General features: G+C 44.5%; 1 protein-coding gene and 1 long non-coding RNA gene across 6 annotated transcripts; one reads left to right on the forward strand and one right to left on the reverse strand.

Annotated features, from left to right (window-relative positions):
• Positions 1 to 72,652: 72,652 nt before the first annotated feature.
• Positions 72,653 to 79,316, forward strand: LOC308571409. The gene is made up of 2 exons (XR_014001399.1): positions 72,653 to 76,639; positions 77,489 to 79,316. It is a non-coding gene; the product is annotated as an uncharacterized lncRNA (long non-coding RNA).
• PCGF2 (polycomb group ring finger 2) lies at positions 79,119 to 118,446 on the reverse strand. Of its 5 annotated transcripts, none has more exons than XM_081166563.1 (10): positions 118,150 to 118,446; positions 92,184 to 92,326; positions 91,668 to 91,764; positions 87,029 to 87,084; positions 86,557 to 86,607; positions 86,317 to 86,425; positions 84,181 to 84,229; positions 83,266 to 83,364; positions 82,033 to 82,113; positions 79,119 to 79,705 (listed from the first exon to the last, which is right to left on the reverse strand). In XM_081166563.1, exons 1-10 carry the CDS (start codon positions 118,308 to 118,310, stop codon positions 79,346 to 79,348), a joined length of 1,206 nt encoding a protein of 401 aa, XP_081022689.1. In that variant the 5' UTR covers positions 118,311 to 118,446; the 3' UTR covers positions 79,119 to 79,345. The 5 variants fall into 5 exon arrangements, with proteins under 5 accessions (XP_081022689.1, XP_081022692.1, XP_081022691.1 ...); XM_081166566.1 differs by having other exon boundaries at positions 118,278 to 118,443; XM_081166565.1 differs by lacking the exon at positions 118,150 to 118,446 and adding an exon at positions 96,120 to 96,665.
• Positions 118,447 to 124,143: the final 5,697 nt, after the last annotated feature.

Genomic DNA, 124,143 nt, shown 5'->3' on the forward strand with positions numbered 1-124,143 from the left:
GCCCTCAAAAACTTAAGCGGCAGAAAATATTTTTTTGAAAAAATCCTTAAGCCCCGGGGTCACAATTTCAGCAAAAATCTGACTTTTGTCAATTCACTCAAAAATGGTGCCAGAAACTTGAAAATGCTCCCCTGAAAGCTTTGGCGATGGAAACAGAAGGTTTTTTATCCCAGGACAAGAAATCAGCCCTCAAAAACTAAACCGGCAGAAAATATTTTTTTGAAAAAATCCCTAAGCCCCGGGGTCACAATTTCAGCAAAAATCTGACTTTTGGCAATTCACTCAAAAATGGTGCCAGAAACTTGAAAATGCTCTTCTGAAAGGTTTGGCACTCGAAACAGAAGGCTTTTTATCCCAGGACAAGAAATCAGCCCTCAAAAACTTAACCGGCAGAAAATATTTTTTTGAAAAAATCCCTAAGCCCCGGGGTCACAATTTCAGCAAAAATCTGACTTTTGGCAATTCACTCAAAAATGGTGCCAAAAGCTTGAAAATGCTCTCCTTAAAGGTTTGGCACTCAAAACAGAAGTCTTTTTATCCCAGGACAAGAAATCAGCCCTCAAAAACTTAAGCGGCAGAAAATATTTTTTTGAAAAAATCCGTAAGCCCCGGGGTCACAATTTCAGCAAAAATCTGACTTTTGGCAATTCACTCAAAAATGGTACCAAAAGCTTGAAAATGCTCTCCTGAAAGGTTTGGCACTCGAAACAGAAGGCTTTTTATCCCAGGACAAGAAATCAGCCCTCAAAAACTTAACCGGCAGAAAATATTTTTTTGAAAAAATCCCTAAGCCCTGGGGTCACAATTTCAGCAAAAATCTGACTTTTGGCAATTCACTCAAAAATGGTGCCAAAAGCTTGAAAATGCTCTCCTAAAAGGTTTCGCACTCGAAACAGAAGGCTTTTTATCACAGGAAAAGAAATCAGCCCTCAAAAACGTAACCGGCAGAAAATATTTTTTTGAAAAAATCCCTAAGCCCCGGGGTCACAATTTCAGCAAAAATCTGACTTTTGGCAATTCACTCAAAAATGGTGCCAAAAGCTTGAAAATTCTCTCCTGAAAGGTTTGGCACTCGAAAGAGAAGGCTTTTTATCCCAGGACAAGAAATCAGCCCTCAAAAACTTAACCGGCAGAAAATATTTTTTTGAAAAAATCCCTAAGCCCCGGGGTCACAATTTCAGCAAAAATCTGACTTTTGCCAATTCACTCAAAAATGGTGCCAAAAGCTTGAAAATGCTCTCCTGAAAGCTTTGGCGATGGAAAAAGAAGGCTTTTTATCACAGGACAAGAAATCAGCCCTCAAAAACTTAACCGCCGAAAATATTTTTTTGAAAAAATCCCTAAGCCCCGGGGTCACAATTTCAGCAAAAATCTGACTTTTGGCAATTCACTCAAAAATGGTGCCAGAAACTTGAAAATGCTCCCCTGAAAGCTTTGGCGATGGAAACAGAAGGCTTTTTATCCCAGGACAAGAAATCAGCCCTCAAAAACTTAACCGGCAGAAAATATTTTTTTGAAAAAATCCCTAAGCCCCGGGGTCACAATTTCAGCAAAAATCTGACTTTTGCCAATTCACTCAAAAATGGTGCCAACCGGTTGCAAATGCTCCCCGGAAAGCTTTGGCGATGGAAACAGAAGTCTTTTTATCCCAGGACAAGAAATCAGCCCTCAAAAACTTAAGCGGCAGAAAATATTTTTTTGAAAAAATCCCTAAGCCCTGGGGTCACAATTTCAGCAAAAATCTGACTTTTGGCAATTCACTCAAAAATGGTGCCAAAAGCTTGAAAATGCTCTCCTAAAAGGTTTCGCACTCAAAACAGAAGTCTTTTTATCCCAGGACAAGAAATCAGCCCTCAAAAACTTAACCGGCAGAAAATATTTTTTTGAAAAAATCCCTAAGCCCCGGGGTCACAATTTCAGCAAAAATCTGACTTTTGTCAATTCACTCAAAAATGCTGCCAAAAGCTTGAAAATGCTCTCCTGAAAGCTTTGGCCTTCGAAACAGAAGGCTTTTTATCCCAGGACAAGAAATCAGCCCTCAAAAACTAAACCGGCAGAAAATATTTTTTTGAAAAAATCCCTAAGCCCTGGGGTCACAATTTCAGCAAAAATCTGACTTTTGGCAATTCACTCAAAAATGGTGCCAAAAGCTTGAAAATGCTCTCCTGAAAGGTTTCGCACTCAAAACAGAAGGCTTTTTATCACAGGAAAAGAAATCAGCCCTCAAAAACTTAACCGGCAGAAAATATTTTTTTGACAAAATCCCTAAGCCCCGGGGTCACAATTTCAGCAAAAATCTGACTTTTGGCAATTCACTCAAAAATGGTGCCAGAAACTTGAAAATGCTCTTCTGAAAGGTTTGGCACTCGAAACAGAAGGCTTTTTATCCCAGGACAAGAAATCAGCCCTCAAAAAATTAACCGGCAGAAAATATTTTTTTGACAAAATCCCTAAGCCCCGGGGTCACAATTTCAGCAAAAATCTGACTTTTGGCAATTCACTCAAAAATGGTGCCAAAAGCTTGAAAATGCTCTCCTGAAAGGTTTGGCGATGGAAAAAGAAGGCTTTTTATCACAGGACAAGAAATCAGCCCTCAAAAACTTAACCGGCAGAAAATATTTTTTTGAAAAAATCCCCAAGCCCCGGGGTCACAATTTCAGCAAAAATCTGACATTTGGCAATTCACTCAAAAATGGTGCCAGAAACTTGAAAATTCTCATCTGAAAGGTTTGGCACTCAAAACAGAAGGCTTTTTATCCCAGGACAAGAAATCAGCCCTCAAAAACTAAACCGGCAGAAAATATTTTTTTGAAAAAATCCCTAAGCCCCGGGGTCACAATTTCAGCAAAAATCTGACTTTTGGCAATTCACTCAAAAATGGTGCCAAAAGCTTGAAAATGCTCTCCTGAAAGGTTTGGCACTCGAAACAGAAGTCTTTTTATCCCAGGACAAGAAATCAGCCCTCAAAAACTTAAGCGGCAGAAAATATTTTTTTGAAAAAATCCCTAAGCCCCGGGGTCACAATTTCAGCAAAAATCTGACTTTTGGCAATTCACTCAAAAATGGTACCAAAAGCTTGAAAATGCTCTCCTGAAAGGTTTGGCACTCGAAACAGAAGGCTTTTTATCCCAGGACAAGAAATCAGCCCTCAAAAACTTAACCGGCAGAAAATATTTTTTTGAAAAAATCCCTAAGCCCCGGGGTCACAATTTCAGCAAAAATCTGACTTTTGGCAATTCACTCAAAAATGGTGCCAAAAGCTTGAAAATGCTCTCCTGAAAGGTTTGGCACTCAAAACAGAAGTCTTTTTATCCCAGGACAAGAAATCAGCCCTCAAAAACTTAACCGGCAGAAAATATTTTTTTGAAAAAATCCCTAAGCCCCGGGGTCACAATTTCAGCAAAAATCTGACTTTTGTCAATACACTCAAAAATGGTGCCAAAAGCTTGAAAATGCTCTCCTGAAAGCTTTGGCGATGGAAAAAGAAGGCTTTTTATCCCAGGACAAGAAATCAGCCCTCAAAAACTAAACCGGCAGAAAAGATTTTTTTGAAAAAATCCCTAAGCCCCGGGGTCACAATTTCAGCAAAAATCTGACATTTGGCAATTCACTCAAAAATGGTGCCAACCGGTTGCAAATGCTCCCCTGAAAGCTTTGGCGATTGAAACAGAAGTCTTTTTATCCCAGGACAAGAAATCAGCCCTCAAAAACTTAACCGGCAGAAAATATTTTTTTGAAAAAATCCCTAAGCCCCGGGGTCACAATTTCAGCAAAAATCTGACTTTTGCCAATTCACTCAAAAATGGTGCCAAAAGCTTGAAAATTCTCTCCTGAAAGGTTTGGCACTCGAAAGAGAAGGCTTTTTATCCCAGGACAAGAAATCAGCCCTCAATAACTTAACCGGCATGAAAATATTTTTTTGAAAAAATCCCTAAGCCCCGGGGTCACAATTTCAGCAAAAATCTGACTTTTGCCAATTCACTCAAAAATGGTGCCAAAAGCTTGAAAATGCTCTCCTGAAAGATTTGGCGATGGAAAAAGAAGGCTTTTTATCACAGGACAAGAAATCAGCCCTCAAAAACTTAACCGCCGAAAATATTTTTTTGAAAAAATCCCTAAGCCCCGGGGTCACAATTTCAGCAAAAATCTGACTTTTGGCAATTCACTCAAAAATGGTGCCAAAAGCTTGAAAATGCTCCCCTGAAAGCTTTGGCGATGGAAACAGAAGGCTTTTTATCCCAGGACAAGAAATCAGCCCTCAAAAACTTAACCGGCAGAAAATATTTTTTTGAAAAAATCCCTAAGCCCCAGGGTCACAATTTCAGCAAAAATCTGACTTTTGGCAATTCACTCAAAAATGGTGCCAACCGGTTGCAAATGCTCCCCGGAAAGCTTTGGCGATGGAAACAGAAGTCTTTTTATCCCAGGACAAGAAATCAGCCCTCAAAAACTTAAGCGGAAGAAAATATTTTTTTGAAAAAATCACTAAGCCCCGGGGTCACAATTTCAGCAAAAATCTGACTTTTGTCAATTCACTCAAAAATGGTGCCAGAAACTTGAAAATGCTCCCCTGAAAGCTTTGGCGATGGAAACAGAAGGTTTTTTATCCCAGGACAAGAAATCAGCCCTCAAAAACTAAACCGGCAGAAAATATTTTTTTGAAAAAATCCCTAAGCCCCGGGGTCACAATTTCAGCAAAAATCTGACTTTTGGCAATTCACTCAAAAATGGTGCCAGAAACTTGAAAATGCTCTTCTGAAAGGTTTGGCACTCGAAACAGAAGTCTTTTTATCCCAGGACAAGAAATCAGCCCTCAAAAACTTAAGCGGCAGAAAATATTTTTTTGAAAAAATCCCTAAGCCCCGGGGTCACAATTTCAGCAAAAATCTGACTTTTGGCAATTCACTCAAAAATGGTACCAAAAGCTTGAAAATGCTCTCCTGAAAGGTTTGGCACTCGAAACAGAAGGCTTTTTATCCCAGGACAAGAAATCAGCCCTCAAAAACTTAACCGGCAGAAAATATTTTTTTGAAAAAATCCCTAAGCCCCGGGGTCACAATTTCAGCAAAAATCTGACTTTTGGCAATTCACTCAAAAATGGTGCCAAAAGCTTGAAAATGCTCTCCTGAAAGGTTTGGCACTCAAAACAGAAGTCTTTTTATCCCAGGACAAGAAATCAGCCCTCAAAAACTTAACCGGCAGAAAATATTTTTTTGAAAAAATCCCTAAGCCCCGGGGTCACAATTTCAGCAAAAATCTGACTTTTGTCAATACACTCAAAAATGGTGCCAAAAGCTTGAAAATGCTCTCCTGAAAGCTTTGGCGATGGAAAAAGAAGGCTTTTTATCCCAGGACAAGAAATCAGCCCTCAAAAACTAAACCGGCAGAAAAGATTTTTTTGAAAAAATCCCTAAGCCCCGGGGTCACAATTTCAGCAAAAATCTGACATTTGGCAATTCACTCAAAAATGGTGCCAACCGGTTGCAAATGCTCCCCTGAAAGCTTTGGCGATTGAAACAGAAGTCTTTTTATCCCAGGACAAGAAATCAGCCCTCAAAAACTTAACCGGCAGAAAATATTTTTTTGAAAAAATCCCTAAGCCCCGGGGTCACAATTTCAGCAAAAATCTGACTTTTGCCAATTCACTCAAAAATGGTGCCAAAAGCTTGAAAATTCTCTCCTGAAAGGTTTGGCACTCGAAAGAGAAGGCTTTTTATCCCAGGACAAGAAATCAGCCCTCAATAACTTAACCGGCATGAAAATATTTTTTTGAAAAAATCCCTAAGCCCCGGGGTCACAATTTCAGCAAAAATCTGACTTTTGCCAATTCACTCAAAAATGGTGCCAAAAGCTTGAAAATGCTCTCCTGAAAGATTTGGCGATGGAAAAAGAAGGCTTTTTATCACAGGACAAGAAATCAGCCCTCAAAAACTTAACCGCCGAAAATATTTTTTTGAAAAAATCCCTAAGCCCCGGGGTCACAATTTCAGCAAAAATCTGACTTTTGGCAATTCACTCAAAAATGGTGCCAAAAGCTTGAAAATGCTCCCCTGAAAGCTTTGGCGATGGAAACAGAAGGCTTTTTATCCCAGGACAAGAAATCAGCCCTCAAAAACTTAACCGGCAGAAAATATTTTTTTGAAAAAATCCCTAAGCCCCAGGGTCACAATTTCAGCAAAAATCTGACTTTTGGCAATTCACTCAAAAATGGTGCCAACCGGTTGCAAATGCTCCCCGGAAAGCTTTGGCGATGGAAACAGAAGTCTTTTTATCCCAGGACAAGAAATCAGCCCTCAAAAACTTAAGCGGCAGAAAATATTTTTTTGAAAAAATCCTTAAGCCCCGGGGTCACAATTTCAGAAAAAATCTGACTTTTGTCAATTCACTCAAAAATGGTGCCAGAAACTTGAAAATGCTCCCCTGAAAGCTTTGGCGATGGAAACAGAAGGTTTTTTATCCCAGGACAAGAAATCAGCCCTCAAAAACTAAACCGGCAGAAAATATTTTTTTGAAAAAATCCCTAAGCCCCGGGGTCACAATTTCAGCAAAAATCTGACTTTTGGCAATTCACTCAAAAATGGTGCCAGAAACTTGAAAATGCTCTTCTGAAAGGTTTGGCACTCGAAACAGAAGGCTTTTTATCCCAGGACAAGAAATCAGCCCTCAAAAACTTAACCGGCAGAAAATATTTTTTTGAAAAAATCCCTAAGCCCCGGGGTCACAATTTCAGCAAAAATCTGACTTTTGGCAATTCACTCAAAAATGGTGCCAAAAGCTTGAAAATGCTCTCCTTAAAGGTTTGGCACTCAAAACAGAAGTCTTTTTATCCCAGGACAAGAAATCAGCCCTCAAAAACTTAAGCGGCAGAAAATATTTTTTTGAAAAAATCCGTAAGCCCCGGGGTCACAATTTCAGCAAAAATCTGACTTTTGGCAATTCACTCAAAAATGGTACCAAAAGCTTGAAAATGCTCTCCTGAAAGGTTTGGCACTCGAAACAGAAGGCTTTTTATCCCAGGACAAGAAATCAGCCCTCAAAAACTTAACCGGCAGAAAATATTTTTTTGAAAAAATCCCTAAGCCCTGGGGTCACAATTTCAGCAAAAATCTGACTTTTGGCAATTCACTCAAAAATGGTGCCAAAAGCTTGAAAATGCTCTCCTAAAAGGTTTCGCACTCGAAACAGAAGGCTTTTTATCACAGGAAAAGAAATCAGCCCTCAAAAACGTAACCGGCAGAAAATATTTTTTTGAAAAAATCCCTAAGCCCCGGGGTCACAATTTCAGCAAAAATCTGACTTTTGGCAATTCACTCAAAAATGGTGCCAAAAGCTTGAAAATTCTCTCCTGAAAGGTTTGGCACTCGAAAGAGAAGGCTTTTTATCCCAGGACAAGAAATCAGCCCTCAAAAACTTAACCGGCAGAAAATATTTTTTTGAAAAAATCCCTAAGCCCCGGGGTCACAATTTCAGCAAAAATCTGACTTTTGCCAATTCACTCAAAAATGGTGCCAAAAGCTTGAAAATGCTCTCCTGAAAGCTTTGGCGATGGAAAAAGAAGGCTTTTTATCACAGGACAAGAAATCAGCCCTCAAAAACTTAACCGCCGAAAATATTTTTTGAAAAAATCCCTAAGCCCCGGGGTCACAATTTCAGCAAAAATCTGACTTTTGGCAATTCACTCAAAAATGGTGCCAGAAACTTGAAAATGCTCCCCTGAAAGCTTTGGCGATGGAAACAGAAGGCTTTTTATCCCAGGACAAGAAATCAGCCCTCAAAAACTTAACCGGCAGAAAATATTTTTTTGAAAAAATCCCTAAGCCCCGGGGTCACAATTTCAGCAAAAATCTGACTTTTGCCAATTCACTCAAAAATGGTGCCAACCGGTTGCAAATGCTCCCCGGAAAGCTTTGGCGATGGAAACAGAAGTCTTTTTATCCCAGGACAAGAAATCAGCCCTCAAAAACTTAAGCGGCAGAAAATATTTTTTTGAAAAAATCCCTAAGCCCTGGGGTCACAATTTCAGCAAAAATCTGACTTTTGGCAATTCACTCAAAAATGGTGCCAAAAGCTTGAAAATGCTCTCCTAAAAGGTTTCGCACTCAAAACAGAAGTCTTTTTATCCCAGGACAAGAAATCAGCCCTCAAAAACTTAACCGGCAGAAAATATTTTTTTGAAAAAATCCCTAAGCCCCGGGGTCACAATTTCAGCAAAAATCTGACTTTTGTCAATTCACTCAAAAATGCTGCCAAAAGCTTGAAAATGCTCTCCTGAAAGCTTTGGCCTTCGAAACAGAAGGCTTTTTATCCCAGGACAAGAAATCAGCCCTCAAAAACTAAACCGGCAGAAAATATTTTTTTGAAAAAATCCCTAAGCCCTGGGGTCACAATTTCAGCAAAAATCTGACTTTTGGCAATTCACTCAAAAATGGTGCCAAAAGCTTGAAAATGCTCTCCTGAAAGGTTTCGCACTCAAAACAGAAGGCTTTTTATCACAGGAAAAGAAATCAGCCCTCAAAAACTTAACCGGCAGAAAATATTTTTTTGACAAAATCCCTAAGCCCCGGGGTCACAATTTCAGCAAAAATCTGACTTTTGGCAATTCACTCAAAAATGGTGCCAGAAACTTGAAAATGCTCTTCTGAAAGGTTGGCACTCGAAACAGAAGGCTTTTTATCCCAGGACAAGAAATCAGCCCTCAAAAAATTAACCGGCAGAAAATATTTTTTTGACAAAATCCCTAAGCCCCGGGGTCACAATTTCAGCAAAAATCTGACTTTTGGCAATTCACTCAAAAATGGTGCCAAAAGCTTGAAAATGCTCTCCTGAAAGGTTTGGCGATGGAAAAAGAAGGCTTTTTATCACAGGACAAGAAATCAGCCCTCAAAAACTTAACCGGCAGAAAATATTTTTTTGAAAAAATCCCCAAGCCCCGGGGTCACAATTTCAGCAAAAATCTGACATTTGGCAATTCACTCAAAAATGGTGCCAGAAACTTGAAAATTCTCATCTGAAAGGTTTGGCACTCAAAACAGAAGGCTTTTTATCCCAGGACAAGAAATCAGCCCTCAAAAACTTAAGCGGCAGAAAATATTTTTTTGAAAAAATCCCTAAGCCCCGGGGTCACAATTTCAGCAAAAATCTGACTTTTGGCAATTCACTCAAAAATGGTACCAAAAGCTTGAAAATGCTCTCCTGAAAGGTTTGGCACTCGAAACAGAAGGCTTTTTATCACAGGACAAGAAATCAGCCCTCAAAAACTTAACCGGCAGAAAATATTTTTTTGAAAAAATCCCTAAGCCCCGGGGTCACAATTTCAGCAAAAATCTGACTTTTGTCAATTCACTCAAAAATGGTGCCAAAAGCTTGAAAATGCTCTCCTGAAAGCTTTGGCGATGGAAAAAGAAGGCTTTTTATCCCAGGACAAGAAATCAGCCCTCAAAAACTTAACCGGCAGAAAATATTTTTTTGAAAAAATCCCTAAGCCCCGGGGTCACAATTTCAGCAAAAATCTGACTTTTGGCAATTCACTCAAAAATGGTGCCAACCGGTTGCAAATGCTCCCCGGAAAGCTTTGGCGATGGAAACAGAAGTCTTTTTATCCCAGGACAAGAAATCAGCCCTCAAAAACTTAAGCGGCAGAAAATATTTTTTTGAAAAAATCCGTAAGCCCCGGGGTCACAATTTCAGCAAAAATCTGACTTTTGGCAATTCACTCAAAAATGGTACCAAAAGCTTGAAAATGCTCTCCTGAAAGGTTTGGCACTCGAAACAGAAGGCTTTTTATCCCAGGACAAGAAATCAGCCCTCAAAAACTTAACCGGCAGAAAATATTTTTTTGAAAAAATCCCTAAGCCCCGGGGTCACAATTTCAGCAAAAATCTGACTTTTGGCAATTCACTCAAAAATGGTGCCAAAAGCTTGAAAATGCTCTCCTGAAAGGTTTGGCACTCAAAACAGAAGTCTTTTTATCCCAGGACAAGAAATCAGCCCTCAAAAACTTAACCGGCAGAAAATATTTTTTTGAAAAAATCCCTAAGCCCCGGGGTCACAATTTCAGCAAAAATCTGACTTTTGTCAATACACTCAAAAATGGTGCCAAAAGCTTGAAAATGCTCTCCTGAAAGCTTTGGCGATGGAAAAAGAAGGCTTTTTATCCCAGGACAAGAAATCAGCCCTCAAAAACTAAACCGGCAGAAAAGATTTTTTTGAAAAAATCCCTAAGCCCCGGGGTCACAATTTCAGCAAAAATCTGACATTTGGCAATTCACTCAAAAATGGTGCCAACCGGTTGCAAATGCTCCCCTGAAAGCTTTGGCGATTGAAACAGAAGTCTTTTTATCCCAGGACAAGAAATCAGCCCTCAAAAACTTAACCGGCAGAAAATATTTTTTTGAAAAAATCCCTAAGCCCCGGGGTCACAATTTCAGCAAAAATCTGACTTTTGCCAATTCACTCAAAAATGGTGCCAAAAGCTTGAAAATTCTCTCCTGAAAGGTTTGGCACTCGAAAGAGAAGGCTTTTTATCCCAGGACAAGAAATCAGCCCTCAATAACTTAACCGGCATGAAAATATTTTTTTGAAAAAATCCCTAAGCCCCGGGGTCACAATTTCAGCAAAAATCTGACTTTTGCCAATTCACTCAAAAATGGTGCCAAAAGCTTGAAAATGCTCTCCTGAAAGATTTGGCGATGGAAAAAGAAGGCTTTTTATCACAGGACAAGAAATCAGCCCTCAAAAACTTAACCGCCGAAAATATTTTTTTGAAAAAATCCCTAAGCCCCGGGGTCACAATTTCAGCAAAAATCTGACTTTTGGCAATTCACTCAAAAATGGTGCCAAAAGCTTGAAAATGCTCCCCTGAAAGCTTTGGCGATGGAAACAGAAGGCTTTTTATCCCAGGACAAGAAATCAGCCCTCAAAAACTTAACCGGCAGAAAATATTTTTTTGAAAAAATCCCTAAGCCCCAGGGTCACAATTTCAGCAAAAATCTGACTTTTGGCAATTCACTCAAAAATGGTGCCAACCGGTTGCAAATGCTCCCCGGAAAGCTTTGGCGATGGAAACAGAAGTCTTTTTATCCCAGGACAAGAAATCAGCCCTCAAAAACTTAAGCGGAAGAAAATATTTTTTTGAAAAAATCACTAAGCCCCGGGGTCACAATTTCAGCAAAAATCTGACTTTTGTCAATTCACTCAAAAATGGTGCCAGAAACTTGAAAATGCTCCCCTGAAAGCTTTGGCGATGGAAACAGAAGGTTTTTTATCCCAGGACAAGAAATCAGCCCTCAAAAACTAAACCGGCAGAAAATATTTTTTTGAAAAAATCCCTAAGCCCCGGGGTCACAATTTCAGCAAAAATCTGACTTTTGGCAATTCACTCAAAAATGGTGCCAGAAACTTGAAAATGCTCTTCTGAAAGGTTTGGCACTCGAAACAGAAGTCTTTTTATCCCAGGACAAGAAATCAGCCCTCAAAAACTTGAGCGGCAGAAAATATTTTTTTGAAAAAATCCCTAAGCCCCGGGGTCACAATTTCAGCAAAAATCTGACTTTTGGCAATTCACTCAAAAATGGTACCAAAAGCTTGAAAATGCTCTCCTGAAAGGTTTGGCACTCGAAACAGAAGGCTTTTTATCCCAGGACAAGAAATCAGCCCTCAAAAACTAAACCGGCAGAAAATATTTTTTTGAAAAAATCCCTAAGCCCCGGGGTCACAATTTCAGCAAAAATCTGACTTTTGGCAATTCACTCAAAAATGGTGCCAGAAACTTGAAAATGCTCTTCTGAAAGGTTTGGCACTCGAAACAGAAGTCTTTTTATCACAGGACAAGAAATCAGCCCTCAAAAACTTAACCGCCGAAAATATTTTTTTGAAAAAATCCCTAAGCCCCGGGGTCACAATTTCAGCAAAAATCTGACTTTTGGCAATTCACTCAAAAATGGTGCCAAAAGCTTGAAAATGCTCCCCTGAAAGCTTTGGCGATGGAAACAGAAGGCTTTTTATCCCAGGACAAGAAATCAGCCCTCAAAAACTTAACCGGCAGAAAATATTTTTTTGAAAAAATCCCTAAGCCCCAGGGTCACAATTTCAGCAAAAATCTGACTTTTGGCAATTCACTCAAAAATGGTGCCAACCGGTTGCAAATGCTCCCCGGAAAGCTTTGGCGATGGAAACAGAAGTCTTTTTATCCCAGGACAAGAAATCAGCCCTCAAAAACTTAAGCGGAAGAAAATATTTTTTTGAAAAAATCACTAAGCCCCGGGGTCACAATTTCAGCAAAAATCTGACTTTTGTCAATTCACTCAAAAATGGTGCCAGAAACTTGAAAATGCTCCCCTGAAAGCTTTGGCGATGGAAACAGAAGGTTTTTTATCCCAGGACAAGAAATCAGCCCTCAAAAACTAAACCGGCAGAAAATATTTTTTTGAAAAAATCCCTAAGCCCCGGGGTCACAATTTCAGCAAAAATCTGACTTTTGGCAATTCACTCAAAAATGGTGCCAGAAACTTGAAAATGCTCTTCTGAAAGGTTTGGCACTCGAAACAGAAGTCTTTTTATCCCAGGACAAGAAATCAGCCCTCAAAAACTTAAGCGGCAGAAAATATTTTTTTGAAAAAATCCCTAAGCCCCGGGGTCACAATTTCAGCAAAAATCTGACTTTTGGCAATTCACTCAAAAATGGTACCAAAAGCTTGAAAATGCTCTCCTGAAAGGTTTGGCACTCGAAACAGAAGGCTTTTTATCCCAGGACAAGAAATCAGCCCTCAAAAACTTAACCGGCAGAAAATATTTTTTTGAAAAAATCCCTAAGCCCCGGGGTCACAATTTCAGCAAAAATCTGACTTTTGGCAATTCACTCAAAAATGGTGCCAAAAGCTTGAAAATGCTCTCCTGAAAGGTTTGGCACTCAAAACAGAAGTCTTTTTATCCCAGGACAAGAAATCAGCCCTCAAAAACTTAACCGGCAGAAAATATTTTTTTGAAAAAATCCCTAAGCCCCGGGGTCACAATTTCAGCAAAAATCTGACTTTTGTCAATACACTCAAAAATGGTGCCAAAAGCTTGAAAATGCTCTCCTGAAAGCTTTGGCGATGGAAAAAGAAGGCTTTTTATCCCAGGACAAGAAATCAGCCCTCAAAAACTAAACCGGCAGAAAAGATTTTTTTGAAAAAATCCCTAAGCCCCGGGGTCACAATTTCAGCAAAAATCTGACATTTGGCAATTCACTCAAAAATGGTGCCAACCGGTTGCAAATGCTCCCCTGAAAGCTTTGGCGATTGAAACAGAAGTCTTTTTATCCCAGGACAAGAAATCAGCCCTCAAAAACTTAACCGGCAGAAAATATTTTTTTGAAAAAATCCCTAAGCCCCGGGGTCACAATTTCAGCAAAAATCTGACTTTTGGCAATTCACTCAAAAATGGTGCCAACCGGTTGCAAATGCTCCCCGGAAAGCTTTGGCGATGGAAACAGAAGTCTTTTTATCCCAGGACAAGAAATCAGCCCTCAAAAACTTAAGCGGCAGAAAATATTTTTTTGAAAAAATCCTTAAGCCCCGGGGTCACAATTTCAGCAAAAATCTGACTTTTGTCAATTCACTCAAAAATGGTGCCAGAAACTTGAAAATGCTCCCCTGAAAGCTTTGGCGATGGAAACAGAAGGTTTTTTATCCCAGGACAAGAAATCAGCCCTCAAAAACTAAACCGGCAGAAAATATTTTTTTGAAAAAATCCCTAAGCCCCGGGGTCACAATTTCAGCAAAAATCTGACTTTTGGCAATTCACTCAAAAATGGTGCCAGAAACTTGAAAATGCTCTTCTGAAACGTTTGGCACTCGAAACAGAAGGCTTTTTATCCCAGGACAAGAAATCAGCCCTCAAAAACTTAAGCGGCAGAAAATATTTTTTTGAAAAAATCCGTAAGCCCCGGGGTCACAATTTCAGCAAAAATCTGACTTTTGGCAATTCACTCAAAAATGGTACCAAAAGCTTGAAAATGCTCTCCTGAAAGGTTTGGCACTCGAAACAGAAGGCTTTTTATCCCAGGACAAGAAATCAGCCCTCAAAAACTTAACCGGCAGAAAATATTTTTTTGAAAAAATCCCTAAGCCCTGGGGTCACAATTTCAGCAAAAATCTGACTTTTGGCAATTCACTCAAAAATGGTGCCAAAAGCTTGAAAATGCTCTCCTAAAAGGTTTCGCACTCGAAACAGAAGGCTTTTTATCACAGGAAAAGAAATCAGCCCTCAAAAACGTAACCGGCAGAAAATATTTTTTTGAAAAAATCCCTAAGCCCCGGGGTCACAATTTCAGCAAAAATCTGACTTTTGGCAATTCACTCAAAAATGGTGCCAAAAGCTTGAAAATTCTCTCCTGAAAGGTTTGGCACTCGAAAGAGAAGGCTTTTTATCCCAGGACAAGAAATCAGCCCTCAAAAACTTAACCGGCAGAAAATATTTTTTTGAAAAAATCCCTAAGCCCCGGGGTCACAATTTCAGCAAAAATCTGACTTTTGCCAATTCACTCAAAAATGGTGCCAAAAGCTTGAAAATGCTCTCCTGAAAGCTTTGTCGATGGAAAAAGAAGGCTTTTTATCACAGGACAAGAAATCAGCCCTCAAAAACTTAACCGCCGAAAATATTTTTTTGAAAAAATCCCTAAGCCCCGGGGTCACAATTTCAGCAAAAATCTGACTTTTGCCAATTCACTCAAAAATGGTGCCAAAAGCTTGAAAATGCTCTCCTGAAAGCTTTGTCGATGGAAAAAGAAGGCTTTTTATCACAGGACAAGAAATCAGCCCTCAAAAACTTAACCGCCGAAAATATTTTTTTGAAAAAATCCCTAAGCCCCGGGGTCACAATTTCAGCAAAAATCTGACTTTTGGCAATTCACTCAAAAATGGTGCCAGAAACTTGAAAATGCTCCCCTGAAAGCTTTGGCGATGGAAACAGAAGGCTTTTTATCCCAGGACAAGAAATCAGCCCTCAAAAACTTAACCGGCAGAAAATATTTTTTTGAAAAAATCCCTAAGCCCCGGGGTCACAATTTCAGCAAAAATCTGACTTTTGCCAATTCACTCAAAAATGGTGCCAACCGGTTGCAAATGCTCCCCGGAAAGCTTTGGCGATGGAAACAGAAGTCTTTTTATCCCAGGACAAGAAATCAGCCCTCAAAAACTTAAGCGGCAGAAAATATTTTTTTGAAAAAATCCCTAAGCCCTGGGGTCACAATTTCAGCAAAAATCTGACTTTTGGCAATTCACTCAAAAATGGTGCCAAAAGCTTGAAAATGCTCTCCTAAAAGGTTTCGCACTCGAAACAGAAGGCTTTTTATCACAGGAAAAGAAATCAGCCCTCAAAAACGTAACCGGCAGAAAATATTTTTTTGAAAAAATCCCTAAGCCCCGGGGTCACAATTTCAGCAAAAATCTGACTTTTGGCAATTCACTCAAAAATGGTGCCAGAAACTTGAAAATGCTCTTCTGAAAGGTTTGGCACTCGAAACAGAAGGCTTTTAATCCCAGGACAAGAAATCAGCCCTCAAAAACTTAACCGGCAGAAAATATTTTTTTGAAAAAATCCCTAAGCCCCGGGGTCACAATTTCAGCAAAAATCTGACTTTTGGCAATTCACTCAAAAATGGTGCCAAAAGCTTGAAAATGCTCTCCTGAAAGGTTTGGCACTCAAAACAGAAGTCTTTTTATCCCAGGACAAGAAATCAGCCCTCAAAAACTTAACCGGCAGAAAATATTTTTTTGAAAAAATCCCTAAGCCCCGGGGTCACAATTTCAGCAAAAATCTGACTTTTGTCAATACACTCAAAAATGGTGCCAAAAGCTTGAAAATGCTCTCCTGAAAGCTTTGGCGATGGAAAAAGAAGGCTTTTTATCCCAGGACAAGAAATCAGCCCTCAAAAACTTAACCGGCAGAAAATATTTTTTTGAAAAAATCCCTAAGCCCCGGGGTCACAATTTCAGCAAAAATCTGACTTTTGGCAATTCACTCAAAAATGGTGCCAACCGGTTGCAAATGCTCCCCGGAAAGCTTTGGCGATGGAAAAAGAAGTCTTTTTATCACAGGACAAGAAATCAGCCCTCAAAAACTTAACCGCCGAAAATATTTTTTTGAAAAAATCCCTAAGCCCCGGGGTCACAATTTCAGCAAAAATCTGACTTTTGGCAATTCACTCAAAAATGGTGCCAGAAACTTGAAAATGCTCCCCTGAAAGCTTTGGCGATGGAAACAGAAGGCTTTTTATCCCAGGACAAGAAATCAGCCCTCAAAAACTTAACCGGCAGAAAATATTTTTTTGAAAAAATCCCTAAGCCCCGGGGTCACAATTTCAGCAAAAATCTGACTTTTGCCAATTCACTCAAAAATGGTGCCAACCGGTTGCAAATGCTCCCCGGAAAGCTTTGGCGATGGAAACAGAAGTCTTTTTATCCCAGGACAAGAAATCAGCCCTCAAAAACTTAAGCGGCAGAAAATATTTTTTTGAAAAAATCCCTAAGCCCCGGGGTCACAATTTCAGCAAAAATCTGACTTTTGGCAATTCACTCAAAAATGGTACCAAAAGCTTGAAAATGCTCTCCTGAAAGGTTTGGCACTCGAAACAGAAGGCTTTTTATCACAGGACAAGAAATCAGCCCTCAAAAACTTAACCGGCAGAAAATATTTTTTTGAAAAAATCCCTAAGCCCTGGGGTCACAATTTCAGCAAAAATCTGACTTTTGGCAATTCACTCAAAAATGGTGCCAAAAGCTTGAAAATGCTCTCCTGAAATGTTCGGCACTCGAAACAGAAGGCTTTTTATCCCAGGACAAGAAATCAGCCCTCAAAAACGTAACCGGCAGAAAATATTTTTTTGAAAAAATCCCTAAGCCCCGGGGTCACAATTTCAGCAAAAATCTGACTTTTGGCAATTCACTCAAAAATGGTGCCAGAAACTTGAAAATGCTCTTCTGAAAGGTTTGGCACTCGAAACAGAAGGCTTTTAATCCCAGGACAAGAAATCAGCCCTCAAAAACTTAACCGGCAGAAAATATTTTTTTGAAAAAATCCCTAAGCCCCGGGGTCACAATTTCAGCAAAAATCTGACTTTTGGCAATTCACTCAAAAATGGTGCCAAAAGCTTGAAAATGCTCTCCTGAAAGGTTTGGCACTCAAAACAGAAGTCTTTTTATCCCAGGACAAGAAATCAGCCCTCAAAAACTTAACCGGCAGAAAATATTTTTTTGAAAAAAACCCTAAGCCCCGGGGTCACAATTTCAGCAAAAATCTGACTTTTGTCAATTCACTCAAAAATGGTGCCAAAAGCTTGAAAATGCTCTCCTGAAAGCTTTGGCGATGGAAAAAGAAGGCTTTTTATCCCAGGACAAGAAATCAGCCCTCAAAAACTTAACCGGCAGAAAATATTTTTTTGAAAAAATCCCTAAGCCCCGGGGTCACAATTTCAGCAAAAATCTGACTTTTGGCAATTCACTCAAAAATGGTGCCAACCGGTTGCAAATGCTCCCCGGAAAGCTTTGGCGATGGAAACAGAAGTCTTTTTATCCCAGGACAAGAAATCAGCCCTCAAAAACTTGACCGGCAGAAAATATTTTTTTGAAAAAATCCCTAAGCCCCGGGGTCACAATTTCAGCAAAAATCTGACTTTTGGCAATTCACTCAAAAATGGTACCAAAAGCTTGAAAATGCTCTCCTGAAAGGTTTGGCACTCGAAACAGAAGGCTTTTTATCACAGGACAAGAAATCAGCCCTCAAAAACTTAACCGGCAGAAAATATTTTTTTGAAAAAATCCCTAAGCCCTGGGGTCACAATTTCAGCAAAAATCTGACTTTTGGCAATTCACTCAAAAATGGTGCCAAAAGCTTGAAAATGATCTCCTAAAAGGTTTCGCACTCGAAACAGAAGGCTTTTTATCACAGGAAAAGAAATCAGCCCTCAAAAACGTAACCGGCAGAAAATATTTTTTTGAAAAAATCCCTAAGCCCCGGGGTCACAATTTCAGCAAAAATCTGACTTTTGGCAATTCACTCAAAAATGGTGCCAGAAACTTGAAAATGCTCTTCTGAAAGGTTTGGCACTCGAAACAGAAGGCTTTTTATCCCAGGACAAGAAATCAGCCCTCAAAAACTTAACCGGCAGAAAATATTTTTTTGAAAAAATCCCTAAGCCCCGGGGTCACAATTTCAGCAAAAATCTGACTTTTGGCAATTCACTCAAAAATGGTGCCAAAAGCTTGAAAATGCTCTCCTGAAAGGTTTGGCACTCAAAACAGAAGTCTTTTTATCCCAGGACAAGAAATCAGCCCTCAAAAACTTAACCGGCAGAAAATATTTTTTTGAAAAAATCCCTAAGCCCCGGGGTCACAATTTCAGCAAAAATCTGACTTTTGTCAATTCACTCAAAAATGGTGCCAAAAGCTTGAAAATGCTCTCCTGAAAGCTTTGGCGATGGAAAAAGAAGGCTTTTTATCACAGGACAAGAAATCAGCCCTCAAAAACTTAACCGCCGAAAATATTTTTTTGAAAAAATCCCTAAGCCCCGGGGTCACAATTTCAGCAAAAATCTGACTTTTGGCAATTCACTCAAAAATGGTGCCAGAAACTTGAAAATGCTCCCCTGAAAGCTTTGGCGATGGAAACAGAAGGCTTTTTATCCCAGGACAAGAAATCAGCCCTCAAAAACTTAACCGGCAGAAAATATTTTTTTGAAAAAATCCCTAAGCCCCGGGGTCACAATTTCAGCAAAAATCTGACTTTTGGCAATTCACTCAAAAATGGTGCCAACCGGTTGCAAATGCTCCCCGGAAAGCTTTGGCGATGGAAACAGAAGTCTTTTTATCCCAGGACAAGAAATCAGCCCTCAAAAACTTAAGCGGCAGAAAATATTTTTTTGAAAAAATCCCTAAGCCCCGGGGTCACAATTTCAGCAAAAATCTGACTTTTGGCAATTCACTCAAAAATGGTGCCAAAAGCTTGAAAATGCTCTCCTAAAAGGTTTCGCACTCGAAACAGAAGGCTTTTTATCACAGGAAAAGAAATCAGCCCTCAAAAACGTAACCGGCAGAAAATATTTTTTTGAAAAAATCCCTAAGCCCCGGGGTCACAATTTCAGCAAAAATCTGACTTTTGGCAATTCACTCAAAAATGGTGCCAAAAGCTTGAAAATGCTCTCCTGAAAGGTTTGGCACTCAAAACAGAAGGCTTTTTATCCCAGGACAAGAAATCAGCCCTCAAAAACTTAACCGGCAGAAAATATTTTTTTGAAAAAATCCCTAAGCCCCGGGGTCACAATTTCAGCAAAAATCTGACTTTTGGCAATTCACTCAAAAATGGTGCCAACCGGTTGCAAATGCTCCCCGGAAAGCTTTGGCGATGGAAACAGAAGTCTTTTTATCCCAGGACAAGAAATCAGCCCTCAAAAACTTAAGCGGCAGAAAATATTTTTTTGAAAAAATCCCTAAGCCCCGGGGTCACAATTTCAGCAAAAATCTGACTTTTGGCAATTCACTCAAAAATGGTACCAAAAGCTTGAAAATGCTCTCCTGAAAGGTTTGGCACTCGAAACAGAAGGCTTTTTATCACAGGACAAGAAATCAGCCCTCAAAAACTTAACCGGCAGAAAATATTTTTTTGAAAAAATCCCTAAGCCCTGGGGTCACAATTTCAGCAAAAATCTGACTTTTGGCAATTCACTCAAAAATGGTGCCAAAAGCTTGAAAATGCTCTCCTAAAAGGTTTCGCACTCGAAACAGAAGGCTTTTTATCACAGGAAAAGAAATCAGCCCTCAAAAACGTAACCGGCAGAAAATATTTTTTTGAAAAAATCCCTAAGCCCCGGGGTCACAATTTCAGCAAAAATCTGACTTTTGGCAATTCACTCAAAAATGGTGCCAAAAGCTTGAAAATGCTCTCCTGAAAGGTTTGGCACTCAAAACAGAAGGCTTTTTATCCCAGGACAAGAAATCAGCCCTCAAAAACTTAACCGGCAGAAAATATTTTTTTGAAAAAATCCCTAAGCCCCGGGGTCACAATTTCAGCAAAAATCTGACTTTTGGCAATTCACTCAAAAATGGTGCCAACCGGTTGCAAATGCTCCCCTGAAAGCTTTGGCGATTGAAACAGAAGTCTTTTTATCCCAGGACAAGAAATCAGCCCTCAAAAACTTAACCGGCAGAAAATATTTTTTTGAAAAAATCCCTAAGCCCCGGGGTCACAATTTCAGCAAAAATCTGACTTTTGGCAATTCACTCAAAAATGGTACCAAAAGCTTGAAAATGCTCTCCTGAAAGGTTTGGCACTCGAAAGAGAAGGCTTTTTATCCCAGGACAAGAAATCAGCCCTCAAAAACTTAACCGGCAGAAAATATTTTTTTGAAAAAAATCCCTAAGCCCCGGGGTCACAATTTCAGCAAAAATCTGACTTTTGCCAATTCACTCAAAAATGGTGCCAAAAGCTTGAAAATGCTCTCCTGAAAGCTTTGGCGATGGAAAAAGAAGGCTTTTTATCACAGGACAAGAAATCAGCCCTCAAAAACTTAACCGCCGAAAATATTTTTTTGAAAAAATCCCTAAGCCCCGGGGTCACAATTTCAGCAAAAATCTGACTTTTGGCAATTCACTCAAAAATGGTGCCAAAAGCTTGAAAATGCTCTCCTGAAAGGTTTGGCACTCGAAACAGAAGGCTTTTTATCCCAGGACAAGAAATCAGCCCTCAAAAACTTAACCGGCAGAAAATATTTTTTTGAAAAAATCCCTAAGCCCCGGGGTCACAATTTCAGCAAAAATCTGACTTTTGGCAATTCACTCAAAAATGGTGCCAAAAGCTTGAAAATGCTCTCCTGAAAGGTTTGGCGATGGAAAAAGAAGGCTTTTTATCACAGGACAAGAAATCAGCCCTCAAAAACATAACCGGCAGAAAATATTTTTTTGAAAAAATCCCTAAGCCCTGGGGTCACAATTTCAGCAAAAATCTGACTTTTGGCAATTCACTCAAAAATGGTGCCAAAAGCTTGAAAATGCTCTCCTAAAAGGTTTCGCACTCGAAACAGAAGGCTTTTTATCACAGGAAAAGAAATCAGCCCTCAAAAACGTAACCGGCAGAAAATATTTTTTTGAAAAAATCCCTAAGCCCCGGGGTCACAATTTCAGCAAAAATCTGACTTTTGGCAATTCACTCAAAAATGGTGCCAAAAGCTTGAAAATGCTCTCCTGAAAGGTTTGGCACTCAAAACAGAAGGCTTTTTATCCCAGGACAAGAAATCAGCCCTCAAAAACTTAACCGGCAGAAAATATTTTTTTGAAAAAATCCCTAAGCCCCGGGGTCACAATTTCAGCAAAAATCTGACTTTTGGCAATTCACTCAAAAATGGTGCCAACCGGTTGCAAATGCTCCCCTGAAAGCTTTGGCGATTGAAACAGAAGTCTTTTTATCCCAGGACAAGAAATCAGCCCTCAAAAACTTAACCGGCAGAAAATATTTTTTTGAAAAAATCCCTAAGCCCCGGGGTCACAATTTCAGCAAAAATCTGACTTTTGGCAATTCACTCAAAAATGGTGCCAAAAGCTTGAAAATGCTCTCCTGAAAGGTTTGGCGATGGAAAAAGAAGGCTTTTTATCACAGGACAAGAAATCAGCCCTCAAAAACATAACCGGCAGAAAATATTTTTTTGAAAAAATCCCTAAGCCCCGGGGTCACAATTTCAGCAAAAATCTGACTTTTGGCAATTCACTCAAAAATGGTGCCAAAAGCTTGAAAATGCTCTCCTGAAAGGTTTGGCACTCGAAACAGAAGGCTTTTTATCCCAGGACAAGAAATCAGCCCTCAAAAACTTAACCGGAAGAAAATATTTTTTTGAAAAAATCCCTAAGCCCCGGGGTCACAATTTCAGCAAAAATCTGACTTTTGGCAATTCACTCAAAAATGGTGCCAACCGGTTGCAAATGCTCCCCGGAAAGCTTTGGCGATGGAAACAGAAGTCTTTTTATCCCAGGACAAGAAATCAGCCCTCAAAAACTTAAGCGGCAGAAAATATTTTTTTGAAAAAATCCCTAAGCCCCGGGGTCACAATTTCAGCAAAAATCTGACTTTTGGCAATTCACTCAAAAATGGTACCAAAAGCTTGAAAATGCTCTCCTGAAAGGTTTGGCACTCGAAAGAGAAGACTTTTTATCCCAGGACAAGAAATCAGCCCTCAAAAACTTAACCGGCAGAAAATATTTTTTTGAAAAAATCCCTAAGCCCCGGGGTCACAATTTCAGCAAAAATCTGACTTTTGCCAATTCACTCAAAAATGGTGCCAAAAGCTTGAAAATGCTCTCCTGAAAGCTTTGGCGATGGAAAAAGAAGGCTTTTTATCACAGGACAAGAAATCAGCCCTCAAAAACTTAACCGCCGAAAATATTTTTTTCGAAAAAATCCCTAAGCCCCGGGGTCACAATTTCAGCAAAAATCTGACTTTTGGCAATTCACTCAAAAATGGTGCCAGAAACTTGAAAATGCTCCCCTGAAAGCTTTGGCGATGGAAACAGAAGGCTTTTTATCCCAGGACAAGAAATCAGCCCTCAAAAACTTAACCGGCAGAAAATATTTTTTTGAAAAAATCCCTAAGCCCCGGGGTCACAATTTCAGCAAAAATCTGACTTTTGGCAATTCACTCAAAAATGGTGCCAAAAGCTTGAAAATGCTCTCCTGAAAGGTTTGGCGATGGAAAAAGAAGGCTTTTTATCACAGGACAAGAAATCAGCCCTCAAAAACATAACCGGCAGAAAATATTTTTTTGAAAAAATCCCTAAGCCCCGGGGTCACAATTTCAGCAAAAATCTGACTTTTGGCAATTCACTCAAAAATGGTGCCAAAAGCTTGAAAATGCTCTCCTGAAAGGTTTGGCACTCGAAACAGAAGGCTTTTTATCCCAGGACAAGAAATCATCCCTCAAAAACTTAACCGGAAGAAAATATTTTTTTGAAAAAATCCCTAAGCCCCGGGGTCACAATTTCAGCAAAAATCTGACTTTTGGCAATTCACTCAAAAATGGTGCCAACCGGTTGCAAATGCTCCCCGGAAAGCTTTGGCGATGGAAACAGAAGTCTTTTTATCCCAGGACAAGAAATCAGCCCTCAAAAACTTAAGCGGCAGAAAATATTTTTTTGAAAAAATCCCTAAGCCCCGGGGTCACAATTTCAGCAAAAATCTGACTTTTGTCAATTCACTCAAAAATGGTGCCAAAAGCTTGAAAATGCTCTCCTGAAAGCTTTGGCGATGGAAAAAGAAGGCTTTTTATCACAGGACAAGAAATCAGCCCTCAAAAACTTAACCGGCAGAAAATATTTTTTTGAAAAAATCCCTAAGCCCCGGGGTCACAATTTCAGCAAAAATCTGACTTTGGGCAATTCACTCATAAATGGTGCCAACCGGTTGCAAATGCTCCCCGGAAAGCTTTGGCGATGGAAACAGAAGTCTTTTTATCCCAGGACAAGAAATCAGCCCTCAAAAACTTGACCGGCAGAAAATATTTTTTTGAAAAAATCCCTAAGCCCCGGGGTCACAATTTCAGCAAAAATCTGACTTTTGGCAATTCACTCAAAAATGGTACCAAAAGCTTGAAAATGCTCTCCTGAAAGGTTTGGCACTCGAAACAGAAGGCTTTTTATCACAGGACAAGAAATCAGCCCTCAAAAACTTAACCGGCAGAAAATATTTTTTTGAAAAAATCCCTAAGCCCTGGGGTCACAATTTCAGCAAAAATCTGACTTTTGGCAATTCACTCAAAAATGGTGCCAAAAGCTTGAAAATGCTATTCTGAAAGGTTTGGAACTCGAAACAGAAGGCTTTTTATCCCAGGACAAGAAATCAGCCCTCAAAAACGTAACCGGCAGAAAATATTTTTTTGAAAAAATCCCTAAGCCCCGGGGTCACAATTTCAGCAAAAATCTGACTTTTGGCAATTCACTCAAAAATGGTGCCAGAAACTTGAAAATGCTCTTCTGAAAGGTTTGGCACTCGAAACAGAAGGCTTTTTATCCCAGGACAAGAAATCAGCCCGCAAAAACTTAACCGGCAGAAAATATTTTTTTGAAAAAATCCCTAAGCCCCGGGGTCACAATTTCAGCAAAAATCTGACTTTTGGCAATTCACTCAAAAATGGTGCCAAAAGCTTGAAAATGCTCTCCTGAAAGGTTTGGCACTCAAAACAGAAGTCTTTTTATCCCAGGACAAGAAATCAGCCCTCAAAAACTTAAGCGGCAGAAAATATTTTTTTGAAAAAATCCCTAAGCCCCGGGGTCACAATTTCAGCAAAAATCTGACTTTTGTCAATTCACTCAAAAATGGTGCCAAAAGCTTGAAAATGCTCTCCTGAAAGCTTTGGCGATGGAAAAAGAAGGCTTTTTATCACAGGACAAGAAATCAGCCCTCAAAAACTTAACCGGCAGAAAATATTTTTTTGAAAAAATCCCTAAGCCCTGGGGTCACAATTTCAGCAAAAATCTGACTTTTGGCAATTCACTCAAAAATGGTGCCAAAAGCTTGAAAATGCTCTCCTAAAAGGTTTCGCACTCGAAACAGAAGGCTTTTTATCACAGGAAAAGAAATCAGCCCTCAAAAACTTAACCGGAAGAAAATATTTTTTTGAAAAAATCCCTAAGCCCCGGGGTCACAATTTCAGCAAAAATCTGACTTTTGGCAATTCACTCAAAAATGGTGCCAACCGGTTGCAAATGCTCCCCGGAAAGCTTTGGCGATGGAAACAGAAGTCTTTTTATCCCAGGACAAGAAATCAGCCCTCAAAAACTTAACCGGCAGAAAATATTTTTTTGAAAAAATCCCTAAGCCCCGGGGTCACAATTTCAGCAAAAATCTGACTTTTGGCAATTCACTCAAAAATGGTACCAAAAGCTTGAAAATGCTCTCCTGAAAGGTTTGGCACTCGAAAGAGAAGGCTTTTTATCCCAGGACAAGAAATCAGCCCTCAAAAACTTAACCGGCAGAAAATATTTTTTTGAAAAAATCCCTAAGCCCCGGGGTCACAATTTCAGCAAAAATCTGACTTTTGCCAATTCACTCAAAAATGGTGCCAAAAGCTTGAAAATGCTCTCCTGAAAGCTTTGGCGATGGAAAAAGAAGGCTTTTTATCACAGGACAAGAAATCAGCCCTCAAAAACTTAACCGCCGAAAATATTTTTTTGAAAAAATCCCTAAGCCCCGGGGTCACAATTTCAGCAAAAATCTGACTTTTGGCAATTCACTCAAAAATGGTGCCAGAAACTTGAAAATGCTCCCCTGAAAGCTTTGGCGATGGAAACAGAAGGCTTTTTATCCCAGGACAAGAAATCAGCCCTCAAAAACTTAACCGGCAGAAAATATTTTTTTGAAAAAATCCCTAAGCCCCGGGGTCACAATTTCAGCAAAAATCTGACTTTTGGCAATTCACTCAAAAATGGTGCCAAAAGCTTGAAAATGCTCTCCTAAAAGGTTTCGCACTCGAAACAGAAGGCTTTTTATCACAGGAAAAGAAATCAGCCCTCAAAAACTTAACCGGAAGAAAATATTTTTTTGAAAAAATCCCTAAGCCCCGGGGTCACAATTTCAGCAAAAATCTGACTTTTGGCAATTCACTCAAAAATGGTGCCAACCGGTTGCAAATGCTCCCCGGAAAGCTTTGGCGATGGAAACAGAAGTCTTTTTATCCCAGGACAAGAAATCAGCCCTCAAAAACTTGACCGGCAGAAAATATTTTTTTGAAAAAATCCCTAAGCCCCGGGGTCACAATTTCAGCAAAAATCTGACTTTTGGCAATTCACTCAAAAATGGTACCAAAAGCCTGAAAATGCTCTCCTGAAAGGTTTGGCACTCGAAACAGAAGGCTTTTTATCACAGGACAAGAAATCAGCCCTCAAAAACTTAACCGGCAGAAAATATTTTTTTGAAAAAATCCCTAAGCCCTGGGGTCACAATTTCAGCAAAAATCTGACTTTTGGCAATTCACTCAAAAATGGTGCCAAAAGCTTGAAAATGCTCTCCTAAAAGGTTTCGCACTCGAAACAGAAGGCTTTTTATCACAGGAAAAGAAATCAGCCCTCAAAAACGTAACCGGCAGAAAATATTTTTTTGAAAAAATCCCTAAGCCCCGGGGTCACAATTTCAGCAAAAATCTGACTTTTGGCAATTCACTCAAAAATGGTGCCAGAAACTTGAAAATGCTCTTCTGAAAGGTTTGGCACTCGAAACAGAAGGCTTTTTATCCCAGGACAAGAAATCAGCCCGCAAAAACTTAACCGGCAGAAAATATTTTTTTGAAAAAATCCCTAAGCCCCGGGGTCACAATTTCAGCAAAAATCTGACTTTTGTCAATTCACTCAAAAATGGTGCCAAAAGCTTGAAAATGCTCTCCTGAAAGGTTTGGCACTCAAAACAGAAGTCTTTTTATCCCAGGACAAGAAATCAGCCCTCAAAAACTTAACCGGCAGAAAATATTTTTTTGAAAAAATCCCTAAGCCCCGGGGTCACAATTTCAGCAAAAATCTGACTTTTGTCAATTCACTCAAAAATGGTGCCAAAAGCTTGAAAATGCTCTCCTGAAAGCTTTGGCGATGGAAAAAGAAGGCTTTTTATCACAGGACAAGAAATCAGCCCTCAAAAACTTAACCGCCGAAAATATTTTTTTGAAAAAATCCCTAAGCCCCGGGGTCACAATTTCAGCAAAAATCTGACTTTGGGCAATTCACTCAAAAATGGTGCCAGAAACTTGAAAATGCTCCCCTGAAAGCTTTGGCGATGGAAACAGAAGGCTTTTTATCCCAGGACAAGAAATCAGCCCTCAAAAACTTAACCGGCAGAAAATATTTTTTTGAAAAAATCCCTAAGCCCCGGGGTCACAATTTCAGCAAAAATCTGACTTTTGGCAATTCACTCAAAAATGGTGCCAACCGGTTGCAAATGCTCCCCGGAAAGCTTTGGCGATGGAAACAGAAGTCTTTTTATCCCAGGACAAGAAATCAGCCCTCAAAAACTTAAGCGGCAGAAAATATTTTTTTGAAAAAATCCCTAAGCCCCGGGGTCACAATTTCAGCAAAAATCTGACTTTTGGCAATTCACTCAAAAATGGTACCAAAAGCTTGAAAATGCTCTCCTGAAAGGTTTGGCACTCGAAACAGAAGGCTTTTTATCACAGGACAAGAAATCAGCCCTCAAAAACTTAACCGGCAGAAAATATTTTTTTGAAAAAATCCCTAAGCCCTGGGGTCACAATTTCAGCAAAAATCTGACTTTTGGCAATTCACTCAAAAATGGTGCCAAAAGCTTGAAAATGCTCTCCTAAAAGGTTTCGCACTCGAAACAGAAGGCTTTTTATCACAGGAAAAGAAATCAGCCCTCAAAAACGTAACCGGCAGAAAATATTTTTTTGAAAAAATCCCTAAGCCCCGGGGTCACAATTTCAGCAAAAATCTGACTTTTGGCAATTCACTCAAAAATGGTGCCAAAAGCTTGAAAATGCTCTCCTGAAAGGTTTGGCACTCAAAACAGAAGGCTTTTTATCCCAGGACAAGAAATCAGCCCTCAAAAACTTAACCGGCAGAAAATATTTTTTTGAAAAAATCCCTAAGCCCCGGGGTCACAATTTCAGCAAAAATCTGACTTTTGGCAATTCACTCAAAAATGGTGCCAACCGGTTGCAAATGCTCCCCTGAAAGCTTTGGCGATTGAAACAGAAGTCTTTTTATCCCAGGACAAGAAATCAGCCCTCAAAAACTTAACCGGCAGAAAATATTTTTTTGACAAAATCCCTAAGCCCCGGGGTCACAATTTCAGCAAAAATCTGACTTTTGGCAATTCACTCAAAAATGGTGCCAGAAACTTGAAAATGCTCTTCTGAAAGGTTTGGCACTCGAAACAGAAGGCTTTTTATCCCAGGACAAGAAATCAGCCCGCAAAAACTTAACCGGCAGAAAATATTTTTTTGAAAAAATCCCTAAGCCCCGGGGTCACAATTTCAGCAAAAATCTGACTTTTGGCAATTCACTCAAAAATGGTGCCAAAAGCTTGAAAATGCTCTCCTGAAAGGTTTGGCACTCAAAACAGAAGTCTTTTTATCCCAGGACAAGAAATCAGCCCTCAAAAACTTAACCGGCAGAAAATATTTTTTTGAAAAAATCCCTAAGCCCCGGGGTCACAATTTCAGCAAAAATCTGACTTTTGTCAATTCACTCAAAAATGGTGCCAAAAGCTTGAAAATGCTCTCCTGAAAGCTTTGGCGATGGAAAAAGAAGGCTTTTATCACAGGACAAGAAATCAGCCCTCAAAAACTTAACCGCCGAAAATATTTTTTTGAAAAAATCCCTAAGCCCCGGGGTCACAATTTCAGCAAAAATCTGACTTTTGGCAATTCACTCAAAAATGGTGCCAGAAACTTGAAAATGCTCCCCTGAAAGCTTTGGCGATGGAAACAGAAGGCTTTTTATCCCAGGACAAGAAATCAGCCCTCAAAAACTTAACCGGCAGAAAATATTTTTTTGAAAAAATCCCTAAGCCCCGGGGTCACAATTTCAGCAAAAATCTGACTTTTGGCAATTCACTCAAAAATGGTGCCAACCGGTTGCAAATGCTCCCCGGAAAGCTTTGGCGATGGAAACAGAAGTCTTTTTATCCCAGGACAAGAAATCAGCCCTCAAAAACTTAAGCGGCAGAAAATATTTTTTTGAAAAAATCCCTAAGCCCCGGGGTCACAATTTCAGCAAAAATCTGACTTTTGGCAATTCACTCAAAAATGGTACCAAAAGCTTGAAAATGCTCTCCTGAAAGGTTTGGAACTCGAAACAGAAGGCTTTTTATCACAGGACAAGAAATCAGCCCTCAAAAACTTAACCGGCAGAAAATATTTTTTTGAAAAAATCCCTAAGCCCTGGGGTCACAATTTCAGCAAAAATCTGACTTTTGGCAATTCACTCAAAAATGGTGCCAAAAGCTTGAAAATGCTCTCCTAAAAGGTTTCGCACTCGAAACAGAAGGCTTTTTATCACAGGAAAAGAAATCAGCCCTCAAAAACGTAACCGGCAGAAAATATTTTTTTGAAAAAATCCCTAAGCCCCGGGGTCACAATTTCAGCAAAAATCTGACTTTTGGCAATTCACTCAAAAATGGTGCCAAAAGCTTGAAAATGCTCTCCTGAAAGGTTTGGCACTCAAAACAGAAGGCTTTTTATCCCAGGACAAGAAATCAGCCCTCAAAAACTTAACCGGCAGAAAATATTTTTTTGAAAAAATCCCTAAGCCCCGGGGTCACAATTTCAGCAAAAATCTGACTTTTGGCAATTCACTCAAAAATGGTGCCAACCGGTTGCAAATGCTCCCCTGAAAGCTTTGGCGATTGAAACAGAAGTCTTTTTATCCCAGGACAAGAAATCAGCCCTCAAAAACTTAACCGGCAGAAAATATTTTTTTGAAAAAATCCCTAAGCCCCGGGGTCACAATTTCAGCAAAAATCTGACTTTTGGCAATTCACTCAAAAATGGTACCAAATGCTTGAAAATGCTCCCCTGAAAGGTTTGGCACTCCAAAGAGAAGGCTTTTTATCCCAGGACAAGAAATCAGCCCTCAAAAACTTAACCGGCAGAAAATATTTTTTTGAAAAAATCCCTAAGCCCTGGGGTCACAATTTCAGCAAAAATCTGACTTTTGGCAATTCACTCAAAAATGGTGCCAAAAGCTTGAAAATGCTCTCCTAAAAGGTTTCGCACTCGAAACAGAAGGCTTTTTATCACAGGAAAAGAAATCAGCCCTCAAAAACGTAACCGGCAGAAAATATTTTTTTGAAAAAATCCCTAAGCCCCGGGGTCACAATTTCAGCAAAAATCTGACTTTTGGCAATTCACTCAAAAATGGTGCCAGAAACTTGAAAATGCTCTTCTGAAAGGTTTGGCACTCGAAACAGAAGGCTTTTTATCCCAGGACAAGAAATCAGCCCGCAAAAACTTAACCGGCAGAAAATATTTTTTTGAAAAAATCCCTAAGCCCCGGGGTCACAATTTCAGCAAAAATCTGACTTTTGTCAATTCACTCAAAAATGGTGCCAAAAGCTTGAAAATGCTCTCCTGAAAGGTTTGGCACTCAAAACAGAAGTCTTTTTATCCCAGGACAAGAAATCAGCCCTCAAAAACTTAACCGGCAGAAAATATTTTTTTGAAAAAATCCCTAAGCCCCGGGGTCACAATTTCAGCAAAAATCTGACTTTTGTCAATTCACTCAAAAATGGTGCCAAAAGCTTGAAAATGCTCTCCTGAAAGCTTTGGCGATGGAAAAAGAAGGCTTTTTATCACAGGACAAGAAATCAGCCCTCAAAAACTTAACCGCCGAAAATATTTTTTTGAAAAAATCCCTAAGCCCCGGGGTCACAATTTCAGCAAAAATCTGACTTTTGGCAATTCACTCAAAAATGGTGCCAGAAACTTGAAAATGCTCCCCTGAAAGCTTTGGCGATGGAAACAGAAGGCTTTTTATCCCAGGACAAGAAATCAGCCCTCAAAAACTTAACCGGCAGAAAATATTTTTTTGAAAAAATCCCTAAGCCCCGGGGTCACAATTTCAGCAAAAATCTGACTTTTGGCAATTAATAATAATAATAATAATAAATTTTATTTATATCCCGCCCTCCCCAGCCAAAGCCGGGCTCAGGGCGGCTAACAACAATCAAATAATCAGTAAAATAATCACACAATCTAAAAATATTTCATTATAAAAATTAATTAAATCAAATTGATGGCAACCAATTAAGCAGAATTATGTGTAGGTTGCCAGAGGAGGGAGTCAGGCTGCGCCCTGACCAAAGGCCTGGCGGAACAACTCTGTCTTGCAGGCCCTGCGGAAAGATGTCAGGTCCCGCAGGGCCCTAGTCTCTTTTGACAGAGCATTCCACCAGTTTGGAGCTGCAGCCGAGAAGGCCCTGGCTCTAGTTGAGGCCAGCCTAACCTCTCTGAGGCCTGGGACCTTGAGGATGTTATTATTTGCAGACCGTAGATTTCTCTGTGGGGCATACCAGGAGAGGCGGTCCCGTAGGTACGAGGGTACAATTCACTCAAAAATGGTGCCAACCGGTTGCAAATGCTCCCCGGAAAGCTTTGGCGATGGAAACAGAAGTCTTTTTATCCCAGGACAAGAAATCAGCCCTCAAAAACTTAAGCGGCAGAAAATATTTTTTTGAAAAAATCCCTAAGCCCCGGGGTCACAATTTCAGCAAAAATCTGACTTTTGGCAATTCACTCAAAAATGGTACCAAAAGCTTGAAAATGCTCTCCTGAAAGGTTTGGCACTCGAAACAGAAGGCTTTTTATCACAGGACAAGAAATCAGCCCTCAAAAACTTAACCGGCAGAAAATATTTTTTTGAAAAAATCCCTAAGCCCTGGGGTCACAATTTCAGCAAAAATCTGACTTTTGGCAATTCACTCAAAAATGGTGCCAAAAGCTTGAAAATGCTCTCCTAAAAGGTTTCGCACTCGAAACAGAAGGCTTTTTATCACAGGAAAAGAAATCAGCCCTCAAAAACGTAACCGGCAGAAAATATTTTTTTGAAAAAATCCCTAAGCCCCGGGGTCACAATTTCAGCAAAAATCTGACTTTTGGCAATTCACTCAAAAATGGTGCCAAAAGCTTGAAAATGCTCTCCTGAAAGGTTTGGCACTCAAAACAGAAGGCTTTTTATCCCAGGACAAGAAATCAGCCCTCAAAAACTTAACCGGCAGAAAATATTTTTTTGAAAAAATCCCTAAGCCCCGGGGTCACAATTTCAGCAAAAATCTGACTTTTGGCAATTCACTCAAAAATGGTGCCAACCGGTTGCAAATGCTCCCCTGAAAGCTTTGGCGATTGAAACAGAAGTCTTTTTATCCCAGGACAAGAAATCAGCCCTCAAAAACTTAAGCGGCAGAAAATATTTTTTTGAAAAAATCCCTAAGCCCCGGGGTCACAATTTCAGCAAAAATCTGACTTTTGGCAATTCACTCAAAAATGGTACCAAAAGCTTGAAAATGCTCTCCTGAAAGGTTTGGCACTCGAAAGAGAAGGCTTTTTATCCCAGGACAAGAAATCAGCCCTCAAAAACTTAACCGGCAGAAAATATTTTTTTGAAAAAATCCCTAAGCCCCGGGGTCACAATTTCAGCAAAAATCTGACTTTTGCCAATTCACTCAAAAATGGTGCCAAAAGCATGAAAATGCTCTCCTGAAAGCTTTGGCGATGGAAAAAGAAGGCTTTTTATCACAGGACAAGAAATCAGCCCTCAAAAACTTAACCGCCGAAAATATTTTTTTGAAAAAATCCCTAAGCCCCGGGGTCACAATTTCAGCAAAAATCTGACTTTTGGCAATTCACTCAAAAATGGTGCCAGAAACTTGAAAATGCTCCCCTGAAAGCTTTGGCGATGGAAACAGAAGGCTTTTTATCCCAGGGCAAGAAATCAGCCCTCAAAAACTTAACCGGCAGAAAATATTTTTTTGAAAAAATCCCTAAGCCCCGGGGTCACAATTTCAGCAAAAATCTGACTTTTGCCAATTCACTCAAAAATGGTGCCAAAAGCTTGAAAATGCTCTCCTGAAGGTTTGGCGATGGAAAAAGAAGGCTTTTTATCACAGGACAAGAAATCAGCCCTCAAAAACATAACCGGCAGAAAATATTTTTTTGAAAAAATCCCTAAGCCCCGGGGTCACAATTTCAGCCAAAATCTGACTTTTGGCAATTCACTCAAAAATGGTGCCAAAAGCTTGAAAATGCTCTCCTGAAAGGTTTGGCACTCGAAACAGAAGGCTTTTTATCCCAGGACAAGAAATCAGCCCTCAAAAACTTAACCGGAAGAAAATATTTTTTTGAAAAAATCCCTAAGCCCCGGGGTCACAATTTCAGCAAAATCTGACTTTTGGCAATTCACTCAAAAATGGTGCCAACCGGTTGCAAATGCTCCCCGGAAAGCTTTGGCGATGGAAACAGAAGTCTTTTTATCCCAGGACAAGAAATCAGCCCTCAAAAACTTAAGCGGCAGAAAATATTTTTTGAAAAATCCCTAAGCCCCGGGGTCACAATTTCAGCAAAAATCTGACTTTTGTCAATTCACTCAAAAATGGTGCCAAAAGCTTGAATATGCTCTCCTGAAAGCTTTGGCGATGGAGAAAGAAGGCTTTTTATCACAGGACAAGAAATCAGCCCTCAAAAACTTAACCGCCGAAAATATTTTTTTGAAAAAATCCCTAAGCCCGGGGTCACAATTTCAGCAAAATCTGACTTTTGGCAATTCACTCAAAAATGGTGCCAGAAACTTGAAAATGCTCCCCTGAAAGCTTTGGCGATGGAAACAGAAGGCTTTTTATCCCAGGACAAGAAATCAGCCCTCAAAAACTTAACCGGCAGAAAATATTTTTTTGAAAAATCCCTAAGCCCCGGGGTCACAATTTCAGCAAAAATCTGACTTTTGGCAATTCACTCAAAAATGGTGCCAAAAGCTTGAAAATGCTCTCCTGAAAGGTTTGGCGATGGAAAAAGAAGGCTTTTTATCACAGGACAAGAAATCAGCCCTCAAAAACATAACCGGCAGAAAATATTTTTTGAAAAAATCCCTAAGCCCCGGGGTCACAATTTCAGCAAAAATCTGACTTTTGGCAATTCACTCAAAAATGGTGCCAAAAGCTTGAAAATGCTCTCCTGAAAGGTTTGGCACTCGAAACAGAAGGCTTTTTATCCCAGGACAAGAAATCAGCCCTCAAAAACTTAACCGGAAGAAAATATTTTTTTTGAAAAAATCCCTAAGCCCCGGGTCACAATTTCAGCAAAAATCTGACTTTTGGCAATTCACTCAAAATGGTGCCAACCGGTTGCAAATGCTCCCCGGAAAGCTTTGGCGATGGAAACAGAAGTCTTTTTATCCCAGGACAAGAAATCAGCCCTCAAAAACTTAAGCGGCAGAAAATATTTTTTTGAAAAAATCCCTAAGCCCGGGGTCACAATTTCAGCAAAAATCTGACTTTTGTCAATTCAGTCAAAAATGGTGCCAAAAGCTTGAAAATGCTCTCCTGAAAGCTTTGGCGATGGAAAAAAGAAGGCTTTTTATCACAGGACAAGAAATCAGCCCTCAAAAACTTAACCGGCAGAAAATATTTTTTTGAAAAATCCTAAGCCCCGGGGTCACAATTTCAGCAAAAATCTGACTTTTGGCAATTCACTCAAAAATGGTGCCAACCGGTTGCAAATGCTCCCCGGAAAGCTTTGGCGATGGAAACAGAAGTCTTTTTATCCCAGGACAAGAAATCAGCCCTCAAAAACTTGACCGGCAGAAAATATTTTTTGAAAAAATCCCTAAGCCCCGGGGTCACAATTTCAGCAAAAATCTGACTTTTGGCAATTCACTCAAAAATGGTACCAAAAGCTTGAAAATGCTCTCCTAAAAGGTTTGGCACTCGAAACAGAAGGCTTTTTATCACAGGAAAAGAAATCAGCCCTCAAAAACTTAACCGGCAGAAAATATTTTTTGAAAAAATCCCTAAGCCCTGGGGTCACAATTTCAGCAAAAATCTGACTTTTGGCAATTCACTCAAAAATGGTGCCAAAAGCTTGAAAATGCTCTCCTAAAAGGTTTCGCACTCGAAACAGAAGGCTTTTTATCACAGGAAAAGAAATCAGCCCTCAAAAACGTAACCGGCAGAAAATATTTTTTTGAAAAAATCCCTAAGCCCCGGGGTCACAATTTCAGCAAAAATCTGACTTTTGGCAATTCACTCAAAAATGGTGCCAGAAACTTGAAAATGCTCTCCTGAAAGGTTTGGCACTCAAAACAGAAGTCTTTTTATCCCAGGACAAGAAATCAGCCCTCAAAAACTTAAGCGGCAGAAAATATTTTTTTGAAAAAATCCCTAAGCCCCGGGGTCACAATTTCAGCAAAAATCTGACTTTTGTCAATTCACTCAAAAATGGTGCCAAAAGCTTGAAAATGCTCTCCTGAAAGCTTTGGCGATGGAAAAAGAAGGCTTTTTATCACAGGACAAGAAATCAGCCCTCAAAAACTTAAGCGGCAGAAAATATTTTTTTGAAAAAATCCCTAAGCCCCGGGGTCACAATTTCAGCAAAAATCTGACTTTTGGCAATTCACTCAAAAATGGTACCAAAAGCTTGAAAATGCTCTCCTGAAAGGTTTGGCACTCGAAAGAGAAGGCTTTTTATCCCAGGACAAGAAATCAGCCCTCAAAAACTTAACCGGCAGAAAATATTTTTTTGAAAAAATCCCTAAGCCCCGGGGTCACAATTTCAGCAAAAATCTGACTTTTGCCAATTCACTCAAAAATGGTGCCAAAAGCTTGAAAATGCTCCCCTGAAAGCTTTGGCGATGGAAACAGAAGGCTTTTTATCCCAGGACAAGAAATCAGCCCTCAAAAACTTAACCGGCAGAAAATATTTTTTTGAAAAAATCCCTAAGCCCCGGGGTCACAATTTCAGCAAAAATCTGACTTTTGGCAATTCACTCAAAAATGGTGCCAAAAGCTTGAAAATGCTCTCCTGAAAGGTTTGGCGATGGAAAAAGAAGGCTTTTTATCACAGGACAAGAAATCAGCCCTCAAAAACATAACCGGCAGAAAATATTTTTTTGAAAAAATCCCTAAGCCCCGGGGTCACAATTTCAGCAAAAATCTGACTTTTGGCAATTCACTCAAAAATGGTGCCAAAAGCTTGAAAATGCTCTCCTGAAAGGTTTGGCACTCGAAACAGAAGGCTTTTTATCCCAGGACAAGAAATCAGCCCTCAAAAACTTAAGCGGCAGAAAATATTTTTTGAAAAAATCCCTAAGCCCCGGGGTCACAATTTCAGCAAAAATCTGACTTTTGTCAATTCAGTCAAAAATGGTGCCAAAAGCTTGAAAATGCTCTCCTGAAAGCTTTGGCGATGGAAAAAGAAGGCTTTTTATCACAGGACAAGAAATCAGCCCTCAAAAACTTAACCGGCAGAAAATATTTTTTTGAAAAAATCCCTAAGCCCCGGGGTCACAATTTCAGCAAAAATCTGACTTTTCGCAATTCACTCAAAAATGGTGCCAACCGGTTGCAAATGCTCCCCGGAAAGCTTTGGCGATGGAAACAGAAGTCTTTTTATCCCAGGACAAGAAATCAGCCCTCAAAAACTTGACCGGCAGAAAATATTTTTTTGAAAAAATCCCTAAGCCCCGGGGTCACAATTTCAGCAAAAATCTGACTTTTGGCAATTCACTCAAAAATGGTACCAAAAGCTTGAAAATGCTCTCCTGAAAGGTTTGGCACTCGAAACAGAAGGCTTTTTATCACAGGACAAGAAATCAGCCCTCAAAAACTTAACCGGCAGAAAATATTTTTTTGAAAAAATCCCTAAGCCCTGGGGTCACAATTTCAGCAAAAATCTGACTTTTGGCAATTCACTCAAAAATCGTGCCAAAAGCTTGAAAATGCTCTCCTAAAAGGTTTCGCACTCGAAACAGAAGGCTTTTTATCACAGGAAAAGAAATCAGCCCTCAAAAACGTAACCGGCAGAAAATATTTTTTTGAAAAAATCCCTAAGCCCCGGGGTCACAATTTCAGCAAAAATCTGACTTTTGGCAATTCACTCAAAAATGGTGCCAGAAACTTGAAAATGCTCTTCTGAAAGGTTTGGCACTCGAAACAGAAGGCTTTTTATCCCAGGACAAGAAATCAGCCCGCAAAAACTTAACCGGCAGAAAATATTTTTTTGAAAAAATCCCTAAGCCCCGGGGTCACAATTTCACCAAAATCTGACTTTTGGCAATTCACTCAAAAATGGTGCCAAAAGCTTGAAAATGCTCTCCTGAAAGGTTTGGCACTCAAAACAGAAGTCTTTTTATCCCAGGACAAGAAATCAGCCCTCAAAAACTTAACCGGCAGAAAATATTTTTTTGAAAAAATCCCTAAGCCCCGGGGTCACAATTTCAGCAAAAATCTGACTTTTGTCAATTCACTCAAAAATGGTGCCAAAAGCTTGAAAATGCTCTCCTGAAAGCTTTGGCGATGGAAAAAGAAGGCTTTTTATCACAGGACAAGAAATCAGCCCTCAAAAACTTAAGCGGCAGAAAATATTTTTTTGAAAAAATCCCTAAGCCCCGGGGTCACAATTTCAGCAAAAATCTGACTTTTGGCAATTCACTCAAAAATGGTGCCAAAAGCTTGAAAATGCTCTCCTGAAAGGTTTGGCACTCGAAAGAGAAGGCTTTTTATCCCAGGACAAGAAATCAGCCCTCAAAAACTTAACCGGCAGAAAATATTTTTTTGAAAAAATCCCTAAGCCCCGGGGTCACAATTTCAGCAAAAATCTGACTTTTGCCAATTCACTCAAAAATGGTGCCAAAAGCTTGAAAATGCTCCCCTGAAAGCTTTGGCGATGGAAACAGAAGGCTTTTTATCCCAGGACAAGAAATCAGCCCTCAAAAACTTAACCGGCAGAAAATATTTTTTTGAAAAAATCCCTAAGCCCCGGGGTCACAATTTCAGCAAAAATCTGACTTTTGGCAATTCACTCAAAAATGGTGCCAAAAGCTTGAAAATGCTCTCCTGAAAGGTTTGGCGATGGAAAAAGAAGGCTTTTTATCACAGGACAAGAAATCAGCCCTCAAAAACATAACCGGCAGAAAATATTTTTTTGAAAAAATCCCTAAGCCCCGGGGTCACAATTTCAGCAAAAATCTGACTTTTGGCAATTCACTCAAAAATGGTGCCAAAAGCTTGAAAATGCTCTCCTGAAAGGTTTGGCACTCGAAACAGAAGGCTTTTTATCCCAGGACAAGAAATCAGCCCTCAAAAACTTAACCGGAAGAAAATATTTTTTTGAAAAAATCCCTAAGCCCCGGGGTCACAATTTCAGCAAAAATCTGACTTTTGGCAATTCACTCAAAAATGGTGCCAACCGGTTGCAAATGCTCACCGGAAAGCTTTGGCGATGGAAACAGAAGTCTTTTTATCCCAGGACAAGAAATCAGCCCTCAAAAACTTAAGCGGCAGAAAATATTTTTTTGAAAAAATCCCTAAGCCCCGGGGTCACAATTTCAGCAAAAATCTGACTTTTGGCAATTCACTCAAAAATGGTACCAAAAGCTTGAAAATGCTCTCCTGAAAGGTTTGGCACTCGAAACAGAAGGCTTTTTATCACAGGACAAGAAATCAGCCCTCAAAAACTTAACCGGCAGAAAATATTTTTTTGAAAAAATCCCTAAGCCCCGGGGTCACAATTTCAGCAAAAATCTGACTTTTGGCAATTCACTCAAAAATGGTGCCAGAAACTTGAAAATGCTCTTCTGAAAGGTTTGGCACTCGAAACAGAAGGCTTTTTATCCCAGGACAAGAAATCAGCCCTCAAAAACTTAACCGGCAGAAAATATTTTTTTGAAAAAATCCCTAAGCCCCGGGGTCACAATTTCAGCAAAAATCTGACTTTTGGCAATTCACTCAAAAATGGTGCCAAAAGCTTGAAAATGCTCTCCTGAAAGGTTTGGCACTCAAAACAGAAGTCTTTTTATCCCAGGACAAGAAATCAGCCCTCAAAAACTTAACCGGCAGAAAATATTTTTTTGAAAAAATCCCTAAGCCCCGGGGTCACAATTTCAGCAAAAATCTGACTTTTGTCAATTCAGTCAAAAATGGTGCCAAAAGCTTGAAAATGCTCTCCTGAAAGCTTTGGCGATGGAAAAAGAAGGCTTTTTATCACAGGACAAGAAATCAGCCCTCAAAAACTTAACCGGCAGAAAATATTTTTTTGAAAAAATCCCTAAGCCCCGGGGTCACAATTTCAGCAAAAATCTGACTTTTCGCAATTCACTCAAAAATGGTGCCAACCGGTTGCAAATGCTCCCCGGAAAGCTTTGGCGATGGAAACAGAAGTCTTTTTATCCCAGGACAAGAAATCAGCCCTCAAAAACTTGACCGGCAGAAAATATTTTTTTGAAAAAATCCCTAAGCCCCGGGGTCACAATTTCAGCAAAAATCTGACTTTTGGCAATTCACTCAAAAATGGTACCAAAAGCTTGAAAATGCTCTCCTGAAAGGTTTGGCACTCGAAACAGAAGGCTTTTTATCACAGGACAAGAAATCAGCCCTCAAAAACTTAACCGGCAGAAAATATTTTTTTGAAAAAATCCCTAAGCCCTGGGGTCACAATTTCAGCAAAAATCTGACTTTTGGCAATTCACTCAAAAATCGTGCCAAAAGCTTGAAAATGCTCTCCTAAAAGGTTTCGCACTCGAAACAGAAGGCTTTTTATCACAGGAAAAGAAATCAGCCCTCAAAAACGTAACCGGCAGAAAATATTTTTTTGAAAAAATCCCTAAGCCCCGGGGTCACAATTTCAGCAAAAATCTGACTTTTGGCAATTCACTCAAAAATGGTGCCAGAAACTTGAAAATGCTCTTCTGAAAGGTTTGGCACTCGAAACAGAAGGCTTTTTATCCCAGGACAAGAAATCAGCCCGCAAAAACTTAACCGGCAGAAAATATTTTTTTGAAAAAATCCCTAAGCCCCGGGGTCACAATTTCAGCAAAAATCTGACTTTTGGCAATTCACTCAAAAATGGTGCCAAAAGCTTGAAAATGCTCTCCTGAAAGGTTTGGCACTCAAAACAGAAGTCTTTTTATCCCAGGACAAGAAATCAGCCCTCAAAAACTTAACCGGCAGAAAATATTTTTTGAAAAAATCCCTAAGCCCCGGGGTCACAATTTCAGCAAAAATCTGACTTTTGTCAATTCACTCAAAAATGGTGCCAAAAGCTTGAAAATGCTCTCCTGAAAGCTTTGGCGATGGAAAAAGAAGGCTTTTTATCACAGGACAAGAAATCAGCCCTCAAAAACTTAAGCGGCAGAAAATATTTTTTTGAAAAAATCCCTAAGCCCCGGGGTCACAATTTCAGCAAAAATCTGACTTTTGGCAATTCACTCAAAAATGGTGCCAAAAGCTTGAAAATGCTCTCCTGAAAGGTTTGGCACTCGAAAGAGAAGGCTTTTTATCCCAGGACAAGAAATCAGCCCTCAAAAACTTAACCGGCAGAAAATATTTTTTTGAAAAAATCCCTAAGCCCCGGGGTCACAATTTCAGCAAAAATCTGACTTTTGCCAATTCACTCAAAAATGGTGCCAAAAGCTTGAAAATGCTCCCCTGAAAGCTTTGGCGATGGAAACAGAAGGCTTTTTATCCCAGGACAAGAAATCAGCCCTCAAAAACTTAACCGGCAGAAAATATTTTTTTGAAAAAATCCCTAAGCCCCGGGGTCACAATTTCAGCAAAAATCTGACTTTTGGCAATTCACTCAAAAATGGTGCCAAAAGCTTGAAAATGCTCTCCTGAAAGGTTTGGCGATGGAAAAAGAAGGCTTTTTATCACAGGACAAGAAATCAGCCCTCAAAAACATAACCGGCAGAAAATATTTTTTTGAAAAAATCCCTAAGCCCCGGGGTCACAATTTCAGCAAAAATCTGACTTTTGGCAATTCACTCAAAAATGGTGCCAAAAGCTTGAAAATGCTCTCCTGAAAGGTTTGGCACTCGAAAGAGAAGGCTTTTTATCCCAGGACAAGAAATCAGCCCTCAAAAACTAAACCGGCAGAAAATATTTTTTTGAAAAAATCCCTAAGCCCCGGGGTCACAATTTCAGCAAAAATCTGACTTTTGGCAATTCACTCAAAAATGGTGCCAACCGGTTGCAAATGCTCACCGGAAAGCTTTGGCGATGGAAACAGAAGTCTTTTTATCCCAGGACAAGAAATCAGCCCTCAAAAACTTAAGCGGCAGAAAATATTTTTTTGAAAAAATCCCTAAGCCCCGGGGTCACAATTTCAGCAAAAATCTGACTTTTGGCAATTCACTCAAAAATGGTACCAAAAGCTTGAAAATGCTCTCCTGAAAGGTTTGGCACTCGAAACAGAAGGCTTTTTATCACAGGACAAGAAATCAGCCCTCAAAAACTTAACCGGCAGAAAATATTTTTTTGAAAAAATCCCTAAGCCCCGGGGTCACAATTTCAGCAAAAATCTGACTTTTGGCAATTCACTCAAAAATGGTGCCAGAAACTTGAAAATGCTCTTCTGAAAGGTTTGGCACTCGAAACAGAAGGCTTTTTATCCCAGGACAAGAAATCAGCCCTCAAAAACTTAACCGGCAGAAAATATTTTTTTGAAAAAATCCCTAAGCCCCGGGGTCACAATTTCAGCAAAAATCTGACTTTTGGCAATTCACTCAAAAATGGTGCCAAAAGCTTGAAAATGCTCTCCTGAAAGGTTTGGCACTCAAAACAGAAGTCTTTTTATCCCAGGACAAGAAATCAGCCCTCAAAAACTTAACCGGCAGAAAATATTTTTTTGAAAAAATCCCTAAGCCCCGGGGTCACAATTTCAGCAAAAATCTGACTTTTGTCAATTCACTCAAAAATGGTGCCAAAAGCTTGAAAATGCTCTCCTGAAAGCTTTGGCGATGGAAAAAGAAGTCTTTTTATCACAGGACAAGAAATCAGCCCTCAAAAACTTAACCGCCGAAAATATTTTTTTGAAAAAATCCCTAAGCCCCGGGGTCACAATTTCAGCAAAAATCTGACTTTTGGCAATTCACTCAAAAATGGTGCCAGAAACTTGAAAATGCTCCCCTGAAAGCTTTGGCGATGGAAACAGAAGGCTTTTTATCCCAGGACAAGAAATCAGCCCTCAAAAACTTAACCGGCAGAAAATATTTTTTTGAAAAAATCCCTAAGCCCCGGGGTCACAATTTCAGCAAAAATCTGACTTTTGGCAATTCACTCAAAAATGGTGCCAACCGGTTGCAAATGCTCCCCGGAAAGCTTTGGCGATGGAAACAGAAGTCTTTTTATCCCAGGACAAGAAATCAGCCCTCAAAAACTTAAGCGGCAGAAAATATTTTTTTGAAAAAATCCCTAAGCCCCGGGGTCACAATTTCAGCAAAAATCTGACTTTTGGCAATTCACTCAAAAATGGTACCAAAAGCTTGAAAATGCTCTCCTGAAAGGTTTGGCACTCGAAACAGAAGGCTTTTTATCACAGGACAAGAAATCAGCCCTCAAAAACTTAACCGGCAGAAAATATTTTTTTGAAAAAATCCCTAAGCCCTGGGGTCACAATTTCAGCAAAAATCTGACTTTTGGCAATTCACTCAAAAATGGTGCCAAAAGCTTGAAAATGCTCTCCTAAAAGGTTTCGCACTCGAAACAGAAGGCTTTTTATCACAGGAAAAGAAATCAGCCCTCAAAAACGTAACCGGCAGAAAATATTTTTTTGAAAAAATCCCTAAGCCCCGGGGTCACAATTTCAGCAAAAATCTGACTTTTGGCAATTCACTCAAAAATGGTGCCAGAAACTTGAAAATGCTCTTCTGAAAGGTTTGGCACTCGAAACAGAAGGCTTTTTATCCCAGGACAAGAAATCAGCCCTCAAAAACTTAACCGGCAGAAAATATTTTTTTGAAAAAATCCCTAAGCCCCGGGGTCACAATTTCAGCAAAAATCTGACTTTTGGCAATTCACTCAAAAATGGTGCCAGAAACTTGAAAATGCTCCCCTGAAAGCTTTGGCGATGGAAACAGAAGGCTTTTTATCCCAGGACAAGAAATCAGCCCTCAAAAACTTAACCGGCAGAAAATATTTTTTTGAAAAAATCCCTAAGCCCCGGGGTCACAATTTCAGCAAAAATCTGACTTTTGGCAATTCACTCAAAAATGGTGCCAACCGGTTGCAAATGCTCCCCGGAAAGCTTTGGCGATGGAAACAGAAGTCTTTTTATCCCAGGACAAGAAATCAGCCCTCAAAAACTTAACCGGCAGAAAATATTTTTTTGAAAAAATCCCTAAGCCCCGGGGTCACAATTTCAGCAAAAATCTGACTTTTGCCAATTCAGTCAAAAATGGTGCCAAAAGCTTGAAAATGCTCTCCTGAAAGGTTTGGCACTCGAAAGAGAAGGCTTTTTATCCCAGGACAAGAAATCAGCCCTCAAAAACTTAACCGGCAGAAAATATTTTTTTGAAAAAATCCCTAAGCCCCGGGGTCACAATTTCAGCAAAAATCTGACTTTTGCCAATTCACTCAAAAATGGTGCCAAAACCTTGAAAATGCTCTCCTGAAAGCTTTGGCGATGGAAAAAGAAGGCTTTTTATCACAGGACAAGAAATCAGCCCTCAAAAACTTAACCGCCGAAAATATTTTTTTGAAAAAATCCCTAAGCCCCGGGGTCACAATTTCAGCAAAAATCTGACTTTTGGCAATTCACTCAAAAATGGTGCCAGAAACTTGAAAATGCTCCCCTGAAAGCTTTGGCGATGGAAACAGAAGGCTTTTTATCCCAGGACAAGAAATCAGCCCTCAAAAACTTAAGCGGCAGAAAATATTTTTTTGAAAAAATCCCTAAGCCCCGGGGTCACAATTTCAGCAAAAATCTGACTTTTGGCAATTCACTCAAAAATGGTGCCAACCGGTTGCAAATGCTCCCCGGAAAGCTTTGGCGATGGAAACAGAAGTCTTTTTATCCCAGGACAAGAAATCAGCCCTCAAAAACTTAAGCGGCAGAAAATATTTTTTTGAAAAAATCCCTAAGCCCCGGGGTCACAATTTCAGCAAAAATCTGACTTTTGGCAATTCACTCAAAAATGGTACCAAAAGCTTGAAAATGCTCTCCTGAAAGGTTTGGCACTCGAAACAGAAGGCTTTTTATCACAGGACAAGAAATCAGCCCTCAAAAACTTAACCGGCAGAAAATATTTTTTTGAAAAAATCCCTAAGCCCTGGGGTCACAATTTCAGCAAAAATCTGACTTTTGGCAATTCACTCAAAAATGGTGCCAAAAGCTTGAAAATGCTCTCCTAAAAGGTTTCGCACTCGAAACAGAAGGCTTTTTATCACAGGAAAAGAAATCAGCCCTCAAAAACGTAACCGGCAGAAAATATTTTTTTGAAAAAATCCCTAAGCCCCGGGGTCACAATTTCAGCAAAAATCTGACTTTTGGCAGTTCACTCAAAAATGGTGCCAGAAACTTGAAAATGCTCTTCTGAAAGGTTTGGCACTCGAAACAGAAGGCTTTTTATCCCAGGACAAGAAATCAGCCCTCAAAAACTTAACCGGCAGAAAATATTTTTTTGAAAAAATCCCTAAGCCCCGGGGTCACAATTTCAGCAAAAATCTGACTTTTGGCAATTCACTCAAAAATGGTGCCAACCGGTTGCAAATGCTCCCCGGAAAGCTTTGGCGATGGAAACAGAAGTCTTTTTATCCCAGGACAAGAAATCAGCCCTCAAAAACTTAAGCGGCAGAAAATATTTTTTTGAAAAAATCCCTAAGCCCCGGGGTCACAATTTCAGCAAAAATCTGACTTTTGGCAATTCACTCAAAAATGGTACCAAAAGCTTGAAAATGCTCTCCTGAAAGGTTTGGCACTCGAAACAGAAGGCTTTTTATCACAGGACAAGAAATCAGCCCTCAAAAACTTAACCGGCAGAAAATATTTTTTTGAAAAAATCCCTAAGCCCTGGGGTCACAATTTCAGCAAAAATCTGACTTTTGGCAATTCACTCAAAAATGGTGCCAAAAGCTTGAAAATGCTCTCCTAAAAGGTTTCGCACTCGAAACAGAAGGCTTTTTATCACAGGAAAAGAAATCAGCCCTCAAAAACGTAACCGGCAGAAAATATTTTTTTGAAAAAATCCCTAAGCCCCGGGGTCACAATTTCAGCAAAAATCTGACTTTTGGCAGTTCACTCAAAAATGGTGCCAGAAACTTGAAAATGCTCTTCTGAAAGGTTTGGCACTCGAAACAGAAGGCTTTTTATCCCAGGACAAGAAATCAGCCCTCAAAAACTTAACCGGCAGAAAATATTTTTTTGAAAAAATCCCTAAGCCCCGGGGTCACAATTTCAGCAAAAATCTGACTTTTGGCAATTCACTCAAAAATGGTGCCAAAAGCTTGAAAATGCTCTCCTGAAAGGTTTGGCACTCAAAACAGAAGTCTTTTTATCCCAGGACAAGAAATCAGCCCTCAAAAACTTAACCGGCAGAAAATATTTTTTTGAAAAAATCCCTAAGCCCCGGGGTCACAATTTCAGCAAAAATCTGACTTTTGGCAATTCACTCAAAAATGGTGCCAAAAGCTTGAAAATGCTCTCCTGAAAGCTTTGGCGATGGAAAAAGAAGGCTTTTTATCACAGGACAAGAAATCAGCCCTCAAAAACTTAACCGCCGAAAATATTTTTTTGAAAAAATCCCTAAGCCCCGGGGTCACAATTTCAGCAAAAATCTGACTTTTGGCAATTCACTCAAAAATGGTGCCAGAAACTTGAAAATGCTCCCCTGAAAGCTTTGGCGATGGAAACAGAAGGCTTTTTATCCCAGGACAAGAAATCAGCCCTCAAAAACTTAACCGGCAGAAAATATTTTTTTGAAAAAATCCCTAAGCCCCGGGGTCACAATTTCAGCAAAAATCTGACTTTTGGCAATTCACTCAAAAATGGTGCCAACCGGTTGCAAATGCTCCCCAGAAAGCTTTGGCGATGGAAACAGAAGTCTTTTTATCCCAGGACAAGAAATCAGCCCTCAAAAACTTAAGCGGCAGAAAATATTTTTTTGAAAAAATCCCTAAGCCCCGGGGTCACAATTTCAGCAAAAATCTGACTTTTGGCAATTCACTCAAAAATGGTACCAAAAGCTTGAAAATGCTCTCCTGAAAGGTTTGGCACTCGAAACAGAAGGCTTTTTATCCCAGGACAAGAAATCAGCCCTCAAAAACTTAACCGGCAGAAAATATTTTTTTGAAAAAATCCCTAAGCCCTGGGGTCACAATTTCAGCAAAAATCTGACTTTTGGCAATTCACTCAAAAATGGTGCCAAAAGCTTGAAAATGCTCTCCTAAAAGGTTTCGCACTCGAAACAGAAGGCTTTTTATCACAGGAAAAGAAATCAGCCCTCAAAAACGTAACCGGCAGAAAATATTTTTTTTGAAAAAATCCCTAAGCCCCGGGGTCACAATTTCAGGAAACATCTGACTTTTGGCAATTCACTCAAAAATGGTGCCAGAAACTTGAAAATGCTCTTCTGAAAGGTTTGGCACTCGAAACAGAAGGCTTTTTATCACAGGACAAGAAATCAGCCCTCAAAAACTTAACCGCAGAGAATATTTTTTTGAAAAAATCCGTAAGCCCCGGGGTCACAATTTCAGCAATAATCTGACTTTTGGCAATTCACTCAAAAATGGTGCCAGAAACTTGAAAATGCTCCCCTGAAAGCTTTGGCGATGGAAACAGAAGGCTTTTTATCCCAGGACAAGAAATCAGCCCTCAAAAACTTAACCGGCAGAAAATATTTTTTTGAAAAAATCCCTAAGCCCCGGGGTCACAATTTCAGCAAAAATCTGACTTTTGGCAATTCACTCAAAAATGGTGCCAACCGGTTGCAAATGCTGCCCGGAAAGCTTTGGCGATGGAAACAGAAGTCTTTTTATCCCAGGACAAGAAATCAGCCCTCAAAAACTTAAGCGGCAGAAAATATTTTTTTGAAAAAATCCCTAAGCCCCGGGGTCACAATTTCAGCAAAAATCTGACTTTTGGCAATTCACTCAAAAATGGTGCCAAAAGCTTGAAAATGCTCTCCTAAAAGGTTTGGCACTCGAAACAGAAGGCTTTTTATCCCAGGACAAGAAATCAGCCCTCAAAAACTTAACCGCAGAGAATATTTTTTTGAAAAAATCCGTAAGCCCCGGGGTCACAATTTCAGCAAAAATCTGACCTTTGGCAATTCACTCAAAAATGGTGCCAGAAACTTGAAAATGCTCCCCTGAAAGCTTTGGCGATGGAAACAGAAGGCTTTTTATCCCAGGACAAGAAATCAGCCCTCAAAAACTTAACCGGCAGAAAATATTTTTTTGAAAAAATCCCTAAGCCCCGGGGTCACAATTTCAGCAAAAATCTGACTTTTGGCAATTCACTCAAAAATGGTGCCAGAAACTTGAAAATGCTCTTCTGAAAGGTTTGGCGATGGAAACAGAAGTCTTTTTATCCCAGGACAAGAAATCAGCCCTCAAAAACTAAACCGGCAGAAAATATTTTTTTGAAAAAATCCCTAAGCCCCGGGGTCACAATTTCAGCAAAAATCTGACTTTTGCCAATTCACTCAAAAATGGTGCCAACCGGTTGCAAATGCTCCCCTGAAAGCTTTGGCGATGGAAACAGAAGTCTTTTTATCCCAGGAAAAGAAATCAGCCCTCAAAAAATTAACCGGCAGAAAATATTTTTTTGACAAAATCCCTAAACCCCGGGGTCACAATTTCAGCAAAAATCTGACTTTTGGCAATTCACTCAAAAATGGTGCCAGAAACTTGAAAATGCTCCCCTGAAAGCTTTGGCGATGGAAACAGAAGGCTTTTTATCCCAGGACAAGAAATCAGCCCTCAAAAACTTAACCGGCAGAAAATATTTTTTTGAAAAAATCCCTAAGCCCCGGGGTCACAATTTCAGCAAAAATCTGACTTTTGGCAATTCACTCAAAAATGGTGCCAACCGGTTGCAAATGCTGCCCGGAAAGCTTTGGCGATGGAAACAGAAGTCTTTTTATCCCAGGACAAGAAATCAGCCCTCAAAAACTTAAGCGGCAGAAAATATTTTTTTGAAAAAATCCCTAAGCCCCGGGGTCACAATTTCAGCAAAAATCTGACTTTTGGCAATTCACTCAAAAATGGTGCCAAAAGCTTGAAAATGCTCTCCTAAAAGGTTTGGCACTCGAAACAGAAGGCTTTTTATCCCAGGACAAGAAATCAGCCCTCAAAAACTTAACCGCAGAGAATATTTTTTTGAAAAAATCCGTAAGCCCCGGGGTCACAATTTCAGCAAAAATCTGACCTTTGGCAATTCACTCAAAAATGGTGCCAGAAACTTGAAAATGCTCCCCTGAAAGCTTTGGCGATGGAAACAGAAGGCTTTTTATCCCAGGACAAGAAATCAGCCCTCAAAAACTTAACCGGCAGAAAATATTTTTTTGAAAAAATCCCTAAGCCCCGGGGTCACAATTTCAGCAAAAATCTGACTTTTGGCAATTCACTCAAAAATGGTGCCAGAAACTTGAAAATGCTGTTCTGAAAGGTTTGGCGATGGAAACAGAAGTCTTTTTATCCCAGGACAAGAAATCAGCCCTCAAAAACTAAACCGGCAGAAAATATTTTTTTGAAAAAATCCCTAAGCCCCGGGGTCACAATTTCAGCAAAAATCTGACTTTTGCCAATTCACTCAAAAATGGTGCCAACCGGTTGCAAATGCTCCCCTGAAAGCTTTGGCGATGGAAACAGAAGTCTTTTTATCCCAGGAAAAGAAATCAGCCCTCAAAAAATTAACCGGCAGAAAATATTTTTTTGACAAAATCCCTAAACCCCGGGGTCACAATTTCAGCAAAAATCTGACTTTTGGCAATTCACTCAAAAATGGTGCCAGAAACTTGAAAATGCTCTTCTGAAAGGTTTGGCACTCGAAACCGAAGGCTTTTTATCCCAGGACAAGAAATCAGCCCTCAAAAACTTAACCGGCAGAAAATATTTTTTTGAAAAAATCCCTAAGCCCCGGGGTCACAATTTCAGCAAAAATCTGACTTTTGGCAATTCACTCAAAAATGGTGCCAAAAGCTTGAAAATGCTCTCCTGAAAGGTTTGGCGATGGAAAAAGAAGGCTTTTTATCCCAGGACAAGAAATCAGCCCTCAAAAACTTAACCGCAGAGAATATTTTTTTGAAAAAATCCGTAAACCCGGGGTCACAATTTCAGCAAAAATCTGACTTTTGGCAATTCACTCAAAAATGGTGCCAGAAACTTGAAAATGCTCCCCTGAAAGCTTTGGCGATGGAAACAGAAGGCTTTTTATCCCAGGACAAGAAATCAGCCCTCAAAAACTTAACCGGCAGAAAATATTTTTTTGAAAAAATCCCTAAGCCCCGGGGTCACAATTTCAGCAAAAATCTGACTTTTGGCAATTCACTCAAAAATGGTGCCAACCGGTTGCAAATGCTCCCCGGAAAGCTTTGGCGATGGAAACAGAAGTCTTTTTATCCCAGGACAAGAAATCAGCCCTCAAAAACTTAAGCGGCAGAAAATATTTTTTTGAAAAAATCCCTAAGCCCCGGGGTCACAATTTCAGCAAAAATCTGACTTTTGGCAATTCACTCAAAAATGGTGCCAAAAGCTTGAAAATGCTCTCCTAAAAGGTTTGGCACTCGAAACAGAAGGCTTTTTATCCCAGGACAAGAAATCAGCCCTCAAAAACTTAACCGCAGAGAATATTTTTTTGAAAAAATCCGTAAGCCCCGGGGTCACAATTTCAGCAAAAATCTGACCTTTGGCAATTCACTCAAAAATGGTGCCAGAAACTTGAAAATGCTCCCCTGAAAGCTTTGGCGATGGAAACAGAAGGCTTTTTATCCCAGGACAAGAAATCAGCCCTCAAAAACTTAACCGGCAGAAAATATTTTTTTGAAAAAATCCCTAAGCCCCGGGGTCACAATTTCAGCAAAAATCTGACTTTTGGCAATTCACTCAAAAATGGTGCCAGAAACTTGAAAATGCTCTTCTGAAAGGTTTGGCGATGGAAACAGAAGTCTTTTTATCCCAGGACAAGAAATCAGCCCTCAAAAACTAAACCGGCAGAAAATATTTTTTTGAAAAAATCCCTAAGCCCCGGGGTCACAATTTCAGCAAAAATCTGACTTTTGCCAATTCACTCAAAAATGGTGCCAACCGGTTGCAAATGCTCCCCTGAAAGCTTTGGCGATGGAAACAGAAGTCTTTTTATCCCAGGAAAAGAAATCAGCCCTCAAAAAATTAACCGGCAGAAAATATTTTTTTGACAAAATCCCTAAGCCCCGGGGTCACAATTTCAGCAAAAATCTGACTTTTGGCAATTCACTCAAAAATGGTGCCAGAAACTTGAAAATGCTCTTCTGAAAGGTTTGGCACTCGAAACCGAAGGCTTTTTATCCCAGGACAAGAAATCAGCCCTCAAAAACTTAACCGGCAGAAAATATTTTTTTGAAAAAATCCCTAAGCCCCGGGGTCACAATTTCAGCAAAAATCTGACTTTTGGCAATTCACTCAAAAATGGTGCCAAAAGCTTGAAAATGCTCTCCTGAAAGGTTTGGCGATGGAAAAAGAAGGCTTTTTATCCCAGGACAAGAAATCAGCCCTCAAAAACTTAACCGCAGAGAATATTTTTTTGAAAAAATCCGTAAACCCCGGGGTCACAATTTCAGCAAAAATCTGACTTTTGGCAATTCACTCAAAAATGGTGCCAGAAACTTGAAAATGCTCCCCTGAAAGCTTTGGCGATGGAAACAGAAGGCTTTTTATCCCAGGACAAGAAATCAGCCCTCAAAAACTTAACCGGCAGAAAATATTTTTTTGAAAAAATCCCTAAGCCCCGGGGTCACAATGTCAGCAAAAATCTGACTTTTGGCAATTCACTCAAAAATGGTGCCAGAAACTTGAAAATGCTCCCCTGAAAGCTTTGGCGATGGAAACAGAAGGCTTTTTATCCCAGGACAAGAAATCAGCCCTCAAAAACTTAACCGGCAGAAAATATTTTTTTGAAAAAATCCCTAAGCCCCGGGGTCACAATTTCAGCAAAAATCTGACTTTTGGCAATTCACTCAAAAATGGTGCCAGAAACTTGAAAATGCTCTTCTGAAAGGTTTGGCGATGGAAACAGAAGTCTTTTTATCCCAGGACAAGAAATCAGCCCTCAAAAACTAAACCGGCAGAAAATATTTTTTTGAAAAAATCCCTAAGCCCCGGGGTCACAATTTCAGCAAAAATCTGACTTTTGCCAATTCACTCAAAAATGGTGCCAACCGGTTGCAAATGCTCCCCTGAAAGCTTTGGCGATGGAAACAGAAGTCTTTTTATCCCAGGAAAAGAAATCAGCCCTCAAAAAATTAACCGGCAGAAAATATTTTTTTGACAAAATCCCTAAGCCCCGGGGTCACAATTTCAGCAAAAATCTGACTTTTGGCAATTCACTCAAAAATGGTGCCAGAAACTTGAAAATGCTCTTCTGAAAGGTTTGGCACTCGAAACCGAAGGCTTTTTATCCCAGGACAAGAAATCAGCCCTCAAAAACTTAACCGGCAGAAAATATTTTTTTGAAAAAATCCCTAAGCCCCGGGGTCACAATTTCAGCAAAAATCTGACTTTTGGCAATTCACTCAAAAATGGTGCCAAAAGCTTGAAAATGCTCTCCTGAAAGGTTTGGCGATGGAAAAAGAAGGCTTTTTATCCCAGGACAAGAAATCAGCCCTCAAAAACTTAACCGCAGAGAATATTTTTTTGAAAAAATCCGTAAACCCCGGGGTCACAATTTCAGCAAAAATCTGACTTTTGGCAATTCACTCAAAAATGGTGCCAGAAACTTGAAAATGCTCCCCTGAAAGCTTTGGCGATGGAAACAGAAGGCTTTTTATCCCAGGACAAGAAATCAGCCCTCAAAAACTTAACCGGCAGAAAATATTTTTTTGAAAAAATCCCTAAGCCCCGGGGTCACAATGTCAGCAAAAATCTGACTTTTGGCAATTCACTCAAAAATGGTGCCAAAAGCTTGAAAATGCTCTCCTAAAAGGTTTCGCACTCGAAACAGAAGGCTTTTTATCACAGGAAAAGAAATCAGCCCTCAAAAACTTAACCGGCAGAAAATATTTTTTTGAAAAAATCCCTAAGCCCCGGTGTCAGAGCTGCTTCCAGATCCTAGCTCACAGAGGATCACGCTAGCCAGCGATCATTAAGTAAAAGTCTTTATTGAGTTACAGTTTCCATTCTCAAGCTGCTGCGTGCAACTCTACGTCTAGTGGTTAGATCGGCGAAGCTCCGTCTGAGTCTCCGCCCCTTGTGCACCAACTTAATATCCTAGCCCTGCTCCACCTTTTCCGCCTGACTGTTCTCCTCTGGGTCCCTCTGCCCCCCGGGGTCTCTTCCTTCCGGGATTCTTCTGACGCCGACCCCCCGGAACCTCCTGTCTCCTTGCGCCGGGCTTTAGGACCCGGCTCCCTTTCCGGGCTGCCTACTGCGTCACTTTCCTGTGCATTTGAACTTGGCGCGCGTGCCCAACCTTCCACTTTCCGTCTGACCGTTTCTTCGCTCCCCGATGGAGGTGTGGCCACTCCTGACTCGTGCCCTCCCCCCTGTTGTGAGCTGCCAGCGCTTGATCCCTGGCGCCCTTCCTCTTCCCTGCTCTCTGGCGGTGACGCTGGTCCCGATCTCCAACTGCTCTCCTCTGAGTCCCCTCTGGCTCTATCTTCCTGGGGTGTCCCCCTAGGCTCCCCCCTTGCCCTGGCCACTGGTGCTCCTTTCTGTGAATCTTCTGATTCACTGGAAAGACTCGGAGATCTCGGGTCGTCGTCATCACTCATCTTTTCTTCTGCCTCCTCCCCCTCGCTCTCTGTTTCCTCCCTTGCCCTTGCCTCTGCTCCTGAACCCCTGACATCCATCCCCCCCTCGAAGCCCCCTCTTCCCCCCTCCCCTCCTTCCGGTGCGGGAGCTGGGTGCTGCTGTGTCAGGGGGACGAATGTCGGATACAGTTCGCTTCCCGTGGCGGGCCTCCATCTGAAGTCTTCCGGTTCTTCCTCCCTGCTCTCGTCGACGACGGTCACCTCCGCTTCCATCTCTGTGCCGCCGTGCTCGAAACCCGGGTCATCCCCGAAAACGTCCATGTCCGTCTCTCCCTCGCTTCCCTCCGGCGGCGTTGCTCGTCCTGGACCCTCCAGCCACTTTCTGCGCCACTGCTCCTCTGGTCTATCGTCCCACCAATACGAGGGTTCTGAGGCAGATCCCGAGGGTGACCCCTCCGGGGAACGGGCGTCTCGTGTCGGTTCCTCCTCCGAGTCGAACCCCTGGAACGTGCTGGCTGAAAGCGTGGGCGTGAAAAGCCAGTCGTCGAAAAAGTCTGCTGGCATTGGCCTATGTGGGAAGAGGGCATGAAACTCTTCTTTGAGCAGAGGTTCGTCTAAAGCGTAGCCCGGCACCCAGCTGTTGGCACTGGCCGGGGTGCCCTCCTTGGCGAGAAGGTATTCTACCCCCTCTTCCCCCCCATCTGGAGTCCAAAATCTCCGTGACTTCGTTGATGCGCTCCTCCTGTGCCACTCCCGCGTGCCCGGTTCTTTCTCTGAGCGGACTCGGTGCCGTTCCTGGTTCCTGAAACCTGTGCGGTGCCTTGTAGGGAGTGAGCACCGATCTGTGGAACACCGGATGCATCCTGGAACCCTCCGGAAGCGCCAGCCTGAAAGCCACTGGGTTGACCTGCTCTTCGACTTGGTAGGGCCCCAGTTGCTTATGCCCTAGTTTCTTCTTCGCCAACGACCTGGCCGGCACTGCGTGGGCTGCTAACCAGACCCAGTCTCCCACATGGATCTCTTCGCCAACCCTTCTGTGTTTGTCCGCTTGTACCTTGTATGCGTGTTTGGCCAGCTCCAGGTGCCGCCGCAGCTGATCGTGGACCTCCTGCAACTCCGACGCGAACGCATCTGCTGTCTGCGGCTCCCCCTCCCCCATTCTTTCCAGTCCCGGGAAGGTTCTGGGGTGCCTCCCGTTGTTGGCGAAGAACGGCGTGACCCCCGTGGACACGTGCTTCGTGTTGTTGTAGGCAAACTCGGCGAGAGGCAGGTAATCCACCCACGTCGCAGGCTGTTGATTCGCATAACATCTCAGGTACTGCTGCATGATGGCATTGACCCGCTCCGCTTGCCCGTTGGTCTGCGGGTGTCTAGCCGACGCCAGGTTGATCTTGACGTTCAGGAAGCCCATCAGCTTCTGCCAGAAATTCGAGATGAACTGTCGCCCTCGGTCGGACAGAATAGACCGCGGCAGACCGTGAACCTTGAACACGTGGTCTATGAACAGTTTGGCGGTTTGTTCCGTGACCTTAGCACACGGAATGAAATGTGCCATCTTGGAGAACAAGTCCACCACCACCAGCACGGCCGTCTTGCCCCTCGAGCTGGGCAGATCCGTGACAAAGTCCAGGGCCGCTCTCTCCCATGGTTCGACCGGAGTTTGCAGCGGTTCCAACAGTCCGGCCGGCGGTCTGTGCACTGGTTTGGCCCTCTGGCAGGTGTCACACCTCGCTACGTAGTCCGCGACTTCCCCTCTCATTCCGGGCCACCAGAAGTCTCTGGCGACTAATTCCACCGTCTTCTCCTTGCCAAAGTGCCCGGCAGTGGGCGCGTCGTGCAGCTGCTGCAGTACCTTGGCGCGAAGTTCGTCTCCCGGCACGTAGGTGGCTCCTTTACGGATGAGCAATCCATCTCGCAGCTGGAACTCGTCGGTCGCTGCCGTGCCCCTGTGCACCTCTGCCATCTTTGCTTGCGCGAAGGAGTCATCCTGCAACGCTCGTCGCACCGCCTCCAGGTCAACTGTTGCCGCAGCGCACGCCCACACTGTTGGTGCGAAGATGTGCATGGCGGCCGCTGGCGTTGCCTCCTCCAGATACTGCGGCTTACGGGAGAGAGCATCCGCCATGATGTTGGTGTCCCCAGGGACGTACTCTATTCGGAAGTCGAAGTTCGCAAAGAACTCAGCCCAACGTATCTGCCTCTGGTTCAGGAACTGCGCCGTGCGCCAGTGCTCCAGATTCTTGTGGTCCGTGCAGACCTGCACCGTGTGCTTGGCGCCGATCAGGAAGTGCCTCCACGCTTTGAACGCTGCATGAATGGCCAGCAACTCCCTGTCCCAGATGGTGTAGTTCTGTTCGGACTTGCTGAGCTTCCTGGAGTAAAACGCTCCCGGCCTCCAAACCCCCTGCGGGTCTTTCTGCAGCAGGACTGCTCCCACGGCTCTGTCCGAAGCGTCTGTCTCCACCCTCATCGGCCTGCTGGGGTTGACATGAAGCAGCTGCTCTTCCGACGCGAAGAGGTGCTTGAGTGCCTGAAAGGACTGCTCCGCCTGCTCTGTCCAGATGAACTTCTTCTTCTTGGAGCTGAGCGTGTCCGTGATGGCCGCTGTCTGCATGGCAAAGCCTTTGATAAACTTGCGATAGAAGTTCGCGAAGCCGACAAACCGTTGGACCTCCTTTCGGTTGCGTGGGCTTTTCCAATCCAACACTGCTCGAACCTTGGCGCTGTCCATGGCGAGCCCCTTGTCAGACAACTTGTAGCCCAGGAAATCCACCTCCGTCACATCGAATTGGCACTTCTCCAGCTTGGCGTAAAGCCTATGCTGCTGTAGCCTGCTCAGCACTTCCTTGACGTGTCTGTCATGCTCCTGCTGCGATTCCGAAAAGATCAGGATGTCATCCAAGAAACAGACGCACGTCTTGTAGAGGAGCCCCGCCAACACGTGATGCATGAACGCTTGAAAAACGTGGGAGCCATTTTGCAATCCAAAAGGCATAACTCTATATTCGTAGGTGCCCAGGGGCGTGAACATGGCTGTCTTCCACTCATCTCCCTCCCGCATGCGAATGAGGTTGTACGCCCCTCGCAGGTCCAACTTGGTGAACACGCAGCCCTTCCGTACCTTTGCGAGGAGGTCGTCGATTCGGGGCATGGGGAAGTCCGATGGTTTGGTCACACTGTTTAAGATGCGATAGTCCACCACAAGCCTTTTTTGGGGCGTGTCCCGCTTCTTAACAAAGAATACAGGACTGCCCCCCGCTGCCTTGGACTCTCGGATGAAACCGCGCTCCAAATTATGATCTATGAACTCTTTGAGTTCCTGCAGTTCGTCCTCAGACATGGAATACAGCTTCCCTTTGGGCAGCGCCGCCCCCGGCAGCAGGTCAATTTTGCAGTCATATGGTCTGTGGGGGGGTAGCCTGTCTGCCTCCTTCTCGCAGAAAACCTCCAAAAATTCTGCGTACTTGTGGGGAACCGCTTGCAGCGTGCCTAGCTGCAGCTGTGACTCCTCTTCCTCTCCTTCCTGCCGGGGCACGATGCAGTGTTCAGCACAAAAGGAAGAGCCGAAGGTCAGCTGCCTCTGGTACCAAGCCAGCGTTGGGCTGTGCTTGTCCAGCCAACTCATGCCCAATACAATGGGCGTGTCCGATAGTTGAGTGACGTTGAAGCTGATGATTTCCCTGTGATTCCCAAGTCGCATCACCATTGGTGGCGTCTGCTTCACCACTTGCCCCCCTAGCAGCTCCCTGCCATCCACCGTGACAACCTGCAGGGGCAGCGTGGCAGGCAGCAACTGTATAGCGTGCCGGTCGACAAAGTCCTGCCCTATAAAGTCCGCATTGCTTCCTGAGTCAATGGTGATTGGCACGTCCATGGTGATTCCATTGGGCAGCTGGAGCGATGCGGTGAGCCTCACTACTGGTTTGGGCGGGAGGGGGTCCATGGGCTGCAAAATCTCTGGGGACTGCTTCACTGACACGTCTGGCTGGGCCCCAGTGCCTCTTCCTCCAGCCAGACTCCATCGTTTCCCTGCTGCGTTGCTGCAGTTACCATTGCTGAGGCTGCAGTGCGCTGGTGGAGCCTCCGGGGACACTCTTTCGCCATATGCTGCGGATCATCGCAGATGTAACACTTCCTGTTCCCTCTAGGAGGCTTCGCTTTCACTGCTGCCGGTGCTAGGGCTCTGGCTGCTGACTGAGCCCTTGCACTTCCAACCTCCATAGGTTCCGCCCCTCCTCCTGGCGGAGGCGTGGATTGCGCACGCGCTGCTTCTCTGGGAAGGAAGGAGGAGCCCCTAGCTGGTTCGCGCCCTCCACGCCCTTCGTCCCTGCTCCACGGACGTTCTTCCAGCCGCACCCCCACCGCCAGCGCCCTCTGAACAATCTCCTGCGTGGTCCGGGGTCTCTCCCCCCTCGCAATTTCATCTTTAACCGAGCCGTGCAATCCCTCCCAAAACAGGTCTCTTACCGGAGCCGAATCTCTGTCCCATTCCAGGGCACTGACCAAAGCGAAAAAGCGGGCATGGTACTGCCTGACGCTGGCCCTCCCTTGCTTCAGTCCATGTATCTGCTGCCGAGCAAGATCCACGTCAATGCTTGATAAAAAGCACCCATCCATCGCTTTAATAAAGGCATCCGCATTTTGGAGCGCCGGATCATTATCCCTCCACAAATTGCGCAGCCATGCTTTAGCATCTCCATGCAAATGGGACATGATGAATCCCACTTTCTCTTGTTCATCTCTAAAGTCTTTGTTCAGCAGTTGCAGTGCACACATTACATCCGCTCTAAAGTTGGGGTACTGTTGCAGGTTCCCATCGAAGTGAGAGACCAGACCGCCTGTTCGTCTCCCCAACCCGATTCCCTCCTGTTTGGGTGTCAGTTGCCCTTGCTTCATAAGCATGTCCAACCTGACCTGGAGATCCCTGTAGGCGGCAGCTGCCTCCTCCTCTCTCTTCCTGGATGCGAGAGCCTCGGCATTCAGTTGTGACACTGCTTCTCTGAGTTCCGCTATCTGCTGCTCAGCCGTCATGTTGTCTGCCGTTCGTGAGCTCGCTAGTAGGCACCCGCTTTCTCTCCTCTCCTTGAGGCCGTAGATGCCCACAATTAAGGGACGGAGCTTACTGTCAGAGCTGCTTCCAGATCCTAGCTCACAGAGGATCACGCTAGCCAGCGATCATTAAGTAAAAGTCTTTATTGAGTTACAGTTTCCATTCTCAAGCTGCTGCGTGCAACTCTACGTCTAGTGGTTACATCGGCGAAGCTCCGTCTGAGTCTCCGCCCCTTGTGCACCAACTTAATATCCTAGCCCTGCTCCACCTTTTCCGCCTGACTGTTCTCCTCTGGGTCCCTCTGCCCCCCGGGGTCTCTTCCTTCCGGGATTCTTCTGACGCCGACCCCCCGGAACCTCCTGTCTCCTTGCGCCGGGCTTTAGGACCCGGCTCCCTTTCCGGGCTGCCTACTGCGTCACTTTCCTGTGCATTTGAACTTGGCGCGCGAGCCCAACCTTCCACTTTCCGTCTGACCGTTTCTTCGCTCCCCGATGGAGGTGTGGCCACTCCTGACTCGTGCCCTCCCCCCTGTTGTGAGCTGCCAGCGCTTGATCCCTGGCACCCTTCCTCTTCCCTGCTCTCTGGCGGTGACGCTGGTCCCGATCTCCAACTGCTCTCCTCTGAGTCCCCTCTGGCTCTATCTTCCTGGGGTGTCCCCCTAGGCTCCCCCCTTGCCCTGGCCACTGGTGCACCTTTCTGTGAATCTTCTGATTCACTGGAAAGACTCGGAGATCTCGGGTCGTCGTCATCACTCATCTTTTCTTCTGCCTCCTCCCCCTCGCTCTCTGTTTCCTCCCTTGCCCTTGCCTCTGCTCCTGAACCCCTGACACCCGGGGTCACAATTTCAGCAAAAATCTGACTTTTGGCAATTCACTCAAAAATGGTGCCAAAAGCTTGAAAATGCTCTCCTGAAAGGTTTGGCACTCGAAACAGAAGGCTTTTTATCCCAGGACAAGAAATCAGCCCTCAAAAACTTAACCGGCAGAAAATATTTTTTTGAAAAAATCCCTAAGCCCCGGGGTCACAATTTCAGCAAAAATCTGACTTTTGGCAATTCACTCAAAAATGGTGCCAAAAGCTTGAAAATGCTCTCCTGAAAGGTTTGGCACTCGAAACAGAAGGCTTTTTATCACAGGACAAGAAAACAGCCCTCAAAAACCTAACCGGCAGAAAATACCTTTTTTTGCAAATATCCCTAAGCCCCGGGGTCACAATTTCAGCAAAAATCTGACTTTTGGCAATTCACTCAAAAATGGTGCCAAAAGCTTGAAAATGCTCTCCTGAAAGGTTTGGCACTCGAAACAGAAGGCTTTTTATCACAGGACAAGAAATCAGCCCTCAAAAACATAACCGGCAGAAAATATTTTTTTGAAAAAATCCCTAAGCCCCGGGGTCACAATTTCAGCAAAAATCTGACTTTTGGCAATTCATTCAAAAATGGTGCCAAAAGCTTGAAAATGCTCTCCTGAAAGGTTTGGCACTCGAAACAGAAGGCTTTTTATCCCAGGACAAGAAATCAGCCCTCAAAAACTTAACCGCAAAAATATTTTTTTGAAAAAATCCCTAAGCCACAGGGTAACAATTTCAGGAAAAATCTGACTTTTGGCAATTCACTCAAAAATGGTGCCAAAAGCTTGAAAATGCTCTCCTGAAAGGTTTGGCGATGGAAAAAGAAGGCTTTTTATCACAGGACAAGAAATCAGCCCTCAAAAACATAACCGGCAGAAAATATTTTTTTGAAAAAATCCCTAAGCCCCGGGGTCACAATTTCAGCAAAAATCTGACTTTTGGCAATTCACTCAAAAATGGTGCCAAAAGCTTGAAAATGCTCTCCTGAAAGGTTTGGCACTCGAAACAGAAGGCTTTTTATCCCAGGACAAGAAATCAGCCCTCAAAAACTTAACCGGAAGAAAATATTTTTTTGAAAAAATCCCTAAGCCCCGGGGTCACAATTTCAGCAAAAATCTGACTTTTGGCAATTCACTCAAAAATGGTGCCAAAAGCTTGAAAATGCTCTCCTGAAAGGTTTGGCACTCGAAACAGAAGGCTTTTTATCACAGGACAAGAAAACAGCCCTCAAAAACCTAACCGGCAGAAAATACCTTTTTTTGCAAATATCCCTAAGCCCCGGGGTCACAATTTCAGCAAAAATCTGACTTTTGGCAATTCACTCAAAAATGGTGCCAAAAGCTTGAAAATGCTCTCCTGAAAGGTTTGGCACTCGAAACAGAAGGCTTTTTATCACAGGACAAGAAATCAGCCCTCAAAAACTTAACCGGCAGAAAATATTTTTTTGAAAAAATCCCTAAGCCCCGGGGTCACAATTTCAGCAAAAATCTGACTTTTGGCAATTCACTCAAAAATGGTGCCAGAAACTTGAAAATGCTCTTCTGAAAGGTTTGGCACTCGAAAGAGAAGGCTTTTTATCCCAGGACAAGAAATCAGCCCTCAAAAACTAAACCGGCAGAAAATATTTTTTTGAAAAAATCCATAAGCCCCGGGGTCACAATTTCAGCAAAAATCTGACTTTTGCCAATTCACTCAAAAATGGTGCCAAAAGCTTGAAAATGCTCTCCTGAAAGGTTTGGCACTCGAAACAGAAGGCTTTTTATCACAGGACAAGAAAACAGCCCTCAAAAACCTAACCGGCAGAAAATACTTTTTTTTGCAAATATCCCTAAGCCCCGGGGTCACAATTTCAGCAAAAATCTTACTTTTGGCAATTCACTCAAAAATAGTGCCAACTGGTTGCAAATGCTCCCCTCAAAGCTCTGGCGATGTAAACAGAAGTCTTTTTATCAAAGGAAAATAAATCAGCCCTCAAAAACCTAACCGGCAGAAAATATTTTTTTGAAAAAAATCCCTAAGGCCCGGGGTCACAATTTCAGCAAAAATCTGACTTTTGCCAATTCACTCAAAAATGGTGCCAAAAGCTTGAAAATGCTCTCCTGAAAGGTTTGGCACTCGAAACAGAAGGCTTTTTATCACAGGACAAGAAAACAGCCCTCAAAAACCTAACCGGCAGAAAATACTTTTTTTTTGCAAATATCCCTAAGCCCCGGGGTCACAATTTCAGCAAAAATCTTACTTTTGGCAATTCACTCAAAAATGGTGCCAACTGGTTGCAAATGCTCCCCTCAAAGCTCTGGCGATGGAAACAGAAGTCTTTTTATCAAAGGAAAATAAATCAGCCCTCAAAAACCTAACCGGCAGAAAATATTTTTTTGAAAAAAATCCCTAAGGCCCGGGGTCACAATTTCAGCAAAAATCTGACTTTTGGCAATTCACTCAAAAATGGTGCCAAAAGCTTGAAAATGCTCTCCTGAAAGGTTTGGCACTCGAAACAGAAGGCTTTTTATCTCAGGACATGAAATCAGCCCTCAAAAACTTAACAGGCAGAAAATATTTTTTTGAAAAAATCCCTAAACCTCGGGGTCACAATTTCAGCAAAAATCTGACTTTTGGCAATTCACTCAAAAATGGTGCCAAAAGCTTGAAAATGCTCTTCTGAAAGGTTTGGCACTCGAAACAGAAGGCTTTTTATCCCAGGACAAGAAATCAGCCCTCAAAAACTTAACCGGCAGAAAATATTTTTTTGAAAAAATCCCTAAGCCCCGGGGTCACAATTTCAGCAAAAATCTGACTTTTGGCAATTCACTCAAAAATGGTGCCAACCGGTTGCAAATGCTTCTGAAAGCTTTGGCGATGGAAACAGAAGGCTTTTTATGCCAGGACAAGGAATCAGCCCTCAAAAACCTAACCGGCAGAAAATATTTTTTTGAAAAAATCCCTAAGCCCCGGGGTCACAATTTCAGCAAAAATCTGACTTTTGGCAATTCACTTAAAAATGGTGCCAAAAGCTTGAAAATGCTCTCCTGAAAGCTTTGGCGATGGAAACAGAAGGCTTTTTATCCCAGGACAAGAAATCAGCCCTCAAAAACTTAACCGCAGAAAATATTTTTTTGAAAATATCCAAAAGCCCCCGGGTCACAATTTCAGCAAAAATCTGACTTTTGGCAATTCACTCAAAAATGGTGCAAACCGGTTGCAAATGCTCTCCTGAAAGCTTTGGCAATGGAAACAGAAGTCTTTTTATCAAAGGAAATAAATCAGCCCTCAAAAACCTAACCGGCAAAAAATATTTTTTTGAAAAAATCCCTAAGCCCCGGGGTCACAATTTCAGCAAAAATCTGACTTTTGGCTATTCAATCAATAATGGTGCCAACCGGTTGTAAATGCTATTCTGAAAGGTTTGGAACTCGAAACAGAAGGCTTTTTATCCCAGGACAAGAAATCAGCCCTCAAAAACTTAACCGGCAGAAAATATTTTTTTGAAAAAATTCCTAAGCCCCAGGGTCACAATTTCAGCAAAAATCTGACTTTTGGCAATTCACTCAAAAATGGTGCCAAAAGCTTGAAAATGCTCTCCTGAAAGGTTTGGCACTCAAAACAGAAGGCTTTTTATCACAGGACAAGAAAACAGCCCTCAAAAACCTAACCGGCAGAAAATACTTTTTTTTGCAAATATCCCTAAGCCCCGGGGTCACAATTTCAGCAAAAATCTTACTTTTGGCAATTCACTCAAAAATGGTGCCAACTGGTTGCAAATGGTCCCCTGAAAGCTTTGGCAATGGCAACAGAAGTCTTTTTATCAAAGGAAAATAAATCAGCCCTCAAAAACCTAACCCGCAGAAAATATTTTTTTGAAAAAATCCCTAAGCCCCGGGGTCACAATTTCAGCAAAAATCTGACTTTTGGCAATTCACTCAAAAATGGTGCCAAAAGCTTGAAAATGCTCTCCTGAAAGGTTTGGCACTCGAAACAGAAGGCTTTTTATCCCAGGACAAGAAATCAGCCCTCAAAAACTTAACCGGCACAAAATATTTTTTTGAAAAAATCCCTAAGCCCCGGGGTCACAATTTCAGCAAAAATCTGACTTTTGGCAATTCACTCAAAAATGGTGCCAAATGCTTGAAAATGCTATTCTGAAAGGTTTGGAACTCGAAACAGAAGGCTTTTTATCCCAGGACAAGAAATCAGCCCTCAAAAACTTAACTGGCAGAAAATATTTTTTTGAAAAAATCCCTAAGCCCCGGGGTCACAATTTCAGCAAAAATCTGACTTTTGGCAATTCACTCAAAAATGGTGCCAAAAGCTTGAAAATGCTCCCCTGAAAGCTTTGGCGATGGAAACAGAAGGCTTTTTATCACAGGACAAGAAATCAGCCCTCAAAAACTTAACCGGCAGAAAATATTTTTTTGAAAAAATCCCTAAGCCCCGGGGTCACCATTTCAGCAAATATCTGGCTTTTGGCAATTCACTCAAAAGTGGTGCCAAAAGCTTGAAAATGCTCTCCTGAAAGGTTTGGCACTCGAAACAGAAGGCTTTTTATCCCAGGACAAGAAATCAGCCCTCAAAAACTTAACCGGCAGAAAATATTTTTTTGAAAATATCCCTAAGCCCGGGGTCACAATTTCAGCAAAAATCTGACTTTTGGCAATTCACTCAAAAATGGTGCCAAAAGCTTGAAAATGCTCTCCTGAAAGGTTTGGCACTCGAAACAGAAGGCTTTTTATCACAGGACAAGAAATCAGCCCTCAAAAACCTAACCGGCAGAAAATATTTTTTTGAAAAAATCCCTAAGCCCCGGGGTCACAATTTCAGCAAAAATCTGACTTTTGGCTATTCAATCAATAATGGTGCCAACCGGTTGTAAATGCTCACCTGAAAGCTTTGGCAATGGAAACAAGGCTTTTAATCACAGGACAAGAAATCAGCCCTCAAAAACTTAACCGGCAGAAAATATTTTGAAAAAATCCCTAAGCCCCGGGGTCACAATTTCAGCAAAAATCTGACTTTTGGCAATTCACTCAAAAATGGTGCCAAAAGCTTGAAAATGCTCTCCTGAAAGGTTTGGCACTCGAAACAGAAGGCTTTTTATCACAGGACAAGGAATCAACCCTCGACAACTAAACCGGTGTGTAATGGGTATGAGTTACTCGTGCGTAAACTGGCGCCTTTGTTGGTTAATTTGCCTTGCTAAACCTTTCTGACTGCACAGCTCTTGCTCATTGCGGCTGCCTCAGTTGCTGGCAGAATCCGTCAGTGGGCATTTCTTGAACCTCTTCCAACAAAAAAGTTGTTTGACACCCAGTCTCCTCCTCCTCTCACTGCGCGGGAGTCTTCTGCGCAGGGAAGGCGTGGGTAGCGGAGGACCTGGGCTCTCCTCACTGATGTCCCGTGTAGAGTCCTGGAGCCCTCTCTCCACTTCCCCCGTCTGCCTCCCTTTATCCCCGGTGTTGCGCTGATTGGCTTCCCCCTCTACTGAGCTGTTTCTCCCCCTGCTGCTGGGTCCTTCGCCAGCATAATCTGGGAGCCTCCCCTTCGCCTCTCGCTCCGATGTCCGTTCCCTGACATCCACCTCCCCCCCAGGACCCCCTCCACCCCTGGACCGACCTGTGGAATCAACTTTGTCCTCCTCGTCGGCCGACGAGGCAGGGAACCCCCGGAAGGAACTGTCACCATCTTCTGTGGATTCGAAACCCGCTTCCCACCCGCTCTTATACCTGCCAACTGGGTGGTCCTCCCCGTCTGATTCTTCTTCTTTGGAAAAAACCTCTCCTCCCTCCTCATCGGAGTCAGAAAATCCCTCAAACCCCTCTTCATCATCTGTGGGTCCAAATTGCTCCTCCCAGAACCTCTCTAGGGCTTTGGGTTTGTCCGGGTACCGGCGGTGGAATTCCTCCACCAGGTAGCTGTCTTTGAAGGCTTCCGTGGGAACCCACGTGTTTTCGGACCCGGGTTCCCCCTCCCAAGCTACCAAATACTCCACCCGGTGCCCTCGCCACCTTGAGTCCAGTATTTCCGTGGCCCTGTGATGGTGTTCCCTTTCTTCTACCTGCGAGTGGGTGGTGTCTTCTCCCTCTTGCCCCTGGAATCCCCGCCCCTCCCTATGCGGTGAGAGCAGGGACCTGTGGAAAACCGGGTGTATTTTCATGCTATCAGGCAACCTGAGCTTAAAGGCCATGGGATTGACTTGCTGTGTTACCTCAAAAGGTCCCAGCTGTCTGGGTTGCAACTTCTTGCACCCCCCCTTTGAAAGGTAGCCCTTGGGTGGACAACCACACCCGGTCCCCCACCCGTATGGTCTCCCCTTCCCGGCGGTGCTTGTCTGCCTGCCTCTTGTAAGTTTCCTTGGCCCGCTCCAAGTTCATCTTAAGTTGCTGGTGCAGGGCCTCCATTTCTTCCAGAAACTGCTCTGCCGCGGGTACGCTCCAGTTTTCCTCCCCACTCCCCGGGAAGGCCCTGGGTGACACCCATGGTTGGCCATGAATGGGCTCATTCCCGTGGGCACGTGTTCAGCGTTATTGTACGCGAATTCAGCCAGCGCTAGTTTCTCTACCCAATCATTCTGCCTCTTGCTGACATAGCAGCGTAGGTATTGCTGGAGTATACTGTTCGCTCTTTCTGCTTGCCCGTTGGTCTCCGGGTGTCTCGCCGTCAAGAAACCCACTTCGACCTGCAACAAGCTCATGAGCTTCCTCCAGAACTGGGAAGTAAATTGTTTTCCGCGGTCGGATAGAACCCTCAAGGGGGCGCCATGCAGCCTGAAGATGTGCTCCACAAACAACCGGGCTGTTTCCTCTGCCGTTACCGCATGCGAGCAAGCTATAAAGTGGCACATTTTTGTCAGTAGGTCGACCACTACCATGACTGCTGTCTTTCCCCGGGACTTGGGCAAATCTGTCATGAAATCAATGGAACCACCTCCCAGGGATTTCCCGGCGTGGGTAAGGGTTCCAGTAATCCTGCTGGGGCAGCCCTCTCCCCCTTTGCCCTTTGGCAGCGGTCGCACCCCCGTACATATTCCCGTACATCCCCCCTCACCCTGGGCCACCAGAACTGCCTGGTCACCAGCATCATGGTTTTGTGCTGTCCAAAGTGCCCCGCTGTGGGGTTGTCGTGGAGTTGTTTGAGTACCCTTCCCCTTAGGTTCTCCCCCGGTACGTACAGCGCTCCCCTATAGTACAGTACCCCTTCCTTCTCCTTAAACCCTTCTTGGGTCCCCCTTCCGTCTCGGAGCTCCCGGATTTTAGTTTGTGCGAACACGTCGTTTCTGGTCAGCCCGGCTAGTTCTCTTTTCCCCACCAAAGTTCCCCCACACACCCATCGGTCCTCGGGGATCACGTGTCGTTTCTCCGGCGGCCCCTCTCCTTCCAAATACTCTGGTTTGCGTGAGAGAGCATCTGCTCGTACGTTTTCCTCTCGGGGCACGTATCGGATTTCAAAGAAAAACTTGGAGAACTCCTGTGCCCATCGAATCTGTCTCTGGTTGAGTACTCGTGCTGTCCTCCAGTACTCCAAGTTCTTGTGATCTGTGCAAACCTGGATCCGTTGTTGCGCCCCTATCAGCAGATGACGCCAGCGACGAAAGGCCGCGTAGATCGCCAGCAGTTCGCGGTCATACACGGTATAGTTTTGCTCCGACTTGTTCAGTTTTCTCGAGAAAAAGGCGCACGGTTTCCATTCCTTCTGGCTCCTCCCTGGCTGCAAAAGGACCGCCCCGATGGCTCTGTCGGACGCGTCGGTCTCTAGCCTCATGGGTTTCTCCAGATTTACGTGCAGGAGTTGCTCTTCCGATGCGAACGTCTTCTTCAGTTTTTCAAAGGATTGCTGGGCCTCTTCTGTCCACACAAACTTCGTTTTGCTACTGAGACAATCCGTGATGGGCGCTGTCAAGTGGGCGAAGTTCTTGATGAACTTCCTGTAGAAGTTGCTGAACCCTAGGAACCTCTGCACGTCCTTCCGTGTTTTGGGAGCCTTCCACTCCAGCACTGCCTGCACCTTGCTTGGGTCCATCGCTAGGCCCTTGTCAGACAACTTGTACCCCAGAAACTCGACTTCTCTGGCGTGAAACTGACATTTCTCCAGCTTGACCCACAACTGGTCTTCTGCAGCCATTGCAGCACTTCCCTGATGTCTCTAACATGTTGCTCCTCGTTGTCCGAATAAATTAAGACGTCGTCCAAGAAGGCTACGCAGTTCTTGTTTAGCAGAGACCCCAACACGTGGTGCATGAAAGCTTGAAAACAGGTGGAGCCTGACTGTAATCCAAAAGGCATAACTAAGTACTCAAAGGTCCCTAGGGGTGTGAACATTGTGGTCTTCCATTCGTCCCCCTCCCTCATCCTGATCAAATTGTATGCGCCCCTCATGTCCAGCTTGGTAAAAAAATTTCCCTTTCCTCACTCGCGTTAAAATGTCATCGATCCTGGGCATTGGGAAGGTCACGGGTTCCGACACCAAGTTGACGGCCCTATAGTCCACAACGAGCCTGGGTTTATTAGTGTCCTTTTTGTCCACAAAGAACACCGGACTGCCCCCCACCGCTTTTGATTCTCTTATGAAACCTCTTTTCAGGTTCTTGTCAATAAATTCCTGCAACTCCTTCATCTCCCTGTCCGACATGGCATACAGCTTACCCACTGGCAGCTGAGCCCCCGGGAGCAAGTTGATCTGGCAGTCAAAGGGCCTATGGGGTGGCAGTCTATCTGCCTCCTTCTCGCTGAAGACCTCCCGCAGATCTGCGTATTGCGGCGGCACCTCTCCCTTCCGCTCCACAGCCATCCCAGCCACCCTAGCCACGCTCATCCTTGGGGTTTCTCCTCCTAGACAGTGTTCTAGGCAGTAAGCTGACCCAAAGGTGACTGTCCTCTGATGCCACGCCACCACTGGATCATGCTGTGCCAGCCAGCTCATTCCTAATATTATTGGGGGCCCTGCTAGGGAGGCGACGTGAAAGGCGATGGTCTCCGAGTGCCTGGACACCCTCATTCTCATTGGTGGGGTTTGGTGTGTCACTTCCCCTCCTAGAAGCTCCCTGCCATCAATGGTGGTTACTTGCAAGGAGAAATCCAAAGGTAGTAAGTGGAGCTGGTGCTCTAATGCAAAGTCTTTGCTGAAGAAATTACATGAGCTGCCTGAATCCAGCATCCCTTTCACCTTGACTGGGTGCCCATTCGGGAGTTCTAGCACCACTTCGATGGCTATTGCCGCCTTGGGGGGGGTCTGGTTGGGGCACTTTTACTGGTTGATGCCCTGGCTGCTGTGCCCCTTGCATGGCAGCCAAGCGTTCCCGTTTCCCTGTTCCTGTTCCTGTACCACCTCCTCCTCACCCCCTGCGGCTCCCACCATACCTTGCCAGGCCTTTCTTTGAGGGCAGGCTCTGGGAAAATGTCCTGGCCGCTGGCAAAGGAAACACTTCTTGGTGGTTTTGTAATCCTTTCCCTTTTTGCGCCCTTCGCTGGCGTTTGAAACTTCCCGAGCGCGCGCCCCATCTATTTCCATTGGCTCTGCAGGCGGGGAAAGCTGCTTTGGTATCTCTGGAACGCGGTAGTCATGGCAACGTTGCTCTCTCCCTTCCTGCCTCTCCTGGGCTCGCGCTTCCTGCCGTGCGCCAATCGCAAGCACAGCCTTGGTCAGTTGATCCATCCCCTGCGGGCGGGGTGCGCGGGAAAGCTCATCCTTCACCGTAGGGGATAACCCCTCCTCAAATAACATTTGTACGGCTTCAGAGTCCAGTTGCCACCCGAGGCGGTGAACTATCATGGCAAAGCGCAACCAGTAGTTTCTAACTGACTGGTTCCCCTGTTTACAGTTCATCAGTTCCCGCTTAGTCACACTTTGTTGTACATCACTGGAAAACATTGTGTCCATTGCCTGAAAGAACCTCCTCAGGTCCTGCAGGGCGGCATTCTGCGTTGCCATAAGGGGCCTGATCCATTCCCTGGCCCCATCTTGCAGGTGACCCACGACATATGCCACCCTCGCCTCATCGTTTGCAAAATCGTCATCCTGCAGCTTCAAGGCGTACTCTATTTCCGTTCGGAACACACTATATTCCTGCGGGTTCCCTCCAAATTTCTGCACCAGTCCCGGTACCTTCCTTGCTATGGGGGTGGGCCTGACCTGTGCATCTTGAGACCGCCTTTCGTCCAGCCGCGCCGTCAGGATGGCCACATGCTGCTCCAACTCTTGGTTCCTCTCCACCAGAGTTTGCCCTCCAGCTGCTCCCTCCTGGGCGTTCGCTCCTCGGGTCTCGCTCATGATGCTACCTGCCTGCTGCTGCGCACGAGCAACTTTCAGGGACTGAAAGATTGCTGTAATGGGTATGAGTTACTTGTGCGTAAACTGGTGCCTTTCTTGGTGAATTTGCCTTCTTAAAACTTTCTGACTGCACAGCCTTTCCTCATGGTGGCTTCCTCAGTCACTGGCAGAATCCGTCAGTGGGCGTTTCTTGAACCTCTTCCAACATAAAAGTTGTTTGACACCCAGTCTCCTCCTCCTCTCACTGCGCGGGAGTCTTCTGCGCAGGGAAGGCGTGGGTAGCGGAGGACCTGGGCTCTCCTCACTGATGTCCAGTGAAGAGTCCTAGAGCCCTCTCTCCACTTCCCCCGTCTGCCCCCCCTTTCTCCCTGGTGTTGCGCTGATTGGCTTCCCCCTCTACTGAGCTGTTTCTCCCCCTGCTGCTGGGTCCTTCGCCAGCATCATCTGGGAGCCTCCCCTTCGCCTCTCGCTCCGATGTCAGTTCCCTGACACCGTGGAAAAAGATTTTTTGGAAAAAATCCCTAAGCCCCAGGGTCACAATTTCGGCAAAAATCTGACTTTTGGCAATTCACTCAAAAATGATGCCAAACACTTGCAAATGCTCCCCTGACAGGTTTGGCAGTCGAAACAGAAGGATTTTTATCACAGGACAAGAAATCAGCCCTCAGCAACTTAACCGGCAGAAAAGGTTTCTTTTTGAAAATATCCCTAAGCCCCGGGGTCACAATTTCAGCAAAAATCTGACTGATTTCTGCATCCCATAAAAATGTCCTTCCTGAGATTCCAGGCAGCACGAACCGTTGGTCTCAGTTACCCTAATGCACCTTAGAATAAAATAGATTCATATAATTAGGTATATATTTATCTGGAACTCATCCAACCAGTCCTCTGCAGCGGCTCCCTGTCTGTGGAATGGTCTCCCCAGGGAAGTTCGCCTGGCGCCTTTATTATACACCTTTAGGAGCCAGGCAAAAATGTTGCTTTTTAACCAGGCCTTTGGTTGACCTGATCAACATCCCATACCCTTTTAAAATGTGGATCTTTGGGGGGGGGTATTATTGGGTTATTGCGTTTATCTTTATTTTATATACTGTCATCTTTTTATGTCAACCGCCCTGAGGCCTGCCTTATTTTTCCATGTATAAGACTAGGTTTTTTTAACCAAAAAATTAGGTTTAAAATTGGGGCCTGTCTTATACATGTGTAGTACTGAGTGATGTTTTCTTAATTTGGAGTCCCCAAAAATAGGAGGCGTCTTATATATGGGGGTGTCTTATAGACGGAAAAATATAATAGAAAAATGACATTTTATATTGAATGTTCTTGTTCTTTGCCATACCTAACCCAGGGATTTGCTGTTTAATCTTTCTTTCCTTGTGCTTGATGACTTGACATGCCATCTTTTAAAAATAATGAATAAAATTTTCTATGAACGCAAACAAAAAAGAAGAAAAACGATCTCCCCGCTGAGGCAACACAAGCTCTGGAGAATTTGGGTAATGAGCCATGGCGCTAGAATGAGAGATCAGCTCATCAGCACACAGCCTCTAAGACTCTCACCGTTGCCACAAAAATCCCCAAATTAAATCCAAATAAGGAGAGAGAATTCAAAGAGTTAGTGGAACAACTTTTGAAAAGTGTCTGGGAGTGAAATAAGGGAGTCCACTTATCCAAGGCTGGTATTGACAGATCTCCAACGCAAATTCTTCTTGCCCTTCTATAGCCTTTCAAATGACAAGTATTCGTTTATTTAGTGACAGCACACCATAGGATGTAATGCAGATGCTTTCAAAAAATGCATTTTGCTGCCACCACGTGGCCAGAGATGGTTTTGGTTATCGCGTCCCTCGAATTCAGCTGAATTGACACTTCTGAAACTCCCTGATCCAAAATGCTATGCTACTCACCTCAGTGATGTTTTGAAAGCAGCTCTGTGTCCAGCAAGAACACAGCTTGATAATAGCACGTCAGGTGATGAGTGTTCAATTGGCGTATCTATAATTGAGGTATTCTCTTCAAAAATAATGCATTATCCAGACTCGGGAGGTAACCCAATGGGTCCCACCACAACTTCCACAACTGCTTGAGGTGCCTCTTCCTTCCAAATTCATGATCTCTATTTCCCTCCCTACTCTCTTGCCCTTCCCTACTCTTCTCACTTGGCTTTTAGCTCTTGATGTTTCCATTACCTGGATGTCAAGACGGATGAATGATGCAGCGAGAAAACAACTAAAAAGGAGGCGCAGAATGCCAGCTGGTGGAGGTACAGGTTTCTGCCATGGCTGCACCTAACCCAAATAAGGATCCTGTGTATTTCTGCATTTTTGTGTTCTATCTGTAGTACACAGCCCAGAAATCTTTAAATTGCTCTGTTAGCACAGGGATAACACAGGTAACTTGCAGGGATAACACAGGTTTACCTGGCCTGCTGGAAGAAGAAGAAGAAGAAGAAGAAGAAGAAGAAGAAGAAGAAGAAGAAGAAGAAGAAGAAGAAGAAGAAGAAGAGTAGTAGTAGTAGTAGTAGTAGTAGTAGTAGTAGTAGTTTGGATTTGATATCCCGCTTTTATCACTACCCTAAGGAGTCTCAAAGCGGCTCACAATCTCCTTTCCCTTCTTCCCCCACAACCAACACCCTGTGAGGTGAGTGGGGCTGAGAGACTTCAAAGAAGTGTGACTGGCCCAAGGTCACCCAGCAGCTGCAAGTGGAGGTGCGGGGAAGCGAATCCGGTTCACCAGATTATGAGTCCACCGCTCTTACCCACTACACCACCCTGGCTCTGGAGTTCAGCATGCAATGGAGAAATTGGAATTCCTGTCCCAGATTTGCACCCATAGCTAAGTGGTTGTGTGGTGCTCACTGTGGACTGTGGCTATATTATGTGGCTCTATGTCTGCATACACACTTATCGGGCAATTGCAGCTCTTACAGGATCATTTGTGGGTTCTGAAAAGTGCCAGCAGTTCTGCATGTACTTGCCAGTGCAGAGAGTACACTGTTGTCGAAATCAGCCAAAAGTGAAATCCCAAGATTATGAAGCGTTCTTCAAATAGGAAACAGCAAAATAAGAGACAGGGGTTTGATGCAAATGCACATGTTGTACTTGCTGTACTTGCTGTTCAGGAATGTTTTTGAAACACTACCACCTGGCATGTACATTGGGATTTTAAAACTGCATGCCTTGTTATTGTTTGTGTGTCTGTGTAGAATTGTGTTCGTGCTGCAACTGATGTACAAAACAACAAAAACTGCAGAAGGTACAAAATCCAGCTTCCTGCTAATCTTACCCTTTTAAAATATAAATAAATAAAAGGCAAATTTCTAGTCCTCATTGGCTTTGAACACTTGAAACTGTGTAGACGCCTGATAAAATCTCAGACACCAGACAGGTTACTAAATAAGATTTTTGGTGGTTGTGGGTGGGGCTTTAACGTCCTTGGAATGCCCAGACAGAACAAAATTCCAATGCATCTGAACAGAATCAGAATGTTATGCAAAAGGAGGGGTTATGCAGATGGGCTCTGTTTGATCGCAAACCATCTTTTCTTGGCAGTTTTAAAATTGTGTTAAATGTTTTTGCAGAGTTACTGGTAGGGCTGCACTTGAAAGAAATTGAGAGATTGTTTGGGGGATGGGGAACGCTTAGCACACAAGGAACAAACTAGATAGGAAGTTAAATACAACAAGCAGCTTTTTAAAATGCAAGGAGGAGGAGGAGGCTGATTGTTATCAGGATCACAGCAGATTGGAAGGACGTCTCCCCTGTTTCAGTCCCAAGGAAAATTCCTCCTTTGAAACTACTACAGTATTGGGATTGGAAAGCTACTATCGGTGCTTCCCTCATTGAAAGGGTTAAGCTGCTCACACACTCACCCAGCTGCTATTTGCGGGTTTTTTAAAAATGGTGCCTGTTAAATGCAAAGACGTATTCAATGTCACTTCTAGTTTCGGCCTCACTGAAAACATATATACACAGTAGCAGTTCTGTGGTACCAAATCCAACGGCAAATCCTAAGGTGTCAAAACCATTAGGAAGGAAGATAAGGCAATCATGATGCAATAAGCAAGTAGCATAATAATCAGAGAAATCCCTTTATCTAGTTGCTGCCATAGATATTTCATACTCTACCACCAAGTCCGGAACAACATCCATCACCCTATTGTCTTGAAACTGATAAGAGGCTTCAGCTCTTCATTGGGGTGAAGCAATTTGGGGCCCCCTTTGCAAAGCTTAGGATTTTGTGGGCTAGCGATGGGGGAGAAAAAACTTGCAAAGCACAACAATGCCAGACACCGGAGCTGAAGGACAAAGTTGTAGCATTTATTACCATTTACAAACTGTCTTATTGATACAAATGTTTTAACCAATAACAATATATGAATATCAGAATATATTACAGCACATTAAAACATCATACAGGTTTGCAAACATACAGAGCGATTTGGCTTGTACCATATTAAAAAAATGTACAAAAAAGGTTGTTGGGGTGGGGGTGGGGAGCTCAGAAGAGAAAAACGTGAGGCCTTCCGTCGCCTTGGTTATTTCACTCGGTATGTACAAAGTTAATGCGCAGGTGGGAAACACCTTTTGGGTGTTTGAAGTCCAGAAAATCTTAAAACATGGTGCAACGCCAGTAGCAAGGCCAAAGTTCGGTCTCGGCCAACGAGAAAGAGAGGAGCAATAGGACTGGTCAATAAAATGTGCATGTGTTTCTGTAAATTCTTCCTGTTGGCCCCTCTGGGCCTCCTATACTTCCTTGTAAGGGGGTAAAAAAACTGGTTATCTTATGGGTTGGCGGATGGAGGCGCCAGAACCAAATCCAGCCCACTGGGAGGTGCCGCCTTCACCCACACCAGTTGCCAACCTAGAGGCAAGAGATGCAGACAAAGTGGCGTTTTGCCAGCAGGCTGTTAGAGGAAACTGTCTTATTATACTGACCTTGTTTAGTTTATTGTCTACACCAGCAGTGGCTCTATAAGATTTCAGACAGAAGCATCTCCCAGCCTTACCTGAAAATGCTGTGGATTGAATCTGGACCTTCTGTCTGCAAGGGAATGCTCTACCACGAAGCCATTTTTAAAGGAGGACCACGGTTGTTATGTTCCCTACGAGGTGGTGGCATAAGGCATGCCTCTCCCCAGTGACTTCAGATCCCCCAAATGCAGGAACCGTCACCTTCACAATAGAGCTTGTCAAATCAGGGGGTGTGTGTGTGTGTGTGTGTGTGTGTGTGTGTGTGTGTGTGTAGTTGCTACGAGGCTTCCCCCTACATACACAGACACCCTTGACATTATGGCATTGCTGCAAATGCTGCTTAGAACACAGTGTGACAAAACTGCAAGGTTCTATTTTTTATATATAAAGAATCTCAAGAAAACTAATGCTCAAGCCTGCGGCCAGGACAAGCAGCAAGGAGCGGGAAATTATGAGGAGCAGATTAGGAAAAAGAGCCTTCCTCACTCTAAGAGGAGCTCAGGTGTAGAACAAGTTGCTTTTGGGATGCTAAACTTTTGGACATGCCTTCGGTTTCAGAGGAAGTGGATGTGCCTTCCAATGGCTATTAGCCACAATTACAAAACTGGAAACTCCAGGAGGCAACATCCCTTTCACTGGCAGATTCTGTCGACCACAGATATGCCAAGAACCCGAGCAGCAAGGTTTTGTTTCTCTCTGTCTGGCAGTTGCCTTCCTCGCTAGGCGGCAAACCGCCTTGGAAAGCAAGGGAAACTAGTGATGTGATCTGTGACACGGTGCAGGAAGAGGGCAATCAGAGGTGCCAGCTGTTTACAGAGAGAAAAGTTAACCAAAAATATCTCACTGGGCTGCCACACAAACCTAAGCAGCTCTTTGGTCAGAGTGCCGGGACAAGTAAACCTTGAGTCCGACCCAGCAAGACGATTCAGATGTGCTGGTCCTCTGTGAAGTGGGACTGGAAAGGAGGGTTTTGGGGGTCCTTCCCAGGACTATGATTCTTCCTCCTCACTTCAAATGCAGTATGTCAATGGCAAGAGCAAGGGGAAATGTATTATTATTATAGTCATCTTCCAAATGTCACGTTGTGCAAGGCCCCACATATCCCTAGATCAGCTTCCTATTCTTAGCAGTGGCTTCTGCTGCACAGTGGTCCTGATGCAGAGCAGCAGGGTAACAACAGCAGACTTGGACCCATCCTATTGCACCGGCAGATGACCTGTATCCCAGGTGTGTCCCTCCCCTTGATGGAAGACACTCTGATTCAGAAGTGAAAGGGGAATATATTTTTTGTGTTATTCCCCCTTCCCTCCACAGCCCTTGCCTCCCTATGCCTCCCAATCTGCTGAAGATGGTTGAGGATCCCCTTAGAACAGTGTGGGAGGTAGTGCAAGGGGATGTCGGAGAAAGGGTGAATTAAATAAAATAAAATAAAAACACCTCCTCTCCCCCTCTGCTCAAGCAGGAACAAATAACCCTTCCATCAGCACAGGTACACAATAGGGTACGACCCCTTGTTTATAAGTTTGGGTGACATGGGGTAAGACTTGGGAGTCCAGGTGCATTGCCAGGTTGCCAAACGTGTTCTCCGCTGCACATCTTGGTCTCAGTGCACGTTGAGCACAACAGATCCACCTGCAAAAACTTCCGAGGACGGATTGCCTTTGTGAGGTCGGCCGCTCTTGTGAGCCAGCCGGTGGTGGGGAAAGCCTATCAAAAGTTCCTTTGACATTCAGGAATACAAAATGTGCTTGTGTCAAGTTAGCCCTTCCTAACTTACATTAAAAAAAGGAAGATGATCACCCTGGCAGCTTTTGCCAACTTGTTGCCCCCTCCGGACTACAACTCCCATCAGCCATGCTGGCAGGGGCTGATGGGAGTTGTAGTCCAAAGCATCTGGATGCGAACAGGCTTGGCGAAGGCTGCCCTCTGGGATCGCTTTTCTTCCAATCAGAAAAAAGGGGAGAGGATTCAAGCTGACGGAAGAATAGAACTCTTCCCGCTGGAAGTTGTGCGTTTCCACCTGGCAGCCTTGAAAACACAAGTCAGCAAATGAAAAGACATTGTCTTCCCCCAACCCCACCCCACCCAGTTAAAACCACAAAACCCTCTTCTGTCACCCCAGCGGATCAAGCGGTAGGTTTCCTTTTCAAAGGCACTGTATTTATTTCTTTGAAACTCGTTTTACAAGCAGGGTGAATGAGAAAAGGGAGGCTTTGAGGGGGGGGAGAGAGATGCAGAACAGGATCCCTCAAAGTCTACAAGTTGTTTCTCATCTCAAGAGCCAGTTCAAACAAAAACTTGGCATGAGCCAAATCGGGCCGCCCCCCAAGCGCATCTGCTTGCGTAACTATAACGCAAACAGCTGCAAGAATGTGGGTCTTGGCTGCCCCAGATCTCACGAACTCAAGGTATGCATGCTCCCAGCCTCCAAGATGGGTAGAAGTTTCCATGACCAAGTTTTATGGACTCCTGGTTCCAAAGTTACTGCTACTCCCTGAAAGCACACACGTGGGCCAGATCAACACCGCAAATCTAAACTGTTTCCAACTGTCATTGCTCCCAGCCAAGAAATCATTAAATGTGTGCAAGCTGGTTTTCTGGAGAAGACCGAAAAACCCGCCGCACGTAACCATCTGTCTTTTGACCAGTGGAGGTGAACCGGCTGGTCTGCAACTCCCATCATCCTTCACTGCAGGCCAAGCTGACTGGGGTTCATGGGAGTCAGGAGTCATACAACAGGTCACTGCAGGCTGTTCGCCACCCCTGCTCTCGACCATGGCCAGCCAATGTCCCTGGGCGGTTCACATCCTGGGTGTGAAAATGCTCTGCTCGTTCTTCCCCAGTATACTACCTCTGAATATGGAGGGCTCCACTTCTGTCTTCGACGACTTCAAGCCCTGAGAACTGTAGGCCAGTAAATGGCCAATAGCTATCTCTAATGACACAGCCACACAGAGGGGTGTATTCAGCTAAGTCTTGCTCAAAGAAAACCCAATGTAATCAAGTGAAGTCCTGTCCATTAACTTCATTCAATGTGTCTGCTCTGAGCAGAGCTAGCGTCAGATACAACCTCATGCCGTTAAAGCGCATGACATCCCCTCAAAAACCATATGAATGATAGGTGTAAGGTAAAGGACGCCTGGACAGTTAAGTCCAGTCAAAGGCGCCTATGGGGTTGCGGCGCTCACCTCGCTTTCAGGCCAAGGGAGCCGCGTTTGTCCACGGACAGCTTTTCGGGTCATGTGGCCAGCATGGCTAAACTGCTTCCAGTGCAATGGGACACCGTGACGGAAACCAGAGCACACAGAAACATAGTTTACCTTCCCACTGCAGCTATACCTATTTATCTACTTGCACTGGCGTGCTTTTGAACTGCTAGGTTGGCAGGAGCTAGGACAGAGCAACAGGAGCTCGCCCCATTGCAGGGATCCTAAACACCAACCTTCTAATCAGCAAGCCCAAGAGGCTCCGCAACGCCATAGTTGCCTTTGACTGGACTTAACCGTCCAGAGGTCCTTTACCTTGTTTTACCTGATAGGTGCTACGATTCCCAGCACACTCAATAAAACTGCAGTTTCCAGGATTCTTGGGGTGGGGCGAGGAGCTGTGTGCTTTAAACGTGTGTGAAATAGGTGGTGTGAATGTGTCCTAAGAAAACGCACTCTCCGTAACCCCCCCCCAAAAAAATCCCAGGTCTGTTGGCGGGACGGCTGAAGTGGTTGGAAACAGAAGTGAAGATCAGTCCTCCTGAGAGACAGGCAGAGATGTCTGGCACAAAGGAACAGAATTGATGTCGGCTGGGGGTGGGAGTGGAAGGAGTCATGGTTCAAAATGTCTGGAGGATTGACCAGGAGGAAGCCATGTTAAGCACAAGGCACTATGTCCACTGTAACAGCGTCACTGGCAACGCCACACCTGTATGGGTTTTGGGGATGTGACGCCAGTAGTGGTTGGCCTCACCAGATGCAACATTTAAGGTAAAAAGGTAAATGACCCCTGGACGGTTAGGTCCAGTCAAAGGCGACTATGGGGTTGTGGCGCTCATCTTGCTTTCAGGCCGAGGAAGCCAGTGTTTGTCCACAGACAGCTTTTCGGATCATGTGGCCAGCAGGACTAAACCGCTTCTGGCACAACAGGACACCGTGACGGAAACCAGAGTGCACAGAAACGCTGTCTATCTTCCTGCTGCAGTGGTACCTATTTATCTACTTGCACTGGCATGCTTTCGAACTGCTAGGTTGGCAGGAGCTGGAGCAGAGCAACGGGAGCTCACTCCGTCGCAGGGATTTGAACCGCCAACCTTCCGATCGGCAAGCCCAAGCGGCTCAGTGGTTTAGACCACAGCGCCACCCACGACAGTTGCCACCTGCAACATTGCACTACTGCGGGCATAGAAACAGGCAGGAGAGGGGAATGTGCGGAACTCGCCGCTCCAAGGACATCCCAGTCCACATGTTGGGTTTGAAAGGCAGACAGAAGAAGCGGCCCCTGCGACTAACAAAACAGCCAGACATCTTGGCAGGCCTTGCTTGTGGCCTTGCTTGTGAAGCTCAGGGTGCCACGCTAGCCTGGGTCCCTGTGTGTGAGACAATTCGCATTGCATTTCACGGAACCTGTCCCTCCACCAATGGCCCAAGGCCCACCTTCAGACCTGAACATTGTGGGGCTAAGCTTCTGGTCCTCAGCCCTATCTCAGCTGCCCCTCTGTTCCTAGCTGCCATGTTTTGTCACATGGCTGCTTGCAAACCAGCAGTGGCTGTTGGCCTTTCGCATCATTAAAGGAAGGAGACCGGCGGCGTCAACCCTTCTGATGTGTGTAGGTGTCCAGACCTCTCCTTCAGGCTTTATAGCTGCATCTCGGCTCTGCAGGAGACCACGGGAGGTATAGATGAGGGAATATGAGGCTAAAGCTGTGTACACTCTACACCTCTAAAGCACGCTCAAAGCACATTATTTCCCTCCAGGAATTCTGGGCACTGTAGTTAGCCACTCAGAGTTAGCTCCCAGCAACCCTTAACAAACTACAGAATTCTTTGAGAGGGTGGGGGAATGTGCTTCGGATGTGCTTTCAAGCAGGTGAGAGCAATCTTTGGCCCTCCAGATGAACTCCTGTCGCCTCTGGCCATTGGCCATGCTTGCTGCGGCGGATGGGAGCGACACACGGAGAACCAAAGGTTCCGCACATCTTTAAAGGCATTGCGCTTGTGTAGCCGGGGGGGGGGGGTGGCGCTGAAAGGAAGCGTAGGTGGAGACAGCAAGGGTGCCGAAGGTGGCGCCCTCTAAATACTGTTGGACTACAACTCCCATCGTCCCTTTCCCTCAGCCTGTGCTGGTTAGGACTCATGGGAGTTGAAGTCCAGAAACACTGGGTTGGAACCAGATTCCGTGACGGTGCATAAGTCAAAGGACGAAGAAAGCATGAGAAAGCCACGTGTACTTCTAATACAGGAAGCCTGCTTGATTCAGAACTGTGCGTTTTTCTCTTTCGGGGACTGTGCATTAAATCTGACTACAAACAGAGGGCACAAATAAAAAAGAGTTTTTTAACAGGAAGGGGCTGCCGCTTTAACACAGATGACATCATGCAGTTACAGGAGCACTTTAAAAAAAAATTAAAAAAGGGGGAGGACACATCGGGTTTTTTGTCTTTTTGCCTTTTTTTCTTCTTAAATTAAATCAGGTCGATTGATAGAAAATAAGTATGTATAATTTCCCCACCCACCACCCACCCCACCCCTCCACTGCCCTTATCTACACATAATATACTTATTTATAAAACGCGAGATCCAGCCAAGAAGGAGAAGGGAAGAAAAAGAAAAAGGTGTCCCGTCCCTTTAAGTCAAAGCCGACATGGTGGGGCCGCCATTTACCATTGCCTTGCGCCCCCTGCTGGCCAAGGGTTGCATCTGGTGGCAGTTCGAAGTGCCGTTGAGCATGGTCCCGGGCGCAGGGTTGGCGGGGATGCTCACCGTGGTGGTGTTGGAGCTGGGCGAGCCGTGGGAAGGGGTGGCAGGGCTTGGCAACGAAGAGGAAGTGGTGGCCGGCAAGGTGGCCGGGCTGTTCGCCTTGTCGCTGACAGACTCGCACTCTGACGCGCCGCTGGTATTGGTGCATTCGGAGTTGGGGAGCTGGGAGGAGAGTTTTAGCCTCTTGCAGGCTGGCTGGACACGGTATTTCAGAGGGAGAGGGCCATTCTGCAGAGGGAGAGCATAGACGTAACATTTCATCTTCTTCACAGCTTGGCTGCAACCATTTTAAAAGGTAAAGGGACCCCTGACCATTTGGTCCAGTCGCGGACGACTCTGGGGTTGTGGCGCTCATCTCGCTTTCTTGGCTGAGGGAGCCGGCGTACAGCTTCCAGGTCATGTGGCCAGCATGACTAAGCCGCTTCTGGCAAACCAGAGCAGCGCACGGAAACAACGTTTACCTTCCCGCCGGAGCAGTACCTATTTATCTACCTGCACTTTGACGTGCTTTCGAACTGCTAGGTTGGCAAGAGCAGGGACTGAGCAACGGGAGCTCACCCCGTCGCGAGGATTCGAACCACCGACCTTCTGATTGGCAAGTCCTAGGCTCTGTGGTTTAACCCACAGAGCCACCCACGTCCCACCTGTAACCATTTTACTCCCCTTTTAAACCCCCCTTTTTATATGCACCAAGACAGAAGGACACATTGATGATAAAATGGCTGTTAAAACTAACAGGGACTTAGCCAAGAGGGCAAAACTGGCATGTTTTACCAGAGAAAGGTCATTGTTAACATTTGTTAAAGATTGAAGTCTTATACAAACTTGCAACATATGAACAACTTGCATATAAATGCAGACTTGCCATGGACCAATTCAATGATATGTGGAATCCATTCTTGCAAATACTGTAATAGGTTAAGATTTGGTAAAGTACAATAACAACTTTAGAAAGCATAAAGTTTTGGGGGTTTTTCCCCGTCCCCCCATTATTTTCCCTTCTACACGGGTGCTATTTCTCTTTCTCTTTTTCTCTTTTTTATTTGCGTCTCATCATGCTCAGCGCACATATAATTATGTACTTTTTGAACTTGTTCAATAAAGATGTCTAAAAAATAAAAATAAAAGATTGGAAACCTCTCATAGACTTTCTGCGTAAAAAAGAAAATGAAATAATAGCACCTGGATTTGAGGAATGAAGATAATGTTTGATTATAGAAAGTGGCTTTGTCAACTGTTAGATTGGATTGGACGAAGTGATTATTGTTTTCATATAGCGGACAGATGAAGAATTGGACGTTATTTATTTTTTACTTCTCTATTTCCTCTCTCCTCCCCCCCCCTCCCCCACGCCTTTTTGTGTTTTTATTGTATCTATATAAAAGTTTTGGTTGGTTAAAAAGAGACTCCTTAAAGGGAGTGAAAGGCGAGATATCAAATCCAAACTCTTCTTCTTCTTAAAAAAAGGGAAAAGATATTAAGTTTTATTCTTTTCTCTATAAACCTTAATAACATTTTTTAAAAAAAGACTATTTCCTTTCCTCTACTCTAACTTCTTCCTCCAGATATGAGGGCCAACGTAACATTTTCAATTCTTAAAGGTAAAGGTAAAGGGACCCCTGACCATTAGGTCCAGTCGTGGCTGACTCTGGGGTTGTGGCGCTCATCTCGCTTTCTTGGCCGAGGGAGCCGGTGTACAGCTTCCGGGTCATGTGGCCAGCATGACTAAGCCGCTTCTGGCGAACCAGAGCAGCGCATGGAAACGCCATTTACCTTCCTGCCGGAGCGGTACCTATTTATCTACTTGCACTTTGACGTGCTTTTGAACTGCTAGGGTGGCAGGAGCAGGGACCGAGCAACGGGAGCTCACCCCGTCACGGGGATTTGAACCGCTGACCTTCTGATCGGCAAGTCCTAGGCTCTGTGGTTTAACCCACAGTGCCACCCCCATCCTAAATCCCAAATGCTAATTTGGCATTTGTTTTCATTGTTGTTTTCAGATGTAACAAACAAGACGTACCCTTCCATCCCACTTGGTGGGTTCTGAATGGAAGATACACTTGCTCCTCGTTCTCAAATGAGTTCTGTCTCAGACCTTGAGCCAACTTGGGTCACAACTCAAATTTCTTCTGCTTTTATTTGTCTCTTATGAATGTACGGAATGCTGCCTTACCATGAATGAAGCTGTTGGTCCATCTTGCACAGTCTGTACCAGGGTTTCCCAAAGCTGGACTACAATACCCATCATCCCTGACCACTGGTCCTGCTAGCTAAGGATGATGGGAGTTGTAGTCCAAAAACAGCTGGAGACCCATGTTTGGGTAACACTGGTCTATACGAAGGTACAGCGGCTCTCGGGGGTTTGGGACAAGAGTCTTTCACTGGAGATGTTGCTATGTCAGTGCAGACAACACTGAACTAAATGAACCAACGGTCTGACTCAGGACAAGACAGCTTCCTATAGCCATCTGTCATTTATGATCTAGTTGAGATTCCTGCATTGCAGGAAGTTGGGCTAGATCAACCTTAGGGGTCGCTTCTCTCTACGCACTTACCCGTCGCCAAGGATAGATATAAGTTATGTCCATTAGGGTATAGTATTCCTTCAGAGGTTCATCTTCATAGAGAACTTCCACCTAACAGATTTAATAACACAAGTAAAGAAATTCTGAGTTACATGGCAGGCACAGATGAATAAATACTGGGCACAGATTTAAGTCTCCTGAGCATCTTTCTCTCTCTCTCTCTCTCTCTCTCACACACACACACACACACACACACACATATATATACACACACACACACACATACACACACACACACACACACACACACACACACACTTTTATTAGATTTTCTGTTTTGCAATTTAGAATACTCTTTTAAACAATCTTAAAATAGCAGTGACTTCTCTTCTCTATCCATGGTTCATTCTGCATATCATAAATCCCTGCATATTTTACAAAAACTATACCAATCAGTATTCCGTTATTACATCAATCAAAACTTATTTACACTGTTGAATTTATCTTAATGCTGCCATTCTTCTTTAAACATATGTTCTTCTTGTTCTCTTATTCTATGTATTAGGTCTGCAAGCTGCACATATTCAATCAGTTTAAGTTGCCATTCTTCTTTGCTTGGGACCTCGCTCGTTTTCCATTTGGGGGCTAACAAAACACAGGCCGCAGTAGTGGCATATATAAATAACCTTTTTTTGACACCTGGGAATTTCTGTCTGAATTATCCCCAACAAAAAGGACTCTGGTTGTTTTTTTCTTCTTTTTTCCTTTTTTGAAAAGTACTTTCAAACATTTTTTTTAATTTCATTATAGATTATATACTCTTTTATATACTCTTTTACCCTTTTACAGGTCCAAAGTCTCCTGAACATCTTCATCTTTGTTGCTGTTTTTTAAAGAAGTAATTTTCTAGCCCTTAAGCAGTAAAGAAAGGTTTGAAAGCATATGTCCCTTCCCCTAACTAGAAGTAAACTAAATTACGCAGAGCAAGCAAACAGAGACATGTTTTCTCAATCTGCACAGTTCGTTTGGGTTTGGAATTTGGCAAACCTCTGTTGCTAAAAAAAACTATATAAGCCTTCAGAGCGAAGCCAGTTCTTCGGCAGGAAGAAAGCATGCACACTTAAAACGCTGTTTGCACGTTTTGCTGTTTGCTTATTTTATAATGAGTGTGGAACTGGAGCTTCCTTGATGTGCAAATAGTTTTGAACATGCAGCATCAACCTTGGCCCGGGGAAAATGTGATAGCATTTGATAGAAACTCACTTTGTATTTGCTGGGAACATCCATCTTGTTGCGGAGGAACTTAGCCAGGTGCATGATCGTCATAGCGGCAGGGCAACGGAGGAATCTCATGCTGTTCTTCTAGGGAGGAATATGAGAGAGAAAGCGAGGGAGGGAGGGGAGGGAGAGAGAGAAAGTGAGAGAAAATGTTTTATTGGGAGAGGGCTAGGCAGCTGGAGCAGGCAGAGTCGTTGAAATATGTATTGAAGCAGCTGTAAATCTGCCAAAAGGCAAGGATACCGGGGAAGGGGGCAGGGGGAGGAGTCCGGGAAGGGTCAGAGGTCACAGGCAAAGGACACCCTTGTAATCTATATACCGTTGGAGGGGGGAGGGAAAGCACAACATCTGTGGGGGGAGGGAAACAGAATCCGAAATTTAAAAAGAGGAAAGGAGAAAGTTGGAGTATATCCTAGCACAGCCACAGAAACAGGGAAAGGGACACAGCAAAGGTGAAAGCAGGAAGGAAAGAAAAATGGACTAAATAGAAAAGAAAAATTGAAAGTCAAATTGAGGGGAAAGGTTGGAGGTGGGAAGCAAGAGGAGGCAGTGTAGGGGGCTTTTGAGGTATTGAGCGCTAACTTGATTCATCATGATTTACGCCCAGAGGACATAAAAATCCTAATTAAGATTGGGGTGACTTGCGATTGGTTCCTAAATATGAAATATTAATGGAAAGGGCCTCCCGGTTGGAGGACGACCACCTTGAGCCCCTGCACCTCTCACTTTAGAGATCACCACCTATGGAACAACTCTGGGATCCCAGCTGAGAGGACACGGCTTCCAGGCAGCCCCTGAACCTCTTATTTTATGAATTCAATAATTTGAGGGCATGCAGGGGACATGGGATTCTCCCACATTTCTAAAGCATTATTCAAGGGCAGAAGCTACATAGCTCACCTTGTCTTTCTCTGTGTTCCCATTCTCAACAGTCCCTTTGTTTTCTTCTCTGAGAGAGAGAAATAGGGGGAATTAATGAAACACACACACACAAGAGGACGGACCAGTTTATCCAGGCCTTTGTGGGTCCAGAACTTTGGTTATTTCTGCACACTTCAGCCATATGTGGAAGATCACAATCAAAAGCAAGGTCCCAGGAGCAGCCAGTAGAGTGGGGCAGAGCCATCCTCCTGTCAGCAGTCTTGCTGCAACTTACCTGGGCTCCAGACTGGCTTTGCTGTTGCACCCGCACAGCCCCAACCTCACCCACTGCTTCTGCAGTGCTGCGGTCAGGTGAGCAGCTTGGCAGCGCAACTTGAGCACACCTGTGTGGCACCGCTCCAGATATGGTTGGATTAGGATTCTTTCCCAGCAACAATCACTTCCAACCTGCTTTGGAATTTGCACTGGTAGGATGTTCTTTTTAAAATGTTGTTTCACACTAAACTAGAACTCAGAAAGAGCAGGACTTCTTCTCTTTCTGCTAATATTTGAAGAGGGCAGGTTGTGGGGAGGGGGAATGGACACACTAGTACCAGCCACGTTTTTAAAAATCTTGGGAGTTCTCCAGTGATTTCTAGGGGTACCTTTGACTTCTTTCTCCAGGAATATTTTACAATAACTTCTCAGAACGAAACAGAAAAGGACCTCTCCAGACAGCAAGATGGTTACTTCTGTTTTATCTCTGTGTCTCTCTTCCTCCATCTGTCCCCTTTCCCGCTTTGCTGTCAGTTCCCACCCCCCGATTCAACCAACATTCTGTACCACTGAGCCTTTAGAAAGTGTTTGAGCTCCTTAGGTCTTCGGTACTGTTTATTATCTGTTGCTGTTTTTCTTTTGTTTTCATAGTGCTCTTTTTATTATTATTCTGTGATAGGTATTGTTCTGTACAGTCGTACCTTGGAAGCCGAACACCTTGGCTCCCGAACAAATCAGCTACCAAGCTATTGAAACCCAGAAGCGGGTTTTCAGGTTTTCGAACAATTTTTAGAACCTAAACATCTCCTGCAGCCAATTAGGAACCGCACTTTGGTTTTCAAACGGTTCTGGGAGTCAAAGGGACTCCCAGAACGCATTCTGTTCAAAAACCAAGGTACCACTGTATTGTGGTTTTAGCCTTCATTGTAAACTGTCCAAAGAACAACGCTGACTGACCAATACAGAAGTGTAGGATGTAAGGGAATAAATTAATTAATTTGCAGCAAATGTTCCCTAAGCCTAACCTCACCTAACAAGAGCTTTAAGCCACAAGGGCGATTCCATCTCCTGGTGGGTGTGGGGCAAATCAGATGCACACAACTATTGTGATGTGTGTTTCCACTTGATCTCTGTTGTGTACCCTATTAAAATCATGTTTTCATCAGCAATATTGTTCAACAGTAGTATAGTGCAGATAGATTGTGTCTACCCTGGGAGATTATAATACGTACATGCACACACACACATGACTCCTATACTGTCTTTCAGTAACAAAGTTTCCTCCTCTTAGTCCTGGCCACATCCTTCTTATTGTATGATAGAACAAACAAACAAACAAGCAAACAAAAAGCAATATCGCATTATGAAAACTTTGATTGTTCCCTGCACAGGCCTAGACTTGTTTATTATTAAATCATATGTATCCATCGCATTTTCAGTAAATGCCAAAACATAATGTTACATCACAAATACAATTATATATATAGTCGTACCTTGGTTGTTGAACGCCTTGCAACTCGAACGTTTGGCTCCTGAACGCCGCAATCCCAGAAGTGAGTGTTCCGGTTTGCGAACTTTTTTTGGAAGCCAAACGTCCGACGTGGCTTCCGCGGCTTCCGATTGAGTACAGGAAGCTCCTGCAGCCAATCAGAAGCCGCGCCTTGGTTTTTGACTGTTTTTGGAAGTCGAACGGACTTCCGGAACAGAATTCGTTTGACAACCAAGGTACGACTGTGCATAAGTGTGAGAGTGTAATACATACATTCTTTCAAAACATTAACCAAGCATAAATATATAAAATTTGTTAAAATATGTGTGTAGTAAAAAAAAAAAAAAAGACCAGGGCAAATTAAGAAAATTAAGTGAAATTATTCCCCTCATATTTTTTTCCTGTATTACCTGATTCCTTCATAGAACTCTATGGATAAGCTGACAATTTCATCGTCTGTCAGGTTCCCTTTCTCCTGTTCCGAAACTTCTCCCCGGTCTTCATTGGATCCATTAGGAACTAGACAAGCAAGCAATTGAGAGGAAAGGAGGAGACAGAGAAAAAATAAAGATCACACCTTTTTTGTGGGGTGTTTTTTTTAATGCATCACTGTTGACATGTAGGAGGGAAATTCATGAGAGACGCCATACCATCTGCCAGAGGGTATGCTGCGTAGAAATCACGTCGCCTCTTCATTTCATCTGCAGGCAAAAGCAAACAGTTAATTCATTTATTAGCATTTCTATCTTTCACTTATTCTGCAGGTGGGGCTACACATCACAGTGAATAAATAAATGCATTCATGTTTAGCAACACGCTACCATATAATTATTCATACATTTTAAATCACTGACTAAACGGAATACAAACAAAAGAACTAGAATTAAATTTGCATTAGGACCAAAAGCACAACAGCCATAGTTTCGAATACTATCTGTATTACTTAATGAGGTAATATTATAGTTGAATATTTGGCCCTACTCTGCTCAGTTATTTATATACTGTTCATCAGCCCTATATAATAATCAGATGGCTTCTTTTTCTAACTGCATCAAAGTCAACGGAAGCAACTTCTTAAAAACAAAACAGAAAAACAGCCACAAAATCTGAACATGTTCACACCTTTGAAAAGTCCTGGTACCAGCTTGTAGACTATGTCCTGTAGGGTTTTATCTGATCTGAAACATGAGGAGAAAAAGATGGGTTAGCAAAGGTCAATTGCAAGGGGGAAAGTGGGGGAGAATATTAAAATCCCAATTCAAATTCATTTTTGCTGTTGATAATAACAGAAACGGGACGCGGGTGGCGCTGTGGGTAAAACCTCGGCGCCTAGGGCTTGCCGATCGCATGGTCGGCGGTTCGAATCCCTGCGGCGGGGTGAGCTCCCGTCTTTCGGTCCCAGCTCCTGCCCACCTAGCAGTTCGAAAGCACCCCTAAGTGCAAGTAGGTAAATAGGTACCGCTTTATAGCGGGAAGGTAAGCGGCGTTTCCGTGTGCTGCGCTGGTGCCGGCTCGCCAGAGCAGCTTCGTCACGCTGGCCACGTGACCTGGGAGTGTCTCCGGACAGCGCTGGCCCCCGGCCTCTTAAGTGAGATGGGTGCACAACCCTAGAGTCGGACACAACTGGCCCGTATGGGCAGGAGTACCTTTACCTTACCTTTAATAACAGAAACATAGAGCAAGCCTCTCTTGCCCCAGTCCCACTGTATGGGCTTATTAAAACGAATAGCTACTCTAGTGCAATCCCTTCTGCAAACTGAACAGGAGGCATTGCAGCAAAGGCAGGAAGAAGAGGCTTAACATTTCAAAACACAGCACTCACTATCTCTGTTGCTTAATCGGACTTAGGGTGTTCCAACGCTTGCTACAAAATCTTTTTTTTCTTTTTAGTGCCAAGAGAACAGAAGTATGCCTAACTTTAGAAGATAAGCCTTTAGCCCCAGCATCTCTCATGCAGCCAATTCGGGACCAAATTCAGAACTGAATATTTCAGAGGATCAGTTCAGTTGGTTACGAGAGTGGCTATCAACAAAAGCTATTTTAAGCTACAGGTCTCCCAGTACTGACCTACACTTCAGCCAAAGTTTTTTTCCTTCGTGGCAATGGAACTTACAGCCCAGCCCACACCCTGTACCAGCCAGTCAGGAAGATTCATAGTTCACCCTTTCCTGCCGTGAGAAAACAATTATGCAAAATAAACACATAATGAAAACTTGTTGTAAGACACATAATGGGCAGGGGTGCCGGAGTTCAGGTGTTCTTGGCACCAAGTTTTGATTTCATTTAATGCACAGTTCCAGTGTTGCAATACTATTAACTGCTGCTTTGATCTATTGATGAAACATATAAATGTGTCAAAACCCCTCTGAATTTGGATTTACTGGGGGTAAGGGAGGCAACACACAATTATTTCTGTGTTGAACAGCATGCAGAGTTTGATTTAAAAGGCTGTGTGTGTGTGTGTGTGTGTGTGTGTGTGTACACACACACACACACACACACACACACACCAGACTGTGTTTGTTTTAATTTACAGCGTCACAATCTTCACACCGTTGGGCTGTCCTGAGCGCCCCCCCCCAATCCAATTTGGTAATGTTATTTATTACACATGCATATTGACTTTGTTTTGTGATTTATGGCAAGCTAATGAAAACAAGCTTTGTCCAGGGGCTGCGTGACTGGCAGCTAGGTTACAAGGAAAGCCATTATATTTCCTCGAGTCAATAAGACACTTAAGACATCCAGGACACCCTATTATTCCTGAGCTGCTATAAAGTGTGACGAGTCATGTCACCTCAACAGAGCCCTGAAGCCACCTGTTGCAACCAAGGGGCCTGGTAAAATAAAATATAAAAAGCCTCCCCCCCCCCAAAAAAATGCAATCATTCTAAGAAATCATTGGTGGGAAGGGAAGAGCAACCATGAACCACTGAACCAATGCACTTTGCCATACTGCTGCCTATACAGCTCCTGCAAACCCACCCCATTCTTCCAATCCATAATAATAATAATAATAATAATAATAATAATAATAATAATAATACCCTGCCCATCTGGCTGGGTTTCCCCAGCCACTCTGGGTGGCTTCCAGCAAAATATTAAAATACAATAATTCATCAAATATTAAAAGCTTCCCTAAAGAGGGCTGCCTTCAGATGTCTTCTAAAAGTCATATAGTTGTTTATTTCCTTGACATCTGATGGGAGGGCGTTCCACAGGATGGGTGCCACTACCGAGAAGGCCCTCTGCCTGGTTCCCTGTAACCTTACTTCTCACAGGGAGGGAACCGCCAGAAGGCCCTCGGAGCTGGACCTCAGTGTCTGAGCTGAGCAATGGGGGTGGAGACACTCCTTCAGGTATACTGGGCCGAGGCTGCTCTGCCCCTAGCAGAACATCAAAGCAACCCATCAAAGCATACCTGCTTCACAGATCAGTGCCTTATCAGTTTCCTTGTGAAATAAAGTAAAATACTGCCGTGTACTCCAGCATTGAGGCATACGCATGGCTTTTTAAACATCCTCCCTAAAAATCATAAAACTGCTTGGAGATTGGGGACATTCAGGGAAGCTGGAGAGGAAATCACAACTAATATACCCAGTACACCTGCTCTCAGTGGCACATTTGAAATCAATCAGAGGCTGCGGTCTCGCCATGGGGTCGCTAAACCCCAGTGACATTTCGCTGCACTTTTAACCTGGCACGTTTTCTCCCCTCTCGCATGCCTCTTTGCACTGGCAGCTCGCATCTGCCGGGTGGATGGGTGGGCGCATGCATGCGTCTGGGAGCGCGGATGTTCGTGGGCCTCCGAGGAGAGGCTGGTGGGAGCTCGGCTTGTAAATATTTTGCAGAACACCTGAAGTGTTACTAGAGAAATTAATTTGCACAGCGCAGGAGCTAAAAATACAACCAGAGAGATGCATCTGTGAGAAGTCGCCTTCTTGGTTTCTATGCCAACCATCTGCAGAGTTCAGTAAGGTGCGTCTGGCTTCCCCCAAAATCCAGACTAACAAGGAAGCAGCCGGATAACCACTTCAAAGCCAAGCATTGCTGGGCGGGCTTACTTTTGGAAAATAAACGTTTCATCAAAAAAAAATGCAAAGCCACAAAGGCAGGAGAGTTGGTGATGGGGGTGGGTCTCAGTGCTCTGCTTAGCCCATTGACTCTCTTTCCAACTTGCTAAAGCTGAATAAATTGTGCAAAATCCATGAACGTGTGCAAATATTCTGCATTTTAATCTTGCAGGCTCTCCGCGATGCACAGCGGGTTTAAATTGACGCAGAATTGGGAAAAGCGTGACGCGTGCATGCCTCGGGCAGGAGGTTAATGCAAGAGCTCCAAGACAAATGGATCGATACATCATAAACCACAATCATACTCGGATTTAATAGTTCTTAGAGCTTCTTCAATAGCTTGCTCATCTGTGGTCCAAAGACTGTGGTCCAAAGACATTATCAGAGCCCATTAATTAGCAGTGCAGCTTTGCCATACAGAAATGCAGCCATTCGTCGCCCGATAGAGAAACACAGCCACGTTAGGCTGTGCATGTATTGGATCAGTGCCTGAAAGCAGTGACAGGCTGGGTGGGGGCCAAAAAACTGAGGCTGAATCCTAATAAGACAGGGTGTGCTGTGGGTTCGCTGGGGAGGAACTGGATCTTGCCAGCAGGCTGGACTCTTAACTCCCTCACATCCTGCATGCCAATTTAGAAAATAATAATAATAATTTTTATTTGATTTTACAAATGTAGAATTATAACAATCCAAACTGCAGAACCATATCTAGAGATTTCTCCGAATCTCTGGACTTCCCACCTTCCCCTCCATGGGTCCTATTGTACACCTTCTCAACTGCATATTATTTCATAATCCATATTTTATATCTCTCCATATTGTCCATAGTATTGCTACATTACAAGTGTTATTAGAATCCGGCTAATGTTTTCATCTGCTTACAGTGGTCTCCTAGATAAGTTATAAATTTTTCCCATTTCTTATTAAAGTTTTGATCTACTTGGTTCCTGAGCTTTCCGGTCAGTTTTGCCATTTCAGCACAGTCCAACAGCTTCCTGCATGCCAAATTTGATAGGTAGGTTGGGCTGCCCACCTGTCAATCACATGTCCCAATAACAGCAGGTGACCTGCTTTTGTCCTCACCTGCAGTTCAAGCCAACCGTCAGGTTTTGCCTAGCTCTGTGCAAGTCTCTTTGGGTCTAAGTGACAACCTCTCCACAGTTACAGACATTACAGGGCAAGCTCTAGCCCAGGGGTAGGCAACCTACGGCCCGGGGGCCAGATGCGGCCCAATCGCCTTCTCAATCAGCATATTTTTACATGATCAGAATGTGCCCTTTTATTTAAAATGCATCTCTGGGTTATTTGTGGGGCCTGCCTGGTGTTTTTACATGAGTAGAATGTGCGCTTTTATTTAAAATGCATCTCTGGGTTATTTGTGGGGCATGGGAATTCGTTCATTTTTTATATATTTATTTTTCCAAAATATAGTCCAGACCACCACGTGGTCTGAGGGATGGCGGACCGGTCTTTGGCTGAAAAAGATTGCTGACCCCTGCTTTAGCCGCTACATGCTGCTTCCACCTATATGAACCCATCCTTGGCTGCAAGGGTGCCAGATAGGGAGAGTCAAAGGACCTTGCCCCTCCCCCCGCTCCAAAATTTTCAAGGTTACATGAGCACGTTGCTCGGCTACTTGTCTGACACAGATAACCGCCCCAGCTGACATATAAATGAATATGACATACCTGATGCTGAGGAGTGGCCTTGTTTTATGCACTTGGACATCGCACATCGGGCAGTATTTGTTCGTCTCCAGGTAACGGACAATGCAGGTTTTGCAGACTGTAAAGGAAAGAAGACAACAGGGGTGGGAGGACAAAGTCACCACAGTAGAAGATTTACAACACAGCGGACAACAGCCATGGCCGGCCCTACCATGAGGCAAAGCCTCACATGACTAACAGAACTGAACTTAGGAAGCCACATGAAGTGCCAAAATTCCAAGGCTTGATGGTCTCAGGTAATGCCCGTGTCTTGCTACTGCCTGGACTTTTTTGGGGGGAAAGGCCCTGGTGGCAGAGGCGGCAGAGGGGGGGAGCATGGGATGCCACCCAGTCGATAGTGAGGAAAATGCCCTTTTCATATCCTCAAAGGGGGGTGATTATTGTTCTGCATATTTCAACAGCTGAAAAGAGAGCCCAAGGATGAGGCACGTATCCCATTAATCCTCAGGAGTTTCCAGATATGGTTTTTAAACTTACAAGAGTGTAAGCATTCCACAATGGTTGTGGCATCGATGAAGTAGCCTCCGCACAAAGCGCACATCAAGTGAGGGTTCAGCTCTGTGATTTTTATCCTGGTGGTCCTGTGCATTTTGGATCCTGAGAAGCTCAGCAGATCCTCTCTGGAAGAAGAAGAAGGGGGGGGAAAGACCCAGGGTAAGTAAGACAACCTCAGTCATGCTGAAAAATTGTGGAAATAGCCAAATATTTCAAACCAGGGTATCAGAGCAGGCTGCAAGAAACTGTGTGCTTTGAAGTTCTCCTAGGGGCAGTGATGGGTATCAACTGTGCTTTTCTTAATGCATATATATATATATATATATATATATATATATATGCTTTCGTAGATTTTCACGGGTACAGGAATGCAGGTTTTGGTGTCTTCGGGTGTCTTCCCGTGTAAGAGTTGGGGTGTCTAGGCGACGTTTCGACGAGGTCTCACTCGTCATCTTCAGGCTGGTGCTTTCGGCTTCTTGTTACTAGAACAGAGCAGGATCTCAGTGTTTGAGTTCCTATAAATACTGTTGAGGGGGTGTGGTGTATAGCCTCCAACGTTCTGGGCAGAGAGGAAGTTCCTAGGTTAATGTGCCTTTTCTTCTTTTGTTCATTAATTACTTGAGGGATATCTTGAGTGATTACTTGAGTGATATTCTGGGTACCACTTAGGAGGGTCATTAGGTGTGGATTAGTTGCTAAAGCTTTCGTGTCTTGACCTCTTGACCTTGTAAAGAGTTTTTCTGAGAAGATGGCTGTACTGCACTTAGTTGTGCTCTGGCTTGGCTTCGTGTATAGGGGCGAGCTGTGGTTTTGTGCCCTGTGCCAGCCAGATCTGTGTAGGGATTGCAGGAGGCTATACACCACACCCCCTCAACAGTATTTATAGGAACTCAAACACTGAGATCCTGCTCTGTTCTAGTAACAAGAAGCCGAAAGCACCAGCCTGAAGATGACGAGTGAGACCTCGTCGAAACGTCGCCTAGACACCCCAACTCTTACACGGGAAGACACCCGAAGACACCAAAACCTATATATATATATATATATATATATATATATATATATATAAAATTTTGTGCCCTATACAGGTTATTCAGGTTGCATCATTTATTAAGCTGCCTCTGAAGAATAATAAAGAATTCTGCACATAAAAGACAGAGTCACTGAAACCCAGACCACAGAAAAAGCTTGCGCAGTTCCTCACTCTCTGGTTTTTGGAGACCTCACCCGATATTGCTTATACACTTTCAGGGCAATAACACGCCCTGAAGTGAAAAGAGAGTGTTTTTTTCAATCTTGACTTGGGATGCTATCTTCTGTACACCTGTATGGATAGTGTTGTCATGAATCTTGGTATACTTGCCTATCAAATGCAGACTGCAAACCATCTGGGGAACGAACAAGCTCTTTCCATATTGTATCCTGAGTAGTGCAATCAGATACAATAGGGACGGGATATAGTAGTCCTTGCAGTCCCCAGAGCTGGGGGGCATGCAAACCACATTACTCACTGAGCTTTTTCAATTCCCAGAGGACCAATACAAAAAGTCGGTGTGTATAATGGTGTCATAGAAAATTATTTTTAAAACCCTACCTTTTCTTCCAAAAAAGGAAGCCCAAGGAATCTAAATAAATCCATAAAATAAAAAATGCAATGCACAGAATATATAATTTTGACTTTTTGGACATTATTCTGTAGCAGACTGCAAACATACACCAATTGCAAGCCCCACACGTGTTCAGGCTAAGTAATATCTCCTGCTAGGAAAGTAGTTTCCCAGATCCACTGGCATGGGGAAGGGGTAGTCTAGGTCAGTGTTTCCCTACCTTTTTTGGGCAACGGCACACCTGTTTAATGAAAAAAATCTCGCGGCACACCACCATTACAGCCCCGTGACGTCAGCGCGCAGCGTCACGCCGGGAGGGACGCACGAAAGTGAAAGTTTTTTCCCTCCCCCTTGCCGGGGAACCTCCAAGCTTTGGGGGTGGGAGGAGGCAGCAGAGCGAGGGACTGAGGGACGGCGGCAACTGAGGCGGCGGCGGCTGTTGTGGTGGTGGCGGCGATAGCAGGCGGAGGAGGGGGCGGCGGCGGGGCTTGAGGAGCCGTCGCCGGGAGTTGCTGCTGCTGCTGTTGCTGCTGCTGCCCGGACATGCCGGCCTCCTCCTCCTCCGCTGTCTCGCGCTCCTCCCTTTTGCACGCGCTGCCCCGCCGCTCGGCACCACCACCGCGGAGCCGCCCCCGGCTCGACGCGGATCCTCGCCGCCGCTGCCTCTCACCGCCCGACTCGCCCGCCTCCCTCCCACGGCACACCAGCCAACGTCTCACGGCACACTAGTGTGCCGGGGAACACCGGTTGGGAAACACTGGTCTAGGTGACACCAAGTTAAATTAACTTTTGTAAGCATTTGCGAGACTAGGGAAGCCTCTCTCCCTGACTCCAATGCATCACTGAGGTACCAGATGAAGAGTATCATAAAATACTTATTCTAAAGCTGATCTGGCACAATTTTGAAAACAAGGAGATGCTTTTTCTAGAGCGTTGATCACTAGCTAAACTGAATAGGGATGAAAAATCCATCCTTGATGGATTTTTGGTGCTCCATTAACATTAACCCAAGGGCACTAGCTCACTGCTGATATGCAACCAGCTCTTGTGCCACACCTTTTCAAAGACCACCTGTGCATCCGTAAGGGCAAAAAAATGCACCCCACCCCCAGAAGACCCTGCAACGTTGCCAGACACTGTGGCTGCAACTTTGGATTGTGAGCCACGTTTCTTTCCCACATCCGAATATGGTAAAGGTAAAAGACCCCTGGACGGTTAAGTCCAGTCAAAGGTGACTATGGGGTTGCAGCGCTCATCTTGCTTTCAGGCCAAGGGAGCTGGCATTTGCCCACAGACAGCTTTCCGGGTCAAGTGGCCAGAATGACTAAACTGCTTCTGGTGCAACGGAACACCATGACGGAAACCAGAGAGCAAGTAAGCACCGTTTGCCTTCCCACCACAGCGGTACCTATTTATCTACTTGCACTGGCGTGCTTTCGAACGGCTAGGTTGGCAGGAACTGGGACAGAGCAATAGGAGCTCACCCCGTTGGGATTCAAACCACCAACCTTCCAATCGGCAAGCCCAAGAGGCTCAATGGTTTAGACCACAACGCCACACACGTCCCATATTGAACAGAGGATAACATTGGGCCATTTGGTAAATTTGGCTGTCGAGCACAGTAACAATCACATAGCCTTCCATTGTTCCCCGGATTCAGGCCGATACATTCTCCTTTGGTGATCACTCGTAGCCGAGTAAGATTGCCTTCCATAAACACGGTTTATATCCCACCCCAGGTCTGCCATTTTGTTTGTTCTTCTGCCGTACTTCTCTTCATATTCTTCCTATCTTTTTAAAAAATGTATTAGAAAAAGAGAGTTGGTTCCCCCCCCCCCATACTGACTAAAACAAAACCCTATGGCAAGCCTGAAAGTAATTATACAGAACCCTAGAGCCAGTCCTCTCATTAGTCAGAGTAAGGCAGCTGCCTCGGGCGTCAAGTCCTGGGGGGCGGCAGCAGCATTGCGGCTGTTCTTCTCAGCAACCTACCCTAAGCTGTTCCCCTCTGCTGGAGGACAGGGCTGTTTGTGCCCCCCAGGCTATACTGCCCATCCTAAACAAGCCTACTGCCCCCTCATCCGTGTTGAGGAAATATTCAACCGGCTTCTCTATGTGAAATGTGGGGGGGAGAGGGCATCATATTGTCCTTTGCCTCAGGCAGCCAACTGTTTTGGGCCATCCCTGGGCCCAGTCAACACGACATAACGGAATAATTGTACAGAAACAAATAAGGCTTGCAGATCCCCTCAACACAGTCTGCTTGGGGGGGCAGAGAAGGAAGGGCCCCATAAGGCTTATGTAGCCTTACTAGATTAACATTTAAGCCTCTGGATAGGGTCTGCCTCCCCTTCTGCCATAACCTTTCTATGGCACCTTGCCATGGCAGGTGCCTTAATAACAACTTCACGTGTGACACACACACCCCGCTCGTATTGGGGACCCCTTCATGCACCACAAATAGGCACTATTTCTGCAAAACAACAACACATCAAGGGGGAGCCACAGCTTCTGTGGATCAAGGCCTCCAGTTTAAAATGGGGAAGGGGGAAATAACAGGGGTGTCGAAACATTTTCGAAAGCATCCCTCTTGATATTAAAATGCAAAGAAGAAAATAAGTTGTTTTCTCCTTTGTGGCTGATGAAGAAATTTAGCGGCATGTCGGGTGTTTTCAAGGATGGGGAAAAGGGAAATAGGCCTTTTCTCCCCCCCCCCCATTCTCTGTTTCTTCTAGGAAATGCAGCCTCGTTTTATACAATGAAATGTAGGAAGGGTTTAAAGGAAGGGGGGGAATCCTGTGATTATAGTTCTCCCTCTTTTCCTCTCTACTATATAGGGCTGAATATATACAATAGGAGACATTAGAAGCCACAACCCCTCCTGGCTCACCAAGGCAGCTTTTCTGTTTCCATAGTAACGCCTATACTTGGCAAGAAGCCAGATTATTATTGCAACTACCCAAGGTGGAGGTGGGAAAAAAAGAGGGGAAGGAAGGAGGTGGAAGATGGGGAAAGCAGGCAATGAAAAAAAAAGAAAGAAATGCCATACCAGCGTGGCATTTGCAAATTGGTTTGAAACCCACATCGTTTCTGGGCCTGGGAAATCCCTACCACCACCCAAAGCAAAGGATAAAATGCCCCCTCAGATCCATGTTACGGAAATCATCCAGATAACTAGTTGAATTTTACATCAGCAATGGTGGCAGAACATAACTGCAAAAGTGGAGCCCTATTTCATTTCAAGGCTTTTGGGATTCCAGATGTTTGCTGGTCTCTAACAACTGTCAGGCCCAGGCATAATCCAGAAATATCTGGAGGGTCACAGATTCCTCAGAGCCCAGCTCTTTGCAAAAGGGGCGCACCATTCTCATATTGCTTTACAAAATCTTTCCAGGTCTGCTGATGAAAAGCAAAAACAGCTCAGGACAGAAGTCAACCTTTTCTCCCTATACCTGAGAGGCATAAGAGAAAGGAAAGCTGAATAAGGGATAAGCAGCCCTAACAGATAGGGGAGCAATTATTTTGCTCGCTCTGTCGGTTTCAACAGCAAAAGGTCTGGATATGAAATTCGACGGAGGCGACCGTCTCAGGTTTCATCAAGGAAACCAGCTTGTTAAAAAAAAGCTTCCTCTCCACACCATTCCTGCTAGGCCTAGTTTTGGGATTCTTTAAACCGCCAACAAGCCAGCATTGCCACAAACATAGGCACATATGCTAATTTAGGGGAGAGAGGTGAGGAAAGGATGTTTTGAGTCTCTCTCTCTCATACATGCGTTTTGCTTTGATTCATTATGATACACATATTGCTTCCATTTTTATTTACTCATCACCCCCAACCTCATTTGCCCCCTGCAATTTTCTAGGGGCACATAGAGGACACCACTGGGAGACTCTTTATGTGCCTTTTACTTGCCATTCACTTGCTATTGTCATTCACTTAGCTATTAAATTGCCCCTTGCAGCTTCCAGAGGGTGGGGGAACTTAGTATTTGCCACATTTTCACTTTGTGTGGAGAACCTAAGAAAAAGTGCAAGAGAATTTGCCATCCTTTCCCCCTCCCGGAGCCTAAATCTCGGAGATATCATCACTGGTTCCATGGCAGTCCCTTCCGCTTCTTAAAGAAGTTCCTCAAAGGGTCTTTTCCAACTGGATCTCTTGCCCTTCCACCTTTTTTGGGTTATTTCCCCTTTACATTAAAAAAAACAAAACTTTTCTCACACGACAGCTTTCCTTCCGACACCTGGTCTAAATTTGTTTCCGTACACATAAATTAGTATATGTACATTTAATGTACATTTGCGCCATGGGCCCAAAGTCAGCCTAAGACATTTTGCTACCTGAGGTGAGGAACAAGATGGCACCCACACAATTCCATGCATGGCATGTGGCTAGGGTGTTGCCTGTTAGGGCCGGTCCTGCATAGGCCTGTGCTCAAAGTCCGCCACAAAATGGAGGAAGAAATTGTGCTGGGGAGGGGGAATCACATTCTAAATTATTATTATTATTTATTGTTTATACCCCGCCTATCTGGCTGGGTTTCCCCAGGCACTCTGGGCGGCTTCCAGCAAAAAATTCAAAGTACAGTGGTGCCTCGCAAGACGAAAAGAATCCGTTCTGTGATTCTCTTCGTCTAGCGGTTTTTTCGTCTTGCGAAGCAAGCCCATTGACGGATTAGCGGATTAGCTCTATTAGCGGCTTTTAGCGGCTTATCTGCTATCGGATCAGCTGAAAAGCGGCTTAGCGGCTTAGAAAAAGGGGGGAGGGGAAAAAACCCGCAGGAACTCGCAAGACATTGTCGTCTTGCGAAGCAAGCCCATAGGAAATTCGTTTTGCGAAGCACCTCCAAAACGGAAAACTCTTTCGTCTAGCGAGTTTTCCGTCTTGCGAGGCATTCGTCTTGCGGGGCACCACTGTACATTAAAACATTAAAAGTACAATAAGGGCTTCCTGAACCCTTCTTCATCCTTTTCCCTAAACTTTTTACAAAGAGGGCCAGATCTGATGAAGTGAAGGGCCGTGAGGGCCGACCTAAGGGCCAACCACCAAAGTTGTTAACCTTTTTTTAGAATTGAAGTTGTTGAGGGGTTTTTTAGGATTTTACCCCAGGAAATAAACTGGCCCACAGGGGCCAGATTAAACCAACCAGAAGGCCGGATTAGGCCCCAAAATGAACTTTGGACATGCCTGCCTTGGGAAAATAAGAGCCATGTTAAGAAAGCTGCCGTTGTCTCCTTCAGAGTAAACCGTAGGTTGGGGTGGATAGGAATTACCAGAATCCCACAACCATTGGAAATAGAGTTTATAAAGAGACATTAAGAGTTTATAAAGAGACAAAGAGAGGGAAAAGGAACTCGTGTGTGTGTGTGTGTGTGTGTGTGTGTGTGTGTGTGTGCATGTTGTTTTTCTTTAAAAAAAGAAGTGTTCTTAGTAACAAATTTCAGATCAACTGAAGTTAAATCCCCATACTGGGCTCTCGTGGATGGTCCAAAACATAAAAACTATTTCCAAAAATAAGCAGCAAGCCATGGGCAAAAGTAAACCTGGTGCTTGAATTGGAAGGGGAGAGGTAGGAGTCCCTTACAGAAACCCACAGACCCCACTTTCTGACTCCCACCCCACAGTTTTCTAAACTGCAGTTCCCATGTAACTTTAAAAAATTAAAATAAAAGTTAAGGGGCTGTAAAGGGTGGAGATCCCCTCTGTGCCCTCCCTATAATATAACCACTGCCCAAAAGCAGGGAGTGAGGGGTTTTGTGACAAGTCTGCAAAACACAGCATAGGCACACTTATTTCCATCTCCGCCACGTGCATTCCCAGGTTTAAAAGGAGTAATAATAATAATAATTTATTATTTTAACCTGCCTATCTGGCTGGCTTTCCCCAGCCACTCTGGGCGGCTCCCCACAGAATATTAAAAAACACAATAAAACATCAAACATTAAAAACTTCCCTAAAGAGGGCTGCCTTCAGATATCTTTGAAAAGTCATATAGTTGTTTATCTCCTTGACATCTGATGGGAGGGCGTTCCACAAGGTGGGTGCCACTACCAAGAAGGCCCTCTGCCCTATGCTACAAGCACACATGGCTTTCATCCCTCTTTTCCCTCCAATGTCTAGCTTTAAAAAATAATAATATTTTTTTTAAATTAACAAGCACAAAAAATAGCTTAACTTGAAGGGTTGGAGGGGAAACAAAGAAAGAGACACACAGCCAATGATTTAAAAAATATATATAAATAAATCACAAACCCATCTTCCTTTCAGAGGGTGGTATTCAAACTTAAGTTTTACTCAGAGCAGTTCCACGCGAATTCATTTTGTCCATTAATTTCAATGGGTCTACTCTGATGGAATGGGACACGGGTGGCACTGTGGGTTAAACCACTGAGCCTAGGACTTGCCAATCAGAAGGTCGGCGGTTTGAATCCCCGCGACGGGGTGAGCTCCTGTTGCTTGGTCCCTGCTCCTGCCAACCTAGCAGTTCGAAAGCACATCAAAGTTCAAGTAGATAAATAGGTACCGCTCTGGCGGGAAGGTAAACGGCATTTCTGTGCGCTGCTCTGGTTCACCAGAAGCGGCTTAGTCATCCTGGCCACATGACCCAGAAGCTGTACGCCGGCTCCCTCGGCCAGTAAAGCGAGATGAGCACAGCAACCCCAGAGTCGGCCATGACTGGACCTAATGGTCAGGGCTCCCTTTACCTTTACCTTTACTCCGATGGAAACATAGTTGAATACCACCCATCGTTTCATGGGACCCTATCAGCCACAAACATACAAGTCCCAAGGACCGAAAGCTGCGATAGCTCAGTCGGCAGACTCCTAATCTCAAGGTCATGGGTTCGAGCCCCACATGGGGCAGAAGATTTCTGCATTGCAGAGGGTTGGACTAGATGACCCTCGGTTCCCCTTCCAACTCTACTGCTTCTCCTGCTTCTAACCCCCCTAAATGTTATTTGCCACACACACATTTTCCATTCCGCAATTTCCTTGGGGGACATAGACACCCCACCTCGCCCATGAGCTCTTCCCCTCTCCGCTTCACAATTCCCCCCCCCCCCAGCTTTCCCCTAATTTCACTTAATAGGAACAGCAAAGAAGGAATGGCGGGCTGGCTCCCTCCCTTCACAGCATCAACAAAGTGGCTCTCTCCATTGCATTCTCAGGTGATGTTACATTTCCTGATTGGTGTAAGGCAGCGAGCCAGTTTCTATAGTTACATGGCTGCTCCAGATGGCAGGATGCCGGCACCGGAGAGAAATCCAGCCGATTACATTGCATTTTTGTGGTCCTGAAACGCAATTCCCCTATCTGGTACCCTTGGGAACCCCCCTATTCTCCAGATTGTGTGTCTTTCCCCTTCCCTCCCTCCTCATTTTTATTTTCTGGGAGAGGTCTGCTTTTGCAATCTATTCTCTTCCTGGCTGCCCCCCTCCTCTCCTCCTTCACGGCAAGAAATCCTCTCCTTCCATCTGCAAATGCTGTCAAAGGTAGCAGGCAAGGAAAACTGAGAAGGGGCGGTCCGGTTTACTGCAAAGAGTTTTAGTAAAAGCCCATCAGTTCTCGGAACCGTTGACACGCTGGAATTGCAACAAAGAACATGCAATTGCAACAGATGCACTTAAAAGAAAAAATGTACCTGAACATGTGCAGAATGCCACTCTTCATTATCATACCTAGCTCCCCATTATCTCAAATTCAGGGGAAATGGGCTTTAAAGTGAGCCCTGAACATAGAATTGCATTGTTGGAAGGGACCCTGAGAATCACCCCATGCAATGAAGGAAAATGCAGCTGTCCCTTATGGGAATCAAACCTACAATCTTGGCATTATCAGCACCATGCTCTAAGGAGTAGGCAAACGAAGACCCGAGGCTGGATCCGGCCCAATTGCCTTCTAAATCCAGCCTGTGGACAATCCGGGAATCAGCATGTTTTTACATGAGTAGAATGTGTGCTTTTATTTAAAATGCACCTCTGGGTTATTTGTGGGGCATAGGAATTTGTTCATTTTTCTTCTTCTTCAAAATATAGTCCGGCCCCCCACAAGGTCTGAGGGACAGTGGACCGGCCCCCCGCTTAAAAAGGTTGCTGACCCCTCTTTAACCAACTGAGCTATCCAGCTTACTAGACTCAGAACTTCTATGGGGATATATGAAGTGTTACGTGAGGGATAGTATAGTGGAGGACACATTGTGCTCCTCTGGGGATAGTTTGTCCACCTTTAGTCCCCACCCTCTCTCACCTCTGGCTCCTGGGAGCCGTCAGTACATTTCCGAGCACAATTCAACGAGTTGGTGCTGACCTTTAAAACCCTAAACGGCCTCAGTCCAGTATACCTGAAGGAGCTTCTTCACCCCCATCGTTCAGCCCGGACACTGAGGTCCATCTCCAAGGGCCTTCTGGTGGTTCCCTCGTTGCGAGAAGCCAAGTTACAGGGAACCAGGCAGAGGGCCTTCTCGGTAGTGGCACCCGCCCTGTGGAACGCCCTCCCATCAGATGTCAAAGAGAAAAACAACTACAGTGGTACCTCAGCTTAAGAACTTAATTCATTCCGGAGGTCCATTCCTAACCTGAAACTGTTCTTAACCTGAAGCACCACTTTAGCTAATGGGGCCTCCTGCTGCCGCCGCGCCGCTGGAGCACGATTTCTGTCCTCATCCTGAAGCAAAGTTCTTAACCCGAGGTACTATTTCTGGGTTAGTGGAGTCTGTAACCTGAAGCATCTGTAACCTAAAGCATCTGTAACCCGAGGTACCACTCCATCAGACTTTTAGAAGACATCTGAAGGCAACCCTGTTTAGGGAAGCTTTTAATGTTTAATAAACAATTGTATTTTAATATTTTGTTGGAAGCCACCCAGAGCGGCTGGGGAAATCCAGCCACCCAGAGCGACTGGGGAAACCCAGCCAGATGAGCGGGGTATAAATAATAAATTATTATTATTATTATTATTATTATTATTATTATTATTATTTAGCATGCAACAGCAGCCGCACCCAGGGAATGGCTTCGACTGGCCGGCTAAACCAGGTGAGGGTAGCCAATGGGTCCAAAAACCCTTGGTGAGTTAGACTTGCCCTGCATGTGAAGACGAGAAGGCTGCCCAGGCTTGTGCCCTGGGGGGGGGGGTCACTTTGCAGCGGTTTGACTTCACCCCCTGAGGCGCACTCCATTGTCTCTCGAGTCCTTTTATTGTTGGGGGGGGCTCTTTCTCTCAATACATGGGAGAAGGAGGTTTGCGTGTGAAGACTGTTTTTTCTCAGCCCTCACACATCTGGATTTAGGGGTCAGGGCTTAAGAGCATGTTGCCTGAGCACCGCTCTTTTATTTCTTAAATGGAAATTAAACGCTGGAAAGAAGCCAGCCAGCCAGCCTGCCAGTGCAAGCTAGTTTTAATAAAATCCTCATGCTAGAAATCAAGACCTCATTCGGGCTACATGGAAATATCTGTTTCTCTCTCTAAGGACACCCAACAAGTAACATTAATTACGCGTCACATATACATACATATATGCTACAAACCCACATGATACGTACTGTATTTTTTGCTCTATAAGACTCACTTTTTGCCTCCTAAAAAGTAAGGGGAAATGTGTGTGCGTCTTATGGAGCGAATGCAGGCTGCGCAGCTATCCCAGAAGCCAGAACAGCAAGAGGGGTCGCTGCTTTCGCTGCGCAGCGATCCCTCTTGTTGTTCTGGCTTCTGAGATTCAGAATATTTTTTCCCTTGTTTTCCTCCTCCAAAAATTAGGTGTGTCTTATGGTCTGGTGCGTCCTATGGGGCGAAAAATACGGTGCATGATGTAACTTCTAGTCTATGAGACTTTCCCTACGTTAATTAACTCCCTCAATCAGCTTTTTCACCCTAGTAAAAATTACATCAGTTTCTGCTCCCCGCAGAACAATCAAATCAAAACAAAGCTCTTCGAATAATGTTTCCTTTCGGTTTGAAGCCCCAACACCTCCTTTGTTAGGTACATCTACAGTAAAATCCTATGTACAAGAAGTTAGTGTAAAGAAAGACCATGGAAGTTAAGCCAGTCTAAAGTTAAGCCAGATCCAAACTTCAGCAGTGGGGCTGCTGTTCTGCTGAACCCTGGGCAGAGGGAAAACAAGACTTTAAAATGGTTGTGTGTGGCCAGATCATGCAACCAAGGTGAATGGGTTTAGGAGCCAGCCTAAATTCTCCCTCTCTTGTCCCTGTCTCCACCACCACCCTTTTTGAGATTTAAATCAGCCAGCAATGCCACTGTATCTTTGGGTGTTCCAAGGTTGGAGACTTACGGTAACCCTGGTTGAGCCTGGCTAAGTCCGGATCTTGCCATAGCATTGCCCCCTATGTTGAATCAGAATCAGTTTGAGCTGAGGTTTCTCCTAGAATTTGTTCCCCGTGCCAACATTTCAAATACTGTACAATTTGATAGACAAACGCATATTTTAACATAAGCATAATGAATTCCCTACACTATTCATCACTGGTGTAACAGCCCACATATCTGGAATTAAAGAACACAACTTCTTTAGCAAGGGGAATGGGATTTCCACAAAGTCTAGTGTCCCAGTACAGTGATACCTCAGGTTACGTACGCTTCAGGTTACATACGCTTCAGGTTACACACTCTGCTAACCCAGAAATAGTGCTTCAGGTTAAGAACTTTGCTTCAAGATAAGAACAGAAATTGGGCTCCGGCGGCGTGGCAGCAGCAGGAGGCCCATTAGCTAAAGTGGTGCTTCAGGTTAAGAACAGTTTCAGGTTAAGTACGGACCTCTGGAACGAATTAAGTACTTAACCCGAGGTACCACTGTACCTCTCTCTGTAGCGCTGCAAACTTTAACTGGCAAAACAAAGCATTACAAGAGATTTAAATCGTTCAGATTTTAGATAAATGAGAAAAACCAGTAGAAATATTCTGAAGGGGGGGGGAATTGTTCAAATCCTTTAGCTTCTTTTGAAAATATTAAATACGGTCTTTCCATCTAGCAATAAGTAGTAGCTTATTTACAGCATTATCAATCCCTCTCACACTTCAGAGAAACACTACAGGTCTCCTCAGGAAGAAACCTATCAGGACTTTTGCAATATGCTTCTTCCTTTAAATGAATTAATGGGAAGCCAGGAGATAAGTCAACTGAAAATCTTTTAATCAATCAACAGCCCTTTTTACAGATTAATCCTGTAAAAGAAATTAATTTCTGTGAAAGCCTCTTTGAAAGATAATTAATTAGCAGATACTAGTGGGTTTTGGAAGAGAAGTCTTTCAACTCTACTCCAGTGACACCCATCTGGTCTTTTCTTTTCACAAACGTTTTCTCTTTGTATGGCACCAGGCCCTTTTATTAGCTATCTCCCATTTGATGGCAGCTCTGCAAAATAGCCCGTTTCCACCAATGGGATCTCCTCACCCCTGTCTTTTACAATCCAGCTAGCATTATATATCTTTCAGTCAACGTATCGGTTTAATTTATTTATTAATTTTATGGCAGATTGGGAGAAGTTACAGAAATTTATAGCACGTTGTACGGTGAAAGAAAATTATATGAAAATGATGTACCGGTGGTATTTGGCACCTAGTACGTTAGCAAAAATGTCTAGAACAAGCACAAATACCTGCTGGAAATGTAAAGAAAAAGAAGGTACCTTTTATCATATGTGGTGGTCGTATAAGGTAATAAAAACTTTATGGAAGATGATATATAATGAAAAATGGGGGGGGGGAGTTTAAAATAATGTTTGTTAAAAAACCAGAAGCTTTTTTTTTTTTTAGTTATAGGTACCGAGATTCCAAAGGTTCAGAAAAGAATATTTATCCATTTGACAACAGCCGCACGGATGTTACTAGTCCAGAGATGGAAAGAAGGAACCCTTCCAACCAGGGAAGAATGGCAAACCAAGTTGATGGACTATGCCGAAATGGCAAAATTAACTGGAAGGCTCAGGAACCAAAAGGACAAGAACTTTAAAAAAGAATGGGAAAGATTTATAAATTATTTAGGAGACCATGGTAAGCAGATGAAAACATTGGCAGGATTTTAACCTCACTTGTAAGGTAACGACGACTATGGATAATTCAGATGGTTAAGAAAATGTGGATAATGAATTGATATGCAATTGTAAATGTTGACATTAGGACCCATGGGGGGAAGTTGTGAGATTCAGGAGTAATCTCTTTATATAGATTTGTAGCAGTTCGAAAGCACATCAAAGTGCAAGTAGATAAATAGGTACCACTCCGGTGGGAAGGTAAACGGCGTTTCCGTGCGTTGCTCTGGTTCGCCAGAAGCGGCTTAGCTTGCCACATGACCCAGAAGCTGTATGCCGGCTTCCTTGGCCAATAAAGTGAGATGAGCGCCGCAACCCCAGAGTCGGCCACGACTGGACCTAATGGTCAGGGGTCCCTTTACCTTTAATTGATTTTGCTATAAGTTTATATCTGTAAAATAAAATAAAAACTATATAAAACTAATGAGCTAAGGGCCAATGGACATGGTGTCTCCCTCCACGCATATTATCCTCACAATAGATTAGATGAGATAGAGGGGGAGCCAAGGTCACCCTGTGACCTTCACAATTGAGCATGGAAGTGGTCTCACAACCCCTGATCCAAGACTCTCCACTTCAAAACTGTACCATAAAAAAACACTTAAGGAGCACTAAGAAACCAGGAGACTTGCATACTTCACCAACCTGACCTGCTTCAGTTGAATATTTTAATTTGAGCTACTTACTATCTCCTGGGGAGGTGGGTGGTGCTGTGGGTTAAACCACAGAGCCTAGGACTTGCCAATCAGAAGGTCGGCGGTTCGAATCCCCACAATGGGGTGAGCTCCTGTTGCTTGGTCCCTGCTCCTGCCAACTTAGCAGTTTGAAAGCACACCAGTGCAAGTAAATAAATAGGTACCACTCCAGCGGGAAGGTAAACGGTGTTTGTGTGCGCTGCTCTGGTTCGCCAGATGTGGCTTAGTCATGCTGGCCACATGACCTGGAAGCTGTACGCCGGCTCCCTCGGCCAATAAAGCGAAATGAGTGCCGCAACCCCAGAGTCGGTCATGACTGGACCTAATGGTCAGGGGTCCTTTTACCTTTACATTTAACTATCTCCTGAGCTGGAGAAGTTAGGCTCAATGGTGCCAATCAAGATAAGACTTTGTGACAGAGGTGCAAGGCCCCACTCAGAGGAAAGAGAAGCAGGACCTCCATACCAAAGAAAACCAAACAACGCTGCAGGGCTGGCTTATCACATTTTGCAGGAAGTGAAATTACAGCAACGATCATCTAAAGACGAGCTGTGGCCCACAAGACCTTTAAATCCAGAAGTCTAGCATTACCTAACAGTGCAACTAACTGAGTTAAGGAAGATGGACCAAGGGAATACAGCAGGGGTCAGCAAACTTTTTCAGCTGTGGGCCGGTCCACCGTCCCTCAAACTATGTGGTGGGCTGGACTATATTTGGGGAGGGGTATGAACGAATTCCTATGCCCCACAAAGAACCCAGAGATGCATTTTAAATAAAAGCACACATTCTACTCATGTAAAAACACCAGGCAGGCCCCACAAATAACCCAGAAATGCCTTTTAAATAAAAGGACACTTTCTACTCATGTAAAAACACGCTGATTCCCGGACCATCCGTGGGCCGCATTGAGAAGGCAAATAGGCCGCATCCTGCCCACGGGCCTTAGGTTGCCTACCCCTGGAACAGAAGAAAGAGGAACGGCTGATATCCTCACCCTAGTTGGCCGCCACCGCTGCCTGCATTGCACCAGCAAATTCAAGGCTAAGTGGAAATAGCTTTATTAACGGAACGCAACCATGGAACCAACCTGATCCTACCTGACACAAAAAAACCCTGAGCATTTCTCAACCTCCCCATTCCTCTCTACAGAGGGATACCTTCCTCCTGCATTCAGGCAATTACAGTAAGCCCACAATTTATGTGCATTTAACTCGCACGTGTGGCAAAATAAAATTTTTTAAAAGGGGTGGGATTCCTGAAAAAGTGACTTGGGCAATCCCACCCGCCTCTGAACCCAATGTGTTTTGACTATACGCAATGTTTGCTTTAGGAGCAATCCCTGGAACGTAACCCCCTGCATAAATTGCAGGCTTACTGTAATGCATTTAAGACATGTCTCCGCTGTTATTCCACACAGATGTTGCTGGACTACAACTCCCATCATCCCATGCTGGCTGGAGCTGATGGGAATTGGAGTCCAGCAACATCTGCAGTGCTGAAGACTGCATATCCTGGACCAAGGATGAGACTAGATAGGCAATATTTAAGGAAGGGCTAATCTCATTCCAGACAAAAGAGGAGGAAAAAGAAGGAGCTTGGCTGATTTCCCACCCAGTCTATTATTGGGATGTGAAGTTAATTTGTTTCTTCAGACACACACACACACACATGGTTATAAACTACAAGTGATCCTCCCATCTTAATCAAACCGATCCTTTGCACACAGAAAAAATCTGTGGAAAATGGGACTGTGGAAAAGAGACAGACATAAAAAAATAAATTTATCAGATTGAGGGATGAGTGGATAATTCCAGAGAACTGATTGCACAGACAATTTGAGGTAGGAATATATTTTACAAAAGTGCAGGTGAAAAGCCCAGAGCGTCCTCCCCACCCATTCTGCGGTGCGCAAATTATAAAATAAAATAAAATGAACCACCTTCCCCATTTCCTCAGCCTTCCCGTTTTGTATAGTTTTCACATGTGCTTCAGCCCACACGACCTTCCAGCATGGAGATGGATAGATCAAACAGCCTTTGGCTAGACATATCAGTGACCCGTGAATCAACACGCCTGGGCTGGGAGGAATCCATCCATTGCTGCTCTTTTTCTCCCCAACCTGCTGTTTTACTCTTAGGTCACTGAGGGCATCAGGTTCCCCTCCCCTCGCCCAACTTGCTTAGGAACCAGGAAAAATATTTGCACAGATGTGTAGCCAAAACCTCCCAAATTATTGCTTAGGCTTTTGCACATCTCCCAGCGGTGCTTTCGCTTCAAGGCTGAAATCCTATCTGCATACTTACCTGGAGGCAAACCCCATTGAGCTTAAAGGGTGTGTGTTTTTTCTAACTAGAAGCGCATCAGGCTGGGAACCTGCATCTAAAGGAAGCTTGAAATTTACAGCCTAATCGCATTTCAGTATCTTGGGGATTTCAGTATCTTGGGGACAATTTGTTGAGAAGGGATCTCAGAAGCACTTTTTCCCCTTTGGAAACAAAGGAAATCCAAGTAACAAGGCTGTTTTACAACCCGGACCCAGGGGGAGTGGAGATATTTTAGCTGCAGCGCAAGAGAAAGGAGTTGGATAGGAAGCTGAGCAGAATGGTCTCTTATGAAACTTGTGACTTGCTTTAACATTTAGAAAGCCAGACGAGCAACAAGCAAGCGTCTTTTCAGGCTAAACTATCATTTTACGCGTAAACCTGAGAACGTGTTCCCATCTTATTTTCTGGCAAGATTCTTTAGCTGTGGAGCAGCTGAAAATAAATCGACTTAGTCTCTCTCTCTTATCGGTGATCAAAATGGCCTTTTCTTTTTCACTTTTGGCTAGCTAAGAATCAGGCGACCTCAAGTCACCAAGCTAGCCTTTCACGGACGATGGAGACGGCCGCGACCCACTCCCGTTTGCAAACCATCTCACGCCCACTTTCCCGGGGAGAAAAGTCCCATCGGAGAGGAGGCAATGGGATTTGCTTCCCAATAAAATGGGCAGAGAGATCTCGGCTGCTGTCCCTGCAAAGGGTGGATCTCAACAGGATCTCACTCGCTCAGCAAAACTGATCCTAACAACGCAATTTCACGCACGCTTACCCGGAAGCATGACCTACTGGCCACAATTGGGCTCCGGAGTACAGAGGTTCTACTGCAATTATGTGAATAGGATATTTATTTAATAAATCGGGTTCCTTTAAATGGTCCCTTGTACACGTGTTTGGGTAGATGCACCCCTGCGTCTCTTTGGTTTAGGAGTTACATTGCATGGTGGTAAACCCTTATTTGTGCAGCCTGATTAGAGGGATCGCGTGTTGTTTATTTACTTCCGCTCCCCAAATGCTTTAGAGGGAAGGAATTTTGTCAGGAAGAACTGAATAAAGCTTCCTTCCACCTGATGTGCTCCTGACTCCTGCGCAAGTACTGCCGAAAGCGCAGGAGCATCAGCAAGGGAGAGAAACAGGTACAGACTGCCTGAAGAAGAGCTGTGCAGAGCCTGAAAGCTGGCGCACCTTCTCACAAACCTCGCCTGGGCCGGGACTTCCCTGACAGCTCAGCCAGTTATGCACTTTTAAGAAATGCAATCCTGTACAGGCTTAACAGGGTATACGTAACCGATTGAACTTCACTTTTAAATAGACATGCACACAACTGCTCTAGGAATTCCTCGTGTTCCAATGCGAAAAGTATATGCTTGCCATTATTATTATTATTATTATTATTATTATTATTATTATTATTACATTTATTTACATTTATACCCGGCTTTTCTTGCAAGGCGCTTGCTGCTCCCCCTCCCCATTTTATCCGCACAGCAACTTTGTAAATCGGGTTAAACTGAAAGATTGTGGCAGGTCCAGGGTCACGCAGCGAGCTTCATGGGCGAATAGGGATAGAAACCCGGGTCTCCTGGCTCCTAGGTCAGCACGCTAACCACTCCACCATACTGGCTTTCCCCTAGCCCCAGGTAGGGGCTTTTGCTGCATATCTGTTACCCCCAAAGCAACTCCTATTGAACTCAAGTGGGGCTTACTTCTGAGCAAGCCTGCTTAGGTTTCCGCTTAACGACCCATTCAACAGACTTGGATTTTCTTCCGATTTACAGAAGATCAAGCTCTCTCCTTTGAAATCAAAGGGACTTTTCAACGTGAAATATCGTCGAGCAGCCCCTTTCACCTACTTTGCATTAAATTATTTAGCTCCTGAAACAGGCAAACGGCTCAAGATTAGAAACCAAGAAGACCAACATCCTACACAGGCAAAAATAAAAAATAAAATCGATGCGTGTGTAGGGGAAAACCAATACATGTTTGCAAACAGGCCACCATCGCAGATTTTATGCTCCCCAGAGGACAGGAGCAATGGAGGTGTGGAAATAAGGTGAACCCCCCCTTTGGGGTCATCAGTGGTCAATTTTCGTTTAAAAAACGGCTTCCCTCCTCACCCCCTTCCGCCCCCAAAAGTGCTCAAGATTCCCCAAAGTTGGATCGTCCGTTTTGGGTCCAATCCTAATTCTTGATGCGCTACGATCAAGGAACGTCTGGTTACACTGGCCCTGGAAGGAAAGGCCTTCTGCACGCGCTCAGACGCACTCTCTACTCTACTAAAACCACTCCCTATGAAAACGAAGCTCAGCGCTTCGAGAAAATATCCAGCGGTGGCACCAGACAAAATAGTGGGTGCTGGGGGTCGGGTGGGGGGCGCAGAGATGGGCAGAGGGAGTTTCTCTAGGCCCCTTCGAGCTACTAATGTTCCCATTCTACACCTCTTTTGGGAGAAGGCAGTCCTATGTATGATGACGGCGTTTATATACAAATAAACCATGCTTCATATTTTAAATTTCCATTTAATGCTGGGGTCATTCAAAACCTAACTGGAGTGGTCCGGGGGGCGTCCTTGCATCCCCTTGCCTTCCTTCCCCCCCCCCAATGAATCGAAAACTCATCTGATAAAGGAACTACTTTAAGATAGTTCCCTTTATTATTGCACCGCTAGGGACTGGAAACGTCTGCCCCCACCCCGCCAGATATTGGACCCCCAGCTCTCAGCATCCCCAACCAAGCGCGGCCAATGGGCAAGGATGATGTTTGCAATCCAACATCATCTAGGAAGATTGTCATCTTGTAACATTGCAGAAGCTGAACAGATCTGGGTCCGGTCAGCTCCACAGCCAAGCTATACATTCAACGAATACATTTGCAGAATCTAGAAGCTGCAGACAGATCGTGCCTTCCTGCAGTTGTTAAAGGAGCAAGACCCTTAAAAAGGGGCTCCATTTGGGCATTTATTTATTTGCTTAAAAAAGGACAGGATCGGTCGGAAAACGCTGCCAGACAGCGCGCAGCTGTGGATCCCGAAGCACAGGAGCCGACTTCAACCCCCACAATAAAATATCTGAGGGGGCCGAGCTCCCACAAAGTTGATGGGCATCCCCATTCAAACGGTGTGTGTGCATTGCATCATGTGATCCATTATGCGGTGCGGGGTTTACCTGGGCGCCCGCAATGTTTTATTCAGGTTGGCACCCCCCGCTCCGAAGCACGTGCCCCTGAGTTTAAAGAAAGTGGGGTTTTGCTCTGAAAGGCAACCTTCGGGTAAAATAAATAGCAAGGATTTCTCCCGGGTGAATGGGCGGGAGGCAGCCTCCTTCTCTAAGCCTGCAAACTTTGGAAAGCCTGTTTTGCTCGATGCAACCAACCAGGAAGTGAGGAAACGGAGGGATCTTCAGAAAAACAGCGCAGCGCTGGAGGCGGAGCAGATCCTACGAAGGTCTATTTCAAAAGGGGGGGCAGCAATGGGGCTTCCCCGCATGTAAGTGTGCAAGAGACTGCAACCAGCCCTGGCTGCAATCCGGGTTGTTGCGCTCCCATCCTATGCAAAGAGTGCCTGAACTCATTCCGGATTACCTCTGAGTAGAGAGGCATAGGATTGCGCTGCGCATTAGCGGCTCCAAGATGTCCTACCCATGCACCGAATTGCATCCTAAATACATTGGCCTTTTCCCCAGTATAAAGGTTAGCATTCACATTTCTTTAATCCTTCTTTTATTTTAAATTTTTCCCCGGGGCTCCGACTTCCCCGAAGCCCGGAAACTCTTCTCCCTAATCCCGGTCAAGGTTACTACTATTTTTGCGCCAACCTGGTGCCTCTTCCAGGTGGTTTGGACTACAGTTCCCATCATCGGGGCCGCGACTCTTGGAAAAGTGAGTCTGGAGGGGCAACCTAAGGAGCTACTTTAAGGAGGGGCAACCTAAGGAGCTATAGCGAGCTTAGATTCAGATCTGTAAATTTAGGGCAAGGCCTCCTGCCACTCTCACCTGCACCCCCAAACTCCAAGACAAGCCTCCAGAAATTTGAGGATCACCATCTCGCACACCAAGCCGTTTGCGAAATATATAATACTTAGATCCCTAAATAAACGAGAAAACAAACGGGTGGAGCGAAAGGATCTTTCAGATGGTTTATTTAATGCCTCCTGGTCACTGCCTAGTTGTTGCTTTTTTTTATTAAAAAAAATTGACCAGGGTTTCAGACTGCCTGACATTTTCCTCTAAGATGTATGAGGACAGCGATTACTCAATAGTTAACGGGCACTCTGCATGTGCTCAGAGCCACTCTTCATTGCTCCATATGCTCAGGGACCCAAGAAGGGCCCTTTGAAACAAGTTCCGAGGTTCCCCGGGAGAGTGCATGTAATATTTCACCGGGCAAGTATGGCAAACACTCCACGCCCCCCCCCCGCAATGTTTCTTTTGCACCAAGTAATCCAGTCTAGAACCCGTCCATTCCAGATTCTACTGATTTCTGCAGGACGCAGCCCCTATCCTTGTACATCAATCTATTTCTCGAGATCTTCTTATTGATTTCTGCACTGGGAAGACGCCGGCTTTCTGTGCACCACACAGAAATTGAAGGACAGTCCCTTCCTTTTATTAGCTTCTAGAATTCGGCGAAGGAAACAGATCCGGGTGTTCGTTACATCTCCAGATCCATTGCTAAGCTTGCACTCTCCAGTCAAGCCCTCCCGGTTTTCTGGAGCACTGGGATTTGTTGTCCAAGCTGAAGGCCAATTGACAACCTAGAACAGAATACCTATCCGCAAAACCCATGCCCTTTAGCCCTGAATCAGAGCTATTGGGATATTCCCTGATGATGCCTTAGCCACGAACATGTACACCAGCCTGCGCAGCCCCAGCCACTCGCGTTTCTTCGCTTTACAACCTGCCATCACTCCATCGAAAGGCGGCGTATAAATCTTCAAAACAAAAAGGAAGACGCTCCCACTGAAGTCAATGGGGTGTTTTAAAAGGCCTAACTTTGGCTAGATCTTGGAGACACCTCCAAAAAAAATCCCAAATCAAAGCGGAATAATGTTTTCAAAGGATGGGGTGGGATTTGAGACTATAAAAAATTGCAATCCGGAAAGAGATTTACTCGGGAGTTAAGTCTGTATTGAATCCATGGCCTTGACCTCCGGGGAGCAGGGCAAATACCTGCGTCGGATGCTTCCCTTCTGAAGGCAAGAGAGAGAGATCCTAAAATCCTAGCCTTTCTGCAGCGGGGACGCGCGCCACCCCAGCCCCTCTGCACGCGCTCTCAGAAGCGATCTCCCCCGAGGGGATTCCCTGCGGCCATCAGCTCTCTCGATCCCACGTGGGTACAAAAGGCAACTCGCTCTCCAAAGCAGACACAACAAACCGCCAGCAAGACGCAACAAAAACCCCAAGCAAGACTCAACAAACCGCCAGCGAGACACAACAAACCCCCCACCCACCCCCATCGCCAGCAAGACTGGGTCTCGGCGCCGATTTAAATACACGCCAGTCCAAAGAACAGGAAAAAAAGCCAAGCCAAAATCAGCTCCGACCCTCGCTTCTCTCCTGGGCAGGGGCGTGGCTGCTTTCAGCGCGATCCTGGCCAGTTTCCTCATGAGTAAATCTCCCTGTGCGCAGCGCGACTTGCTCCCAGGTCAATGGGTACAGGAAGGAGGGGAGCCCTGGGCTGGCACCCTTTGTCACTCTGGCCTGGGAGTAAGCCCATTTGTACTTACTTCCGCGTAAGGCTGTGCACAGGATTGCGCTGCCGCAGGCGCTCCAGCAAGCACCACATGGAATAAGAGCGCGCGATCCTGCGGGAAACGCTCTTGCGTGGCTCAAGGCCAGGGCAGGAAGGCGCTTAGGATTCACCCGGCCTCTGCGCAGGGGGAACGGCGAGCCTTTCGCCATCAGCCGACGGTGCGCAATCTTAAGTGTAGGCAGAAGATGCCCACATTGTCCCGTTCCCCCCATCCAAACACCTTCATAAGGAAGGCAACTTGAGAAGTCCTCTGCTGGATCCGACCAAAGAAGGCCCGCCATCCAGCCCAGCCGAACCAGATACCTCTTGGGAAGCGCAGAAAGCGAGGCGGGTACCCCGGGCTACCGGCACCCTACCACTGGGCAACTTCTGGGAGCTGAGATGCGCAGGGGTGGGGGACGCTTGGAGGGTGAAACCCACCGGCAGAGAGACGAAGAAGCTCCGCTTCCAGGACAGCGTTTTGAACTGATCGTTCACTCCATCCTTCTCATAGAATTGCAGCTTTGGGAGGGACCCCCCGGGTCATCTAGTCCAACCCCCTTGCAATGCAGGAATCCTCTTTTCAACGACAAAGCCCAGTCTATAATCTAAGATCTGGACTTGAGAGGACGCTGCATCCTCGTCGCGCTAACACAACGGCAAAACATAGAAAAACGCACAAGCTTTGCTCCGCCTACACGCAAGAACACCAGCCTTTCTCTCTCTCTCTCTGCTTGTGTGGCCTACACTGCAAGGTTAGGGTTAAGAACGACGGGCAGGTGTCAGGAGACATTGAGAGAATAACCTTGTCCCAGAACAGAGGAAAGGAAGATAATAAAGGAGGAATAAAACAGCCTCTCCTCCTATTCCCCTTGCCACCACTTTCGTGAAGGACTTTCAAGCCATCTGAAGGTGGGGTATTATTAATTATTATTTTTAAGCCAATAATTCCCGACATTTAAAGGTAGAAAAACGAAACAAGGCACGAGGAAGGTTGAAAGTGGATCTCTTTAGACTCTGGAGGCAGAAGCATCTCTTTTTTATAAAAAGTTCCGAGCAATAAATTAAGCATTTTTAACAGACAATGAGCGGTGCTGAACTTTATCTGGATTGAGCCCTATCTTACTCCTATCTCGAGTTCTCCAGAAACTTATCTTGGAATTCTAGAGGGGAATGTTCTATATAAAGGCTTGGAACATGAAACCTCCAGCAAAATAGACATATGGAAATCCAACCCTTAATTTTCCCCGGACATTTCTGCAAGTAGGATGACCCCCTCTCCTTCCTTGCATCCTAGAACCTCCCGTTTTTTAAATTCCCGTTCCGGATTCCCAGAATTTAAGAGGCAAATACTTGGAAGGAAGGTCACTTCTTCCGTGTAAAGGCCCACATTGAAAACGGTGTCTTTTCCATTCTGGAGTAAAATACAGAGGTGGTGGCAATCCTTTCCTCCTTACATTCTAGAAGCTAATACGGAATGCAATGTCCAGAAAGGTCTCCTTCCCTGCACTCTAGAAAATACTGACACGATGTCTGCTTTTATTATACTCTAGAGAAGACAATGAGACGCCATCCTTTCTCGAATTCTGGAGCTACATACCAGAAGTTTCTTTGAAGGGGCTTACAAAGAAGAAATCAGAATTTTGGAGGGAAATGCGATTTTGATCCGGTGACCGAGAGGTTCCCCCCCCCCACTCTTAGTGGGGCAGAAATGAATGAACCATCACAAACTGAGAGTAGGAGAAGGTACTTTTCTGAAAGTCCACCCTCATGTCTGTTCTGACATTGCATCCTATTTTTGCAAGGGCGTCAAGAGCAACTGGCTAATTAAATTACCACCAGGTGTCTTTTAAAAAAGAAAATTAAGGAAGTAATGGGGGGTTGAAGTTTAGGGTGTTGTTCTAAACACACGTAGCGCCCCAGGTGTCTTTTAAAAAAGAAAATTAAGGAAGTAATGGGGGGTTGAAGTTTAGGGTGTTGTTCTAAACACACGTAGCGCCCCATTAAACCCTGTAGTGTTCCTAGCAGGCATCCATAGGATTCTGCTCTTATTTATGTAGCCACACAGTGAAAAATATGTAGTGATATGGCTTTTCCACTACAACTGTTCTCTCATTCATATTTTACACACACACACAATCACAATCCCCACCTACTTCCCTTATTTCGTCCATTCGCCAAACATCGCGACAGCTAATAATAATAATAATAATAATAATAATAATAATAATAATAATACCAGCAAGAGTTGCTTTGGCATCTCCAGCCTCAAACTGCCCCAGCCCGATCAGCTTTCCCACCCCCTCCCCGCATTTGGAAACAACTATGTTGTCGAACATCACCCCTCCCACACACACACACCGCAAAAAAACCCACACAAAACCATATTCCCATGTGATTTGGGGGAATGACAGAAACACACACACCCCTTTTCTGGCTCTAGAGTTCCCCAGATCAGACTTTTAAACCCCCTCCGGTCTGGGGCCAAAGGAAGCACCATCACCGTCCTCACCTTGCTGGTTGAAACACAAGGCAGAAGAAATATGTCCCTTTCCCCCTATCCACACATACATACACACACACACACCAGACCAACAACGCTCTCCACAACATCCTGCGCGCCATGTTGTGGTTCTCCCCCCCCCTTTTTTTTTAAATGATATATATACAATATAAATCCCAATCCTCTCCAAATCACCCGGGCCTGCTGCTGCTGCTGCGCCCGAAGGAGCCATCGCGCGCGCCTTTCTCTTTGGGGCTCCCTGGATCGCCTGACATTTGGATCTCTCGAGAGATCCAAAGGAGTGGATCTCTCGAGCTCCACACCAGAGGAGAGTCTTTTTTTCCACCGCGGCCTGCAAGATGCTGGCTGTCAAAACCGCGATCGCCGTTTGCGCACACACACAAAACACACACACACAAAAACCATACCCACACGCCCCAGACGCACAAGCGAAGCGGTAAAGGCCTCTCCGGGGAAGCCGGAGCTGGTGGCTGCAGCAGCCGAAGAGAAGCAGCCCTGGGCAGGGGAAGGGAGCCACGCTGGCCGCCGGCTTCCTGAGTTGCGATGGGGGGGACGCAGACGCGCAAACACACACTCACACACAAGGGAAAGGGGGTCCCGGGGGGCGGAGCTGAGCTTTCCAAAGGGGGAACCCGAGGAGACCTTTTTGGAGAGCCTCCGGAGGTACCCCCCCCTTTCGCGATTTGGGGAAGGGGGAAAAGCGACCCGCGGTCACAACAACAACAACAACAAAGGCGGGCTCCTCGGAGCCGGAGAGGGCTGGCAAAATTTCGAGAGAGAGAGTGAGTGAGAGAGAGAGAGAAAGAGAGAGAGAAAAGATCGGCCATCTTGAAAGCCAGGCAGGGTGGGGGGGGGGGAGAGAAGGAAAAGAGGAGAGGGAAAGAGAGAGAGAGAAGGAGTGACAAAGGGCAAGGAGGGAAAAGGCGCCAGGGGAAAGCAAGCGGGGGAGTTCCCGGGAGCAAATTATGCTAATTTTTAAAAAAGGGACACAACACACACATAGATTTCGGAGGGGGAAAGTATAGCAGCCCTACCTGATCCCCGGGTCCTTTCTAGAGGGGCGCACGGAGGCAGCGAAAGACCGGATGGGGAGAGAGAAAAGAGAGAGAGGAGAAGCAAAGGGGGGAGGAACCGACGCCGCCCCCCTTTTCGCCCCACTTACACTGATCAGACTGGAATGTTTAAATATATACATATAAATATATATAGTATAGATAAATATATCCTCTCTCCAGAGGCAGAGAGATTCTCTGGGCAGCCTTGTCTCTCTCCTCTCCTCTTTCTCTCTCTCTCTCTCTCTCTCTCTTTCTGCCGGGCTACAGAAAGAGGGAGGGAGGGAGAAATCTACAAAATGGCCCTTCCCCCTCCTCCTCCTCGTCTTCCTCCCCCCACCTCTTTTCCTCCGGACAAAAAGCCCCGCCCCCTTTTGGGAGCCTCACGTGATTTCGTTCCTTCAGGGGTGTTTGCAAAAGAGCGAAGTCCCTGGAAATAAATAAATGAGGAGGAGGAGGAGGTGGAGAGACTCGGGATCTGGGGATGGGGGGGGAGAGGGGGGTGGGGAGGAAAATGTGCGGGTTTCCCTTCCGCCTCTGTCTCCAGACAGACAGACTTCGCATCCAGACAATACAAAAACAACCTTGCCACCCGTCCAAAAGCAAAAAGGAAAGCACACAAAAAACGCGTCGATCGAAGTACTGTAAAGCCACGATTTGGAAGAGAAAAGCCTGCGATCGCTCGGGGAACAAAAGCGACGGCTTTGGGGACCGTTTGACACAAACACACACACACCCAGAAAGACACACACGGTCGGCCCGGAGTCTTTTTTTGCTGGGAGGAAAGACGCGCAGGAGGGAAAGTGGAAAAGGCACCCGGTGCAGGCAAAAGGACAGACACGCACACACACCCTCCAAAAAAAAAAAAAGTTTAATTAAAAAACAACAACCCTGGTATTTTAATCTCTGGAATATACAAAAGGACCGTACTGCAGTTCTCCGATTTTCTGCTCTTCCATGAGCTACGCGGGGAGATGCGTAAAACGGTGATCCTTCCAAGAAGAAGGCATGCATTGGTTGGAGGCTTGCGGAATTGTCACGTGTATAAAAGAATTCGAATTCTAAACAGGAGTCGGCTTCAAATCCACGACGCAGATGCAGCCCTTAAAATTCAGAACTTGGGAAAGGGAGAGAGAGGGGGAGAGAGAGAGAGAGAATATCTGAAAACGAGTATTATATTTCTTCTCCCAGGTGTATGTATTTGTGTGTGTGTTACTTTATAACCGTGACTTGCACCAGGCACTTTTGTGTGTGTGTGTATGTGTTACTTTATAACCGTGACTTGCACCAGGCACTTTCTTCAAGGAAGGGCTAACGTCCTCCCTTCCCCACAGAATAAAGAGTTCGCTAAAAGTTTGCAATCTGTATAACGAATCCCAAAGAACCAATTGAAGACGCGTGCAAAAAGATAATGGAAACGGAGCTTTGTTGTTGTTTTAAAAAAAAGATTACAGCTTTTTGTTTCTGTTTTACAGCGAGGAATGACCCACTTTTTTACAAAGAGCGTGTAAATTAAAACGCAGGGCGTCAAAACGTAAGATTAAAACAAAAACACCTAAAGCAGAAGGGTGCATTGCAACCAGTAAACTTTAACTACCAACCGTTTCGTGACTAAACAAGGCAAACTGGACTCCATATAGAAGCTGCCTGCTTCCCCCGCGTGTTTTCAAGCACGAGAACACGCTTCTCTCGGAGACGTCGCCCATGCCCAAGGTGGGATTTGCACCAAGGAAATATTTTTGGGGAGGGGTGAGCCTGTGGGGTGTCGATTGTTTCTAAAATACTTTACCTTTTTCTATGGAGGGAGATTCGAAGCCCTGATTTGCTTCGCAATGTTAGATCTTTCTGAGATGTCCTTTTTCACATGCACTTTACCTCTTAGGTGGTTCCCCCAGTGGGGAGTGGGACTTTGCTGCAGAAGGCCGTGTTCTTCAGTGGCGCCACCGGTTTAAAGTCACAGAATCGTAGAATGGGAAGGGAACCCTCGAGTCATCTAGTCCACCCCCCTGAAATGCAGGGATCTCAGCTAATATATCCATGACAAGGTCCATTCCGGAGAGGTAGCAGTGGGCTTAGTCTGCAGCAATGTCATCCACGAGTTTTCTCCCACCAAGCGATTTTTTTGTGGCACCCGTGTTCACGAAAGCTTAAGCTCTCTGGCTGGGGACAGGGGCATAAAAAGTGAAGGTGGCCGCTCCAGATTGCCTACAAAAGCCACTTCCTCGCGGCCAGCGCGCAGCTCTTAAACGCTAGTAACTAAAAAGCCCGATCGCATATATCCCAGCTTTCTTGCAAGCACATTTCTGTGCGGACAGACGAAGAGAATCCCTGGGAATTGCGATGGCGTGGTGGCCGTCACGTGTGAACCCTCTGGGTCGCTCTCGTGTCTATGCTGCCATCACAACCAGGAGGAGGGGGTGGTTACTGCGGAATGAGTTAATCCTGGTTCAGGCAGGCTTGTAAATCGGTACGGGGCACAGGAACCGGCAGGGAAGGAAAATGACACGCGATAAATTTATTGATCCAGATTTTTAGCAAGCGATAAACCACGGATTAAGTGGCGCGTTCCAGCTTCCTATCCACAGAGGTGAGGATCCGAAGCTACAAGGTCGTCGCCAACGTCGCCGGATCCTTTGGAGAGCCTAAACTCGTGGCAGTCCAGAGTGACACCAACGCGCGCCTAATCTGGATCGAGCGGCGAATTAACGAATCGCCGCGTCAACTTGACCTCGCGTCCTCGCAGAGCATTTTTGGGATGGCGACGGAAGGAAGAGGGGGGTGTTTGCGAGGAGGTGCGATGGCCCATCGGTCAGGTGCCAGGGGCAGCAACAGTGGGGGGAAATAAGGGGGTGAAATGATTGGGAGGGCGCAACAGAAGGGAAGTCTTTGGAGGGGAAGAATATGCGAAGCGCCTGGATTTAATGCAAGCTCCGGAGTCCAGTAACAAGACAGGGGTGAGACACTAGTTTGCAGTTGGGGTGGGGGTCTCTGGTACAGTCTGCATCCCCGAAAACTGCAGAACCACATCTATCTGCCTGTTCAGGATCCGGAGCAAATGGGGACCAGTCCCCACGGTACTGGAGAGACAATGGAGCGCGCCTTCGGGAGAGAAGTCGTTGCAATTTGTACTAACAGCATCTCCTTAGGGTGCAAGTCTGGGCGATGGATACGGAGGTGCTGGGGTGCCCAGGCAAAAAGACGCCCTTCTCCCTCGGCCTCACTGATGTGGTCCAAAGGCAAGCATAGCAATTTATTTGGCACCAGCCTGGCTACAGGAGTTGCCGGAAGGAGGCGTACAAGGCGCCATCTTAGGGACTCCACTCCGGATTTGAGTAGCGTTTGCCTTTTCTTCTTCCCAAGATACCCCGTAAGGCAGCAGAGTTTAAGGATCAGGGTCATAGAATCATAGAGTTGGAAAAGACCACAAGGGCCATCGAGTCCAACCCCCTGCCAAGCAGGAAACACCATCAGAGCACTCCTGACATATGGTTGTCAAGCCTCTGCTTAAAGACCTCCAAAGCAGAAGACTCCACCACACTCCTTGGCAGCAAATTCCACTGTCGAACAGCTCTTATTGTCAGGAAGTTCTTCCTAATGTTTAGGTGGAATCTTCTTTCTTGTAGTTTGGATCCATTGCTCCGTGTCCGCTTCTCTGGAGCAGCAGAAAACAACCTTTCTCCCTCCTCTATGTGACAAGGTCTTCCTTCTCCTAGGTGAGCGACCTTCCCACGTTGGCGACCCCTAGGACGCCTGCTTCTTGGGAGAAAAGCAATGACAAACCTAGACAGCATCTTAAAAAGCAGAGACATCACCTTGCCAACAAAGGTCCGTATAGTTAAAGCTATGGTTTTCCCAGTAGTGATGTATGGAAGTGAGAGCTGGACCATCAAGAAGGCTGATCGCCGAAGAATGGATGCTTTTGAACTGTGGTGCTGGAGGAGACTCTTGAGAGTCCCATGGACTGCAAGAAGATCAAACCTATCCATTCTGAAGGAAATCAGCCCTGAGTGCTCACTGGATGGACAGATCCTGAAGCTGAGGTTCCAATACTTTGGCCACCTCATGAGAAGAGAAGACTTTCTGGAAAAGACCCTGATGTTGGGAAAGATGGAGGGCACAAGGAGAAGGGGACGACAGAGGACAACAACAGCTGCCCCTCACTTCCCTCTAAACGGCATGGGTAGGCAAACTAAAGCCCAGGGGCCGGATCCGGCCCAATCGCCTTCTAAATCCGGCCCGTGGACGGTCCGGGAATCAGCGTGTTTTTTCATGAGTAGAATGTGTCCTTTTATTTAAACCTCATCTCTGGGTTATTTGTTGGGGCATAGGAATTCTTTTTTTTAATCCTTGCAAAGGCAATTTCTTCGGCTCTTTTCAAAGCGAGGAAGGAGGGGGGAAAGAGCTAAAGAAATTGGAGCATCGGGAAGCTGCCTTGTCCCGGGTCAGGCCGTTCACGGAGATGGGGGGATTCAAGAGATCTAGAAGTAAGATTTAAAAATCACCCCAAAAACCCAAAACAGCTCCGCTTGACTTAACCTGACTCTTGGAAGAAAGTGCTGAAACCGGTGGGTCCGGCTTCCTTTGGCTGTGGTTTGGTGGCACTTACTCTAGAGTAGGCGTCTTGCTGGTGGCGGCCTTGCAGGGGCGCTGATCTCCCGGTCTAGCACCCACAGGCCCTTTGCATTTTACACCCATCTCAGCCTCTAGGACTGAAAGCGGCGAGGAGCCTCAGATAGGGGCACCAGAGGATGTTGCTAAATCTAAAAGTGCAGAGGGGCGTGGCATGAGGAGCAGTTGCGCACCTGAATGCCATTAAAATTGTGCTTAGTAGAATGGATGGGAGGAAATGATTTCGGAAGTCAACATGTGGGAGTGCCTCTCCGCACGGCGCTTTCACCGCACAGCGAAGAATGCTGTGTAACTTGGAAGCTTGCTCGCTTGCAACAGAACGCGCAGTACAAGGCTATTGGGAAGTAAGTTCCTTTGAACTGGCTTCCTCCCAAGAAAGTGGAGCGTGAAAAGTGCAGCCCAACGCAGTCTCCTGCCTTTACACACGCACACGACCCAGTATATGTCAATGGGAACCACAAATGAGGTGTGGATCTCGACAAGCGTTCCACCAGCTAAAACTCCCTGCGTACTTCAGACTAACTTTCTTCTCACTTATGTGCTTGTCTATACTGTATGAATAAACTGAGCTCTTGTCTCACACAAAGACGACCCAGAGGTTTATTGATAGGACTCGGAAGATAAACGAAAAATAGGAGAATGTATGTCTCTAGATGCATCGTAAAAAGCAGAGACATCACCTTGCCGACAAAGGTCCGTATAGTTAAAGCTATGGTTTTCCCAGTACAGTGGTACCTCGGGTTACATACGCTTCAGGTTACATACGCTTCAGGTTACAGACTCCGCTAACCCAGAAATAGTGCTTCAGATTAAGAACTTTGCTTCAGGATGAGAACAGAAATCGTGCTCCGCCGGCGTGGCAGCAGCAGCAGGAGGCCCATTAGCTAAAGTGGTGCTTCAGGTTAAGAACAGTTTTCAGGTTAAGAACGGACCTCCGGAACGAATAAAGTACTTAACCCGAGGTACCACTGTAGTGATGTATGGAAGTGAGAGCTGGACCATAAAGAAGGCTGATCGCCGAAGAATGGATGCTTTTGAATTCTGGTGCTGGAGGAGACTCTTGAGAGTCCCATGGACTGCAAGAAGATCAAACCTATTCATTCTGGAGGAAATCAGCCCTGAGTGCTCACTGGAAGGACAGATCCTGAAGCTGAGGCTCCAATACTTTGGCCCCCTCATGAGAAGAGAAGACTCCCTGGAAAAGACCCTGATGTTGGGAAAGATGGAGGGCACAAGGAGAAGGGGACGACGGAGGACGAGATGGTTGGACAGTGTTATCGAAGCTACCAACATGAGTTTGACCAAACTGCAGGAGGCAGTGGAAGACAGGAGTGCCTGGCGTGCTCT

This window comes from Podarcis bocagei (assembly GCF_964188305.1).
Source record: "Podarcis bocagei genome assembly, chromosome: 13".
NCBI classification, from domain to species: domain Eukaryota; kingdom Metazoa; phylum Chordata; class Lepidosauria; order Squamata; family Lacertidae; genus Podarcis; species Podarcis bocagei.

Bases quoted from the DNA above. Each gene is read 5' to 3' on its own strand.
- PCGF2 (XM_081166563.1), bottom strand. From the start codon at position 118,310: ATGTATATATTTAAACATTCCAGTCTGATCAGTGTAAGTGGGGCGAAA. The intron at 92,327-118,149 runs GTAGGGCTGCTA...TTCTTCTTCCAG, and splicing joins AGAAAGGACCCGGGGATCAG to AGAGGATCTGCTGAGCTTCT. The intron at 86,426-86,556 runs GTATGGCGTCTC...TTGCTTGTCTAG, and splicing joins AGCATACCCTCTGGCAGATG to TTCCTAATGGATCCAATGAA.